This window comes from Mus musculus, chromosome 12, assembly GCF_000001635.26.
Source record: "Mus musculus strain C57BL/6J chromosome 12, GRCm38.p6 C57BL/6J".
Classification (NCBI taxonomy): Eukaryota; Metazoa; Chordata; class Mammalia; order Rodentia; family Muridae; genus Mus; species Mus musculus.
Window position 1 is genome coordinate 33,544,276 of NC_000078.6, and position 144,179 is coordinate 33,688,454.

Consider the following 144,179-nt stretch of genomic DNA (forward strand, 5'->3'; position numbering starts at 1 on the left):
CCATTTTATTCTTTGAAAATGTCAGTTTCATTTATTACATATCCTGGTGCTGAACTAAAGGAACCTAGCACCCTGAATAATAGAAACCGTGTCTTCAAATGTATTTTACAAACCATTGACAATAATGATCATTTTGAAGTTATGTTATTCCAGGATGTAAACTAGGCATCAAAGTGACTTCATGCTTGATTTTGATAATAGCACTCTTTCCTTTCTCTCCATCTCTCACTAAACTTGCAATTTCAACCAATGTTTGTATGTATGTGGAAGAAGGATCTAAGTTCTCAGGTTTTAAGTTACTGACCATGCTCTGCCATCTACTTCCCCACTTTATTTGACTAAACTGAATAGTGGGAGATAAGATTAAATAGGAGAGGTCAGTGTAAGAGAACATACACATGAAAACAGGGCTCCCTATCGACAAGTGTGGTCCAATCCCAGCTCTCAGAAGCACAGAATGAGCTACAGACATGAAGCTTCACCCTTAATTCATTCCAGGCTGGCCCCAACAGTATGAGATAAGGGATCCGTGGGAAATCCTTTTAGATGGTAAATTCCAAGATCTTATTATTCAACATGCTGCTTAAAGACTTTTTTTTTTATTTATTCATTTTGAGGTGCTGAAAATGGTAAGCAACTGTTTTTTTATTACTATTGACTCAAGTCACTAACAATATTTTTAAATTCGAAATAAAGGTAGCTAGAAAGAGGGAACTCAGTGGGGAATGTGCTTGTTATACAAGCACAAGGACTGGAGATTGGATCCTAAACACCCAAATCATAAGTTGGTGTGGTTGGTTGAGTTTGTAGTTGGAGCGATTGGGAGTCAGAGATGAGCAGATCCTTAGACTTGCTGGGCAACCAATCAAGATGACACTGTAAGCTTCAGGTTCAGCGTAAGACCCTGCCTCAAATATGAAGGTGGCCAACATCTGAGGAAGATGCCCAGCCCTGACCTCTGACCTCTATATGCATGCACACACATGATTACACGGCAGTAGTATCTGTGCACATAAAAATAAAAAGAAATAATTACAGACAAGAGCGTTCCCTATGTATATCAGATGAATGGATCAATCACAGGAGAAAGTGATTTTCTTATTGTAAGAAAAGATGACAGGCACAAGGTGAAGTTGGATGATTTTTAGAACAGAGTCTAGCTAAGCCTTCCTTAAGAAGCCCAATATTATACAGCAAGGTTTGAGTAGAATCTGTAGATATTATGTGGAAACTTACAGCTACAAAATACAATCATTTGTAAATATAGTAACCACCCTGTAGGCCATAAAAGGAAAAAAAAAAGGCAACTCATTAGATTTGGCCCATGGGTTTTAGCTCTGTCTTGAAGATACAGGCTGCAGGCTAATTAGGCTAAAGCCTCTCTTCTCTACAGAATGGCTGTGTTTTTCCAATTCTCCAAAAATGTGTGTAAGTGCCAAGAAGTCCACTGCACAGACTTCTGGAAATAGCATTTTATTTGGCTTCAACACCCATTCTCTGATCCAGGGGAATGAAGGAGTGTTAGTGAGCAGTGGTAAGTGCGTATAATTCTCTCCACTTGTTTTATACACTGAACTGCACACTACTGCATATCAAAAGCCATGCGCATTCATTTCACCAGGTGAAGGAAGAGAGTGGAACTCAGATTATGCCAGTACTCCATTCTTATAGGACCATAACTCTCATATAAACTACAGTACTAGAATCATTCAGATTCTTTGATATGGCCAGTGTACTTTGACTATAGGCAAATACTTGGTACATCATGCATGGGAGCACAAACAGTCATCAACATGAGTGTTTGGATAGTCTCAGAAGATAATACTTTTCTAGCTTATCATTTATAAAATATATTTTTAAAACTTTATATGGGCTACCATATAAAAATGTTTGATAGCCTTTGTTTGTTACTAAACTTTCTTTGGTCCCAAACTTTGTAGTGTAGCAACAATACAGAAGGTCTCAGAAAAGGATAAGACATGTCAAAGGGGCACAAAGCAAGCCAGAGAGGCTCCTAATAGGTAAACCTCAAACAAGGCAAGCAAAATAAATAAATGAATGAATAAAGATAGAGCCTAACATCAGTATGGAAAAGTGGGGAGGTGAGGATAGGAGGGGCGAGTTGAGAAGAAAAAGGGGAGTTGGTCAGAGTGGGAGGAAGATAGAAGAGAATGTAGAGGGGGAGAAATGCAACACAGTAGATGACATTGCATGGTATGGTCAAATAAGGTAATAAGCATGATATTGTAAAAAATTAAAACAACCCGCTCTGTATCACAGACTACTCAACATACATATCGAATCAATGAATAAGTTGAGGGAAGCTAAGCAACAGCTGGGCAATGGTTTTTACCCCAATAGTAATAGACCTCAAAGAGCTCCTGTTTCCTCCTCTATTAGACAAGATAGACTGTAAAAGAGCAAACGGCTGTAGTTCATTTTCGTGACCAGTGTTCTTGTCTATTGATCAATTCATAAAAGATACAAGAACCACATTACCAAAGGACACTTAGTCTGACCACAGCAAATGTTTTTTTCTTTTTTATCCATTTGTTTAACCAATTAAAAAGTGATATGTCTGGAAATTTCTTAGCACACCAGTGTTCCACATTAGAATGATTTTTTTTTATAAGTGGATTCTGAGAAATGACATAAAAAATACCACAGTGGTATGGCTTCCATTTTAAACAGTAGGAGGACAATAACCAATGGTTTTGGTTAAATTTGATTCACCTTCCACAGAATAGTTTTGTGGAATTTTCCCCAAGTATTTGGCCGAGTTTATTTGAATTTGTCTCCAAGGGTAAGCTTGAATAATATTTTCATTTCTGTACCACAGAACGTGACAATTAATTTAAATCACATCTCATAATTTAGCACTGTAGTACCTTTGGGGTTAGATATTTTATGTCTGAGTTATTACATTAAAGACTCTGCTGTAAGTTGAAGGGCTGGTAATGTGGTTGGCAAAGGTCTGCCCTGAGAGTCAGAGCAAAGTTAGAGGTCCAGTCCCCCCGCCCCCTGCCCCAATTGCCAGCTTTGTGACCCCAGATAGCTCCTTACCACCTGAGACTCAGTGTCTCCACCATGAGAAAGGATAAGTTCTTGAATGTTCAACAAATCTATATTCACTAAAAAGTTATCAATGTCACATGATTATATTTTACAAATTCTGGAACACTATAGTCAAGGATGCTTTAGGTGAGAACTCAGAGGAATAGAATGTTTGTATTAAAGAAAGTCATTGCAAATTCTTTTATAAACTACCTTGTGTTTGTAACCTGAGACTGATTTATTGATATGAGGCTTCCAATTTTGCTGAAACTTGTTATTTCTGAAGTAAACTTTTAATCACCAGTAGTTTATACAAAAATTTATCAAATCCTATATTCCATACTTGTTTCTAAATTGTTTCATACTTAGAAGTTACTGGGTCAACATCTTTGGCTACTTATTATGTATGTTATTTGTTTATGTATGTGTTTATGTGTGCCTGTGTGTATATGTGCATGTCATATCTATCTGGATGTCTGAAGAATCCTTTAGAAGGCATTAGATCTTCTGGGCTGGAATTACGAGTGGCTGTGATCTCCAAGGGTATTGGGAACTGAACTCAGGTCCTTGGAAAAGCAGCAAGTGCTCTTAACTTCTGAGTCATCTCTCCTTTGCCCATGTCCCTCTGTGGCCCCAAGGTGGAAACATGTTTACTTAGTTCTTGCTTTTATTTTAAGAAAAGTTTTTGATAATGTATCAAATACTGTGTTTGAAGACATAATCATTAGGTGACCTTCAGATTATCTTTAGGCTTTTGAAGCCCCCTGCTTTGTTAAGTATTGTGAGTACATGTTTATTACTAATATTCATTAATGTTTTAAATAGGAAACAGAAATTGAAAAGAGAATAAAACAAAAGCATAATTAATGTTACTTTATATCAGTTCTTCATCTGCATCATTAGTTGATTTAATCTTTACAAGTAACCTGTTGTTTAAGCTTTAGAAGTTACTCACATTTCATAAACACAAACTCTGAACTTCTGGACCAACATCTTTCTATTACTCTGATCCCCAAGCTGGTAACTGCCACCCTATCCCATACAGTACTTGGATTTTTTTCTAAGAGAGACTCCTGAAGTGACTATTCACTTTAAGATTGGTAGGCATATGGGCTTGATTGTGGTAAGCATTTCACAAGGTTTACTAAATGTCAGGCTGTACTTCTAAATGCCTACTTCATCCCAACAAAGGTGGGGGAATGCCTAAAGGTAGGTATCTTAAAGCCAAGAATAAATCAGATACCTTGAATTCAAATGCCCTGGAGAGTTGATAACTCGACTGAGAAGAGCTGTACTGAAACCAAAGAGACCCCGTGGCCTGAAGTGGTCTGATCATTGCCACAGGACAATGCATGGTGTGCAAAACACTGCCATTAAAGAACATTCATTCTTCACAGGGAACTAAAAAATGGAAATTTCGATTTATTGTTGAATCTAACAGATAGTTTAAGCCAAAGTTTTATAAAACAACATGGCCAAATAAAATCATTTCCAGTATTACTGTTTTGGAAATGGTTATTATTTTCCCCCCAATACATTAATCTATTTCTTGAGTTATGTAGAGAGAAGTCTGAGTGTGGCAATCCCTAAACTAAAAGATCTTAATTTTTAGAATCCAGAACTATTTCCCTTTAAAGATTGTTTATAAAAAGACTTATCTTAAGGAAATAAACTGTGAGCTATCTTTCTGTACCTAAAATAAAATTGAACTTAAATAAGTCAACACTAGCTCAAAGTTTTCTACAGTCTACTACAGTCTTCTACAGTGGCTAGACAGCTCCATACTTGGAAGTTGTTAGAACTAGCTAAATTAACAACAATAAACTTCATGTTGGCAAATTCATATAACTCAATGCCTGTCAACAAAGTTCCTAATTTCTCAACATATAGAATTAATTTTCACTGAAAATAAAATACGCATAGCTGTGTCTTTGGAGTTAGCACCAGAGGGTGGGTCCACTGAAGAAGTTTAATGCCAAAGACAACTTGAAACCGATGCATTCACCTCCCTTCTCCTTCGATTCTTGAGATAGCTCTCAAAAGAAAACTCCATCTCTCCAAATTCTGGCAAGTAGACAAAAGGCAGTATCTCTGGAACTTGGGACGTCAGTTTCCCTCTACCAAAGGAGGCATTTCTCTTAACACTGGCAAAAGGGACACATGGCTGTTTGTGGTGCCTGTTAGCATACCAGAGCACATGCTAGCCTCTACGTTCCCACAGTGTCACAAATACCCGTAAGACGTGTCTTCATCTGTCCGTCCGTCCATGCTGGCATCCAGGTCTTCTCAGCTCTTCTTACCTCACTTCCCCCACCTTAAACTTCCTCCAGTGCAGGAGCTTCCCAGCCCCAGCTGCTCATTCTCTATTTAACCTGCTATTTCAGCTATGTGCCCCCTCTCTTGCCTGTACTCTCTTATGTCTTCATCTCTTGCTCTCCCCCTCTCTCTTTTCATACCCAGGTCCAGGATGCTCTCTAGCTCTGGTCCCTTTCAGATGCCTCTGGCTGTTTTCTCCCTCATATCTATAATAAAAATTCTTCCCCTTAACCACACAATGGAGGAGCCCTGCAGTCAGTTTATACAGTCCTAACTCTTGCTGTACCTCCATCTCAGAAGACTTTCCTTTCTCTGCCATTTTCTCACTTCATATCACCATAACAATCATTCTACACGCCAAATGAATTATCCCAGCTCTTTGAGAAATGAAAAACAAAAGCACTTATCAAAAAAGCTGTGCGATCCTGTCTTACTTTCTGAATATATATATATATATATATATATATATATATATATATATATATATTTGGTTTTGGAGACAGGGTTTCTCTGTATAGCCTTGGCTGTCCTGGAACTTACTCTGTAGACCAGGCTGGCCTTGAACTCAGAAATCCACCTGTCTCTGCCTCCCAAGTGCTGGGATTAAAGGCGTGCGCCACCACACCCAGCTAGAAGAATAATAACAGTTATTACTGTGCATGTGCGAGCCATATTTCAGGCAGCAGAAACAGGCTTTGTGAATCCCTTCCATGTCCTCAAAGACCATTTTCCTACTCTCACCTCAGTAAAAACCAGTGTTTTGGACCTGAGCAGTGTTAGGACCTGTGAGGCCATTGGTCATCTGTGGTATAACTAATAACAATATATTTTAGGAAGAGGCTCTCTTCCTACTCTTCCCACTGAGATATTCCACATCTCAAATCCCTGTTCAGTCTTAGATTTGTTCATGAAAACACTAAATTCCCTGCTGTGAAACATCAAGTTCTGTCCCAGCTTTTCTTTTGTAGGCTAATTTTTTAAATTTAAATTTAAATTTAAATTTTTTTTTTTTTAGAAACCAGGAGACCAATAATACTTTTGCAAAAGCAGGAATTCTTTGAAAGTGATATTCATCTCAAGAGGAAGAGAAGAAACTGTAAGCCGTTGCAAACAATTGTTGGAGGATAATGTCTGGGGACAGAGTTTGCTGAAGGGACCCTGATATAGCTGTCTCATATGAGACTATGCCGGGGCCTAGCAAACACAGAAGTGGATGCTCACAGTCAGCTATTGGATGGAACACAGGGCCCCCAATGGAGGAGCTAGAGAAAGTACCCAAGGAGCTGAAGGGGTCTGCAACCCTATAGGTAGAACAACAATATGAGCTAACCAGTACCCCCCAGAGCTCGTATCTCTAGCTGCATATGTATCAGAAGATGGCCTAGTTGGCCATCACTGGGAAGAGAGGCCCCTTGGTATTGCAAACTTTATATGCCCCAATACAGGGCAATGCCAGGGCCAAGAAACAGGAGTGGGTGGGTAGGGGAGCAGGGTGGAGGGAGGGTTTAGGGAACTTTCGGGATAGCATTTGAAATGTATATAAAGAAAGTATCTAATAAAAATAAATAAATTAATTTAAAAAAGACAGACAAACTTACAAAAAGAAATAAAGTAACTTGCTAAAAGGTGAAAAAATTGGGGACAGAACACTAAGAGCTCAAATACAGCTTTTAAAGCCATTCCTTAGATTTTGCTTAAGGGATCCTGATATAGCTGTCTCGTATGAGAAGAGAGGCCCCTTGGTCTTGCAAACTTTATATGCCCCAGTACAGGGGAATGCCAGGGCCAAGAAGTGGGAGTGGGTGGGTAGGGGAGCATGGTCGGGGGAGGGTACAGGGAACTTCTGGGATAGCATTTGAAATGTAAATTAAGAAAATATCTAATAAAAAAAAAGATAAAACTAGGCGGTGAAGTTGTGTCTGCATCATAGATACCAGGTGCTATCATACCTCGAGTGTCAGGTCTTCTCAAGTACACACTCTCTCTCTGTGGTCTGTAAGAATGTCATTTCAATAATCACAGTCTTTTATTTATTTATTTATTTATTTATTTATTTATTTACATTTCAAGTGTTATCCCCTTTCCTAGTTTTCCTTCCGAAACCCCCTATCCTTTACCCCTTCCCCCTGCTCACCAAACCACCCACTCCTGCTTTGTAGTCTCCCCTCCCCCAGCCTGAAACCTGCTTGCTCAGGGGTGGAGCTTCCCGCTCAATCATTCTGCCACGCCCACTGCTGGAACGTGCAGCTTTGCTGTCTGGAGCCACACGTGATCACCCTGCTACTGGATTCCAAGATTATTTGGTGGGAATTGAGCCCCTCCCCCTTCCTTTATAACTGAGTGCCGAAATAGTAAAAATTGAACCTTGAGCAGAGAGCTTTGTCTTGGTTCCTTCCTTATCTCGCCCAGCCCAGCCCCTCTTCTCTTCCAGGTTTCCAAAATGCCTTTCCAGGCTAGAACCCAGGTTGTGATCTACTGGCCAGACAGAACACTGCTTCCTGGCCCTGGAGTTCCCCTATATTAGGGCATAGAATCTTCACACCATGGGCTTCTCCTCTCATTAATGACCGACTAGGCCATCCTCTGCTGCATATGCAGCTAGAGACCAGAGTCCCACCATGTGTTTTCTTTGGTTGGTGGTTTAGTCCCAGGGAGCTCTGGGGGTACTGCTTATTTCATATTGTTGTTCCTCCTATGGGGCTGCAAAGCCCTTTAGTTTCTTGGATACTTTCACTAGCTCCTTTATTGTGGACCTTGTACTCCATCCAATGGATGGCTGTGAGCATCCACTTCTGTATTTGTCAGGCACTGGCGGAGCCTAGATATGTTTTGGGCAGACTAGAGAATTGTAGCTAAACGTATCCACACATACCTCAATCTGTCTACCTGCAGAAAATAAACAAACACAAGCTCGCTTTTGGTTACTCTCTTCTCATGGAAAGTACCAATTCCATTGGCTCTCTGTATTATTTTTGTCTAAATGTGTCCAGCCAGGTGACCTTGAAGATTTTGTTTCTTGGTCTCATTTAGAATGGACAAGGCTCTTGGAACAGAGTAAGATCAAAAGCCCTTCCAGGCCAGCGTTAATGGTAACTTTTCCTAACTCCTGAGAGTGCCTTTCACTCTGTTCCTTTTCAAGTGCCATGAACTTCCCACCCTTGGACACCAATTCCAGGCCAATTTATACTCCCTCTGAAAGGTTATAATGTTTACTCCCACATTCCTGCCCAGGCCAGTGATATTCACCAAATATCCCGGAGCCCCTGCGATTATTCCCTGTACTCTCTCCCACTGGATCTCACCTCCAGCCACCATGGCAGCCAACCTCCCAGGACTCTTTCTTAGATGTAGATTTCTTATATAGAATCATTCCTAAACCCATGGAAAGACGCGGGGCTATCTAATTCCATATTCTCATGACTTCTACGTATCCACCCCTTCCTTAATAGTATGAAACTATGAGCAGAGCTCATTGTATTAGGGAAGAGAACAAGATTCTTTCTGTTTTGTGTTTAGGGCTACTGCTGGAGTGATTAAACTAAAAAGGAACATAGGGGCCATGGATGGTGAATACATGGTGAAAAGTTCTGGTGTAATTTCATAGCTCCATAATACTTGCAGGAAAAGTTTCTGTTGCTTTCATTACTTACAGATTTTAATATAAAACTCTGGCTAGGAAGGATTGAGTTTTGCATGTTATTAATGGCTGTTAAGAACAGTGGCATTCAAAAGAACTTAAAAGCTCCCACACACGAACGACTCCATACATTCTCTTTGGTCACATGAGCTCCCTCCATGGATATTCTCACCCAACGAGTTGATTCATAAACTCATTCTTTATAAATCATTCTAAGCTAAACATAACGTAAGCTCCCGTGTAAAGTATCGCCAACTCTCAGTGTCTATGGGGTTTGCTATGTTCCTGAATCTAATTTCCATACTTTATGGTCCCTTATGCAACTGAACAATTTGATGGTTGCTTTGATATTAACCTGTGACATTTTCAGAAAAAAAAATTTTCATTTCATTTTTACTGCCTTAAGGAAAGACAATCAAAGTTTACCTTTTGCCTCCCTCCCACTGCACAAAAGAATCTTAAAGGTTCTATCAAGAAAATGTTTCCTGTTCATTTTCAATTCAAATGGAAAGTATTCTCACTTTTGATCTTGCAGGGGAAGCTAGGCGAGCCCTGAAGTACAATGCTTTCTTTGTGTTGGCCTAGGCGGCATGACAGGAGCTTAGAGACCAGAGAGACATTCCAGCCACGAGTTTAAAAGAACAGGCAGCAAGAAATGGCTTAAGTCAATTATAACCCTCCTTCCCAAACCAGCTTGTGGGATGGATACTATTATCCAGATACTTCTACCTAGCAGTCAGCCAACTCTCCTCTTAACTGGCTACGTTTCTGAAACCTACTTACTCTTGAGACCAACCATAAAATCAACACACTGGCAAAGCAACAGTTTTACATTCCAAACATGCACAAAAACCAGAACCGTAATTACCTCAACTCTAACCCCAGTGGGAAAATGAGGCATATCACCTCCTATCTTTACTCTGAGCTGGGGACCTTGTCAGAACTTTCCAGACGTGGAATAAATCCTCCAAGCTTCATATCTAAGGGCATGCATTCACCAAGGCAGAAGTCAAGACACAAATAATCTGTTCATGGGAAGGACATATACGAGGTTTAATGTTCATTTTGCTGTAGTCTGGCCATTTATTTAGCTGGGAGCCATGCAGAGAGAAAATTAAAGTGTCACTCCATGTGAGTATGTTTCAGCTAAAATGACTGATCATAGGAGCTGGGCTAGAGTGTGTATTCTAAACACAAGCAGGTATAATTGGCTAGTTTCAGTTGGTAAATATGGATTTAAGTCTATTTCCCCAGGACAGGGACTGACAAGCTTTAAGTTCAGAGAGAGCCCCTATATCAGAAATAAACTATAGTGATCGAGGAAGACATTCAACATTAGCCTCTTGCTTTCACATACATCCACACCTACATGAAAGCACACATACATATACGCATACAAGCTCAAAGACAGCCTGATCTGTCAGAAAGACTCTGCCATAAATAAATACATAGATAGGTAAGTATATATATATATATATATATATATATATATATATATATATATAGAGAGAGAGAGAGAGAGGGGTAGATAGTTGGTAGATAGATGGGTGGATAGATAGTGTTAATCCTGAGATTTGCTGGAGAAAACCATTTCCACCATTTTGGGCCAAATTTAAAGCAAGCTATATTAAATATTAAATACTGACCAAGATGGGCTTTGGTTAGGAATTTCCCAGATATAATGGCCCCATGCTGTATGTTACAGTGGTCTCAGGCCATATGTTACAGGGGCTTATAAGGATAAACTTATAGGCTATTGTACTTTCCCAGGAAGGTTTGTTATTTTCCACAAACTACAATTCCCAGTGTTCTAGGAAGTTACCTGGTCTCTGGGCAGGTGGGGCTTCTTGGTTCATTTGAGGCATTACAAGTGATAGATAGACAGACAGATATGGAATGAAGTCCATTTCTAGGAAGAGGATAAAGCCAAACCAACTTTTAACTCCTAACAATCTCAAGAAGAAGAAATTCCTTAGCACCAAATCAAACAGATAAACATTTTCCTCTTAAATTAGTTAGTTACACTAGAGACCTCATTTAGAAAATTATAATATGAAGCAAAAACTGCGGGCTCATGCTTGTAATCCCAGCACTTGAGAGGCCTAGGCAGGAGGATCTTTGGTGTTTGAAACCATCCTATGATGCATAATGAGTTCCAGTCTGTCTGGGCTACAGTTAGATTTTCGTCTCAAAACAAAACACGCCCCAAAAGACAAACAAACAAACAAACAAACAAACAAAATTATAGTGCAAGTTGGGACTCTTTCAAGAGTAAAAGTACTATCAAATCTATCTGGAATAATAAAAAAAAAAGACAGTTTTTAATTAAGTAATGCCAATTAGGTGACTAGTATCATAAATGTATTTCATGAACTCTTAAATATGTCAGCAAACTAATAGTACCATTAACAAAGGATTCTCCAGAGGCCTAAAAGGGTTGCATTAAAAAGTTACTCTTCAAGGCAAACATGTTTTCTTAGGTGCATCACAGTTCATCTGGATAACAAGGAAGAATTTCTTTTTTTTTTTATTTCTTTCTTTTATTAGATATTTTCTTCATTTACATTTCAAATGTTATCCCCAAAGTCCCCATATACTCTCCCCCCCCCCCCGCTCCCCAACCCACACACTCCCACTTCCTGGCCCTGGCATTCCCCTGTATTGGGGCTTATGATCTTTGCAAGACCAAGGGCCTCTCCTCCCATTGATGGCCGACTAGGAAGAATTTCTATATCATGCAAACTTTATCTGCTGTAAAGAAGCCTCCTTCAGGACTGAAGAACCCAGTGATGTAGCCCTGGGTACAACAGGACGGCTTTTATCATTTCCTCAATGATACAAGAAGGACACACATCCTGCATCTGGGGAGGCTTTGATTTAAGCACTAGGTTGGATTTTACTTTTAGGAAGTCTTTGTATGTTTAACGATCAAAGGTGCAGAGAGCAGCTACCAGATGCTCTTCAAAGCTTTTCCAGAATGTGTGCTAAATAAATAGCTAAGCACCAAGTGTGTAACCAACACAACAACTTACAGGTGTCATTTTGCAGACAACTACCTTTCAACAGGTGAGATCTCAGGTGACAGACAGGTGAGTCCTTAGCACCTCTGATATATGAACTACTTACTCTTGATTATGCCTTGTCTCTAAACTGCCTTAATTTTTCTTTACTGGCTGTAATGTTATGCTCACATACAAATCCCAATTACAAGTCTTTTTCTAAAAGTTCCCTTTCAAAGGTTGAAATAAAGAAAGGTAATTGCTTTTTAAAGCACCAGGCACGTTTCTGGATGTAACTTTGAAATGATATTTACAAGTGCATTTGTAAATAATACTTTCTGGTGCAACCTTGGTGTGTTCCTGTGTATCATGCTTCTTTGTGGGTCTATCTGTGTACAGCAGTGGGTTTCTCACTAGCATGTAGTGAGAAAAACTAATTGCCTAGTAAATATACAGTGGATCTGAATATCAAACCACTGGAGTAAGAGTGTGCTACATAGTAAGTTTGGTGTTTCCAATGTTATACAACCATTCACAAGGTTTTGATTTGATTCATTGCAGATTCTGAAGTACTGGGAAAATGGCAATTAATTACATCTAACACCTATGCAAGAACCCCTGGTGGAGAAGGACCATGAAATTAGCCCTCTGTGGCTGACTTACACACATCATTTTAGCTTCATAGAATTGACTGCCATAAGTCAAACTCAGGATATACAGAATCGATTTCTTTTCTGTGCCAAAATTGTTTTCCTTGATCCATCAATTCTTTAACGGAACCTGACTTTTATTGATTTTTTTTTCTTCCTGACCAAGGTCCACTGCCAAGAACAGAGCAGAAAGTGTGTCTTTCCAGCATAGCTTTGTGAGTAGAGCAGAATAGGCCATAACTTCTTTCTATATAGCAAAATGATTTTTTTATTGTATTTTAGCAAGTTGATATAACAGTGCACCTATTTTTATCTCTTGTCTCTTGAGGGTCCAATTCAATTGTTAAGAGAGAGAATCTGACATTTCATGGCTTTTAGTAGAAAGATAAAATGTTTGGCTAAAAAGTATTTGAGTATTTGACTTGTGCATTAATTTTAAATATCCATAAAGTACTCGAATGAGTAGCAACATATGAATGACTTAGTCTTTCTACATTCATAGAGGATTCTGCCATGAACTGGCATTGTGCGGCTCATTCATGTGGTTCTCTGCTTACGTGTTAAAAAGATATTTATGTGTGAAACACTAGTTGTGTTCTGGGGATACCGAGCCACAGTGAAGCAGACAGAAATAGAGCATAAAAATTATGCTTCCTTCCAGGGAATGTATGGATCGCTATAATTACCTGAGAGCTAAAGAAGGCTTAAAATTGGAGAGTAAAGCACACATACCCTTGCCAAAATGTTGGAAGGCAGAGAAACGTTCAGCATTTGTTGCCTTCATCTTCTATGAGCAGAAAAGTGACAGATCATAGAGTTGACGCCCAGCAGCTTTCCTAGAGAAAGGACTGAGACAGCATTTTTTAAAAATTAGGTATTTTCCTCATTACATTTATAATGCTATCCCAAAAGTCCCCCATACCCCCCCCCCACTCCCCTACCCACCCACTCCCACTTTTTGGCCCTGGCGTTCCCCTGTACTGGGGCATATAAAGTTTGCAAGACCAAGGGGCCTCTCTTTCCAGTGATGGCCGACTAGGCCATCTTTTGATACATATGCAGCTAGAGTCAAGAGCTCCGGGGTACTGGTTAGTTCATAATGTTCCACCTATAGGGTTGCAGATCCCTTTAACTCCTTGGGTACTTTCTCTAGCTCCTCCATTGGGGGCCCTGTGATCCATCCAATAGCTGACTGTGAGCATCCACTTATGTGTTTGCTAGGCCCCGGCATAGTCTCACAAGAGACAGCTATATCAGGGTCCTTTCAGGAAAATCTTGTATGCAATGGTGTCAGCGTTTGGAGACTGATTATGGGATGGATTCCTGGATATGGCCGTCTCTAGATGGTCCATCCTTTCCTCACAGCTCCAAACTTTGTCTCTGTAACTCCTTCCATGGGTGTTTTGTTCCCAATTCTAAGAAGGGGCAAAGTGTCCACACTTTGGTCTTCGTTCTTCTTCTTTTTTTTTTTTTTAGTACCAAAATTTTATTTTGTTCTTTATAAGTCATCAAATCATATGCATATCAAATTTGTTTAAAAAGAAATTTCTTAAAGATTTATAATCAGTAAATGTCTTATATATACCTAGGATTATATAAAACTTCTTCAGGCCAAAAGAGAACATCAAGCTGAAAAGTTTAAGAATCCCTTAGCTAGAAGGGGACATCAGCAGCAGATGGGTACCTAATATTCTCAGTTCTTTTGAGAGTGTGCTCAGTAGTGCAAAAGGATTATCTATTTTCTTTATAATATTTTACGGTCATATATAAATCACTAGGATTCTTTCCCCCTAAAGATACAGGGCTATTAGCCATGCAGAGTTTGGAACAGGCTTCAGTAGATAATAAACCAGAGATTCTCAGGTACAGTGTGCATCTGGGTAGGTAGACATTGGACCAATACTGGTTCATTCTTTATGGAAATCAAGATCTCTCTATCTGAAAAGTAGTAAGGGACAACCCCTGTAGCCAACATTTTGACAGAAAGCATTTTGGTCACTCTCTTAGAACTGGATAATTTGGTGTCTGTTATTAAGACCATAGGTGGTTGTTTATCTTCTTCCCATGTTGGAAGCTTCTTGCGAATTTAAGAGCTGTTGATGCCCAGCTTCATTTAGAACCTGTAGGTCATTGGTTCTTAACCTTTCAAGTGCTGTGACCCTTTTATACAGTTCCTTATGTTGTGGTGACACCTAACCATAAAATTATGTCATTCCTACACCATAATTATAATTATAATTTTGTGACTGTTATAAATTGTAATGTAAATATCTGACATGAAGGATATCTGCTATGCAACCCCCAAGGTCTTGACGGACAGGTTGAGAACCACTGCTCTAGGTGGCTCTTACACCGTATTCAAAACCTCCCTGCTCCTGATGTACAGCAGATGCTGAAAACTGGCCAATGAGATTTGCTATTTCCTTTTTAAAATAATAAAAAGAACTGGGGACAAAATATAGGATTATGGGTCCATGTAGCCTAAGTTAGACAAGTTGAGAGGATGGTAGTAGACAGGCTTACAAGGTCCTGACTTAGGACGTATTTGATCCTAGTCTTCCTTTCTGGTAAGAAGAAACTCAGGGAAGGAGGCTGGTGGAAGGGTGATGTGTTTAGTGTGCTTTGAGGTCTTCGTTCTTCTTGAGTTTCATGTGTTTTGCAAATTGTATCTTATATCTTGGGTATCCTAAGTTTCTGGGCTAATATCCACTTATCAGCGACTACATATCATTTGAGTTCTTTTGTGATTGTGTTACCTCACTCAGGATGATGCCCTCCAGGTCCAACCATTTGCCTAGGAATTTCATAAATTCATTCTTTTTAATAGCTGAGTAGTACTCCATTGTGTAAATGTACCACATTTTTTGTAGCCATTCCTCTGTTGAGGGGCATCTGGGTTCTTTCCAGCTTCTGGCTATTATAAATATTATTATAAATAAGGCTGCCATGAACATAGTGGAACATGTGTCTTTCTTACTAGTTGGAACATCTTCTGGATATATGCCCAGGAGAGGTATTGTGGGATCCTCTGGTAGTACTATGTCAAAAGCCATTCTCAGCCTTTACATGCACTGCACTTGTGTACCTCGGCTGATGAACTTCTCAGCTTCTAGAACATTTGCCATCTATCTGACCGTCGCTGTGCTCTTGCCTCTGGCTGTTTCCATAGCTCCCCTAATATCTCTCTGGTTTACAGTTAATTCCTGTCCTGTCTCTTACCCCAGGCAGCCACTATTCTATTTTCTGTCTTTCTAAATTTGCCTTTCCTAGACATTTTATATAAATGGAATAAGAGTAATGTAGTAGCCTTCTTGCGTTTAGTAGAGCCATTCTTTTACAGCAAAGCTCCTAGGTTCTGACGACATTAGATAATTTTATAATTCCCTCCAGTGTCCCATGCGTCTGAGGACCTCTCATTAGGCACAGCTGGATGACTCTCAACTCCGCGTTTACAGAGTGAGAAACAAAACAGTTCAGACAGAGCTTTTGTTTGGATGACCAGTTCAGTTCGTCAAAACTAGAGATAAGCACAGTGTGTCTGTGTGTATTTATAAAATAATTTAGTGTCTCCACCATTTTCTTAGTGATGAGTGAGTTATTGACTAGGGTTCCTCAGCCTCATGTATCACATTTTATAGCATAATATATAAAGGAAAACACGACATTTTATATTTATTTTGTGACGCTTCCTTAGTTATCTTTCAGTCATATGATGGACTGCTGCATCTCACACCACTGCAGCTTATGGGGGATCTGCCATACGCTAAGCATGAGACTCGGTGCTTGAGATGCAGTTAATTAATGTGCTCAGCGGAGGCCAAGGCCATATTGGCCAGAGGACAATGAAAGTGCATCTCCAGCACGCGCTCAGCTTGTTCACGTACCAAGTGAAGACGCATCTCAAGCACGGGTTCAGCTTCTTCATCTACTCGTTCATCTATGATGCGCCATTTGAATGTGTGGCACCAATGCCAAGCCAAAGGTTGATTTCAAAAAGAAAGTGTAGCTTAATACTTTATCTTTATCCCCCAGATGGGGGCTAAGGACTCCAAGGTACCCTCCAAACCTAAGACACAGTACAGCTGTGGATGCAGAGAGCAAATTCCAGGTTTCCTCCTGAAAGTGTCCTTATCACCAACCTTAAACTTAAAAAAACAAAAAACAAAAAACAAAAAAACAAAAAAACTACACTGCCTCAAAACCAATTAGCCTCGAAGAAGTCATCTCGACAGCAGACTGTAAAAGTTACACTTCTCAGGTCAAACCCTCAATGGCGAAATGCTTATTTAGAAGTTTTGTGAAATTACTTAAAAAAAAAAAAATCTCAGCTGAGGTCTTTGTCAGCCTGCCTTTGGGCTTTTCACAGCTTCCACCCACAGCCTGCCAGAGATGCATCCTTACACAATATGCCATAGCCTGTGATTCAGAGACTGAAACACACACAGTTGGGACGTTTGTGAAACCCCCTGCAGGAACTAACAGTCCTCACTGTGCAGCAACGTTTCTGAAAGCCACAGGTTGCGTTTACCTCCTTCTGCCCCCAGTGCGTCTCTTCCTGTGTACATTACCAGGAATTTAGATATTAAAGCACACTTACAGAATATTAGGAACCTAGACTGAAACCAGTCCCCTTCAACATTATTATTATTTTAATTTTGGGATTTGTTCATAATTCAGAAACAGTGGGCTAAAACTATAAGACTTTTATTTTAAAAATAATCTAAAAACAATGTTGACATAATCACATGACAAAAACAGTAAGCCGTAAAAGGAAAATATTCATAAATTACAACCCCAAAGCACAGCTACCATTACAATATCAGCTCCTGTTTTTCCTATGCAGATTTTATCTATTTATTTTATTTACTCTTTTCTCATATATTACATTCTGATTATAGTTTCCCCTCCCTCTTCTCCTCCCACTCTGCCCCTCTCTTCCTCCTCTTTCCCCCAGATCCACTACTCTTTTGTTTCCTTCAGAAAAGGGCAGGCATCCCAGGGATATTAACCAAACATGCTATATCAAGTTGCACTAAGACTAGACACATTCCCCTCATATTAACACTGGTAAGGCAAGCCAGTAGGGGGAAAAGAGTCCCAAAAGCAGGCAATAGAGTCAGAGATAAGCTTATTCCCACTACTAGGTGTTCCACAAGAAGACCAAGCTTACTCCACCATAACATATATGCAGAAAGCCTAGGTCAGACACATACAGGTTCCCTGATTGTTGGTTCAGTCTCTGTAAGCCCCTATGAACCTTTCTTAGTTGCCTCTGTGGGCCATGATCTTGAGTCACTCCATCTGCTCCCATCAGTTGCTGGACAAAGTGTCTCTGAATAATAATTGGGCTAGGCTTTGTTCTATGAGTACAGCAGAGTATCATTAGGAATCATTTCATTGTCTTTTTTTTTTTTTTTTTTTGCCTTTTTGCTAGTCATGTTTGGTTCTATTCTAGAGCTATCCTCTGGTTTCTGGCCCTCTGGACAGTGTCAGGAGTGGACTCCCTCTTGTGGGATGGGTTTCCAGTTGGGCCACTTCAACAAGGTCTGTGCCACGTTAATCCCAGTACCTCTTGCAGCTAACAGAGATTGTAGGATGAAAGTTTTGAGGCTGGGTTGGTGTCCCAATCCCTCCACTGGAAGCCATGCCTAGTTACAGAAGGTGGCCAGTTCAGTCCCCATTAGTAGGACACTTCCTAAGTTCACCCTCATAGATTCCATTGTACAAGCTTTCTACCGCATCCCCCGAATGCCTCCCAATCACACTTGTCCCTGCCAGTACTCTCTGTCCGTCCCCCTACCTGTTCCCATCCCCACTTCCCCTCACTCTACCCATGAGAACTATTCTATTTTCCTTTCCTAGAGAGATTCATGAATCTTCCCCTGCGTTCTCCTGTGACATAGCCACTCAGGGTCTGTGGGTTGAAGCATGATTATTGTTTGCTGTAGAGCTAATATCCACTTATAAGTGAGAACATACCATATTTGTCTTTCTAGGTCTGGGTTACCTCACTCAGGATGATTATTTTTAGTTCTATCCATTTTTTTTCCTGCAAATTTCCTAATGTCATTGTTTTAAACAGCTGAGTAATTTTCCGCTGTGTAAATGTATCACATTTTCTATCCCTTCTTCACTTAGGGGACATCTAGGTTGTTTCCAGTTTCTGACTATTATGAATAAAGTTGCTATGAACATAGTTGAACATGTGTCCATGTGGTAGTATGGAGTGTCCTTTGGGTATATGCCCAGGATTGATATAGCTGAGGCTTGAGGTAAGGTCAATTCACAATTTTCTAGAGAACTGCCATATTGATTTTTCAAAGTTGCTATACAAGTTTACACTACCACCAGCAAAGGAGGAGTGTTCTCCTTGCTCCACATCCTTGCCAGCATGTGCTGTCGCTTGTGTTATTGATCTTAGGCATTCTGACAGGAATAAGATGGATTCTCAGGGTAATTTTGATTTGCATTTCCCTGATGCCTAAGGATGTTGAACACTTTTTTGAGCGTTCTTCAGTCATTTATGATCCCTCTGTTTAGAGCTCTCTGTTTAGATCTCAACCCTACTTTTAAATTAGATTATTTGGTTTGTTGATGTTAAGCTCTTGAGTTCTTTACATATTTTGGATATAAGCCCTCTATTGCATGTGGAGTTGATGAAAATCTTTTCCCATTGTGAAAGCGGCCAATTTTGTCTTTTTGACAATGACCTTGGCCTAACATAAGCTTTTCAGTTTCATGAGGTTCCATTTACTAATTGTCAATCTTTGTGCCTGCACTGTATATGTGTTCTGTTTAGAAAGTCATCTCCTGTGCCAACCCGTTCATGCTGTTCCTCACTTACTATTCTATCAGGCTCAGTGCGTCTGATTTCATGCTGAGGTCTTTGATCTACTTAGACTTAAATTTCATGAAGGGTGATATAGGTGGATCTATTTGCATTCTTCTCCATGCAGACATCCAGTTAGACTAGCACCATTTGTTGAAGGTGCTTCTTTATTTCCTTTGTGTCTTTCTTGTTTTTTGATAAAAAATTCAGGTGTCTGTAGTTGTCTAGATTTATATTTGGGTCTTCTATTTGATTTCATGGACTGTTTTTATGTCAATACCATGTGATTTTTTTATTACTATAGTTCTGCAGTATAACTTGAAATCTAGGATGTTGAAACTTGTTGATGTTCTTTTATTGTTTAGTTTTGTAAAGAATTGTGTTGAAATTTGATGGGCACTGCATTGAATATGTAGATTGCTTTTGGTAAGACAGCCATTTTTCCTGTGTCAATCCGATTGATCCATGAGCATGAGAGATATTTCTGTCTTATCATATGTTCTTTAATTTCTTTCTTCAATGACTTTAAGCTTTGAACATATTTTTCACTTGCCTTGATAGAGTCACTTCAAGAGTTTTATTTTATTTGTAGCTATTTTGAAGGGTATTGTTTCCTTGATTTCTTTCACTGTCTGTGTTATTTGTATATAAGAGGGCTACTGATGTTGTTTTGAGTATCCAGCCACATTGGTTTATCAGCTGTAGGAGTTCCCTGGTAGAATTTTGGGGGTCACTTAAGTAGACTATCATATCAGCTGCAAATAGTGATACTTTGACTTCTTCCTTGTCAATTTGTATTCCCTTAATCTCCTTCAGCTCTATTGATCCTTGAACTTCAAAAACTATATTGAATTGATATGGAAAGAATGGAGAGCCTTATTTTATCTGTGATTTTAGTAGATTTGTTTTGAGTTTCTCTCCATTGACTTTGATGTTGGCTATTGCCTTGCTGCATATTGCCTTCATCATGTTTAGTTGCTTCCCTTGTATCCCTGATCTCTTCAAGACTTATCATGAAGGGCGATTGGATTTTGTCAAAGGATTTTTGGCATCTAATGAAATGATCACATGGGTTTTTTCTTTCAGTTTATTTATATGGTAAATAATTTGATTAATTTTTGTATGTTGATCCATCTCAGCATCTCTGGGATAAAACCTATTGATCACAGCAGATGATCTTTCTGTTGCATTTCTGAATGTGATTTATTATTCAGTATTTTTGCATCTATGTTCATGAGGGCAATTGGTCTGTAATTCTCTTTCATTGTTGAATTTTTGTGTGGTATTTTGTGTGGTATCAGGGTGAACGTAGCCTCCTAAGGTGAATTTGATAGTGTTATTCTTTTGTAGAGTAATTGAGGAACATTGATGTTAGCTTTTCTTTGAAGGTCTGATAGAATTCTGCTCTAAAACCATTCCACCTTGGAAGAGTTTTAATAGCTACTTCTATTTTCTTAAACATTATAGCTCTATTTAAATTGTTTATCTGATCTTGATTTAACATTAAAAATTTATATCTATGCAGAAAATTATCCATATCTTTTAGATTTTTCCATTTTGTGAAGCACAGATTTTTAAAGTATGACCTAATAATTCTTTGGATTTCCTAGGTGTCTGTTATTATGTTTTTTAATGTTATTATGTTCCTTTTTGTTTCTGATTTTGCTAATTTGGATATTTTATTTCTGCATTTTAGTTAATTTGGATGAGGGTTTGTCTCTCTTGTTGATTTTCTCAAAGAATCAACTGGTTGTTTCATTAATTTCATGGAATCAATCCTCTCTTTGTTTCTTTTTTATTGATTTTAGACCTCAGTTAGATTACGTTCTGCCATTTACTTTTCTTGGATATGTTTGCTTCTCTTTGTTCTAGAGTTTTCCATTGTGCCGTTAAGTTGATAGTATGATATCTCTCTAAACTGTTTTATGTAGCCACTAAGTGCTATGAACTTTCATCTTAGTACTGCTTTTCTATGTTCCATAAGTTTGGGTATGTTGTGTATTCATTTCTATTGGAGTCTAGAAAATCTTTAATTTCTGTCTTGACCAAAGTTTTCTTTAATAGAGAGTTGGTCAGTTTCCATGCTTTTGTAGGCTTCCTGTTATTTCTGTTGTTGTTGAAGTCCAACTTTAGTCCATGATAATCTGATAGGATGCAGGGGCTTATTTAAATTTTCTTGTACTGATTGAGACTTGCTTTGTTACTATGTGAGAAAGTTCTGTGAAGAAGGTATATTCTTTTGAGTTTGGAGGAAATATTCTATAGATATTGTTAGGTCCATTTGTTTTATAACGTATGATAGCTCCAGTATTTCTCTGTTTGTTTTTATCTGGATGACTATCTGCTGGTGAAAGTGGAATGCTGATGTCTCTCATTATCAGTGTGTGAAGGCCAACGTGTTATTTAAGCTTCAGTAATGTTTCTTTTTGCAAATGATGGTGTCCTTACATTTGGGACATAGATGTTGAGAACTGAAAGATCTTCTTGGTGGTTTTTTCCTTGCTGAATATGAAGTGTTCTTCTCCGTCTCTTTTGATTAATTTTGGGTTGAAGTCTATTTTGTTAAATATTAGAAGAGCTACACCAGCTTGTGTCTTGGTTCCATCTGCTTTCAAACCCTTTACTCTGAGGTAACATCTATCTTTGATGTTAAGATATGTTTCTTGTGTACAGTAGAATGATGGCTCCTATTTTCATATTCATCCTGTTAGCCTGTCTTCTTATTGAGAAATTGAGTCCAATGATACTGAGAGGAATTAATGACCAGCGATCGTTAATTCTTGCTATTTTGTTGTTTTTGTTGTTTGTAGTTTGTATGTGTGTGAGTGTAGGTGTGTGTATGTGCATTTGTGTGTTTGTGCTTTCCTTATTTTGGTTTTGTTGTTATAAGTTCATTTAATTCTTGTGTTTTCATGGGTATAGTTAATATTTAAGCTCCTTGGGTTGGATTTTTTCCTTCTAGTACCTTTTATAAAGCTGGATTGTGCATAGATATTGTTTAAATTTGACTTTGTCCTAGAACACCTTGTTTTCCCCATCTGTGGCCTCTTAGTGTCTGCAAGACATCTCTCCAGGCCTTATGGCTTTTAGAATATCTACTAAGAATTGGATGTATTTCTAATTGGTTTGCCTTTATATGTTTCTTGGACTTTCCCCCTTTCAACTTCTAATATTCTTATTTTGTTCAGTATGTTTAGTGCTTTGATTTTATGATCTGGGGGAACTTCCTTTTCTGGTACAATATATTTGGTGTTCTGTAAGTTTCTTGTACCTTTATAGGCATGTTTTTCTTTAGGTTAGGAAAATTTTCTTCTATGATCTTGTTGAAAATTTTTTGGGGGTTTTGAATTGCAAATCTTTTTTTATTCTTAGGTTTGGTCCAGATTTTCTATATGTTTTGTGTCAGGAACTTTTAAATTTAACAGTTTCTTTGACTGATGTGTTAATTTTTTCTATTATATCTTCTGTGATCAAGTCTCTCTTTCATCTCTTCTATTGTGTTGGTGATAACTTGAGTTTCAGCCCTGTGTTCCATCCAATAGATGACTATGAGCATCCACTTCTGTATTTTCCAGGCACTGGCATAGCCTCACCAGAGACAGCTATATCAGGGTTCTTTCAGCAAAATCTTGCTGGCATAAGCAATGGTGTCTCATTTGGTGGCTGATTATGGGATGGATCCCTGGGTGAGGTAGTCTCTGGATGGTCCATCCATTCGTCTCAGCTCCAAACTTTGTCTCTGTAACTCCTTCCATGGGTATTTTGTTCCCTATTCTAAGGAGGAATGAAGTATCCACGCTTTGGTCTTCCTTCTTCTTGATTTTCTTGTGTTTTGCAAATTGTATCTTGGGTATTCTAAGTTTCTGGGCTAATATCTGCTTATCAGTGAGTGCATATCAAGTGAGTTCTTTTGTGAATGGGTTACCTCACTTGGGATGATATCCTCCAGATCCATCCATTGGCCTAAGAATTTCATAAATTCATTGTTTTTAATAGCTGAGTAGTACTCCATTATGTAAATGTACCACATTTTCTATATCCATTCCTCTGTTGAGGGACATCTGGGTTCTTTCCAGCTTTTGGCTATTATAAATAGGGCTGCTATGAGCATAGTGGAGCATGTGTCCTTATTAACAGTTGGAAAATCTTCTGGGTATATGCCCAGGAGAGGTATTACTGGATCTTCTGGTAGTACTATGTCCAATTTTCTGAGGAACCTCCAGACTGATTTCCAGAGTGGTTGTACAAGCTTGCAATCCCACCAGCAATGGAGGAGTGTGCCTCTTTCTCCACATCCTCACCAGCATCTGCTGTCACCTGAATTTTTGATCTTAGCCATTCTGACTGGCATGAGGTGGAATCTCAGGGTTGTTTTGATTTGCATTTCCCTGATGATTAAGTATGTTGAACATTTTTTCAGGTGCTGCTCAGCCCTTCAGTATTCCTCAGTTGAGAATTCTTTGTTTAGCTCTGTACCCCATTTTTTAATGGGGTTATTTGAATTTCTGGAGTCCAGCTTTTAAAGAGATGTATTTGTTTCCTCTTTAAGGACTTCTACCATTTTCATAAAGTTGATTTTAGGTTTGTTTTCTTGTGCTTTAGTTGTGTTTGGGTAATCAGGGATTGCTATCATAGGATAGCTGGGCTCTGGTGGTACTATATTGCCCTGGCTGCTGTTGATTGTACTCTTACATTGACATCCAGGTATTTAGGTTTGAAAAGAATATAGGTCTAGGTGGGCTGATTTCTGAGTTTGTTTTTGCTGGATGAGTGTTTTGTTCCTTGGTTTCTGTTTCTTCTTTGGTCCTCTGGTCTTTGTAGTCTATTTCTGGCAGCTAGTGTGACTGCTGGTTCAGCAGAGATTCTCTATCAGAGTTGGGGGCTAGCCTTCTGATAGCTAGCATGGCCTCTTGTCCAAGAGGAGCGTCACTGTGCTTTTGACTGGTGTAATCTTCACCTGTTCTGTGGATATCTACCTTGATAGGGGCTGAGTCACGAGAGTGGTGGCTAGTGGTAAGTAGGGGCAGGCAGCATTTTAGTCTTGAAGTTCCAATCCAAGGTTATGGAAGAGTTCTAAGAACGGGTGGGACTCCTACATGTTCCACATGTTTTTACATATCTGTGATTACAGTGTGAACAAAGGCCTCATTTTCCAACATCCAGTGAAGCCTTTCCCATGCTGTCTTATAATCTACACCCATTGATTTTGTGATTGAATATGTACAATTTGGTAACATTGTAATTAAGCCAATCATTTGCTTACCAGTGCACCTCTTTTTTTACTTGAAAATGAAGACAGAGAGAGAGAGAGAGAGAGGAAGAGAGAGAGAGAGAGAGAGAGAGAGAAAATAGTATAAATGTTTGTTATGTTCTTGTGATAAGGAACTCCACAGCAATGCCAACAGAGTCATCTAACCTAGACCCTTGAGGTGCTCAGAGACTGAACCACCAAACCAAAGAACATAGACAAACTGGATCTAGGCCTCCCTGCACAAATATAGCAGAAGTGCAGCTTGGTCTTCATGTAGGTCCGAGCAACTGGATGGGGGGGGGGATGCTATCCCAAATGTTGTTGCCTGTATGTTGAATATGTTCTTCTAGCTGGGCTGCCTTATCTGGCCTCAGTGGGAGAGGATGTGATTAGCCTCACAGAAAATTGATGTACCATGGTGAGAGGATACCCACGGGTCCCCCAGACACTCAGAAGAGAAGGGGAGGTAGCATGGGGGAAGGATTGTAGGAGGGGGTGACTGGGAGGAGCAGTGAGCTGGATTTAAAGTGAGTAAGTAAAATAACAATAATAAAACACATTTTTAAATTACAAAATAGTGGATTACTTAGTTTTAGTATTGGATTATATAAGTATATTTCAAAATAGGTTGCTCTTATTAGGACAATGAATATCATTAAAAGGCGAATTTACTTCATTTGCATTGTTTATTATTATTTATATACACTTATGATTAAATTAATATAAACTATTAACCAATAATGACATTATAAATGATTTATTAATACTTAATGTCATCGATGTTTTTTAGGTTTTTATTTAATGTTCTCATTCTGTGAGTTCATCAGAATCCCCTCATTGATATTTCATAGACAAATTGAAAATCTTTTTATTTTATTTAAATTACTAGATGCTGTATATTATGTGGCAATAATTAAAATTCTTTAGAATATACTTTAATTAGCTCTCATTCTTGTTATACAAGGACCAAGGTAGATTTTGAAATCTGTGTTCTGTAATATGAATTGACTAACATAACACAGTAAATAAAACACTTTGGTCAAAACTCCTAGGTCATAGTCACATGATTAAGCATGACATAGGCATTTTATAAATGAGTTTGACTGGGGGTTAAAAAATAAAATTCCAGTCAGCTACTGTAGTAGGGTTCTCTAGAGCAACAGAACTGATAGAATGAGCATATATTAAACTACTACTAATCTCTGACCATTACACACATTTATTAGTGGCACATCTCTCAAACCTTGAGAGAAAAGTTTCTTTTGTAGGGGACAGCAATTAACACAACAAGTGCTCCATGTTCAGAGACCAAGAGACAGGTGAGTGCTCGCTGGACATCTGTATTACACCTGTTCCTCTAAAGGTTCAAAGATCTGCTCAGAAGAGATGGAAGAGGGATTGTAAGAGCCAGAGGCAGTGGATGGCTACAACAAACAGTGGGTTTTGGCCCCAACTGGGCTGTAGCACATATGAACTCAGTGATTGTGACAGCATGCATGAGAACTGAGCAAGCACAAACCAAACCCCCCAGTGTAGGGGTTGACTCTCCCTTGGTTGAAGAGATGGTAGTGGCTTGTGGCTGGCAGGAGAGGGAGAGCTAGTTTTACTTATAGGACCTGGTAGGTCAAGCTCCAGGGAATGGTCACATACCAAGAGTCTATAGCAGCACTAATTGAACTTGGTGGATTAATACAAACAAACAAACAAACAAACAACAACCATAACTGAGGACTCCAAGTTGGATGGGTGTGGAATGGGGTTAGGTCTGGGAAGAACTGAAGGGCATGATTACCATCAAAATACAATATATGAAAATTTTCAGAGATAATAAAAACATGTTTGAGAGAATATCTATTAGATCGACTTACAGATGCAGTTGGAGAAGTCCAACAGTGCTGCCTTACACCAGAGGTGGAGAATCTGAGAGGCTGGTTTCTTCAGCAGATGGATTTCTGGAAAGCTGCTGAGTTTTGTCTACATTAGAAGACCTTAGAAGCTGGTTCCAGTGTCAGTAAAGGTATCAACAGTGTGGTACAACAGGGTAGACAGACTCACCAGCCAGAGTGAAGGTCAAGTGTGCAAAGGAGCTTCAACCAGAAGGGCACCTACAGTTACAGTGAGTATTCCCAAAGCAATCAAGACAATCAAGATAATATCCCACAGACTATGCTAATATAGACAGCCTCAGTTAATATATTTTTCCCTGGTGGTTCTAGGTTATGCCAGGTTAACAATGCTCACCATTTTACCTTAGATTACCATAATACTCATATAGCTGTAAGATGAGAATCTGCTCAAATGAATTATATTTACATTCAAATGATAACTAAGAGTTTCATTTTAATATGTCTTTCAGTTGTGTGTAAGGTTCCTTTTGAAATAAGAAATAAAACTTTGCTTCCTCTGAATATATATGAGACAGGGCTTTTGGGAAAATGTTATCATTAGCACCACAGAATGAGTTAAATTCCCTAGAAATGCCCCAAAGGAAGTTCTGATAAGAAAATACTTAGACTGTACTGTAAGATTTCTGGTCAAGTATAAAAGAGTAGTACACATATTTTCTTCCATAAATTTTAAGTTGTTCATTATTCTCTGAAAAGTACACATAATTTATAAGAATAGGTCACCAGCCTCTGGTTTGAGGAGCTGAGTCAAAATATAATCCTGTGCATTGGGAAGACCCTCTTTTCAAAATGTGAAATGCTAAACAAGCTTTTAAAAACTTCAGTCTAAATGAGCAGTTGGTAAAGCAATCAGGCCCTCCCTCACATTGGAACAGGCAACACACACACACACACACACACACACACACACACACACACACACACACGCCTTTGGTTTTCTCCTTTGATTTATAGTCACCTTGGCAAGGAGCTTAACAAGGTGGCACTGAGCATCAAGAACAGTTGCAGTCAATTTATTATCTAAGTTGTTAAAGATGTTAATTAGATTAGGATTTTGCTGAGCTCCTTTTATTCCTTGTCCAATGAAGAGTGTTTCTCCTGTTTCTCTTTGAAATTCGGCTCTGTGGCATAAAAACACAGGAAAGGAGAAATCTTACACTCAAGGAAATTGTAGGGTCCCATTGAATTCCCCCCAAATTGTAAAAATTCCAATAATAACAGTTACTAAAGAGCCAAGAAAGTACCAGACCTGTTTTTAAAAATAATATTCTCCAACGGCTTCTGCATTGTTTGATGTATATTACACAAGAAGTGGGCAAATCGTGAACTACATATCCAGGAAGCCTGGGCTGAGGGGGTGGAAACCACATTGGGAGGTAAATCTAAGACAAAACAATGGTTTCTAGAAAAACAAGGGGCAGGCCCTTCTTTCTGGTGTAACAAACATCACTCCATCTGTCATTTTAATACCCTAGACAAATGGCTCAGTAGTGAGCTGTTACATAGACATTGAAAAGGTTCCTGTGCATTTTGCTTTGCAACACAACTCATTTACAATGGTCTATTCAAGAAATATGTTTGGCCTTAAACAAAAGAAAACATAAAAGAGTACATAAGCTTGCCTAGTTACCTCAAAAATCAACACGAACAGAAAATGCTCTCAGTAATCTGAGAAGGCTAAGAGTTTTGCCTAATTAGTGTGGTCCATGTGACAAATAGAGTACTATAGTTATTTAGAATTACTAAGCTATAAAAATTATTGGAGCAGCTTTTTGAAAACTATTTTAAGCTTGAAGCAGAAATAGTGTATTTGCATACAAACACTGTTTCTTTATAGTAGACTTAAGAAGGATATATGTCATAAGACAAAACCAAACAAATCATGTTAACTAGATTGTTAAACTATTGAATAGTTTGTCAAGGGAACTAAGTAGTTACTTAGTCAAATAAAACTGACTTGCATTAATTATAAAAGCAACTGATATTTTTCGAGAAATTACATTAGACTTTGTCAACCAGTCTCTTGCAATGAACAGTGGTTGGTCTTGGTCATTGTTAGAGTAGGCTAGACCCTATTTTAAGTTAAAATAGTAGCTTTTGGGAGGCACTGTGCACTATAATAGGAGACTTAATTTTATAAGCAGCTTTGAACCCATTCTGAGGAATAGTTACTAAAATCCCTAGGAGTGGGGGAGGACTGCCCATTCATCACAGACATATAAATTATTTCTAAACTAAAAGGGGAGCTAGCATATAAGTTTACTAGAGTGAACTGAGATTGGAAGAGTGCATGGTTTTATTAAAACATATCAGGAAAACCAGGTACAAGAGCTTATTGGACACCTGAGACCAAGCAAAAGGTATAATTTCCTCTCCTGGGCCCCATAGAGGATGGGCATATGACACAGGAAGGCATGCCCACATTAATCTTTCATCTAGTAATTGGTTCATGCTTCATGGACTGGAAGATCTTTTTACATTCCTGTGGCTTTGACTTAGCTCAGTTCCTTGCTATTGATACATGGCCTACTCTGTTGGCCCGTCTAGACCTGAACTTGAACCATAGTTCCTTCCTCACTGCCTGTCCTGCTCTGAATCTTTCAAGCCTTTTCCTTTATAGCTGAAGTTTGCCTTGTCAATCTCAGACCCAAACCCAGCAGCTCCTGAAGCTGTACTTGGTGAGTACTGTGAGATACTAGGACATGATCTAGTCCATTACCTGATCAGCACAGACTCTTAGACCATTGCTCAACTTCAATTCTACTGCACCCTCCCTATTATCCTTTTTTTTTAGCCCACATATATACATATAGACAGATATATTTCCTATGTAGTTGATATGTTAGTTCCTATGATGTATGATATGAGAGTTCATATTAGGAATGATGACAGCAATACAAATAGGCATTTACTTTGGCCATGCTACCAAGGTTGTCCGGTTATCTAGCAAATTATGTTATCAAAATCATTAACCTATATAAATCTATTGCTATTCAATAAATTCTCACATCGCAGAAAGTCACAAATGTGTTCATCTACTCTCCTGGCATAGTGTGCTCCTGCCAATCATTTAGAGGAGAGTCCTTTGTACTCTCTGATCATTACACCTGCCACACCTACTTCTATATTGATTACAGTAGGTTGTGGGAGGTGTACAGTGTAGAATGAACATCAGTGATTTTCAAAGAAGTCCTTGAGCATGGAGATGGGCTTAAATGGGCTCTCATTTGTGGTCTTTAAGGATATTTAAAGGATGCCCAAAGTGGCATTGTCTTTAAGATAAAACAAAGGAGTCCTGTGGTTTTATTGGAGCTCATCAAAAGACCCTCACTCACAAAGACCACAGAGACTGCTATCGCTGCAAATCATAAGAGGATTTTTATTGACCCAACATGTTGGGGACCCTCCTCTCAGCACGCAGGCCAGAGGAGAGACCCCGAACAAAGAAAGAACACACTTTTTATACCTTTGTAAGGGGTAGATTTGGGCAACAAGGTAGCTGGCTTATTTTCATTGGTGTAGGAAGTAACCTTTTCAGGCATTGGTTGGTTTGCATAGTGACTACCTCTACCTCTGGCCTAGTGACTCACTTTGCTTGCTCCATGGTGGGTTATTATGATTTGGTCAGCAAAGCAATAATACATTTTGAACTTATGGGTCAGCTATTAATGTCACAGTTATTAATGTCACAGGGAATCCTAGCAAGGTCAGGACAGCTTGTGGTCTTTCTCAGAAATCAGTGTGGGACAGGGTAGGGAGATTTTCTCTGGGAACTGCTGTCTTGTTATGGTTATTTTTCTGAGAACAGCTCATTTTGTTTTGATAGCTGTAGACTTAGTCCTTTTGACCACTATGTTTTTGAAAGTCCCTTTAGAGGGGAAGGGGCTAGGTGGCCTTGAATTTATTTTCGATATTACAGTTTCACCTCATGGATCCTGGAGACTGAAGTCTAATTACCAGTGTGGCCACTGTTAGAGATGAGGGCTCTAAGAATGGAGTCAAGGTTAAATGTGATCATGAGGCTAGGGACACTGTCTGAGGTCGTTAGTGCCTTTACAAGCAATAACAGAAAGCACACACTTTTTTTCTCATTTTATGCACAGGCATGGGTGCACTGAGAAAGCAGCTATCTACAAATTAAGAAGAAAGTCTTTCCAAGAAAATTCATTGGCCTACTATTTGGCTTTGGATTTGGGTCACCAAAATTGTGTTTTTTAAGCCATCCCACTTGTATTTTGGTATGGTATTCAAGGCAGCCTGTACATATATACAGGATATTATCACAATGGAATCAAGGAGTTTTCAATATTTTCCATAAAGATTAGAACACTTGTCTGGAGAAGTTTCTAGTAAAAACTATCACTTGTCCTATGTTTAATTTTGATTTAAATCTGTGGTATAATTTTGTAGAGGATTTTTGATCCAGCAACATGGCTGCTCTGGCAAAGGATCACTTTCAAAGACCTTCTAGGTCTATGTGATCTGGCTGGAATGACACACCTTGAATCCCTCTGGCTGGAATACAGATACACCCTGCCCTTAGCACACACCTTTAATACCAAACAATGAAGGTAAATTTAGTTTATAGAATGAAGCAATCGTGTTTGAAAGGGATGTCTAATTGAGGGGCAGACAAAGTGACAAGTCAGAAAAATAATTAACAGAATGAGTCAGAGAGAGTACATTAAACTCACAGGAGAGCAGCATAGAAAAAAGAGGTGACTTAAGAGAAGAGAAGTTATATATATCAGAGGCAGTCTTAACCAGACAGTTTTGCAGAGATAGGTTGCAGGTGAAGACAGAATGAGCGAGAGAATGAGGAGCCAGGGCATTAGAACACATTGCCAGAGTTAATTTGAGGTCAAGTAGAACAACTGAGTGAGAAGCTGAAATAAGCCAATTTCACTCAGTCATCTTGGTGAGGCATTTGAGCCAGAACATCTGAGTCAAACCAGCCAGTCAGAATTCAGAAAGAGCTAGAAAGGGTAAGCTGATTCAGCAACAAGCCTCTGAGATGACAATAACATCTGGTGAATAAAAGTTACTTTTACATAATTTCAGCTCATCAATTTTTTCATTGTTGTAGCCTTTAACGATCCTTTATTCTCCAACTGTATTCTCCTGAATACAGTAAATCTCTTTAGTATTTCCTTGAATAAATATACAATTTGATAAGGCATTGAATAAGTTTTTCATTTTGTACTTGATAGAAACCTTTAAATATTACTAAAAGCCTCAGTTGCTTAATATCACACTATTCTGTATGAATACCACAATAATTTATTTCTAAAGTCCACTTAATAATTTTATACTGCTCATTTTTGTAATGTTATTTTAATATGAACAATTTAATAAAAATTAATAACCATATGCATATCTAGTATAATCATCTTTAAAATTCTATCTAGATATAAAATCAAAAGTCAAAAAAATAAGTATAAGATATATCCAGCGCTACTTAAATATAACTGTATATTTTAAAAGCCATTCTATGTTAATTTAATTATATCCTAATTTCAAATTTTGATATATCCAGGGTGCAGTGATAAAATTCAACATCTACTCTTTAAGACTGTTAAGAAATTAAGTATGCAGAGCTAGGAGTATGGCTCAATGTGTGTTTCCTGTATAAACATGAAGACCTAAGTTGGATCAGTAGTACTCATGTAATAAGAGCCAAGAATGGCTGTGTGTATCTGTAACTCATATGCCCTGGGGATTGGTGACAGGATTGTGAGATCTTGCTAAATAGTCTAAATGAAAACCAGCAATCATCGCAAGGTTCGTTGAGAGACTTTAACTAAAAAGGGTTAGAGTTGGGTATCAGATACCCTTCTCTGACCTCTGTAAGCATACACAAATACATGCACATCCATGTGACTGTAAACACACACACACACACACACACACACACACACACACAGGAGTCAGACAGTCAGACATTAAAATAGTTTTAAAGAGAAATTTCAGCAGATATTGCTCATCCCAGTGGTAAGCTTATTTAGAAACATCTTAGATAACAGACAGGTTGTTGGGACGATGTGGTCATGCTAGTTATTACTTTAAACTTTTTGATGAAAGAAGAAAAAGCTTGACCTGGTGTATTTATAAATCTCTGATTATCATCAAAAGACAAAAGTATTAGTCATACATTTGCCTGTGTTGCTTATTCACATTCACACAACAGCATAGACTGTTTGGGTTATAATTCTTTCACTTCTTATCTGTCCCAGCTGCATTTTTTTTTTTTTTTGAGACAGGGTTTCTCTGTGTAGCCCTGGCTGTCCTGGAACTCACTTTGTAGACCAGGCTGGCCTTGAACTCAGAAATCTGCCTGCCTCTGCCTCCCAAGTGCTGGGATTAAAGACGTGCGCCACCATGCCCAGCTACAATTTTTGATCCTTGAGGCAAAACCACAAATTTATGAGTCTCGGTTTTAGCCAGTTTTGCTCCTCTCTTCTTCCTTCATTTGCTTCCCTTTCCTTTCAGCAAATACTTCGTGATCTACTACACAGCAACAATATCAAGCAAGAGTTTCCCAAACCTATCTTACTCCAGTCTTCACTAAAAGGATCAAAGAAAGCCAAACAAAGACAAAAGGAATGTGTCTGGAAAATCCACATCATTCCAGAATAAGTTTCAAAAAAGAAAAAGACACTTGAGAGAATTTTTTTAAAAGCATATCGTATAAATAAAAAGAAACCAGGGAAAGACAAAATAACAAAACCCTAAAAATCTAGCTACAGAATACAGGCAAACACAAATGGTTTAGAAACAGTACTATGTGGGAAGGAAGACTCTCAGATCACACGCAAAACTGGCCTACAGTGCTAGAGACTACAAAAGGTTTAAGGAAAATCAGTATCGTATCATGCACAAAACGTCCCGTACACTGTTAAGGTTTGAGGTTAAGAAATTCCTCCAACATCCAGGAAGAAGAAAGGGTATTTTCAAAGAAGTGAGATCTAGTAAGTGTCATATTTCACTTCTTGTAAAAATAAACATCCCATAATACAATGAAGAAAATAACTTCAAAGTTTTGACAGAGGGTGAGTTATGACCCAATGATTTTATTGTATTACAGAGATAGCCCCAGATGTACAAGGTTTTGGCAAATGCACCATCATCAGACTTTTTCCCAACGTTTTCTCTGTGGTCACGTGACTCAATCAAGTGCAAAATTCAAGAGTTGGTGAGTCAGCAGGAGAGGCAGAGAGACTGTGGGGTTAAGATGAGCCAAAGGACATAAGCAAGCTGAGAGAAAACACCCTGTTAACACTTAGAATAGAAACTAACCACATTACAAACATGAGATACAGACTGTGTCCCGTTGCCATGGCTCACAACAGTGAGGACAGCTGGGGCTTCGTGTGTATCCAGATCGGTTCATTAGCAGAAAGCAATCAGTTCTGGGAGTTTGAGACAATTTCTAAAGACTGTCACACTGCTATCAAATGTAAAAGCGAGAAAATATATGTGTTTAGAGTAGGTAGGTTAAAAGGCACAGATACAATTAGTAGAAATAAAAGAATAAATGGAAAAAATAAAAGAAAAAGTTACAGGCCAACAAAGTGATATTTGCTTCTAAACCGAGTTTGGCAATTGACCCATTTTAAATATCACAATTTTCTCTGTTATGTGCGTTTGCATTTTAATTATACTTTGGTCATTAGATAATAAAATAATAGGATGTTCTTGAAAAATCAATGCAAAGCACAAAAATCAACCAGTCCATAGTGCAAAAGAAAAAAATAAGACAAGAAAAAGGAGCAATCGCCTAGCGTGCTAGTGACTGAGATTATGTAAGGAGCACATGAATCTGGGCTTTGTTGACAGCTCATTGAGAAGCTGGGCCGTGGCTATGCCTTGTGTTGTTCTTTTCTGTGCTAACTTTGCTTTTCCTACCAAGTCACTAGTTGGTGACTGTTCTGCTGAAATACTGTAGATCTCAGCTTATAGGCAACATTGCTTTTCAGAAACCTCCTAGACCAAAGCAGTTGTCTGTGTAGTATGGGTCTACTTTCTATCTCACAAATGGTACAGTTTCCCGGCTGTGCCCAGGATCGAAAGGTTGACTCTCTTTCTGGGGTCTCCCTCATGCTTGCTTATATCATTGCAAGGCTTAACTTCCTCATAGTTCCTTCACTTCCCATCACATCAGTTTGTGGGGGAAGTTTTTGTTTTTTTTTTTTTAAATATAAATTTGCAAGAGGTAAACTTTTAAATCATATGACTAGAGAATTCAAGTCATGGTCTAGAAGTTTGGGTGTTTTCTTTGTTTGTCATTTTATTATTGCCTTTGCAACCTCTTTACAAATAACCAGTTTGTGACACAGACATGCTTATATATCATATTTCTTGAAAATTTCTAACCCTTTAAAATCATGGTGACACAAAAATGAATAACTTCTAAGCTCACCACCCCAAACCGGAATTCTCTCCCAACAACTCCTAACTCCCCAGGGCTGAGAACATAATTTGAGACGGACCTTGAATTTTATCTTTCTCCATAGAATCTTCCTACCTCATCCATTAGTCCATTTAGTCTTGTTGAACCATCCCAGTTAATCTAAAAGGCCCCATGCTGCTGCTTACTTTTCTGCAAACTAATCTACATTAAATTACTTTTTTCTTCCCTTAAGATAAATGTCAGCATGCCATTTATTTGCTGAAAGTACTTCATAAATAAAGCCAGTCTGTGTTTCCACTTGCACCCATATTTAGGTGTAAATACAAATAACAGCCCCACCCACCTTATTCTCCACACTGTCCTAGCTTACGTGTTGAATTATGCCCACTTCCCTTACAAAATGCCCGCCGACCTGAGTAGATTTCGTTCCTTTCGTCCAGATTCAGCATAGGGTACTTGTTGCCTTGTTACACTATAGTCACAGAAGCTCCTGCTCAGGATTGTGTGCCTTGTGTTCTTGCCCTAGCCCCCTTTCCCCTCCAACTCCCCACCCCCACCTCATTTCTCTTTCTCTTACTCATCCTCTTCCCTCCGTTTTGGCTCTAGGCAGTTCTGCTTGAGCACTTTAAACACGAAACATTTTGTTTCTTTTTCATTTAGTGAAGCCCTCCTCATTTATTATCCATTATAGACAAGACTATTAGGTTGAATTTCCCTCTGTCCTTTAGATAGAATTAGGATTTCTACTATGATTTCAGAACACGTCTTGCCTCCCTCTCATGACATCTCAAACAGTTTAGTGTAACTTTTGTTTTGGCTTATATTTCTCAGTGTACTATAAAAGACATCAGAACCTGACCATCTCATTTGTCATTTTATCCCCAATTCTCAAGCAGTTAATAACTATTTCCTAAAAGTCATAAAAACGTAAGTTCATTCATAAGAATCATAAAAGAGTTAAAAGATTCCAGTCATAACAACTTAGTCTTTCAGAAGCTGCTCTCATAGAGAAGTGAATTGTTTCTTCCATTGGGTTAAATATTTTAGCTAAACATTTACATCTGCAGCCTCTGAGGAAGAATTTTTTTTTCAGAAGATGCCCCCAAATGCTGTTTCTCCTGTTGGTTGAGTTCCTCTAGTTAAGTATCTTGCAAGGTAAATAGACCTTGGAAGGAGAGCCTTGATCTCAGTGGGCTGGAGAGAACTTTCCTCCTGTCCTTGGCAAGGCAGCTGCCCCAGATGGTTAGCCTGTTTCATGTTCTCATTTCCTTTCTGCTTACAGGCAGCAGGAGGCGTTCTCCTTCAGGATTCTCTTCCTCCCTATTTTGTTGTGATGCTCGTCTCTTCCCAATGCTGTCCTTGTTAACAATCTAGGAAAGAAAATCCTGTGCAGTGATATATGCTCCTCTCCATTGGCCAGGCTTCAGAAGTACAAGGAAGCCTCACCCAGGCTGTTATATTGGGAAGCTAATTATGGCCACTGATTGATTCTGAAGCCCCTTCCTGCTTTTCATCCCAATTGATCTCTTTTTGGTTCATGTTTCAGTGTGATCCTTCACTCACCTGCCCGTTTGTGCTGTGGCCTGAGTGTTAAGTGTGGATGAGATCATTCTTGAGTCAAATCCAAAGAGTACTTTCAAAATGTAATGTATGCGAGCAGCAAGTAATGAGCTCACACAGGGTCTGACCCAGACAGCTTGATGTGTGCTGTTACTGAATTACCCATAGGTAAGTGTGACTGTGCCTGGGTGGTCACTGGTGGTAAGGGAGGATGAAGAGTGAATGTGTGTGTGTGTGTGAGGAGATGAGGGGAGAGAGGAGGCCTGCCCCACCACTCCTACTGTATTTGTAACAGCAATTGGCCTGGCATCTTAATAATTATCTATGTAGAACATGATATTTTATATGCATGCATTTCATTTCCAAATTGCTAGGATTTGTACGAAAGGGTTAACATGGAGCTATTACCCTTGTGGCTCTTTAAAACAAAACATTATAAAATTTTCAATGTTTTCAAGCTTAACCAACTCTCCGCACTATTCATTTGGAAAGGAATTCCATTATTAATTCACTGTTACCTTGAAAGCAGCACATGAACAAGATGAACTCTCCATGGCAGGACCATGGGACTGAAAAGCACAGTTAATGTGAGCGAAGATGTCATAACAGTCACCGAAGAGTTCCCAACTTGCTAAATGGTGCTGCAGGTCAAAGGAATTAGAAGTTGTCTGAAGATGGAATATACAACAAAACGTTTCTAAGGTTTTAAAAGGACATATGAGATTCTCTAAATATGAGGTCTCATTTTTTTTAATATACTAGCAACCACTGAGTCCAGTTCCTTCTTTTTAAAAGCATATAATTCTACATAGAAAAACATAGTGACAACTCTACCCAAGGAAATATGTATGCTTAGTGCACAGGTAGAACACAAGGCCAGAGACCTGGGTTAATTAATTTATAAACTTGCATTAATTGTCTACAATAAAATGCGGGCACTTAATAATGAGCAAGAGAACATATTCCATTTCTAAAATAGATCACCCTTTCATGAGGGAGACAGACACATGAATAGGGCATATTATTTAGACATAAATGGTTACATACTGAGGGAACATTACTGCATATTTGGCATAAATCCTGAAATTTACAGGTAGAGAAAGAGATACAATAAAAATATGGGCATCTAGGAAAGGTATCATATGGGAGGTGACAGGTTTGAGCCAAGTTTTACTGATATGAAAGACAGATGCACTCCTGCCATAAACCACAGAAGACTAACATTTTGTTGCTTAGAGTGTGTAAGGGTGTTGAAAGTTTATTCTGAAGAAAATGAAATATAGTAGAGAGTTTTACCTGATGTGACACAGAGCCGACTCTTTGTTACATACTGACTAGAGGTTACTTATGAACTCTGAACAGAAGAGGAAGGCAGGGAGAATGTCAAGGATACTCAGAGAATTGTTGTTAGACAAGTTTTGTTATTCATCTTGTGAATTGTAAGTTGGGTACAGACAGCATATTGGTATACTGCATGTCAACAATGCTCATTTTGTGCCCCTCCCCCACTTGGTGTAAGAGATCAGCCATTCTCTAATTGCTCTACAACCTGTTCCATAAGAGAAAACCACACTTGTTTGGAATCCCTGGTATGAAAATGTAAGCACAGCGTGCAAACCCTGATCTTAACTTTGTTACAGGCTATTTGAGGAACAGTTATTGCAATGGTCTAGTGAGAGACTGGAACAGACTTGAACTATGCCAGTGATAATAAGAATGAAGAAGAAAGAGAAGAAAGTCAGGGGGAGACCTGGTAGGAAAACAGGGAGAATCTGGAATTTCCCATGAGCATGGTAAGCATGGAAGAATCCAGAGTTGCTCCAAATCACTACCAACCGGGAAAGAACTTCAAGGTAGAACTTCAATTACCAAGGAGTTGAGAGGGTCTGGGTTATTAATGTTAGATTTGAGGTGCTTGTGGAAATGTTGAAGAGAATTAAGAAGTTAAAAATTCCTTATCAGATAGAATTGAGAAAAATGAGAATCTTGGACATTTTAGAAGCTTGAAAACTTAAAATATGGACTATTTCTAAGAACAGATCCTGAAAAAAAATGCATGAGAAACAGATGGAAGAAACGGAAGCTGAGACTCAACACAAAAGGAAAACCATATTGCTACTTTTCTACAATTACCTCTTAAATACGCGGATACTTACGAAGGGAATCACCCCAATTTAGACTTTATTTAAAGTGTTTAATCTATGTACTTCCGTTCTAAAATATTATGTAATATAATTAGCAGATACTGAAGATACTCTGATTGGAAATACTTGCTGATAAGTGTGTGTCCTCATAAAAATGACACAGCACATGATACATGTCTGGATGCATGCAGAGAATACTCCCACCTTTAGAAAAATTTCTATGTTGGTGATATCTAAATAATTTTCTCTCTCTCTTTTTTTTGCAGAAAAGTCCTGCTACTTTAAAGCAGCTATCTTATTAAAATATATGCATAATTTCAAAACACTTTCACAGATGGATATATATATATATATATATATATGTATGTGAGTGTGTGTATACATACGTATTATATTATCTCAACATCTTCTCTATGTGATGAATATATACACACACATATATATGGATATATATGGTTATATATTATCACACACATTTGCATATAGAATCACATAGGGATAAGACTACAAAGTAGTGATAATACAGAATGCATAGGAACAGAGTGTCAAGTTGCAAGAACAATTGTGAAAATGGGGAATTTGCAAATACTATCTTAAGAATGTTAAGAATGTGCTGTGTGTTCTAGTAAGGAATTCCTTCAGACCAGACAGAAACATCATGCTTCCTGCTTAAATACATAGGTATAGTTAATTACTTTTATGCAAGTATTCAGACCAATCACGTGTGATGTATCCATCTTATGAGATATCATTGAGTAATTCTATTCTGCTCACACCTCAACGAGAACACCGAGATCAGCAACTTACTAATTATATTACATGATATGTTAGAACTAAGGTGGATGTTTAAAATAGACTTGAACATCTGCATAGAAGATACCGGAATATTGTCAGGAGATATTTCACCACCATCAGTTATTTCTGGCACTGTAACAAGAAACCAGGGTGAAACCTTATCTGTTTTGTTCTCTGATGAGTCCTAAGCACTTTGGAAGATAGGTAGTAAACTTTCAACATATTTGTACTGAATCAGTTGTCAATCTTACTGAACTCAAAACTTTGTCATTATAGACACCTCTGTATTGTGGGGGTTTACTAGATTCTAGCAATTCAAGAAGCAGGTTTGTCAATAAATAATAATTAATTGGGAAGACAGGAACTTGAAGCTCAAGCTTACAACATCGACACAGGTAACTTTGTCAAGTTAACTGCTAAACCAAATCACACCAAGAAAGAAATTGTAAAATTTGCAATGAGAAATGCAAATTTCCCAGGAACTATAATTATGATGTGTGTTTCTTTAATCAGAAATTGAGTGGATTTTTTAATGGATGCTCAATAATGACATTAATAATGTTATATCCCCTTCCTTCTTTTTTTCTCCCTCTCTCACTCCCTCTTTCCCTTCTCTTCCTTTCCCCTCCTCTTTCTTCCTTCCTTTCTTCCTCCCTCCCTCCCTCCCCCCCTCTTTCCTTTCTAAAAATGCAAGCTGGTCCATTCACTAGTTTTTATATTGTTGCCCAGAGGAAATCATGAGCTCAGGGAGGAAGGCACTCCACTGAGCATGCTCACACTTGAAAGCACCAATCCACTTAGTGACAAGAGCTATTTTCAAAGGCAGGTGGGGAGCAGTATCAACATAGAGCAACAGATTTAGATTTAATTGGTTGACCTATGTCCTAGCCTCTATGAGTCACTGCCCCAAAAGTAATCGATCCTGTGGTGTAGAAGATATAAATGAATCATGTACAGTTCACACAGTGATAAAGAGATGGGAATCTAAGTGCAGAGCTGAAAGCCCTCCACTACCAAACCAAGACATTTCAGGGTGAGAAAAGATCATGTAAGCAGGACTTTGTACTGAATTTATATACATATTTGTTGTAAATTTTAATACATTTATTTCAAAGTCTCAAACCATATGCCATTTTGTTTTACTACAATCACTCTTCCCCAAATATTCTTACATTTACTTTGAAATTCATATTTAATAATTGTACTGGCTAGTTTTGTGTCAACTTGACACAGCTGGAGTTATCACAGAAAAGGAGCTTCAGTTGAGGAAATGCCTCCATGAGATCCAACTGTAAGGCATTTTCTCAATTAGTGATCAAGGGGGAAGGCCCCTTGTGGGTGGGACCATCTCTGGGCTGATAGTCTTGGTTCTATAAGAGAGCAGGCTGAGCAAGCCAGGGGAAGCAAGCCAGTAAGGAACATCCCTCCATGGCCTCTGCATCAGCTCCTGCTTCCTGACCTGAATGAGTTCCAGTCCTGACTTCCTTTAGTGATGAACAGCAATGTGGAAATGTAAGCTGAATAAACCCTTTCCTCCCCAGCTTGCTTCTTGGTCATGATGTTTGTGCAGGAATAGAAACCCTGACTAAAACAATAATTGACAGTGAATGTATTTTTGCTTAACCTTAAATGAACACTTTTAAAAAATCCTTTTAAATTTCTAGATACTGTCTCCTAGTCAGAGAAAACTATTTGTATTTATTCTAACTTTTAATTAGTTGAAACTCTCTGTGTCACACACCGTGTCAGAGCTCAGGATTTTGCATTCATCTACAGTAACAACCTTGGGGGTTTTGCTCAACTTGTCAGTGTCTTCATTTCTTTGACCTTGAAAGGGAGACTGGTGTTAAGTCTCCTTTATCCCTCTGCCCTGGGGTTCTGCATCACCTGCTGCTGATACTTGCTGGAATTCCTGGCTACTGTCTTTCTGCTAGCTCCATGTCGAGAACTTTTGTTCTGCCTCTAGAATGGCAGACCGAGATTTCTGACTAAATTGCAGGATCACTTTGGTAGATGCAGAAAACAAACTGATCAGATTAGATTTCCCCTTGTATTCGGACGTTCTAAATTAGACACAGAAAAGACATATGCCAAAATGCTAAGGGCTGCGTGTGAAACCTATAATTGAAATTGCTCTGCGGGGAAAAGATGAAATGTTTCTTGTAAGCATAGGATTAGAGGAGGGGGAACACTTTTCCCACTCTTCTAAAAATACGATTGGAAGTCTCCGCAAGAGCAGTCAGGAAAAGCAAAGAAAGAGAAGAGGTGCGAGTAGGAGATGAAGGAGTTAAAGTTTAAGGTTTACAAATAATATGATTCCACAGGCAAACCATTTAAATATATTGCCAAAAAATAGGACTGATAAGGAGGCCACAGAGGACAAACTTGACAAATAAGAAGAGACTCAATTTTACACATGAATTACAAGTTTGGTGAAAAAGGAATAAACCCTGTTCAAAATAGTTACAGTAGAAAAATATTTAGAAATGATGACCAAGAAGTGAAAGACATGTAACATAAAAATTATAAAACACCAACAAGAGAACTGATTTAGGAGTCAATGAATGGAGATACCCTGGGTTCATGTTGATAGACTGGAAGAGATATTGTTAGAATAACCATAGTAACTAAAGTGACTTATCTATTCAGTGCTTTTCTCATCAACATACCAACAGCTTTCTTCAGAGAAATAGAGAAACCAACCCTGAAATTTATACAGCGCTCGAAAAACATGCAGAATAGTTAGTGACACTGGGCAAAAGAAAAACACACAGTGACTATACATAGGTCCGGCTTTTAAAACAGACACTCAGACCAGAAGAATAGCACAAGGAACACAGAATTTACATGGATGTATATTCAGAAAGCCAGCTGATCTTTACAAAAGCACAAGCATATACAGTTAGGAAAAGACAGTGTCATCAATAAACGGGCACTGGTGAGATAGAATATACATATTCAGGAGAATGTAGCCAAATCTCTTCCTCTCAGCATACATAGGATCACCTCAAAATGGATCAAAGGCAAAATGATAAATGCAAACCTGAGTCCATGAATCACTCAAGAAAAAGTAGTGCAAAGACTTCAAGTCTTTGGTTCAGGTACTGAACTTTTCGTAGCTAGGACTCAGAGACACAGAAACAAGTGTCAAGATCCAGAATGAGATTCCATCAAACAAATACGCTTCTGCAGCACCGAAGACGGAGCGGAGGCAATGCCCAGCGATGCAAGAAAGAGCCCGCAGAGTGGAGGCAATGCAAGAAAGAGCCGGCAGAGTGGAGGCAATGCAAGAAAGAGCCCTCAGAGCAGAGGCAGTGCCCAGCAATGCAAGAAAGAGCCCGCAGAACGGAGGCAATGCCCAACAATGCCAGAACCTAACTCAGTGTGGGTGTGACGGTTGCAATGAGGATGGCCCCACAGGCTCATATATTTTCAAGCTTACTTCCTGGTTTATGGACTGTTTGGAAAGGATTCAGGGATGTAGACGTGTTGGAGGAGGTGTGTCACTGGGAGCGAGCTCTGGGTTTCAAGGAGGCTTCTCTTTCTGCCTGTGGATCAGGATGTAAGCTCTGAGTTATTGTGCCAGTGACATGCCTGTCTGCTTCCTGCCATGATGGTCTCTGAGCAGCCCTCTAAAACTGTAAACAAGCCTCACAATTAAATGCTTTCCTATATGAGTTGCCTTAGTTATGGTATCTCTTCACAAGAATAGAACAGTAACTAAGAAAATGAGAAAAATACGTCCTCTGTCAAGGGATGATATCCACCGCATAAAAGGAGCTCACTAAGCTGAACTTCCCCCAAACAACCAATATAATTTAAAGATGGGCTAAAATACTAAATAGAGACTTCACAAAGAAAGACAAACAGCCAGCACATGTGTGAAAAATGTCTGGCTTCACTTATTCATCAGTGAAATACAAATCTAATGTACAGCAGGACATTAATTCATTCTAAGTAGAGTATTATTAAAAAATGAATCATTATTCAAACAACACATGCTGTTAGGGACACAGAGAAAAAACAACTATGTGTATTGTCTACAGCAATACAAACCAGCAGAGCTTGTATGTAAACCGTATGGCATTTCTTAAAACTGTAAATGTAGATTTACAGGATCATACAGCAACTCAAAGGATTGACTGATAGAGTTAATTCTTTCATGGTCCACTTTGTGTTTGGACATGCATGCTTCCATGCAAAGAGCATTTCTAATGTAAGCATATGCTTAAAAGATATACGTCTTCATGACAAACATTCTTTTCTGACATGCTTTTGCGGCACTGTTCACAGCATCCAAAGATTATGGAGTCAATGTAGATTAAGACTAAGATGGGAACCATGGTAACATATAGAAAGGAAGACTAGTCAGACCTGAAAATGAAGGAAACCCTTTCATTTGCCACAACACAGGCAGAATTTTAGGTCATTGTGCGAAATAAGTAAATTCATAAAGACAAACACCATATGCCTGCAATCATTCATGGAAAGCTCAAAAATGAATCTTGTAGAGTCACTAAGTGGAATGTCAGCCAATAAGGTCAGAAAAAGACAGAAGTAGGAAGGGGACCAGCAGTTCAGTAAGAAACAGCAGAACTGAGCGAAGGACTCACCTCTGGTATTTCCTCAGTACAGTGAGGCCACTGCGAGTTAAAATAATAAGCAACACATTCCACTAGAAACAAATGTATCAGAGCCGAACGTTTATTTTCTTCCATTCTTTCTAATCACTAATTCTATTAGTTTTCTCTCTGTGTGTTATAGCTGCCATAGCAATTACTACCTTCCTTAGGGCCTCTTGTAGCACTGATCTGTAAGAGGGACCCTCAACACTCACCACATCTGTATTTTGATGTGGCGGCAAACGCTTTGTTGTTTGAAGTCCATTCATTGGAATTTTCAGGAAACACTCATGGGAGCAATAATTTCTGAATTCTTCTGCATTCACAAAAATTAGTTTATAGTCTTCATGCTTGAGCGAGACCTGTGTGGGTCACTCACTCTCGTGCTTCATTTTTCTTTCCTCGGTCTGAAGCATTTCCTCTTGGTACGTTAGAAGTCTGATGACAATCTTAAGTTTCTATGCCATTGTGGTATGCTCAGTGGAGTTCTTTCTTCGTATTCACAAAGTTGATAATTTACTAGAATGCTTTGACTTCCAACCTCTCCAGTGGAACGTTGCTGGCTACACATCTCGTTATGTGAAATAGACATTCACATTAAAGGTCATTTGGGATTTTAGTTTTTGTCTGTTGTTGGCTTCCCTGTTGAGAACATTAAGTCTTCTTTGTTACAGGACCCTATGTATATTTATGTATTTGGTTCTTTAAATGCATACCTCCCACATCCTTAATTATGTTGCTCTTGCTACGTAGCCTAGGCTGGTTTTGAATTCAAAGTTTTCCTGACTCGGCTTACATGTGCCAACATACCTATCCATGATTTTTCTTAAGGAATAATTTATTTTTGAAGCAAGATTTTATTACATAGCATATGCTGGCCCAAAATTTCTGAGGTACCCAATTTTGCCTTCAGCTCACAGTCTTCCTGCCTCAGGCTTCCTTCCCACTGTGGGTTTAGTCTACTTTAGTCTTCACTTTAATGGTTTTTATATACACAGGTCAAGAGTTTGTCTTTTCTAATCACTTTGCAAGGTAATAATACAGAGTTTGGCAGTCTTACCCAACTGTTCTGTTTGCTCTTAAATTCTGTCTAGATCATTCTTTTCTTTGTTATATTTTACTTGATTTTTTTCAACAAAACAAGATTGTCATTTTTTAGTAGTTCACAGAGCCACATTCCATCAGTACCCTCAGCGTTTACCCCATCGGCAATGTCCCTCTGGGTCTCAGTGGGCACTTTTGGTTCTATAGCTTGCTAGATGCACCACTTGCTACTTATAGACCAGAGCTGAAAGCACCATCGTTAGCCCAGGCCTTGATTAGCTTAGTTGTGCAAGTTTCTGAATAGCCTGCCAGTGTATCCTCCAGAGTAGTAAGTACCATGTGGGCACCACCTCCACTACAACCCTGAAATTTTCTCATATTAATAATATTAGAATTGTTAGAATGGCATTTCTTAAAACACTAGTATGTAGCAGTATTAGATTCTGAGACATGGAACCATTAGGAGAATTACATATATTTGTAATGATATATGTAAATACCTGTGAGAAGAAGCTGAAGTGATATGTGTACATCACCTCCCGAGCTAGTTTGTGTACCTGTAAGTTACACCTTATGAATGCTTTTATTTTCATTTTCCTAGGTCTTTAACTCTTTGAAAATACTGTATAAATTGCAAAATTTTCACATTTTTTAAACAATACATTGTTTGGGCGTCTTTGAAAGTGAGCACAACAAACATGCTCTAGGCATGTACACCTGATAAAAGGCTTATTATTACTACCTCAGTAGTGTGTGTACCTCAGTCCACCACGGGAAAGGACATTAAGCAAATGAAACTGAATCAGGAAAAATTAAAGGTGAAGGAGACCAGTGGTATTTAGCTCTTCATGAATGGAGAATTAGATTATAAAATTGCAAAATGTGCTCAAAATTATGACTTGTATTTATATTATATATGTATGCATATTGCATTTACATATTCTATAAAGCTTTAACCTGTTTTAGGCGATTACTAGCATGGCAATGGTTTATTTTATGAGATAAAGCAAAGCTTGTTGGTAAGTAGAGGGAGGACTGACAAAGGGAACTAGGGAGGACAGGAGGAGGGAAGCAAAGGGTCGAAGTGGTCACACTATGATGGAATTTATTATACAGGGTTCTGGAAGCAATGTTCTTGCCCAGAAACCATAGTTAACCTTTTGGGCCCCATTTCCCCACTAGCTTTGTCAAGGTATGACTAACAAAGGACAATTTCATGCATTCGGGCGAATGCTGTTGTGTACCTTGTGTAATTATCACCATAAAGAAATCCCTTCACCTTATCAGGTTATTAGGGATTCAATTACCAGATCTAGCTGGTGGTGTGGGGGTGCTAACATTTAATATTTACTCTCTTAAATTTTGAATTTGTAGTGACTGTATTCTCTATGAAGTTATTTATCCTGCCTAACTGAAACTCTACCCTTTGGCCAACATAGCCCCATGCTCTTCCTCGGCAGTCTTCACTGAGCACCGTTCTCCTGTCTGCTTCTGAGGTTGTGGGACTAAAAGGTGAACTTTTGATTGTTTACTTAAATTATTTAACAGTCTATATAGAAACAAGGTCATGAAACATTTGACTGGATTATTTTATGACGCATAATGTTCCCCAGTTTCATCTCAGTTGTTGAAAATGTCAAAAAGAATTTTTTTTCAAGTTGACTAACATTGCATCATCCCAAAATAGCACATTTCCTTAATCCATTCCATCTGCTGAGGGATCCTTGGATTGGCTCCATATCTTGGCTTATGTGGATAGTTCTGTAGTGAACAGGGATTAGGATGCAGATATCTTTTCAACATACTGATTTCAATTTCCTTGAGGAGCTAGCAGTAAGCAAGATTTCTGGTCGTATGGTAGTTCGGTTACGAGTTCCAGGAGGAACACAGTATGGTCTTCCATAATGGATATTCTAATTTACATTTCTCTCAACGCCACACAAAGACTCCCCTTTCTCCATGTCTTCATTAACACCCATCTAGTGTTCAGATCCTAGATGGCTTAGCAGGCAGGGGTAACCCCTCAGTGTGGTTTTGATCTTCATTTCCTTGATGATTAATGACATGGAGCAGGCTTCATGCATTCGCTAATTTGTTTCTCCTCCTTGGAAGAATGAGAGTCTTTTGTCATTTTAAAAACCAGGCTGTTTGTTTATCACATTACTGAGTTGGGTGAATTTCTGAAATATTTTGGCTTTGAATTTTTTGTCACATACATGGTATATAGGGAATTTTTTCTAGTCCATAGATTGTCTCTTCTGATTTCTAAGCTTTATCATGCAGATTCTTAGATCACTTCAAGCCGTTGGCAGAAACAGCCTATTCTTGTAGCAAAGTGGAGCACTTTTCACAAGTTTGTATTGCAGAGAGGGATTCTAATTAAAAAAAAAAAAAAACCCTCTGTGGCTGCATGTGGACTTTTTAGGATAAAATAGGTTCCTGGAGGACTTAGCTACATCTGTGTTGACCTTGGTAATTGAATCCTTGCTGCTGAGTAATACCCAATGCCCCACGGTGTTGCACTAATTCAGGATCTGCTCAATTAAAAGGACTTTCTTTAATTCCCCGAATAAGCACTTGCAGAATCATGGAGGAGAAACCTAGAAAGTGATGAGATTGATGTGTGGCTGACCCCTCAAAATCCAGCAAAAACATTCAAGTCACCTGCTCTCTGCACTCTTTTACTTTTTTCAGACTGAGGAAGAACAAGGTGTCCAGAAATCTGAGAGACTTTTCCAAAGACCTCTGAAGCTGTGATCGCTAAGGAAGGGGGATGCGTTATTAAAAAACCACAACCGAAGCAATGATTTTTTTTTCCCCTATTCAGAAACAGTACTGAGTTTGCCAGCAGCTAGGCGGGACAGCTTTTTAGGCAAGGCCAGGACTCTCTAAGAACAATCTTTGTTTCTAAACAGAAAGGATTTTGTCTTCTCGAGGCAGGAAACCCAATGCAGAGCTTATGCAGAGATATATTTTCCACCATGTGGCCTGGACAATAAACACGGGTCTTTTGATCTGTGTAGCAATACTGGTGGAGCTGGAGTTCTGAGAGCAGAGAAATGGGAAACAAATCTGCCAGAGGTGAGTCTGTGCCCTGGGGTTCTTTTGCATGGCTAAAGTTCACCAAGGAAAGCCAGGGAGATTTCAAATAAACATGTCTAAAGGGGTCGTAAAAATCTCAACCAGCCTGATAGCTTAAATCCCTAATGTCAAAACACAGAAACGCATGGCCAGCGTCACATGAAACTTCTTTGCCCTCAGGTTTATAAATTAAATCTGCTTCAGACTCCTATTTTTTACAAGGATACGGGTCTAAGTGCCCCTCCTCCCCGCCAGCATCTTCTTCCTGCTCAGAATAACAGCTGATTTATCTTCCTCTTAATGCAGGGGGAGTCATTTTGTGACAAAACAACAAAAGAGAGATACTAACGGCGAATCATTTCTAATTTTCATTAGGTCATAGCTATGTGCCGTTGTCACAATACCCGCCATGGCCTTTCAACCCGCTGCTTTAAAAATCTTATCCTAAAAAAATCTCTACAATCCATTATTGTACGCGCTGCCTTCATTTTCACATCAAAATGCCACGGGGAACAGGGCCGGCTTGAGCTGTGTTGAAACAGAACACGTTATTAGGAAACGTGAGTGGGCTGAAGTGGGGCTCCCCGTGGAGCTGGCTTGGCAGAGTTCGAGTGCCCGGCTCAACCTAATATTAGAATTGAGTCATCAGTTTACCCACACAGCAGGGCCTGCACTTTGTACGGCTCCTTCTGAGCACCTCCGCTCCTGACCAAAGCGTCCAGTTTAGGGTCTATAATTAATAACGGAGCGAAAGGAATCCCTCATTTATTTTGAGAAGCGTTTCATTATTCATAAATTCCTCAGTTACTGTTTGATAAATAATAAGACACAAATAAACTCTACCCTATAGAAAGGTGGGTTGTGTGTTCAGTGTGATTTATCTCCAGGAGTGGCCAGAGGCATTCAGGGGAAAAAAAAAAGTAAGCTTGCTCTTTTTCATCCAATAAGAGAAATGTGACTGTCAGAACTTTCATGGGCTACTGCCCCTGCGTTAAAAGGTTGTTTCAAAGATAAAATTCAGTAACTGTTGTGCATCCATATAGAGTACGTTTGACTCATTGTGACCTTTTAATGGTGCAGATTTTATTAAACATCAGGGTCAAAATACGCTAAAGATTCCTTCCTTGCTTTAAGCACTAACAGACAAGTGCAATTTATTTTTATTTTAGTTCACACACTAAATCTAAGAGATACAGGCACCATTTTAAAAGGAAACTCAAAACCAGTAAATAAGATTTTCATTACAGCTTCAGAATGCCCTGGGGATACAACATCAAACAGTCGGGTCCATACTAGAGCACTCTTCTCAAGAGGATATAGCTCCTTATTTAATAATGGGGGTGAGGGTGAGAGAGGGGGCGGTTCAGCAGTTAAAAGCATGCGCTGACTATTCTTGCAGAGGAACTGAGTTCAGCTCCAGGAACACCGAACAGCTTCCAGCCACCTATAACTCCAGCTGCAGGAATCCACAGACTCTGGCCTCTTCTGTCACCTGTGCTCACTGGTGCACACTTACTCGCATAGATAACTTGCACTTTCTATTATTCTTTGTTTTGTTTTTGTTTTTCCTAATTTTATATTACTTTGTTTTTTTCTAAACAATTAACCATCAAATAATTTTCAGTTTACAATTAATTTCCTGTTTTATTTTTCTTACTGCTCTCAGCTACTCTAGTGTTTCTGTTTGTTGTACTCTCTGAATTGTTTTACCTTTTTTTTTTTTTAATTTAGATGCATGCTTAATTTTCACCTATTTGTTCCCCCCTTAGAAGGATTGAGAGTAAGAACTGCGACAGAAGGCTTTCCAATAGTTTTTATTCCTCGGATACAGCACGTACTAATTTCCTGTGAACTCTGGCACGCTCCTCAACTTATTTTCTGTTTTTCAGTGAAACTGCAAGGGAGTGACTTTTTTTTTTTTTTTTTTTTTTTTTTTTTTTTGGTTTTTCGAGACAGGGTTTCTCTGTATAGCCCTGGCTGTCCTAGAACAGAACTCACTTTGTAGATCAGGCTGGCCTCGAACTCAGAAATCTGCTTGCCTCTGCCTCCCGATTGCTGGGATTAAAGGCATGTGCCACCACACCCAGCCGAGAGTGACTTTTAAAACCACTCTGAAATCACCGAGGGCAGCCTGCTTCCCACAGTTCCACTTTACTCATTTAATGTAAATGAAATGGGGCTCCAAATGCAACCTTCTTAGAATTTGCTATTTCAGGTTTCCAATCTTCTTCACGTTGTCCTTGTGCATTCCTTATTCAAATTTTATTGTAGATTTTTATTCGCTTATCGCTTTTAATTGCATCTTCTTTGCATCGAGTGTTTAGTCGGGTTTGAATATTGACATTTCAATACCTTTTACAGGTTTTGATGTATTGTTTATGATCCTAAATATAATAAAAACGATTCTCCACGAGTAGAAACAAGGATACACACTAATACAGAGAATATATAGGTGACATAGAATATATGCATATATACAACTTAATGCATGTTATATGTAATAGATAACATATCTAATATTATAGATAGTTATAATTTACTCATAGCAATACTCATCAGGGTTTCTTATAAAAAAAAAAACAAAAAAGCAAAAACCCAAGGGTCCTAAACTTAAACATTTTTGTGTTGGATGTCCCTCTCTGTTTTTACTTAAGCTCCTGTTAAAACTAGGGCTGCTTGAATACTGAATGGACGAAACTCTCCTTACCTGTGCCTGGCACATAGGAAGTGGCAAGTACTGCTGAGTAATTCTCTCTTTTGTTTCCAGCACAACTAACCTTTCAACATCCCAAACACCAGAGTTTTAACTCTGCTGAGCTGACATCGACTCTATACTAAATGATTCACCCAAGTCTGTTTATTCTGAAGCTTTATAAGACTTAAATTTCAGTGACATGGAACTTTTAAAATCCTATAATCATTGTAAAATATTTCCTCTTAAACATTTCATTCTGATATTGAAAAGAGGCAGAAATGACCTAAAAATTTCTAAATGTTAATGAACTATTAGGTATATTGAGAGCTTATATTTGAAATAGTTTCAAGTGAGACACTCAGTGGACAACACTCACTTATTTTGGTGAAGGAAGAATAGGAAGTATGAGACAGATTACTGTACCTATGTAGTTTCAGTTTTTAAAAATATGGGTAGTTTGCTAACATCATAAGGTCAGTATTATTCTTGTTAAAAGTTCTCTAGTTTAACTCACATTGAAACTTAAAGGTTAGAGGTCAGCTTCTGGGTGGATTTCTGACCTCAGGTGGCAGTCACTTTCTGAAAACACCACAGTGTTCTGTGGAGTGTCTGGAGAGCCTGTGATACAGGTCTTGGAAGCTAAGTGCTCCTGCAGTGAGCTGACTTTTAGTAGCCTTCACAGGGTTCCTTTAGGACTTGTCCATTACCTTGCATGCAGAGAATATCAAAAGCCTTGCTGGAAAATGTTTGTTAATTTTGACCGTATTTATAGCCACATATTACTTAGCTTCGAGTTTACTTTTCCTTTAACCAGGCTAAAAGCTAGATGCTGACGATAGTAATTCATATTCTCTCCCTCTCCCTCTCCCTCTCCCTCTCCCTCTCCCTCTCCCTCTCTCTCTCTCTCTCTCTCTCTCTCTCTCTCTCTCCTCTCAACCATTTTACCTTTGTAAGTCAGGGAAGAACAAGAATTTCATTTAATCCATTCTAAACTAAAAAATGCATGGAACTATAGCAGACTTACAGATACATATACTTATCTCAAGAATATATGACTTAATATATTTTTATAAACTGCACACACTAAAATCCACACCAACAGCATACATCTCACACATGTTCTAGGGTCTAAAGCCCTTGTGTGTCCAGTTCTATCACATTATTCATACAGCATGGACATATTAGATGGCTTTATTTTTTAACCTCTTGCATGGATGGAATCGTACTGTGTGTATGCTTCAAACGCCTGCCTCTCAGATGGCGTTCTTGTAAGTTGTGTGTGTGTGTGTGTTTGTGTGTGTGTGTATTGTCATTGTTCCACATCCCAGTAGTATTTCATATGGCCAACTTTTAAGATAAATAGTATTATTTTATTAGGCATTTTATGTGATTTCCAATTTTTTATTTGCACTATGTAGAATTATGGAATTATATGATAGCTTTTTGATCTTGAACATTATATATATATATCTTTATATAGGAGTAGGGAGGAAGAGTAATGATAATAAACAAATGAACAAATTTATCATGTCTATCTTTATACCAATAGCTGATATTTTTATACCTTTTGAATAGTCATTTTCTTATTTCTTATACCAACATTTGACCAAAAATTAACAGCCTTTCAGAATGTAAACACTTAACCATTTAGTTATATAAGAAAGTACCTCTACACAGGTATTGACATGCGTAATGTACTTATAACTAACATCATACTCAATAATGAAAAACTAAAAGCTTTTCCTCTGAGACCAAGAATAAGGTAACACACATACCTCTGTCATAAAAATTTAACACAGAACTAAAAGTTCTAATCAAATCAGACAAGAAATGAAATAGGAGACTTCTGGGTTCTATTGTGAAGACATGACACATTTGAATACAGGGTATACAGAAATCAGTCTGGAATTGTATATTACTTACTCTGCCAGTCTGCCAGGCGAAGAATAGTCTTCTGGATATGACTTGGCAATTACAATCATGAACACACACCATAGCTGTGGCTCCTTGCACAAGCCCCAGACATTAAAAAAAAAAAAAAAAAAGACATGAAAGTAGGAACAGTCTAGATATGAAGAAGAAGCTGGGAGGGGTGGGGCTTTCTGCACACGTCACAGCTTGGGAAGTGGTATAAAGGAACTTTGAGCAGCAAGAAGGAAACCCAGCTCAGAACAACATAGTTAGCCCAGTTAGTTCTAACCCCTTATTTTTACATATTTATTTAAACATTGTAAAGCTTTGAGAAAAGTTTCCTTGTGACAATTATTATAACAAAGCTTAAGGTATGACTACATTGAAACTGTTTCACAAAGAGTAAGTATTTTGCCAAGCATCTGGGACCTCTGCCACAAGAATGGATTCTATGGACTGAGAAAGTGTTCAGGTTAAGGGAGGAAGGGTTTGTAATAAGTATAAGAGCAAATTCCTTTGTAAAGTACATGGAACCTCTTTCATTAGAATAGGTTTTTTTTTTTTTGGACTGAGGAACAGTGATCAATATAAAAAAGATTGGGCTGAGGTCTAGCTTTACAGAATAGCAGAAAACACAAGGTTATTAAGCAACATCTACTGCAGCCTTCTGGGTTGGTTTCTCCCACTGAAGAGATGAGCTTGTGTGTTTAAGAATCCTGGCTTTCCCAATGGAGGACTTAGGACTGAAGGAGCTGAACGGGTTTGTAACCCCATAGGAAGAACAAAAATATCAACCAACCAGACCCCCTTCCACCAGAGCTCCCAGGGACTAAACCACCAACCAGAGTACACATGGAGGGACCTATGGCTCCAGCTGCATCCAGTAGCAGAGGATGGCCTAGTTGGTCATCAATGGGAGGAGAGGCCCTTGGTTCTGTGAAGGCTTGATGGCCCAGAGTAGGGGAATGTGAGGACAGTGAGGCAGGAGTGGGTGGGCAGGTGGGGAAGCACCCTCATAGAAGCAGCAGGATGGGAAGATGAGATAGAGGGTTTGCGGAGGGGAAATGGGGGGAAGGGGGGGTTACATTTGAAATGTAAATAAATAAAATAACCAATTTAAAAAAGAACAATTCTGGTTCGCTATTGCTCATTTGTGAGCATGTGGCCTTCTGGAATGCTACAAGAGGGAGCAAGAGAAGTTAATAGTGGGTGAGCACGAACACAACACATTGTATACATGTATGAAACTGGATAAAAACAGTTAAGGCAATATATGCTTTCTATAGATAACATGCTCTGACAAGAAGGAATATCCTAAAATGTGTTAGAATTAGCAAGTTTCAATTAAATAGTAGAATTGAAAACAACACACAAAAATAACTTGTTCCCAGGTGCTGATGAAATATTACAAGAGAAGTAAATTAAGCAAATGATCCTACTTCCTATAGCATTTACTAGAACAGTTAGATACTAATCTAATATGGAAATAATGTAGTTTCCCCATTTTAATATTTGTAACTTCAAAACTGAGAAACTCATTTCCCTTTTTCTATAGGTATATTTAAATATTTCACTCAAGCCTAGAACACAGGCGAATTTTAAAACTGCTGGCTTAAGTTCACTCTTTAAGCTTTCTGACTAATTAGCATGTTCAACTTTATTTTTGTCCTTTCTGAGATTTAATTTCCATTAAATTATTGAAAGGGACAGTAGGTAATTTGATATTTGGAAGAGTCTAAATCTAGTGATCTGCCAGAAGTGTCTCATGATGACTCAAGAGTTCATTTCTATATTTTAGTAGCTTTCTTACCTAACTAATAAACATGTGGTGGTTTAAGTGATAATGGTCCCCACAGGAATATATATTTGGATGCTTGTTCTACAGTTGTTAGGACTTTTTGAGAAAGATTGTTGGAGGAGACATGGCCTCTTGGAGGAGGTGTGGCTTCTTGGAGAGGGTGTGGCCTCTTGGAGGGGGTGTGGCTTTTTGGAGAAGGTGTGTCATTAGGGCTGGGCTTTGAGATTTCAAAAGCCTACACCAGGCTCAGTCTTGTTCTCTTGTTCTCTCTCTCTCTCTCTCTCTCTCTCTCTCTCTCCCTCTCTGTCCAGCAGCATGCCCGCCTGCCTGTCTGCCACTGGGCAGGTGATTTCACCTTCTGAAACTTAAGCAAGCCCCCCAGTTAAATTCCTTCTTTGGTTGTCTTAGTCAGGTTGTGTCATCACAGCAATAGACCAGTAACTAAGACAACATAGTTATTCTTAAAAAGTTAATGACCTTAGATTGTATATGTGATTATACACACACTGTTTACAAAACAATACATGGGCTGGAGAGATGGCTCAGTGGTTAAGAGCACTGATTGTTCTTCCAGAGGTTCTGAGTTCGATTCCCAGCAACCACATGGTGGCTCACAGCCATCTGTAATGGACATCCTCTTCTGGTGTGTTTGAAGACAGCTACAGTGTACTCATATATATATAATAAATAAAACAAAACAAAACAAAACAAAACAAAATGATACATAATCAAAGTCTTTTCCAATCATTTTTACTACATAAGGCTATTATATATACTTGATATTATGTCTGTTGCGTATGATATATGATAGAGTACATATGTCTTTATGTTATGGAGTATTGCTTGTTCATCTTTCATAATTTGTGTTCAGTGGCATTATGTGGGTAACTTGAAGTTAATATTCAATTGCCCACCATGTTTTTATTCACAGATTAAACCTCACTGATTTATTCAGTTATGATTTTCCTAATGAGATTTCATTACACATAAAATATTTATGATTCATTTTACCATTTCTTACATAGTATCTAACGATGTTACTGACTGTATCTATCGCCCTTTTCTTACTACATGCATGAATTAATTACCTAGAACTCTCTCCCTTTGTTTCCTCTAAGGGTGGGAGAAAGTAAAAACCAAGACATGTCGTTGACTGACTAGTCGGATACTAAAGACAGAGAGAGGTGAAAGGAGGAGCTACCATGTAAAGCTGATCAGCTCTTGGCTAGACAACATCTGCTGTCTCATAGGGAGGACTTCTTGTTGAATCACTTACTGCACTTTATCAGAAATAAAGTTCAAGTGTTCAAAACAACTGCTAAGCTCCATCTCATTAAAATGTATCAAAGGTCAGGTGTGATGGTGAATTCCAGTTGTCCATGCACAGGTAGGATGATTGGTATAAATCTAAAACCTAAGCCTGGTCTTTAGAGTGAGCTCCAGGCTAGCTAGCTTCTCAGGGCTGCCCATTCTAAAAATAACAATGAAAATAACAAATAACTATTGTAAGGTAAACCCAATGTTTTGCATTTGTGCGTTGGTTTGCAATTTCATATGTATACACATTTCCCTCGATTGTTCAGGTATCTGAGCTGCTTGCCATATGTTTTCTCTAGCAAATAATCTCCTTCCTGCCTCTTCTCCTTACACTAGCATCTCTACCCATGCCTACCCTCCCATATCATTCTTATAAAGTTACATCTTTTGAAGGATTTTATATTTATAATTTTTATTTATAAAATTACTTATTTCTATGTATTTTATTTAGGCAAAATACTAGGGTTTCTGTGTTTAGAGCTAAGAGATTTTTACAGTTGATGCAATTTTCCACACTGGCCAATCCTGCTGCTTATAGATAATCAGGAGAGGAGCAATGCTCCTGAACACTGATGACATCTGAGCTGGGGTTGAGCTTCAAAACATTTCCAGAAAATATCTGTGAAAAGAATGTAGCTTAATTTAATTAAATGATGTATTTTAGACATGTGTGGTGGAATTAAGGAGACACAGAAAGTAATCTTCAAATCAGTAGAAGCATTCCTTTCATATCTACTGATCATTTTTTTGAGCACAGAAACAGTCTTGAATTTAAAAGAGGGTTTAAATAATTGAAAAATAGTTTCTCCACTTTTCCTTGCTGCAGGCCAACATTTTAACATTTATTTAATTTTCCCCAAAGGCCCAGGGATATACCTGCATGTCAGCTTACTTTGATATGCATGTCCAAAATAATCAGTCTGATGAATAATAAATTTTTATAAATGAAAACCCTACACCATCTGAATGGTGCTGTGCCGTATTTAAAATACTATTATGTTAGACTTGACTGGACAATGACTTGGAAAGAATTCTGAAATTAGAGACTGAATAAAAGTTACTGTCATTTTACAGTACAGTATCATAAAATATCAAAAATCCAACATATCAACTGTAGTGATTTCAATGTCAGATATCAAGTTAGAAGCTAGGGTATATGTGCTAAGACTCCTGCCCTCGCTAATGTGTAAGCTAACCTGAAGAGCCCTGGAAAATCCTGGTGTCTTGGTCTAAGTGTGGTCTCACCTCTTGAAGCAGGAGGAGTGGTTTTGTACTTGGTTGGGCATTATAAACTGAATTAGAAATGTGTACCTTCTCAGAATTCACATGGGGTCACCTCAGGAGATTAGGAACCATGTTTTTACAAAAATCTGTACTAAAATGAACCGTCCAGCAGTTGGCCACTGTGATGGCTAGGAAATTACTCCCTTGGCTACTGACCGGCCACAGGACCCTTTGGCTCTAAGTCAGATTTGGTTCTTAGGGGCTGTGAGTTTAAAAGCATCGGGATTCTTCTGGTTTCAGATGCATAAAAATCAAACAGAAATTGGTTGTCTTTCTCACAGTGGGTCAGAAAATTTCTATAATTTTATGCAACTACTATTAGGGACTAACCAAGGTTAAAAAGTTTTCCTAACGATAGATCTCACATAGTGAGAGTAAGTCATGAACAATAAAACAGTTGAATGTCTGGTTAGAAACCAGTAGAGAGGGTCTATACAAAAGTTACTTGCTCTGGGAACCTTTCCCAAAGCATCCAGACTGGGGTTGGACCCATTAGCACCTTGCCATCCACATATTCTAAGCATCCCCCAATAATTGCTATCTGTCACTATGAAAAGTATATGGTTATTTCTGCAGTTTTAATAATTTCAGACATTAAAATTGAAACCCCACTCAGCAAGGCAGTGCTGTATATCACATTTCTAAATAAGGACCCTATGGTTATTACATATACAGTTTAGATCTTACTGAGCAGTGACATCAGAAGGGAAGATTACAGGTTCTAATCAAAATGGAAAATCTCTTTCTGCTCTGATGATTTGTACATTGGAAGCTGAATTCTATAGGCCATTTCTGTATTAATGAAATTTCAATTTATTCTCTAGCAGGAAATACTGATGCAGATAATTCTAAAATACAGCAGCCAAAAAGAGCACTAAAGGGCCCCCAATGGAGAAGCTAGAGAAAGTACCCAAGGAGCTAAAGGGGTCTGCAACCTTATAGGTGGAACAACAATATGAACTAACCAGTAACCCCAGAGCTCTTGTCTTTAGCTGCATATGTATCAGAAGATGGAAAGAGAGGCCCATCAGTCTTGCAAACTTTATATGCCCCAGTACAGGGGAATGCCAGGGTCAAGAAGTGGGTGTGGGTGGGTAGGGGAGTGGGGGGAGGGTATAGGGGACTTTTGGGATAGCATTGGAAATGTAAATGAAGAAAATACCTAATTAAAAAAAAAGAATGCTGCCTAGCTGCACGTAAACAAGCAACTGAGCTAGGGAAATTTAAATATGTATTAGTCGGAAATAATTCAAAATTTTCTTTCCTAACTGGGGAACAGTTTTGTACTTTTTCAAAGGGGAAAATAATTTCTTATGGAAAATTAATAAAAGAATTAAGTTTTTCTCAGATTCAGTACTGTTTTTCCTCCTTTTATGTCTGCTCGTGACAAACAACATCATAAGGTACTGACATGTGATACACAATGTCCAGCGTATGGGCTCATATGTGAGACTAGACGCTATAGGCAAATGAGGCAATGCTATGTATTTGTTTTCTAGAGGTTAATACGAGTGTAGACAATCTCTGAAATGGCTACCATGTGATTACAATCTAATTTTAATCTTAAAAGAATGCTGAAGAACTGCTTCAAATCCAAGCGATTATTAAATACACACACACACACACACACACACACACACACACACACACACACATATATATATATATACACATATATACACTCACATATATATGTACACACACACACACACACACACACACACACACACACACACACACACACATATTCATTCATTCCAATTGGTTTTCAAGATCCAAGATATCCTTGAAATGTTGGACACCATTCTGAGGAGTAAAATATTACCATTCATAAAGAAACTACATTGGAATTTTAATCTTTTTATCGACAGAAGGAAGGAAGAAACATATATTATCTCAAGATCCAATGCTTCAGGATGTAGACATAATGTTATTGTGCACTGTGTAATTCAATTGCTAGTTTCTGTGCCCCCAATTCTGATTGCAATCCTTATTCTAAGTATCTCCTGTCTCAAGGTAGGGTAAACATTGCTCCCCAATTCTTTTCTGATTTGTCAATAAAAGCTGATCAGCCAACAATTGAGACTAGGGCAAAGACTAGGGCAGACTAGGGGAGATAATAGGGCATGCCTTCCTCCCTACCAGGGGAGGGGTCAGAGTAGAGAGGAAGTGGGGATTAGCCACAGGGAGAGGATCCAGAAGACACCATGAGAAAACAGCTGTAGCAGAGAAAGCCATGAAATAATTGGGAGGTAGCCATATTAGAGGATTAAAATAGAGTAATACTGCTCAGTTGTTGTGCCATTAGAGCATGTTAAATAAATATAATAGTCCAATCTAAATTATTTGCTAGCTAGCCAGGCTAAGAAAAAACAGTAACACACTTGTTAAAAAAACCACTAACCACAGGGGATGCCACCAGTCACTCCATGTGCAAGAAGTGTTTGCATAAAATGAAATGAAATGAAATTAAATGAAATAAAGTAAAGGAGAGTTAGTTAGGTTGCTGAGAGTAGGGGTGTCAAGTTCCAGGTGTTTCCAGCAGGAGAGCTGAGAACCTTGGATGGTTCTCAACTCTCAGAACAATTAGAAGATTGAGCTGAGCACAATCATTCCCCCCAAAAATCATGTAACAGAATTTACACTATTAAGGCTCTCATTGATGTCTCACGCCAATGTTCTGAGATACACCTATTATTTTGTGACAATTCATTTTCTTCTTTAAATCCCTTTAAAAACGAACTTTTATCCCTGTGCTGATGATCACGTCACTATAACCAAACCCTTGACAAAAACAAGTGAAGGGAGGAAAGTTTTATTTTGTCTCATGGTTCAGGGGATTGGCCCATCATAGCAAAGGAAGCCTGGTGAGGTACATAGGCCACTCACCATGTGGCAGGTGACACCTACTCCCTTTATGGCTTGCTAGAAAGCAGAGTGTGGTAGATGTCATTAGGAGCATACACATCTGATGGCAACACCACCCTTCTGTGACCTGTTTCCTCCAGCAGTATCTCTCCTCTTTAGGGTTCTGGAAAGTGGATGGGGGTGGGGAGAATTATGGGGGAGAAGGAAACCTGATTTGGTATTGGGTGAGGGAAAAGGACTGAAACCCTGAGAGCCATCAGGAAGAATGGAAACAGGCAACCTCAGGAAGTAGGAGCTTAGAGGGACACTCCAGAATGCACCAGAAACCTGGGAGGTGAGAGACTATGAGGACTCAAAGGGAATGCCCTCCAGTAGGGAGAGGGAACTTACAGAGCCTACCTCCAGCAGGAAGACAGGGCATCAAGTGAGGGAGGAGGTTGCCATCCCACAGTCAAAGCTTTGACCAATAATTGTTCCTGTCTAAAAGAACTACAGGGATGGAAATGGAGAGGAGCCTGAGGGAAAAAAGGTCCAACGAACAGGCCCAAAGTGGGATCCAGCTCAAGGGGAGGTCCCAAGGCCTAACACTATTACTGAGGCTATGAAGCACTCACCAAAAGGGACCTATCATGACTTCCCTCCGAAAGACCCAACAAGCAGCTGAAAGAGTCAGATGCACATATTTGTACCCAACCAATGGACAGAAGCAGCTGACCCCTGTTGTTGAATTAGGGAAGGCTGAAAGAAGCTGAGGAGAAGGGTGACCCTGTAGGAGGGCCAGCAGTCTCAATTAATCTGGACCCCCCCAGATCTCTCAAACACTGGACCACCAAACAGACAGCAAACATCAGCTGATATGAGGCCCCCAACACACACACAGTAGAGGATTTCCTGTTCATTCAGAGATGATGCACCTAACCCTCAAGGGACTGCAGTCCCCTGGGAGTTTAGAGGTCAGGTGGGTAGGGTGGTGGGGGCATTCACTTGGAGACAATGTGGGGTGGGGAGGAGGCATGGGATGTGGAGCAGCCAGAGGGTGGATGGGGGATCAGGGAATGAAATAGGGAGTGTAAAAAATAAATTAATTTTAAAAAACAAAAGGAAAAAAAAAAAAAAGAGTTCTGTAACTTTGGAGGATAGCGCCACCACCTGGACACCAAGCGCTAAAGCATGACCTTTTGAGGGACATTTCAGATTTCAGTTTTGGTTGTGAGCCTCGCCTTTAATAGCTGAGCCAAACAAAACCAAATCATTCTGGTCTAAAAAAAAAAAAAAAAAAAAGAAAGAAAGTGATAAATGACTCCTACTTATATCCTGCTATACTCATGAATTGATGCCTCGTTCTGTTATTAAAGAGAGGCTTCCTTCTTCAGCAGATGGGAAAAGATGCTGAAACCCACAGACAGACATGACACAGAGAGTGAGAGTCCTTGGAACACTCAGGACTAAATAGGATGTCGCCATAAAAATTTCTCCTTCGGAGCTCAAGGAACCCTGAGGAGGAAGAGGAGGTAGAGTAGAAAAAGTGTAAGAGCCAGAAGAGATGGAAGACACCAAGAGAACAAGACCTTCTAAGTCAACATGGACAAAGCTCAGATGAACTCACAGAGACTGGAGCAGCACGCACAGGGACCTGGAAAATCTGTACTAGGTCCTTGTTGCTTATGCCATGACTTCCAGTTTTGTGCTTTCATGGTACCCCCAAGTAAGCAAGCAAGAAGGTCTCTGATTCTCCAGTTGTCTCTTGAGCTCTTTCTCTCAGGTTGGTTTGGCTCGACCAACTTCGATACTGTGGTTTTTATTTTATCCCATTACATTTTTGTTACATTTCAAATGAATGAATGAATGAATGAAGAAATGAATGAAACCCTAGCCACTAGGGGAAAGGTTAACAAGTGACTGTTACTTATACCTGATGAGAGAGAGACATTCAGTTTCTCTAATAGTTTGAGATTGGGTAAATCAACAGCTCCGAGACAGGCCTCGTGCCCAGACATCGCTGACCATCATATTAAAACCTCCATACCTTACTGTGTGTTTGTGTTTGGTTATAGTTTTGTGATATTTTTGGTGGAGGTGGTCATATTTTGTATTTTTTTCTTTTTGGGGACTTGCTGTTATATTTTTGTTGTTTGTTTACTGAGAAAACTTAAAATTTGGGTTGGTAGGGGAAGATGAGAGGATCTGGAACAACTTAGAGGGGGACCAATATGATCAAGATAAGTTTAAATGTAAAAATATTTTAAGTAATAAAAACATAAGAAAAGAGACATTTTACACTCCATCTGCAACAACCACTAACACAACTTTTGTTTGTCATTATCAATGGCACATGTAACCTAAGTTTAATTTATTCCTTATAGCATTTCTGTCCTGGTTTAGTATTCCTTAGTCCTGGTCTTAGAAGACCACCCATTAGAAGTAGCAAAGACTTGTCCATCACATCCTTGTGAGGGTCCCACTTCACAGGGGATTAAAAAAAACACTATCAGACTATCACATTTGATACATTTTGAAATAATTTAGACTTATTTATATCAATGTTTCCATTTTCTTTTAATATGAGTGGATGGGTGGTAAAGATTGTCATTTTGCTACAGTCTAAGATCGCCTGAGCAGAGGCTCAATGAGAGACTGTGGAGATGGAATGGCATGTGAGATTTGTGGGGGATCATTTCCATTAGAAGGAAGACTCTAGCCACTGTTAGGGTCATGATTCGCTGCAGAGGGATCCTGGATCATTTAAGAATGGAGAAAGTGGCCTGAGTCCTAGTATTGAGGCGTAAATTCCTTGCTGTTCCCTCAAACTTCTTTCTATTGTGATGTGCCTGCCTGGATGGGTTATAACCTGAAGTTGTAAGCCAAACCCTTTCCCATTTAAATTGTGTTTGCCCGGTTATTTCAGTACAGTCAACAGGGAGAAAAAAAGAAATAAAAACAAAACTGTGTAAGATTTTACATATAAAAACATAATGGAATATAAGAAAAAAAAGTATATTCCTGGGTAAATTAGCAGTGCATGTCAGTTTCAGAGAAGTGTGGGGAACACACATTTTGCTTTGTGTGTATGTAAGCTGTAGAACAACTTTCACACATATGTTCTCTCCTTCTACTATGTGTGTCCAAGGGCTAAAACTACAGACCTCAAGCTGGCCCATTATTTTTTAACTTTCCCTTTTTGGATGAACACACAACAATTAATATGAATTAAGTGTGAAATGCAATCTTTGGGTCTTAGTTTTCCCAGTATTGTTAAAGATGATAGAGTTTCATCCCAAATCATTAGATAAACTCTTAGTTTAGTGCTTTAAATGATAATTCCCACTATCACCGGGAATTATCCACACACACCACCATTATCTCCCTCATCATGTCTTCCTCTACATTGGTCTAAAAATTTAAAAAACCCCTTATCCAAACAATAGACATTCAGTAACACTACATAAATCTTATTGCTAATATTCAAAGCATTTTTTCAAGGTTATATAAACATTAGCCTATATTGGAGAAACGGGGGTTTTGTTTTGATTATCATGATGTTCATTACCAAGTAAGACAGCTAGAGGGAGCGCTCCAGCATTCCATGCAATTCTTTAAAAAGAAAAATCTATATGCTTCACAAAACTTTAAAAAAAAATCAGTGTTTCTATCTCCCCCCTTTTCCTCTAAAATAGGGAGATAACACAAGTGTACATGAATGTGGAATTCTTGACTTAAAGGGTTGGTTATTATTTTGCTTTTATTCCCTTGCCCAAGTGGAACAGATAAAAATCAAACCAAGTTAAATTTAACATTTCCAAAAGAAAAGAGCCAAGTGTGGATGTGGCCAGCACCTCTGCTTGACTCTTTAAAACTTGCCGGGCAGTCTCTGGGAGTTTACTGCCTTGCTATGGGGAGCACACAGGTTTGCTTAGTAAAATGGAAACTGGAAGGGGATCAGATCGCTTAGAAGAACACAGGGCTCTCATGTGACCAGAGGACCCATGAAACTTTGCAGAGCTCTGCCAGACACATGATGTCTTTGGCCAGAGCAGCAGGACCTTGGTGACTCCACCTGCAACGCTCTTTCTTTCTTTCTTTCTTTTTTTTTTTTTCCTGACTGCTGTGTGGGAAAAAGAGAGGCACATGTGAGGGAGATGCGTATGAAATGCGATGGGGAAGGAAAAAAGCTTATTCCTGTACCAATTGGTTTGCTTACTTTTGCCTTTTCTGTTTCAGACCACCGGCTGTCTGGAATTAATATACTTAGGGCCAAATCCACTTCAACTCAGCCACAGTTCTGGCAAACTGGGCTTTTCACTCTGTGGTTTGGTGTGCCTTTGGCCTTCTTTGTCTGCTGGTCAGGTAGTTACTTCTCTCTCACCATGAAATTGGCGGGCAAGGCTCCTAAAGCTTCCCTCAAGTCTTTCCATAGCAAAGAAATCGAAGCATTAATATTTGTTTAAAACTCAGAGTCCTTGAGACTGGAAAAAATGTGTGGAGATTACAAGTCCCTACCCCAGTGCACGTTCCAGAGAATGACAGCTTGGAACACTGGCCAGAGGAGGGCTTCAATTTAATCCCAAAGAGCCACTGGTTTGTGAATCCCATCCCTGCTATGAACTTTCAACTGTGAGTCTACAGGTCTTGACCACACACTGGGTCGTCTGTAAACCTGAGGCAGCCTCCGAGGGTGTGGTTCACTCCTTGCAGACTTCAGTGTCCGGGTTAGAAAAACAAAAAGCAGCTTTCTCAGAACGCTCAGTTATTTTAAAATTTACTTCTGCTTGATGTTAAATTGGCAATATTTTTATTATTTTTTCATGCTGCATATTGCCAACACCAGCCAGAACACTCACATGTAGTAAAGGTACATTTTATTTATAGCAAAAAGAAAACAGATTTAAAGAAAAAAAAAATCAACCTCAGGGCAGGGGTTAGGGGAACCTACCACTTCTACATTATTCTGAGCATCTCAACCCAAAGAAGCAAGCCCACTGGCTTCCACGATGTGACTGTTGGATGACTGGAATCCATGAAGGTAGGCGTTCCTTGTGGTCTTGGGGAGAACCCAACACGCAAGTCAGACACACACAACCACATCGTTTTATAAATGTATTTTATACTGAAGATTTGAAGCCTCCACTGTGAAGCCCTTAGATGAGCCTTTAAAAGATGTGACCACAGCAAAGCTACAGCACCAGAGACAACAGAAAGGAATACACTTGGGCAGGTGACCTTCAGGGCCTCCTGCCCTTCCTAACTGCCCTGGAAAACCTTGCCAGAGTTCCCAGAGAGGTGAGACGAGCAGCTTCCTCAGGCCTCTTACAGTTACATGAACAGAGATATTGTAGTTTCCCTCTAAGAACCCTTCCCTTGGTACAGTAGTTTGCAGGGCCACAGGGCTATGTAATTTCTCATTATGTTTTACATCTATTATAGCATGCTTTCCTTAACACTTTGGATTTTTCCCTCAAGCACGTTGGTCTTCATTATTCTTGCTTTTAGCCTGTATCCCTGCCATGTGGCTGCTTGTCCACTATGTGTCCAACTCCCATGACAACTTACCAGGCATGGAAATCCCTGCCTCATCCCCAAGTCTTTGCTGAACCATGGCTGAAGTTCATTGCTTGCTTGTCTCGGGTTTTGTTTCTCTTCAAGCTCTAATAAAATTGTCTTTGAGTTTCTGTTTGAGTTCACTCCTAAATTTTTTTAGTAATGAGACTCAGAATCCCAAAAGGAACTGTAATTTCTCTTGAATCAGTATTCACTCTGGTGTACTATGTATTAGGGTGGGGGAGGGAGATGCCTAGTGTCTCATCACTTCCTATTTGGATATATTGTGAGTTCAGAAGAGGAGAAAATGGCAGAGAAACATTTGTGAGACATGTGTGCAATATTTAACGTACGGATTTAAATGTGTATAATAAACAGTGCTAGGAACATTATAGAAATTAGCTCATGCAATCCTCCCAGGAACCCTGTAGGCTATTATTGCATCCCAAAGACCAAACAACACCTCTTAGAGAATAAGTAACTCATCTAAATTAAGGCAGCAAGAGAGGGATGAGCCAGATGGATCAGCTGTAAATGCCCTGTGAATCTGACTTGCCCCCAGTTCCCAGAATCCACCAAAACTGAAGAGAAATTACTCCATAAGTTATATCCAGACATTCACATGCATGTCATGATAACTTTGCATGTATACCATGGTACCGACATTGTCCACCATGGCACAAGAGCATGTGCATACACACACACAAAGGTACAATAATAATAAATATTTTTTTAAAAAGGAAAAGTAAGATTCAAACTTCAGTACCTCATAGTTTGAGTGCATTCCTATTGTATTCCTTTTGTAACCTGCCATCCTAACCTGTGAGAACTTGGGTATGATTACTTTCAGTCGGTATCTTACATAAATGATAGAGATTGTAAGCGCGTGGCCAATTGTCAGCTTTGGCTACCCTTTGCCTTAATTTTCATCAACAAGAGATCTTCGCAGGTGGCCGAGAATGACCATCACATGTGAAGCTTAAAAGTCTGAATTGTCATGTGGAGTTACTGGAAGCCTTTGAGTCTGTGAGAGGCCACAGTTCTAGGGGCAGGATATCACCACTTGCCCTTTAATATCTTGCTACTGTGCTAAGAATGTAAGGTTCTGACTGTTCTCTACAAGAACCCTTCATGGTGTCTTTGAGCTATTTGTACTACCCCTGAGAGATGAGCTCTTTATCTCCTGTCCACTAAAGAGTTTGCTTACTGCTTTCTTGAAAAGTGATAGAATCTCCAAAGCGCTAAATCTGGAGTTTCTCAATTGAGATGCAAAACAACTGGATGTGGCCACACATGAGGACTCTATGCTATTGTCGCCAGAGAGCCAAGAGGCAGGAAGCATGGTGGCTGGCAAAATCTCAGTTCTAAGTAGATCCTATGACCAATGCACCATGTACTTATTCTGATGCCATGTTGGGAACATGGTACCATACACAACAGAAAGCTGAAGGGTGATTAAAGGTGCTAAAGTGTTTACTTTAAAATAGATGGGTTCTGATTCTTAGAATTTAAAAAAAAATTTGAGTTTATAATTATAATATTTCTCTACCTACTTTCCTTCCTTCAAACTCTCTCATATACCTCTTCCCGCTCTTCTTGAAGTTCATGGTCTTAAAAAAGATTTCATAATTGTTATTGCATGTGTATATGAATAATCATATATATTTCTAAGTGCAATCTGCTCAGTCTGGATAATGTTTTTTGTATGTATGTATTCTGGGCTGATGATCTGGCACTGAACAACCAGTTGGTGCTCTTTCTCCTGGGGAAGACCACCTGTCCCACTCCCATTTTTGCACATTTACATATAGTTCTTTGTGTATTGTTGAGGCCTAGTGGGGATTTCCTGCATCTATACTGACATGCTCATCTTTGTTCAGCTCACATTTGGAGGGTCATGTTGGTGAGGATTCATAGGTCTAGGTTCTGATGTTAGTAGGACATGCAAACTCTAGCCCAGGGTATTTGTATCCGCACTTACAATAAGAAGTCAGTGAGATACCAAAGAAGAGGCAGAGATAGCTGAAGTGGATACTTGCCTTGCTAATAGTGGATTTGGAAATGGAGGCTTCCATGATTCACTGAAGACATCAAAAAACAAAAAACAAAAAACAAAAAACAAACAAACAAACAAACAAAAAACAGAAAACAGCAGTTTGCAAGAAATCAAGGATTGCACTCCTAAAGCCACACTGGTTGCCATTTAATTCTACCAACAGTTTTCTGAATATGCACACTGGTAACTTTCCCCCAGAGCCTGGCCCACTCACACCTGGGCTTTGACCTTGTTATGACAAATGCAGATTCTGAGCCAGTAGAGCTGTGTTTTCATCCCCAGCAGGGTTCTCAACCTATGGGTTGTGATCCCTCTGGGGGGTTTCATACTAGGTATTCTGTAATCAGATATTTGCATTAAAATTCACAGCAGTGGCAAAACTACAGCTATAAAGTAACAACAAAATGGTTTTATGGTTGAAGGTCACTACAGCATGAGGAACTGTATTAAAGGGTCTCTGCATTAGAAAGGTGGAGAACTGCTAATCTTTGGAATGGTGAGAGAAAGAGGAAGTAAGGCTCTACGCTTGTGGTAACTTGCCATGCATGTAAGAGATATGACTGTAAGCGCCCAAGCAGGTTCCCATGCTTGTGCTGGTTGGTTTTCTGAAAGGGAATTCTTTGTCTCTGACTCAGGAGTTCCATGTCCTCAGCAAGTCTCCATGAAGCAAGAACAGGAAAACCAACCGGTCAGTTTCCAAACACAGTAGCATCACATTGCAGGACAGTTATTTTCTGGGGTTAGAAAGTGGTGACAAAGGCCTTTTGTTTTGATATAGGCGGACTGGTATGCTGAAGGCTATTAGACTCCAGAGGCCTGGGCTTCATTTATGCATCCAGAAAACCATAGCTAGAGAATCCTCGACAGCTCAGTGGATCTTGCTGAGCTTCCAATTGAATCTTATCTCTTTCTCTTATGGGTGGGGAGCAAATCCAAGGCACCAAAGACTCTAGGAAAGTGCTCTACCACTGAGCCAAGTGCCCAATGGTTACTTCTTATATCTGTCTGTTGCCTGCTATAATGATAAGTTAGCAGCAAAGGCATAAAACTGAATAAAAATTCTTAATTTATAAAAGGGAAGATACCATAAGTATATAATGCTTTAAGTAATACAGCAGCAGGAAAATTAATGACTTGTGAAGGGACTTAAAACTACTTCTCCCCTCCCCCACCTCACACATACACACTATACACATCACACACACACACACACACACACACACACACACACACACCCCCCATATACACCACATACACACATGTATGTGAAGACTACTAAATACACGTTTACACACAGTCACATGCACCATACCCACCACACACATATACATTCCCCTTCTCACACACATATATACCCACCGTATACACATCACATTCACAAATATGGTTACACCACACACATATGCATATGCCATACATTCACACTACACACATACCACACACACATGCCTATGCCATACACATACACAACACATATATACACACGTGCACACATACGTGAAAACCACACCACACACACACAGAGGCACACATACAAAGACATGCATACATTCCCACACCCTCACACACATGCACACACCACACACTATATATACAGCACACACATACACATAATGCACATTCCACACTAGTATGTACATACACAGAAGAGATGGATAAACACACACACACACACACACACACACACACACACACACACACACACACACACAGAGAGAGAGAGAGAGAGAGAGAGAGAGAGAGAGAGAGAGAGAGAAAGAAACAAAGAAAGAAACAAAAAAAGAAAGAAGTGGGGCGCAAGTGAGATTTGCATCAGTAGTGGCCAGTCCTGCTGCAACTGTGTTGCTGGCTTTTAAGTGTTCCTATTTCCCTAACTTCTTCTTCAGATGCTTGCTCCCTGACTATTAATATCCATAAAATGCAGCATTAGACAGCAAGTGTTTCTTCCTGTTCTTTTCCTAAGGCCTACTAAGCATTTTCTCTGAATGCCTACTCAGAGTTGCCCCTCGAAACCCACAGCCACTGTCTGGAAACACTTTAGTTTCTTCTTAAGTCTTTCGGGGAGGAATTTGAAATCTGTGTTCATTATCAGACATGGGCCAGTGAAATTATGCTACTGTTGAATCTCAGTCAACAAAGTTTTATAAAGTGGGAGCGATCTTAAGCTGATGACCTCTAATTTAGGGATGAAGAAGACCCATGTCCTGGGATTTAAGGATGGAATAGTGTCTGGTACACTGAGATCTGAACCTGGCTTTCTGACTTTTCAAGGTTTTAAACTTTTCTTCCCCCATCTGTAAACCTGTGGGCTGACATGCTGTTTCTCTGTGCTATGGCAGAGAGACAGAGATGTGAAGCATTCCTGTCTTACTTTACTGGAGCTATTGTATTAGGGCTTTTTATCTATCTGAGTAGTAGCTATAGCACATTCATGTGTACTAATGGCAGCAGGCTCCTAGGGATTACCTTCTCTGACAGAGCTGTGGAATTAGTGGCCCTGCTTGAACAGGGAACAAAGGAAGTGACAAAGTAAACTTGAACATGGAATCCTGGGCAGGTTGCAGAACATTTCTCAATGTCATTTTACTCTCATTTTCTCCAAACTAAAGAATACACTAATCTTCTTTAGATACAACACTTCTCCGTGTACTTAGCCGTACCTAAGATTAAAACAAATTCTCCCTCATATGTTTTAAGAACTCTTGTGTTAAAAAGCCAGGCTAATATAGAATGAAACTTGAATTATTTAGTGGAACTAAGTTAATGTGTCATGGAAGGAGTTAAAGATACATGCGAAAATTTCTGTGGATGATGGAGAATTATTCTGAATTTGAAATAGCCCAAGATACAGGTCACATTTCTCACATCATTAAATCACATGGTGAGGGGAGGTGGGGGAGAGGGTTGGGGAGCACTCTCTCAGAGGCAAAGGGGAGGGAGCACTGAGTGAAGAGCTCTTAGAAGGGGGAGTCACAAAGGGGGAGCAACATTTGGAATGTAAATAAAAATAAAAACAATTTAATAACACACCATTGTGAACTACTTTTCAAACTAAATAGCCCAGACAATGCTAAAAGAAAAAAAAAAATCTGGTTTGATCCACTTCCTGAAACAGCCGGGCTCACCTCTGAAGTTGTAAATATAAATATGAAGTTGGTTTGGCGATCAGCGGTGACTGAAAGCACATCTGTGTTAGGGGAGAGCAGGTAGCAGACTGGCAAAGCCAGGAAGCCCAAGCACGGAAGTTGCTTCCCTAGGCATTTCTGCAGAAGTTCTATGGAAATAAAGACCTAGGGGCTTCCTTACTCTTTTTTTCCACAGACTCTGTCTCTACACTCCATCTGTTCTTCTATTCCTTTGATTCCTTAGCCGTATACACTCTCCCTGCATCCTCCCCCGACTACCCAACGCCAGAATAGCAGCATACAAAAGCAGGTAGCTTGGGATTTCCCAGAGAAATGGATTCTATGCCGAGCAAAAGGGTGGACAATGTGTTTTTGAGTCTCTCCCTGCCTGCTTTGGACCTCACTGAAAAACAGCATTACTCTGTCTTCTTTAGTACATATTAAAAAGTTTTAAAGCAGTAAAGTGAATAAAAAAAATAAGAAGAGAAACTTCTGAGAATTATAACATATGTTAATGAGAGTGTGGTAGGCAAATATTGGTTTCAAATTGCCCCTTTAAAATCAACTTTTGTTTCAAAAAAAGTTTTTAAAGTAGCTCAAATTTTTGCTTGTATACTTCAAATTCCCAGTTTTCTTCATTCCACTAATATGGCTTCACATTTCTTTGAGAGATTGGTTTCTCTGTTTTCCTTGTTTTTTTTTTTTTTCTCCTTCCATCCTCTTGGAATAGTTTCTTTAGGAGATACTTACCCCTTCATACATTTTTCCATTAAAATACATTTAAGACAAAAGTTTTCTCTGTTTAGTTTTATCTACATTCTACAAATTATCATATATTTCACTTTTATATTTAATTCAGACTTTGTTCTCCTTTTTAAGGTGCTGATCTGTATTGCTAAGGTATGGTAAACTTGCTGAAAATTCTTATTTGATTTGGATGTGGGTTACACTGTGTTGGCTTTTAAGAAGTGCTTGATTCATTAAGCTGTACAGATTGACTTATATAGTTGATGCTATAGGATATTCTAGTGCATTCCAGTTTAAATTAGAAAGTATATTCTTAAATTTCCAAATATTTTGGTAATTATTAAGTTATCTTTTGACTATCTTAGTTTGATTACAATTGCATTATTTCAGTCCTTGGTTAACAATTGCTGGATGTTTAACGAAAAAATATAGCTTGCTAAGTTTAAAACACAGTTTTAAAATATTGTTGGAGGTAGTGTTTGGAAAAGACTATGAGTCATGTTGCTCAATATTTACCCAGTTATAATTTTCCACTTCATTTCTCTTTTAGTTTTAAGAATTTTTTTGTTTTTGATGATATGCAATAGGAGTATTTTTAAAAGATACAGTATTTTAGATATTATAATTAGACGGTCAATTATTGATGTTGGACAAGCCCCCTTTATTATGCTTCTCCTCTTCGGGTGTGAGAACCTCTTATGTACATAAGATGTAACTAAGTTGACAGGAACTAAGACTTTAACAGAAGTTCACACAGTTGTACCTTTGCTAGGTACCACTTCTGAGGCAGAGGACAGTAGCTGCACCAGGCTGTGTGTCTGTACAGGCACAGTCTGTATATTGTGGGTTGGTGGCAGCACTGGTCCAGCTACTGAAGAAGAGAATGGCTCAAAGCTAAGTACAGTGGCTCATACCTGTTATTTTAGTATTCAGAAAGCAGACACAGGAGGATAATATTTCAGGCCTGTGTTAGTGATTTAGAGTTCCAGAACAGCTTGGGTTATAAAATAAGACCATTCAAAAATAAAGGAAAATAAAATAAGGACAGAGAAAGAAACAAAGAAATGAAGGAAGGAAGGAAGGAAGGAAGGAAGGAAGGAAGGAAGAAAGAAAGAAAGAGAATATTCTATAGATCCAGATTTGATACTTACTGAGAGACAAACTTATACAACTCACCAGCCAAGGATGCTTTTGCGAAGAGATGTTACTCATTGCAATCAGTAAAGAATGCATCTTCTATTATGAAAGTAACAAATAGTTATTTAAAATTTCTTCTTTTATAAGAATATACTTGGGCCCACAATATGCTACAAAAAGACACATTATCTTTTAATTTCGTTTTACACTAGTCTCATTCTTTTTTGATAATTTTATATGAATGGGGAAAATTATGGATCTGAACTGAATGTCATGTGATGCTTATTGACAAATCTCAATGACTAGAATCTATAAAATTACATAACAGGGAGAAACAAAAGGCAAACATTGCCTCTTTAAAAGACCAACAAAATTGGCTGACTTTTGCAAAACCAAGAAAAAAACCATTACTTTTGGAATAAAAGCAGTGATGGAAGCACCATTGCGGGTTGCAAGGCCATGGGAAAGAGGAATGGGGGGGGGTTGCACATAGCTTCCTCAGGATGGATCTGAAAGCTGGGATAAATAACAGAGAGTTAAGTCCGAAAGGATACTATGTTTATTAGTGAAATTAAACTGCTAAACTAGGGACTTTACAAAAAACCAATAATAGTAGCTTTATTAAATAAGTCCCAAGAATTGATTTAAAATTTCACAGAAATAGAACTATCATCGACTCTCTCACATGATTAGATACCTAACAAAAGTTACTGAGGGAGTACAAAAGTATTGCCACTCTGAGTATAGATGGAAAGTAAGATGTTAGCAGAGAGAACCTGAGAACATGCAAAGAACACGGTAAGAAGCCATGATGAAGCTGGGTTTGATACATGAATGCACAGTCACTGTAACATACAAATGTGTCACCGAAACTCACCATTGCATTTCTCAAATGGAGGGGAAAGAATATATTGTTGACTGGAGAATAAGTATTGGACAGAAATAGATACTCAGTCAAGATTAAAAACTAATAGTCAACTAGGGAATAAAAACATTTTACTATGATTGGAATTCTGCCAATATCTCATAGTAAATATTACACTTAATGACTAAATACTAAAACTTTCCCACAAATCTTACCAGAGGATGTTTAGTAAACCCTGTACTCACTTGAAGCTAGGTAAAATTGAGTGAATGAATATATAAGCATATATATGTATATATGAATGAAAAATTACGTTTAGAGAGACATGGCAGTAAGGACAAGCAACCACTGCAGTCAAGGTGAGAAGGTGCAGCCTAATGCCTTGCCTGGCATTGGCCTCATGTGTATATCACATCTGGAACATCTATGTTCATGTAGACCAGTGGTCCAGGCCTGTTATTATTGTGTTGGTTCTGCATGAGGCATAAGTCGTCCTTATAATAAATATATGTAAAATGAATTACAAACTATGAATTAATATAAATGAATTTCTTTAATGCATAGTAAATCCTTGCTTATTTAGTGCCAGGGTATGAGTGCATAATGGGTTATCTTTTCTGACATCATCAAAGTACTTCATTAAACTACCTGATGACACATGGTCTCTTAGTTTCCCTGAACATATAGAGATTCAGGAACAATTGTATAGGTTTTGTATTCAAAGAAGAATCAAGAAGGATATATATATATATATATATATATATATATGTATATATATATATGTATGTATGTATGTATGTATATAATCTTTATATTATATAAATTATATATTAATTATATTATATATAATATATATATTACAGATCTTGGTATTTTTCCTGGAAGTGATTATATAACCAATATGCACTTGGATTTAGACAGTGTGAATGGCCTCCTTCCCAGGTTCTCCTTTTTCAGGCCTTCAAACTGTACCTTTCTTATTATTGTATTCAATGAGAATTCTCACCCAATCAAACACATATCTGATAACAAGGAACACATGTGCCTAAAGCTCTGACCATGGAGTAGGAGGTAAAGTTTGCATTGATAAATAAAGTAATGCATCTTCCATTTAGTTAACACCAGCATGCCTTGGGTGACACCTGTAATTGGGGAAATGATTGGAGTATTATTTGGTCATATTCATTCAGAAGATTAAAATAAAATAGAAACCCTCATGAGTTTGTAAAGGGAAGAACTCAGCAATGGCAGGGGTGTGTCTGCATATGTGTCAGATTACAGAATGTCAAAGTGTTTGATATTGGGGCTCGGGATAATAAGAATGTATCTAGGGTTTTGCTTGCTTGTTTGTTGTTGTTGTTAAAAATATTGCTTACAGCACACCTCGAGGCTCCAAAAGATTATATAGTTAATACAAAATTTCATATGGAGGTAGAAATAAAAGTAAAATTGAGAATTTTTTTCTCCCTGCTTGGCACTCCCATTCAGCTCCCAAATTTACCTGTGAAAAAATTTATTTTTGTTTACATATACTTAGGTTTGAATTCTTAATGCATGAAAAACAGGCAAAGAATATTCCATAGAAGTTGAATTTTTTTTTCAAAATACGTGTAACAAAAATCATTAGCTGTATTTTCCTATAGTGGCCAGGAACTGCGAATCAGCACATAGCAAGCATACATTTAGCTTTGTAAGAGTCTGTAGAGTAATGCAATTTGCATACTAAAGTGACCACATCACTTTGCAATTTTTCCAAGCCCTGTGTACATAAGCCTTCCTATTGTTCCACATCTCCTTTAGCACTTGGTGTCACTGGCACCCCTAATTTTATACTTATAGATGTACAGTGGTTCTATGTTTTTGCTCTAATTTAGTTAATGTCACATGAGACAAAGTATCCTTTTAAATGCATACCTGCTGTCTGCCTCTGTTTAGTGAGGTGTCAAAAAATGAGCCATGATTTTATATAATATGGTCTATTTTTTAGATAATTTGTTTTTGCTGGGTATCTTGTTAGCTTCATATTAAATACTATTACTTAGTTACAGTTTCTTATGTACTTTTACTTAATTATTGTTGAAATTTTTATGGGTTCTTGAAACAATGATTCCTTATCAGATGAGTGTTCTGTAAATATTCTTTTCTGGTCTGAGGCTCTCTCACTCTAGTAAGCCATTTCACAAAGAGATTTTCATCTCAGGTACCTACCTAGTGGCTGAACCCTTGGGGATTTGCTCCTGGTTTATAGGGATTATTTAACCCCCAAAGCAGAGAAGGAACTGGGGGATTAGTTTCATGGCCAGGAACTAACTACTCTCATCCCACAGACTGCCTCTCTCTTAAAGAAATTATATACGACAAGTCTTACTATGTCCTTTCTGCAAGGATTCACTTTTGCATCACTCAATTGCAGAAATGACTTACTAAGCTGAGTTGTGACCTTAAAGAAAATCATATATTCTCATCATATAAATGTCCCATGATTGGGCAACTACATTTAAAAGACTTGTAACATATAAAAATGTATTCCAGAACACTGTTTTAAAAGATAGAAACATTCCAGAAGTCTCCTGACAGAGATCATGTGATTAACCAATTGGTGCAATATATACAAGAGACATGAAATTATTTGTATAAAACTTACAGCTTCAAAATTTATGGCAGTAATATAAACTCGTGAATGTCCCCGGCTGCTGGATGAAATTCTCTGCAGTAGCTAGATGACGGATGATGTGGCAGGGTGTGATAACAAGTACAGCTGCCTCTATAAAGATGAAATCGTAACAGGCTAAATAATAAATCCCCCTGAAGGAATATCTTAATGTGACAATCCAGTTTCTGGATTCCAGGTTCTACCATCTACTATTCTCACCCAATGTATAAGTCAGCTTTGTATTATTCCTCATCTTACTTCTTCAAATATGGTAAACAAAATACTCTTAGGTAATAGTTTAGAAATAAACCTACAAAATGGCACAAATATCTAATAAAGAGTACACTGAAGGAAATAATTTTCAAGAACAATTGTACCATTAGTAATGGAATGGTCCAACTTTCTTAGGTTGTCTTATTTTATTTTTTTCCAAAAACACTTTTTATTAGATATTTTATTAATTTACATTTCAAATGCTTTCCCGAAAGTCTCCTATACTCTCCCCCTGACCTGCTCCCCAACCCACCCACTCCCGCTTCCTGGCCCTGGCATTGCCCTGTACTGGGGCATATAATTTTCACAAGACCAAGGGCTTTCCTTCCAGTGATGGCCGACTACACATCAGCTACACAAACAGCTAGAGACACGAGCTCCGGGTTATTGGTTAGTTCATATAGTTGTTCCTCCTATAGGGTTGCAGACCCCATCAGCTCCTTGGGTACTTTCTCTAGCTCCTCCATTGGGGGCCCTGTGTTCCATCCAATAGATGACTGTGAGCATCCACTTTTGTGTTTGCCAGGCACTGGCATAGCCTCGCAAGATGTTTTAAAGTCTGATGATTCCTTATGGCTATTGAGTATTCCAAGATATGAAATGCTTCAAAGCTTTAGAAATTACTGGTAGACATGTCTACATAAAATTAAATGTTTCATAAACAGATGCTAGGATTCTATGTAGACAGAAGAAAACTTTAACTTTTGCTGACACAGTAAAAATCTTGGGTTGGCTGTGAAGAAACAACAATTAAATATGCATGACAGGTCTTGAATTCTAATGTATAAACAAGCAAAATGAGCAATATGAACAAATCTGGTCTCTTAATGTATACTTATACTCAGGACAAATTTATAGTTTAATCCAAAGGAAAAACATTTTCTTTATGTCAAAATATTCTTGACAAGTTTGAAAATTGAAATGTAAATAATGAGTTTTATCTGGCAGTGTCTATACAGAGCAAGTCAGTGTTACTGGCTGTACATGTATAAGAAATGAGGAAATGGTAAGAGTCCATCGATGCATAGAGACTGGAGTGCTCAGTGAAGGGACCAACTTGGAAATGGAAGAGGGAGGTCTGTGATGTATACCGTAGGTACAGACACCATAATGGAGGCAAGATAAAAATGGTTGTATCCATTTCTTTTTTTTAAAGGCATTTCTTTTATTAGATATTATATACATGTCAAATGCTATCCCGAAAGTTCCCTATACCCTCCCTCCTCCCTACTCCCCTACCCACTCACTCCCACTTCTTGGCCCTGGCATTCCCCTGTACTGGGGCATATAAAGTTTGCAGTACCAAGGGTCCTCTCTTCCCAGTGATGGCCAACTAGGCCATCTTCTGGTACATATGCAGCTAGAGATACAAGCATTCATTTCTACCCGTTTACTCATCTCCAAACACCCACCATTATATTAGTTGCTAGAAATGATCTTGAATTATGTAAAACATACTACTTCAAACATTCACATCTGGGCTGGGAAGGAAGCTCAGTAGTTAAAGTGTTCGTGGTATATTTGAGAGGGCTGGGGTTTGGATACCCCAGATGCCCTTAAATGCTAGGTGGGTTTAAGAACATTAGAATAATACTAGCCTAGGGAGGTAGAGACAGGGGGTTCCTACAGAACAAGCTGGGTAAGGAGACTAGCCATGACAGTGGGCTCTGGTTTTGACTGAGGGTACCTGCATCAAAGAATTAGGTAGAAGAGTGATTGAGGAGGAACCTGGTAGCAACTTCAAGCTTTCACATGTCCATATGTGCACATGTACTTGCATGCATGTGTGTCCCCACACATACACACATATACACACCCGCATAATAAACACATATATATACAACATGCAAAGGGAAATTTCCATATGGTCTAAATATATATGTCATTATTAGTATTGACTTCTAATTTTAGGGAATTTCAATTTAGAAAGCTAGTCTAGTAATAGCAAATGGATTTTTATTGTGCCATAGAGGAGTCTGACATTTTATATATATTAAAAACCAGTTATATAAATACTAAGTAAGATAAAAATAAATTTCATTTGTCTATGACCTATACTTTGAACATTGTCCAGACGTATTTAAAAAACCAGGCCTTTAACTCTCAAACACATTTAGATGATAAATCTCATGCTTCTAATATGAATACATAGCTGTATATTTTAGTTAATTTAAATTTACCAGATTCACATTTTAGACTTCAGACAATCTGCTTCCAAAGATGAGGATTTTGTTATACATTGAAAGCAATGAAAATATACAACTCACACAAAAACTTGAAACACTTTGAAAAACAATGTTATACCATGTTAGTCATCCCTGGTGCTACCATGTAAGACAAAGGGAAACAAAATGTCAGATAAGGGAGTCAGGGAACCTCAGCTACCTGGGATGTGAGCTTCCATATTATGCCTTACTTTGTGGTTTCCTCCCTACCTTGTCTTCCCTGCCCATCCTACTCCACACAGATTTATACAAATGGAAACTGCCCTTTCCTGAGCACTAATTTCATCAAGGTAAATTTAGTTAGATACATATTTCTAAAGAACTATTTCATTATAATGAATTACCCAGAATCAAGGTCTTGGGCAGATTAGACTTAGAAATTACCTTTCTCAAATATTACTTACAGAAAAAAAATTAGATATTCCTTTATCCTCAAACAATAGTCAACATTTTTAAACAGAAAAAGATTATCACAAATTGACCAACCACAGAAAGTATTTACTATGTGGCAAACAAATAAATGTTGCTGAGTCAGAATAACTTTATTCTTTATACTCTCTTGAACCATATTCTTTCTAACAGTGACAATGACAACAACAAAGATAGTATAAAATGTTCATTGGTTCCAGGTCTTTTAATTTAATGAATCAGATGAATGGTATCTTTTGCTTTATACTGATTTTTTTTTTTTTTAATTCTGAGATGACCACATTTGACAGAATATTTGACAATTAGTTTTAGGATCTAGGAGAAATGTAAATAAATAGATAACAATAATTAATTGCTTTGCTTGCAAATCATTTCACCTCAAAAATAATGGTCAAGAGCTAAAGAGATGACTCAGTTTTTAAAAGCTCTTGCTGTTCTTGCAGAGGATCCTGGTTTGGTTCCTAGCACCCACACAGAGGCTAAAAACTATCTGTACCTCTAAGAGAATACAATGCCCTCTTCTGGCCTTCAGTGGCACTGTACACATGTGGTATACAGACGGATATTTAGACAAAAACACCATATACATAAAATAAAAAGAAATATTTTTAAAGCAACGGTTAAAAATACTATGATACACACTATTTTTGCTGATATTATATTATTTCATTTAAATCAATACAGTATTCTTCACCTCAAAATATGCCAACTTACTATTTTAGAGTCAAAAAAACTAGACTGTTTCAGAAGGGGTTCTTGTTAATACATTCATGTGCTTTCAAGAATTATTGCCAGGTGGTAGTGGCACATGCCTTTAATCTTAATACTCAGGAGGCAGAGTCTGGTAGATTTCTGTGTATTTGAGGCCATCTTTTTTTTACAGAGTGAGTTCTAGGGTAGACAGATATATACCGAGAAACCATGTCTTGAAAAACCAAACACCAAACAAAGCCAAAACAATAAACAATCATTGAGTGAATCTGCTAATTAATTACAAGAAGATTAATAAGCTAGCAGATTTTTCTTATACTGATAAATAGCATAAATTATAGTTATACTGATATAAAATTAAGGCTCCAGTTCTTTTATTATTCTATACAGCTAATATGGTATCAGATCATCATCAAATTTTACAGATAGGCTAACTTAAAATGGGTTGTGCCTTGCCTGCTGTATCTTATGTTTGAATAGGAAAAAAAAGATAAAAGTTTACCCAACTGTTGTCTTTCCCTTGGGTGGGGTGCATTAAGTGGTAATAAATGAGACTCATGATGTCATATGTTTTAGACCAACAATAATAACTGATGTAAATAAGACTGCATCTTTATAATAAATTGAATATTATTATGATAGAAAAAGTAGATATCTCTTTTATTCATGAAGCCTGGTTTCAGCTTTCTCACTTTTACTCTAGTTGTTTTCATGGTTGAGAATGCTGGTTTAGTTTTGTGATAGATTTTTTTTTTTAATTTTTAGACTAGATTTCCTCCATTATCTAGTGAAAGTTTTAGTTAGTAATGAAACATGTTCAAGCAGGATGCACATTACCAAAGGTATTAGATGTCTTCCATAGCCTGCATTTCAAGTAGTAGAAGATACAATCAAACCTTTGGGGAGTATTTGTTGGCATGAAGTTGAGAGTCAATGAAGAAATGATTCCATCAGAAAAATCAGTGCTTTACATAGACAGAGCTCCCTCCCCTAGCATGCTCAAGCATTTATCTTCTATTTCCTGCTTTATTTCCAAGTACTTGTCTCACATTTAAAGTGGAATTCACAAAGCTAATAGAAGTGAAAGAGAAATGCATAGTATTTGTTATCCTTTAACACATCAACAAGAGTACCCAGGATCAGCACATTATTAACGTATGGATGAAGAACCCTCCGTTTATAGAAATCACTCTTGGCACTCTGATTCAACTAGAAGGAAAACTTAGCCATGATAGTGCTGGATTAATGTCCAAAGTTGCCTCTGATACCCGAAGAACTGAAAGAGACCTGATGTATTCTCTAAGCATGACAGCCCCAGATTCCACATCTCATTTTCTAGTTTTCCTTTGTTTTCAACCCCAAATGGAGAAGACTAACACTTCATACATGTATCTATCAAAACCAAGTAAACAGTTCAAGAAAAAAGACCTCATTTTTTTTTCCAGAAACCATGAACCCATGGAAACAATTATCTGTAAGCAAAGGAAAACATATTTGTTTTTTAAATAGACTACCATTGAGTTGTCTATTTCCCTATTTGTGTCACAGAATAAAGATTGCATGGAATAAAAACTATATACTCCCCCATCAATCTTTAAAAAAATGGCAATTTTATCAGTATATTTTAAAGATGTGCTCTAAAAAAGTTACAAAATATTCCTTGAAAAAAAATAACAACAAACAAAACATATCTCCCATATCTCCCCAAACAAATATACAAACAAACAAACAAAGGACCTTGTGGGTTAAGAAGGCTGATCTTCCAGAGGACTTAAATTGAGGTTCTAAAACACATGTCACACAGCACATGACTACCTGTAAGTCCAGTACTTGGGGACCCAACTCTTCTGACCTCCAACGACACCAGCAGCTACGTGCACATATCTACTCACAGACATCCAGTTACACATACTTAAACTAGTAAAAAGAAAAAGAAAAATTCCCAGTAAAGGTTGCCTCTTGAAATCTCAGCGTAAAAGAAAGCAGCCTTGAAACACTGCTGGCCTAAGCTGAGAAAGGGTGAAGTCATTTTACAGGAACGCCCCACGGAGGGAGGATAAGGTGTGGGAAGGGAGGCAGCTTTCTTAATCTCCAGACCTGCATTCCAGCAGAGTCACACTTTCTCTTGGGGTTACAGGGAAAAGCACCAGTCATCATTTGTTGCTCCAGAGACCTTTATTACATCATTCCGTCTCTCTCTCTCTCTTTTTTGTATTGTAATTGATATAAAAGACATTTTTACCAAGGACAACTCTGCTTATAATTAACCCAAGGGACTTATATTTTTCAACTCCTGGGATAAAGTCATTACATTGTTAAAACTTGCTGCCAAATGATCACAGAAACAGAAAAGCTGGAATAAATTCTCATCTGGCCAAGCTGAAAGTAAAGTCAATGCTTGCCTTCTCTTGGGGCAAGGAGATGTACCATTGCCATGACCCAAGATTTCCTCTTTTATTTGAATTTCTCTAGGTAATTCTGTTCATGATCCACATGCATACTACAGACAGAGGAGCTAAGACCCCAGGGCTGATGTTTATTAACATAAAGTCTATAAAAGCCAAGATATTCACTGTGGTTCTTTCTTTCTTTTTTTAATATTGTAGATGACATTTGCAATGAGTTGGAAGTGACATTTTTATTTGATATGATGTTATGTTTCTTTCTAAAATTATTTTCTGTTATGCTGGCTTGGCTATATACATTATGTCTTTAGGCATCAATAAAACAGGACTTATTGAAATTTAAAATAAAGCAATGAAATAGGACTTTAAACTTAAAGAATGTATGAGAATACTGATGGTCTTTGGCCATGTTTAAAGACCTCAAAGGTTTGTAAAAGTGCACTGATCCATGGACAGCAATGTTGGCATGCTGTGCTTCATAGGCAAACATGCCTGACCTGTTTGCCCATTTCTGTGAGCAAAGTGTTATCAGAACACTTTTATTTACATATTGTCCATGGCTACCTCGTTGATTACAAAAGCAAAGTTAAGGAGTCATGACATACATCATCACATGGTATCCAGATTTTATTGCTGCTTCCCAGAAAGCTCTGCGGCCTCCTGCTTTAGAGGACATGTTTCCCATCAGATTAACCTTCAGAGCCACTTTCTGCCTGACCACCTGCTGACTAACTTTAACTCAGGCCAGGAATGACTATTGCTCAATGCCAGAGATGCCCCAAAGGAAGAACACTCTTTCATGGAATGAAAATAGCATCCTTGAGGGGCGGGAATTCTTCCTGCTGTCTTTACAAAGTTCATATTAACATGGTGGAAAGCAAAGATGAGAGCAAGTTATAAAAAAGAACATCAACAGAAGACACGTGTGTGTGTGTGTGTGTGTGTGTGTGTGTGAATATTGCAATTTTGAGGTGGTTAAAGCCATGGGAAGATCAAAGTATACTTTAATATATTTTTAATATTTAATATCTGTGAGCTATGCATTAGAAAAGTTCAAAAAATCTTATGTACATGTATGAATGAGTACATTGTAAAAATCACTATACATACATACAGACTATTGGGACATCACAGTTATCTATATTTCCATTCTGCTATTGACAAACTTTCAGAGGCAAACAGTATTTTGATTTGTGTCCTGTAGACTCTTGGTAGTCTCTAGTACTCTCCTGTAATGTATCAGAGCTGGTTGGTGCAATATATTATACACAGCATAATTGATTACACATCAATTTTGATATTTAGAACACATCAAAGAAACTTCCTTGTGTTGTTGAAGATGGCTGACTTAGAAACTCAAAACCAATTAAAGTCTGCACATCAATTGAATAAGGGTCTGTTCAGTGCTCAAACACAAATGAGATGTCACACTCTTCCGTGTGCAAAGACCATTGTGGGAAAAGGGTAGAAAGATTCTAACAGCTAGAGGTCATGCAGGACCGGGGTGAAACACTGTATTCTGCATACGAGAAGACTACTGCTTTCATAAACTCACAGAAGCTATTTTGCCTGAATAACACATGTACACAATCAAGCCAGTCAGCACTCTAGCACGGAGGTAAAAGGAGCTCACAATGCAGCCCCACACCTAGATGAGTATGAAGTGACAGTTGATGGCTTCTGAGGGAGGGAGACTTTGTTATCTTTAAGGATGTAGCCCTGGTAGGTCTACCATATTCCGGCATAAACTAGATTGTGTGTGTGTGTTTAATAAAAAGAAGTGGAAGGGATAGATGTATGGGTTAAAAATGGGGACCTGTGTCCGGCCCAGGGCTCAGGCAGCTGGGCAAGGCAGGACACAGGAAGTCTGACTGAGCAAACCCCACGCCTCCACCAGGTGGGCATAGGGCTGCTAAGTAACAGGACCTGCTTTAGGGGCGGAGAAGCAGTCTGAGGTCCCCATGGACTTGCCAGAGTTCTGGCCCACACGAAGGACGAGACTGGCAGTTTCTCAGGCTCTGAGGCACCCCAGATGCCTCAGGATGCCATGGAAGAGTTGAGAAAGGAATGTGGACCAGGCAGATGGGTACTGGCCCAGGCTGAAGGGAAAAAGGGCAGAGGGAGGGAGCTCTGGCTGGTTACTGCACAGCTCATTGGGGAAGACCTGCTTCATTGCTCTAGCATGGTGGATCCTGATAAGAGGCAGTCCATGGTTTTATTGTAGAACGCCAGAGAGACGGAGAAGAGAAGTCACGAGGAGAAAGGGAGGAAGGGAAGGAGGAAAGAGAGGGAGCAAGAGGGTAAGAGAGAGAAGTAAGAGGGTAAGAGAGAGAAGTAAGGGAGTAAGAGAGTGAGGAGTGGGGCAAGCAGCTCTTTTATAGTGGGCTGGGCCACTTGGATGTTGCCAGGTAACTGTGAGGGCCTACTGAACATGGAAGTTGAACAATACCCCACTAAGTGATAACTTGGTCAAGGAAGAAATGAAGAAAGAAATTAAAGACTTCAGAATTTAATGATAATGAAGCCACAACATACCCAAACTTATGGTACACAATGAAAACAGTGCTAAGAGGAAAACTCATAGCTCTGAGTGCCTCCGAAAAGAAACTGGAGAGAACATATACTAGCAGCTTGACAGCACACCTGAAAGCACTAGAACAAAAAGAAGCAAATTAACCCAAGAGGAGTAGACACAGGAAATAATCAAACTCAGGGCTGAAATCAACCAAGTAATACAAAAAGAACAATATAAAGAAAGTCATGTTTGAATGTTTCATTTCTAGAAAAAAAAAACATGAAATTCATCTGGCTTAAAATAGTAGCTGGCTTAAAATAATAACCCAGGCCTTATTTATTTCAGTATTTCCCTTGTTTTATTTTCACCATTAAAAATTACCTAAGCTATATATTTTTATTTTACAGTAAAATTAATATTTATATAACTTTACAATTTGATTTAGGCATAATTGCCACAACAACATAATTTTAATCTGAGCAGTTTTCAAATGTGTGATTTGAAAAATTCTATTGTTTTTATCCATGTTGAATATTCTTAAAAAGTTTCTGAACTTTTAAGTATAAGTTATTATGGACATGCAGTGTTAATTATCTTTTATATTATTATTTGAAAATTTTCTTTGTTATTCTATTAGATATGTGATTTAGTATTTTGAAGCACTGTATTTATGTAAAAGAGTAATAATTTTACATATCATTGATTAATTTATTTTAAAAATCTTTTTCTCTAAAAAACTCATGTATTAAAATAAACGATGAATATGGCAAAGAAAGAAAGAAATCCTATGATTCATTTATTCAATTATGTTCCCTGTGCCCTAAATAAACACTTTCCTAATTCTTTCAAATGTTTTGCTGTCCAAAATACTATGCAGTTGGCTTCAAACAGTATATGCAACCTTTTTTTAAACCTTCTTTTACATAGTTAGGTTTCCTTCATATGTTTTTTCCCTTCATATGTTTTTATTGCTTGATAGCTCACAGCATTTACACACAGAATACTATTTTATTTATTGGGTGTACCACAGTTGATCTGCTTATTTACCAAGTAAAATATGTTATCATTGTTTCTGAGCCTTGGTGATTAGGATTAAAGCTATTGAAAACCTTTGTGTGCACATTTAATAGTAACTTACAATTTCAATTCTTCTGGGTAAACACTAAGAGATGGGATGACAGGAACACATGATTAGAGTATGGTCATTTGTGTGTGGAATTGAAGGTTAATCTTAAAGCATAAGCAAAAATTCAGCCCTAAATGTGTGAAAGACTTGCAAGTGTTGAAATTGCAAAGTTCCTGGATGAAAAGAAGTTGGACATTGATCTTGAGAATGATTTATTAAATATGACACAAAAGTCCAAGAAATAGTGCTTAAAAAATATAAGTGAAGAGTTGGGATTAGAAGCTAAAAGGCCTCTGTACTATGAAGAGAACATCAACAAACCAGGGCAAAAAAAGCCTACAGAATGGGAAAATAAATGGCATGGCATGTATTTGTCAAGAGGTTAAGATAAGTAAGTGTAAGGGAGTCTCTGAAGGTAGCTTAATTGGTAAGTGCTCACTGCACACACTTGAGGATGTGAGGTTAATACCTAGCACTCAGACAAAAGCTAGACTCCTCTTATAAACAGTGCTATGGTGGGCAGAGGGGAACCAGATGGTCTCTAGGACTTAAAGCCGAATAACCTAGTCAATTCTTGAGTTCCAGGTTTCGGCAAGAGATCTTATATTTAAAAGTAAGACGAAAAGTCATTGGCGGTGACATCCAATATCATTTTTCTGCCTCTATTCACATGGGCATGCACATGTGCACACATGTACACATACATGTCACATAAAAATATAAAAATATATGTAAAGGACTCATATAAGTGGGAATACTATAACTTTATTCTAAAGATGGGCAAAAGAACTATATAGACCTTTCTCAAAAGGAAGCATTCAGTGTTGATGGTCTAGGAAAAGATGATTAGTGTTTAGCATGTACACCAGGAAAGCTCAAATCAAAATCACAGTGAAACCAGACCTGGCACCTACTAGGGTGGTTCTTAATTTAAAGATCCAACAGTAAGACTTAACAATGTGAAAGAAGGAAAATTAGTGTATTTTTCGTGAAAGCATAATGTAATGCTATTGAAAATATTGTAAATATTCCTTAAAACACTGAAGGTATAATTATGTCCATATCAGCCAGCAGTCTCTAGCTAGACAAAATCAAACAAAACAAGACCCTGCTCTCAAAGAAATGCTTCACCTACATTTATTGTGGTACTATTTTTAACAGTCAAGATACCAAAAAGACTTGCCTGTTCATATCATTTGCCCTGATCTCTGAGTTGAGTCCTAAACTTACATAGAACAGGAGTGCGGTCATATACTGACTTGTGCGATCACATTGGAAACATGGGTAGTTTTCAGTATTGCACTGGATTCTTTCCTAAAGCAGAAAAGTCACTGAAAATGTATTTATCATTTAACATTTCTGGTCACATTCAAGAATTTCCATGATTGGTGAGGAGGCTTTAGGGGCCCCCAGCAGCAACACGTAGGTAGAACCTACTCTGAGCATTGTGAAATTCCCTAGAAATGTAAACAGCTACAGTTAGTGAGCCTTGTTTTGGGAAAACAAAAAGAGTCCATGTGCACTTTAATAAGAGAGTAGCACTCAGAAGTAGTTACACAGCTGACCTGTGTGCAAAACCAGCCACCTGCCTTTCCAGGCACCATTGGCTCGACCTGTGTATACATAAGTCAAAGTTATGGTTTCAGTCCATCAGGGATTGTTCTGATCATTTATAAAATAGTAGAATCCATTTTTTTATTGGTAGTTCTGGAGGGTAGCAAGACAGATAAAATACTGCTGGTTTCTGTCTGAGGAGAACTGCTTGCTTTCAAAGGGCAGCTTATATTTCTCCTCTGTAGCTGGGGGCTCTGGACTTTCACAAGCAGAAGGTGGGAGAACAAACTCTCTGCTTTTACAAAAATCGAATTTTGCTTCTTATGGGGAAGAGACTGCAGTGACTTAAGTCTCCCTTTCTTAACACTTTAAATCCAGCCACACCTGGATTTCAAGGTGAACACATTCAATCTATCAACCTATTGCAGGTTGTGCTTTTAGAAAGCAGGTATTGGTTACCAGGGACACTTACACCGTTGGCAGCAATAGGCTCTTCATCCAAGAATGCTTAATATTTACAAAACATCATAGTCATTGTGAATACTGAGCAGCGGGTCATCAGAACAGTGAATCTGAGGTCGGAAAGATCCTTAACAGTTTTCATTGCTTACTTTTAAACTTTATTTATGTTTACTTATATGGGTGTTTTGCCTGCCATGTATGTTCACACACCCTATGCTGAGTCTCCAGGGCAGTGGATCCCTTTGGACTACTATTATGAATGGATGTAAACAGCCACATAACCAGTGGGTGTTGAATCTTAGTCCTCTGCAAAAGGTTAACTGCGGAGCCATCTCTATAGTCCCAGCTCTTGGTTTTTAGTGTAGATAAGGAACACTTGTAAGAATCGGAATCATTGTTGGGTATTGGGAGTTCAAAGTAGAAGAGGGTACTTCCCGCTGTTGAAAAGCTGGTGTAATACATTTCTAAAATATTAGACACACCTTATTATTGAGACTAGTGCAGTGCTGTCATCTATATCTAAATCCACATACCCACTTTGCTGTCCTTGGAAAAAGACGTATTTCAAGTTGGACAAAGTAGAGTCAAGTCTGACCAGCTTAGGTTTTTACAAGCAATGTTTTGTGGAAATGCATTCCTGCCAATTCACTAATGTGCTGTCTATGGTTCTATGGTTTATTTTTCTCTACAAGAGCACAGTTGAGTAATTGCAACAAAGGCCATATGGCCAGCCCAATCTAAAATATCTGCTAACTGGTTCTTCATGGAGAATGTTGACAGGCTTCGGGTCTCACACACTCTACTATTACAGTAATGTGACATTAAGACTGATCTTGCATATACTAAGGATAATGATGTATATCCTTATTGCTTTTTTTCTAGAAAACCATGTTATTTCCACATTTGAGAGTATGTTATCTTTGATTATTAATAACACTCCATTTCCTGATTATATTATGCTCATACTGTAGCTACTTTTAATCTATTTCTTTTCATCATCATTATCATGATAAGGCAAAATGAAAGCAGTGGACAAGTGTTTCACATAAGTCTAGATGATTGTGCTCAGGGAGTGTGGTTTAACATAATAATTAATGGTTGCATGCCACCCTGGATGAAAATACATTGTGGTATTCCACAAATGGTTTATATTTTTTGCCATTCTTTTCAGCATTTTTATCAGAGATTTGAGTAGAAACAAAAGGCATGTTTATCCTATTTGTGTTTGCTATAGAGCTGTGGAGACAAGAGTGACTACAGTGGATGACAGAAATGGAACTCACGAAGATTCTAACAGTTTGAAAAGTGGGCCAAAACTAACAAAATGAAACATAACAGAGCTAAATATAAAGTTCTATGTTTGGGTTAGACAAATTGAACCACGAATATACAAACACAGCAGGGAGAACACATGGTCCAATAGAATTAAAAGGTGGTCCCATTTTAGGGTTAACTACAAGCTCAATTATCAGCCAACCTTTTGATGTCTATATGAGGCATGCTTATAGAATCTTGGCACATGTTTTCATGTAATTCTGCATCCTAGCCATATGAAGGCGGCTAGCTGTATTGCATGCTCAATTGGTCATAAGCTATATGGAATGATACATTTAGCTTAGGGAGTGTATTAGTCAGGGTTTTACTGCTGTGAACAGACACCATGACCAAGGCAAGTCTTATAAAAAACAACATTTAATTGGGGCTAGCTTACAGGTTCAGAGGTTCAGTCCATTATCATCAAGGTGGGAGCATGGCAGCATCCAGGCTGTCATGGCTCAGGCAGAGCTGAGAGTTCTACATATTCATCCAAAGGCTGCTAGTGGAAGACTGACTTCTAGGCAACTGGGGTGAGAGTTTTAAGCCCACACCCACAGTGACACACCTATTCCAACCAGGTCACACCTATTCCATCAAGGCCACACCTCCAGATGGTGCCACTCCCTGGTCCAAGAATATACAAACTATCACAGGGAGCCAGTCTCTAATGTGGACCTTGACAAAGCAATGGGTATTTGTTATTTTGTTCCCATTACATAGGTCAAATATCTGCCCTCTCAGGCCCTTGAAGCTAAGGTGCAGCAAAAAGAATGGATTTAATTAGAAGCATCTGCAATGGAAGCCAGACATGCAAATCAGCAGGTGGGTAGTTAAAGTTCATTCTAAGGAGAATAAAATCAGAGCTGCAAATCCAACTTTGTGAAGTGCTGCAGTGAAGTCACATATGAAATGTTGTTAGTAGCAAAGCCCATGGTGCCTGTGGTTAAGTTCCCAAGAGTAGTTCTGTGTATGGTTTCAGAGATGATTCCTCACTATCTACAAGGTGTATTGAGGAATAATAATTCAGAGCACCTCCAGGGGCCTCACTTCTAAAGTTCTCTGTCCAGTTTTAGTTCTAGACTTACTGTTTTCAGCCTCTGTGTATATTGAGGGTGTCTGTAGAAAAATTGTCAAGCTAAAGCCAAAGCAAAAATAATAAACGTGGGGCAGGGGCTAGAAATGGATAGAATACACCTGCAACAAAGTGGCTAAGGCTGAGTCCTTGATTCACAAAGCCCCTATTTTACTCTGATTTTCAAGCAGTTTGCTAAGAAAACTGTACACACACACACACACACACACACACACACACACACCCCTCACATGCTTAGAGAGCTTGCACAATTGGGTATAAGAACATACAGTATTCAACAGTGCTGGCTAACAGTGGTACCAACAGCAGTGTGTCCTTACTGAGGAAATTGCTGTAGGAGTTAAATTTTTCATCTTATTCGGGAATAGCATTTCTGCTTTGATCATCATTTTGATCTGTTACCTGGAGTCTGTCACTGATATTCTTTTTTTTTTTTTTTTTACTTCTAACACTGGTTTCCAGAAAATGTGATGCATTTAAAAAAAAAAAAGCCTAGGATATGGAGTCAGGCTGGGGCAGATTTCACGTCTCAAGTTGTCATAACTCATTCCTGTTTCCATTCCTACTTGCCCTTGGTCTACCTACAAAAATCTATACTGTCTCCTTCCCAGGGAGATCCATGTGTCCCCCTTAAAGTCTTCTTACATAGCCTCTTTGGGTCTGAGGACTGTATGATGATTGTCATTTACTTAACAGCTAATGTCTTTTTACAAGTACATACCATGTTTGTATTTCCGGGTCTGGGTTACCTTACTCATGTTTTTTTTTTCCCTAGTTCCATCCATTTGCCTGCAAGTTTCATGATTGTTTTCAACAGCTGAATAATACTCCATTATGTAAATGTATCGCATTTTCTTTGTCCATTCTTCAGTTAGCGTCATCTAAGTTATTTCAGATTTCTGGCTATTATGAATAATGCTTCTATAAACATAGTTGAGCAAATGTCTTTGTGGTAGGATGGGGTATCCTATGAGTGCATGTCCAAGAGTGGTATAACTGGGTCTTGAGGTAGATCTATTTCCAGTTTTCTGAGGAACCACCATATTGATTTCCATCGTGGAGGTACAAGTCTGCACTCCTACCAGCAATGGAAGGAGTTCATCTTTGCCAACATAAGCTGTCACTTGTATTAACTGATCTTAGTCATTCTGACAGGTGTAAGATGGAGTCTCAAAGTAGTGTTGATTTGCATTTTTCTGGTGGCTAAAGGGGTTAAACGTTTCTTTAAGTGGTCCTTAGTTATTTGAGATTCTTCTACTGTTAATTCTATTCACATATGTATCCAGTTTAAAAATCAGATTACTTGGTTTGCTGATATCTAGGGTTTTTTTTTGTAATTGTTTTATTTTATTTTTATTGGATATTCTATTTATTTACATTTCAAATGTTACCCCCTTTCCCAGTTTCCCCTCCACAAAACACATATATCATCCCCCCTGCTTCTATGGGGGTGCTCCCCCCTCACTCCCACTTCACTGTTCTGACATTCCCCTACACTGGGGCATCAAGCCTTCACGGGCCATCCTCTGCTACATATGCAGCTGGAGCCCTGGGTCCCTCCATGTTGGTTGGTAGTTTAGTCCCTGGGAGTTCTGGGAGGTCTGGTTGGTTGATATTGTTGTTCTTCCTATGGGGTTGCAAACCCTTTCAGCTTCTTCAGTTCTTTCCCTAGCTCTTTTATCAGGGTCCCTGTGCTCAGTCCAGTGGTTGGCTGTGAGCATCTACCTCTGTAATTGTCAGGCTCTGGCAGAGCCTCTCAGGAGACAGCTATATCAGGCTCTTGTAAGTAGGTTCTACCTCCCTTTTGTTGGGCACTTCAGCTAATTTCATCCCCTTTGGGTCCTGGGAACCTCTTGCTTTCCTGGTATGTCGGACTTTCTGGTGGCTACCACCAGTTCCCCAGCCTCCATTGCTACATACCTCTGTTCAATTTCCTGACCCTCTGTATATCATTCCTGTCTCCTCCCATACCTGATCCTTCCCATCTTTACCCCCTTCCTCCAAAGTCCCTCATACTCTCTACCTCCCATGAGTACTTTGTTCCCCATTCTAAGAAGGACTGAAGCAGCCACACATTGGTCTTCCTCTTCTTGAGCTTCATACGTTTTGCAAATTGTATCATGAGTATTCTGAGCTTTTTGTCTAATATCCACTTATCAGTTAGTACATACCATGTGTGTTCTTTTGTGACTGGGTTACCTCACTCAAGATGATATTTTCTAGTTCCATCCATTTGCCTGTGAATTTCATCAATTCATTGTTTTTAATAGCTGAGTAGTACTCCTTTGTATAAATGCATCACATTTTTGTATCCATTCTTCTATTGAGTGACATCTGGATTCTTTCCAGCTTCTGGCTATTATAAATAAGGCTGCTATGAACATAGTGGAACATATGTTCTTGTTATATGTGGGAGCATCATTTGGGTATATGCCCAGGAGTGGTATAGCTGGGTCCTCAGGTAGTACTATGTCCAATTTTCTGAGGAACTGCCAAACTGATTTCCAGAGTGGTTGTACCAGATTGCAATTCCACCAGCAATGGAGGAGTGTTTCTCTTTTACCACATCCTCACCAGCATCTGCTGTCACCTGAATTTTTGATCTTAAACACTGACTGGTGTGAGGTGGAATCCCAGGGTCATTTTGATTTGCATTTCCCTGATGACTAAGGATTTTGAACATTTCTTTAGATGCTTCTTGGCCATTCAATATTCTTCAATTGAGAATTCTTTGTTTAGCTCTGTACCCCATTTTAAAACAGGGTTATTTGGTTCTCTGGAGTCTAACTTCTTGAGTTCTTTGTATATATTGGATATTAGCCCTCTATCAGATATAGGATCGGTACAGATCTTTTCCCAATCTCTTGCTTGCTGTTTTATGCTTATACCGAAACCACACAAAGACACAACCAAAAACAAAACAAAACAAAACAAAACAAAAACCAAAAAACAAAAAACAAAAAAACTTCAGACTAAATTTTCTTATAAATATCAATGCAAAACTACTCAGCTTCATCCCAGGGATGCAGGGATGATTTAAGGCATAAAGACATCCATCAACTTATGCCATTATATAAATAAACTGAAAGAAAAAAACCACATGGTCATCTCATTAGATGCTGAGAAAGCATTTGACAAAATTCAATGGCCCTTTATGGTACAAGTCTTGGAAAGATCAGGAATTCAATGCCCATAACTAAACAAAGTAAAAGCAATATACAGCAAACCAGTAGCCAAAATCAAACTAAATGGAGAGGAACTTGAAACAATCCCACTAAAATCAGGGACTAGATAAGGCTGTTCACTCTCTCCCTACCTATTCACTATAGTCCTCTGTTGGGCCTTATTTCTGCCAGATACTGAGGCCTAGTGAGGAAGCCTGAGCGTTTGCTAGTTTAGAGGTCTTGCTCACTTCCATACTGGAGTGACTCAGCACAACCTGCTTAAGACTGCCTTTGCCTAGATACCACTGATGTAGAATAGCTTTATTGGCCCTGTCAGTCACCCCATACCTTCTGTCACCCTTCCCCGCCCCCTACCTCATCCCACCTCACCAAAAATCCCCAACCCTCAACCCTATATAAACAAAAGACTGCTACAATAAAACTCGTTCCTGCTTTGACAGACTCCTGGCCTAGGCGTGTTTGTTTGGGGCTGCAATACTCACCATCTCTCTCAGCCCGAGAGACAGCTGAACCTGGTTCTCCCTCTTACCCAGACCTACAGGCAGAGAGCAGACAGTCCTCGAAATCCTAGCCAGAGCAACTAGAAAATAAAAGGAGGTCAAAGGGATACAAATTGGAAAGTAAGACGTCAAAATATCACTATTTGCTGATGATATGATAGTAGACTTAAGTAACCCCAAAAATTCCACCAGAGAACTCCTACACATGATAAACAATTCAGCAAAGTGGCTGGATATAAAATTAACTCAAATCATTACTCTACTCAAAGGATAAACGGGCTGAGAAAGAAATTAGGGAAACAACACTGTTCACAATAGTCACAAATAATATAAAATATCTTGGTGTGACTCTAACCAAGAAAAGATCTGTATGACAAGAACTGCAAGTCTCTAAAGAAAGAAATTGAAGATCTCAGAAGATGGAAAGATCGCCCATGCTCATGGATTGGCAGGATTAATATAGTAAAAATGGTCATCTAGCTGAAAGCAATCTACAGATTCAATGCAATCCTGATCAGAATGCCAACTCAATTCTTCATAGAGCTAGAAAGAACAATTTGCAAATTCATTTGAAATAACAAAAACCCAGAATAGCAAAACCTAGTCTCAACAATAAAAAAACTTCTGGGGGAATCACCATGCATGACCTCAATCTGTATTATAGAGCTATAGCAATAAAAAAAGCATGGTATTGGTACAGGGACAGGCAGGTAGATCAATGGAATAGAATTGAAGACCCAGAAATGAATCCACACACCTATGACCACTTGATCTTTTCAAAGGAGCTAAAACCATCCAGTGGAAAAAAGAGCATTTTCAACAAATGGTGCTGGCACAACTGGTGGTCACCATGTAGAAGAATGCAAATATGATTCATTCTTATCTCCTTGTACAAAGTTCAAGTCCAAGTGGATCAAAGACCTCCACATAAAACTAGATACACTGAATCTAATAGAAAAGAAAGTGGAGGAGAGCCTTGAACACATGGGCACAGGGGAAAATATCCTGAACAGAAGAACATCTGGAGGACATGCAGTTTATCAGTGTGTCACGGCATGGAATACTCATTCTCTTACTTATAGGTGGAGAAGAATGGTCTGTGCTAGTTCCTTGTTCTAAATCATATTATAAATTTTGTTAACAACACAAACAGACATAGAAACTATCAGTGCTATTACCTTAAGGGAAAAAGTCTGCTTCTGTGACTCATTCTTGCTTTGTCCTTGGTTAAAACCCAGCAACTGTTGTCAGAAAGTTCTCAAATATGGTTTAGTCCACACGTTCTCTGCAAATACTCTTGCTTTATCATGCCTCTCAAATGCAACCTAAAGAGCAGGGCAGTTACCCAAGTCATCTCAATAATTATTAATACGATGATCTCAGGTCTCATCTAGTTTTTGGTTGGTGTTTTTGTCTTGTTTATTGACTAATGTTTAATAAAGATGAGTTATAAAGTATTTTTTTAAAAGGAGAGCATATTTTTCCTGTCTTCTCTGCAAACTGCTTCTTGACATACTTTATCAGACTATGTCCAACCAGATAGCATATTTATAGTATTTTATCTTGAATAAATATAACTATAAGATTGATACTTCTGAAAATAAAATATTTACATTTTGATTATCAAATATATTTCTACTTCCCTTCACTGTAAGAAAGGGCCCTAGAATCATTTTAAGGATGTGAAAATTGAACTTAAAAATCACATTATGGCTGATTGATAATGTTTGGGCAGTTGGAAGATCACATTAAGAACTATTTACCAAAAGAAAATCAGCGTAGCTGTCATAGGAACAAGTGATATATATGTCTATATACACATATCCATTTTTCATCAACTGAAATATTGAATATTATATTTATTTGAATTTCAAATGTTATTCCCTTTCTTTTTCCCCTCTAGAAACCCCCTATCCCATCCTCTCTCCCCCTGCTTCTATGAGGGTGCTCATTGGGACCTTGAGCCTTCATAGGTCCAAGAGCCTCTCCTCCTATGTCTTTGGTTGGTGGTTTAGTCCCTGGGAGCTCTGTGGGGTCTGGTTGATTGATATTGTTATTCTTCCTATAGGGTTCCAAACCCCTTCAGCTCCTTCAGTCTTTTCTCTAACTCCTCCATCGGGGGCCCTGTGCTCAATTAATACTTTTTAAACACATAATTTAGACACCAAACTGTAGCATGGCATAGTTTGTCTTTCAGCCTTTGAAAGTTTAACTTGACCCAGTTTTAATAAGCCCATGTCCCAGCTGTTTCCTCACAGATTCTTCCTCTGACAGCAGAAACTCTTTTTACCAGTTGCTGCAGAGCCATAGATCAGGCAACCTGAGGTAGCTCCCATGCTGCAGAGACTACTAAATCACTCATGTTACTAAATCACATTAGCCAATAGCTAATGTGTCCTAGAAACCTAGTTGAAGAAATGAAGGTGAGTACCAATGTATTTTTCTCCACCATCCAAAACAATCATTTATAGAGGAAAGCAGGGTTATTTGACCCATAATAGCAGTAGAATAAAATGGCACAGCCTTGACAGCAGAGGAGCCCCCCCCACACACACACAGAGGGGAGAGAGAGAGGAGAGAGAGAGAGAGAGAGAGAGAGAGAGAGAGAGAGAGAGAGAGAGAGAGTTAGTTTTGATTAAAGGACATTATTTTTCATATTCTATCTTGCTCTAATGCATTCTCTTATCTTTCAGCCCTTATAGCCACGATTCAGTTTAATAAAGTTGATCTTACTGAAACTCTACAGGCTAATCCAAACCTTAATCAAAAACACAGTTCCTTCTAGAGCTTCCAATGCTAATTTATACAGTAGTGAAAAATGCTGCCCTAAATTAGCTTTAATCTTCATTTGTACCATATCATTCACAATTGAGTTAACTTATTAAATATAATTGATTACAGATCAGGCTTTCTGTGGCATAAATATATCCTCTCATGTAAAATGAACAGATAGAAAATCAAAGCATCTGATACGAGAAAACCCTAAACGTTCACTGGAACAAGAGAACAGTTTTTTTATTCTACATACTATGAATGAGTCCTGTCTTTATATGAAAACTATATTATATTCTTGAAAATTATTTTTGCACCTACCAACAATTGATAGCTAAGCATTTAACTCCTGAGTCTACAGTAAGCTCGAACCATCGGACTTCAAAACTCAAACCTCTGACTTCAAAACTCAAACCTCTGTGTGCGTGCATACTTCCTTTAAGGGAGTGGTTGTTTAGGAAGTGAAGGGAAACTGTACTCTTCTGTGTAACTGCTTGTACTCTCCTGCTAATTATGTTCCCCCAAAACTGTTAACACTGTCCTCAGATAGGGACCCTGCCCCTAATTGATTCTGACTGGTAAATAAAGGTGCCAATAAAGACAGCCAATGGGCGGATGGTGAAGACAGAGATGGGACTTTTAGGGTTCCTGAGAGGGACAGAGAGAAAGAGAGAGAGGGAGATTTGCCATGCCAGGAGAAGGAGGAGAGGAGAGCAGCCATGCCTGAGGAGAGTGCAGGATAGGGAGGCATAGCCAGCACGTGAAGGAGCCGGGAGAGTGCAGCCCAGGTGGGCATCGCTCTGGGTGTAGAGCAGCAAGGATAGAAGCTAGGGCTTAGTAAGTAATAACTCAGGATTGTTGGTGGGAGGCTGATTAACCGCTTGGGGGTTCGGAAGTAACCCAGCCATTGAGCTGATTAAGGTACATAAAAATATGAAGGCTGTGTATGTGTCTTTCATCTGGGATCCCAGAACCTTGGGGTGAGTAGTGAGGGCTGTGCCACCAGAATTTACTTCATTATTTAATTCTATATTCTGGGAGGAGATAACTTCCTTTCCTTTTTTTTGTTCTTTTTTTCTTTTTCCTTTTTGGTTTTGTCAAGACAGGGTTTCTCCGTGTAGCTCTGGCTGCCCTCGAACTCACTCTGTAGACCAGCTGGCCTCGAACTCAGAAATCCCCCTGCCTTTGCCTCCAGCTTGCGCCACCACTGCCTGGCAGGAGATAACTTTATTTTTTCTTTTTTTTTTCTTAAGATTAACTTTTTATTATTATTTTTTTGAATTAATTTTTTTTCTGTGATGGACCATCTAGAGACTGCCATACCCTGGGGATCCATCCCATAATCAGCCTCCAAACACTGACACCATTGCATACACTAGCAAGATTTTGCTGAAAGAACCCAGAAATAGCTGTCTCTTGTGAGACTATGCCGGGGCCTAGCAAACACAGAAGTGGATGCTCACAGTCAGCTATTGGATGGACCACAGGGCCCCCAATGGAGGAGCTAGAGAAAGTACCCAAGGAGCTAAAGGGAACTGCAACCCTATAGGTGGAACAACAATATGAACTAACCAGTACCCTGGAGCTCTTGTCTCTAGCTGCATATGTAGCAGAAGATGGCCTAGTCGGCCATCATTGGGAAGAGAGGCCCCTTGGTCTTGCAAACTTTATATGCCCCAGTACAGGGGAACGCCAGGGCCAAAAAGTGAGAATGGGTGGGTAGGGGAATGGTGGGGGGAGGGTATGGGGGACTTTTGGGATAGGATTGGAAATGTAAATGAAGAAAATACCTAATTAAAAATTAATAATAAAAGGAGATAACCTTCTTAAACTTGGTTTGTTTTTTTTTCTTTTGTAAGGTTGAACTTCACCCTAACTTCATCTGTTTTTTAATAAACCATGCACACAAACATTAACAGAAAGAGTCTAACTGTTCCTCACTGTCTCATGCCATCTTTGAGGTCTTCAGCTGACTTCAGGGATCACACTAGTCAGTAGACACTAACATTCAAAGCAGTTGCTTGCTAGGTCATTAATCATGTTGCTGAGCCCACAAATAGAGGCTGAATTAATCCCCAGTACCCCTTGAGAAATCTAGGACATACAGTAAGTCGCAAATAATTATAGTAAGGTAATTCTGTGTTTCAGAGATAAGAGTAAAAAGTCTCAATGATAAAATCTCATAGGAAACAAAACAAAAAAAAAACAAAACAAAATGAAGAACCACACTGAGTGTGCCAGGCAAAGTTAACAGGGAAAGAGCACTTACATGCGCATGCAAGCACGAACACTTGGTATCAAGAGCGTAGAATTCTACTTCATAATTAACCAACAAATCTGTTTTCAGTTTAGCTGCTCAAGCCTTCAAAGAAGCAAAAGGACAAGCACTCGGGAGAAAACAACCTTTAAAGCCAGCTGTAACATTTTATACATACAACTAGAGAAAGGTAAACTAGAATCTACACTTAATGAACTCCGCTGACCTTCATTTCTATGCCCAATTTAAGACTTCTTATGCTTTTTATGCATTTTTAATTATGAAAAATTTCAGATTTACACAGTTACAAATGGACCCGTAGCCTCAGTTAGTGAGAAGCTGAGGCAGAAGGATTGAGACTGGCCTGGGAAAAAGTATCTTAAAAGAGAAATGCTAAAGGCAAAAAATATTCAGAGATCCCATGTATTTTTTTTAACCCAGTTTCACTGAGAAATAGACCTTACAGAAATAGATAATAATAAAATTTTAATAGTAAAATATTAAAATTAATTTTCCTTTCTTTCTTTCATTTTTTTTTGCTTTTTATTGGATATTTTCTTCATTTACATTTCAAATGCTATCCCACAATTCCCCTATAGCCTACCCCCCACCCTGCTCCCCTACTCACCCACTCCCACTTCTTGGCCCTGGCTTTCCCCTGTACTGGGGCATATAAAGTTTGCTAGACCAAGGGGCCTCTCTTCCCAATGATGGCCGACTAAGCCGTCTTCTGCTACATACACAGCTAGAGACACGAGTTCTGGGGGTACTGATTAGTTCATATTGTTGTTCCACCTATAGGGTTGCAGACCCCTTCAACTCGGGTACTTTTTCTAGCTCCTACATTGGGGGCCCTGTGTTCCATCCTATAGATGACTGTGAGCATCTACTTCTGTATTTGCCAGGCAGTGGGAAAGCCTCACAGGAGATAGAATATCCATGGAAGGAGTTGCAGAGACAAAGTTTAGAGCTAAGACGAAAGGATGGACCATCCAGAGATTACTCCACTCGGGGGTCCATCCCATAATCAGCCACCAAACGCAGACACTATTGCATACTCCAACAAGATTTTGCTGAAAGGACCCTGATATAGCTGCTGTCTCCCTTCTTTCTCTATTCCCCCAGATGCAATATCTGATCTCATCCTGAGCTCTGCAGCAGAACACCTATGCAAGGCTTCCCTGCTCTCCTCCCCAGTTCTCATCTGTTGATCCCACAGATCTCGCCCTTTGAACCTTTCTTCCCTGACTTGTTGCTTTGTTCTAGTCTCCAACCATGGAAGGCACACCCTCCTAACCCAAAAGCCACTACTCCCAGGGCAATAAATAGACTGAAGGCTGGTCCATACCTCCATTCCGACTCATCTGGATCCAATATTCCCTAGTATCATCACCAGCTCTGTAGCACAAAGATCTGCAGTCTCCTTTTTGTCCTGACACAATGCCCAAGGGATCACAAAGATCTCCTCCAACTTTCCTTCCCCCAGTGCATACCATTATTATCACCTACAACACCAGCATTCACACATCTGCTGAGCAGGCTAGGGGAAAGGTAAGCCAACAGAAGACCTTTACCACTCTCCTCTTAGCTTCAATTCTAATCCCCAGTTCACATCTCTTGTGTATCCCACAGACCATCTGCTTCTGACAACTACCCCTCCAATTTGACACTTTATTACAGTCCCCAACTCCAGCAGGCACTTCTTGCTAACCCAAACCACTGCTGCCAGGGAAACAGGTGGCCTATCTGTAGATTTTCTTCTCTTCCTTTGTTCCTCTAGATCCAATGCCCTAGCCTCATCCTGAATGCTATAGAAGAACCTCTAGGGTGACCACTATATTCCCTGTCTTTCCCCAATTCCAAGGAGGAAAAATAAGCAGATCCTATATGAACATTTTGGTCTCCTTCATCATGAGAATATTTCCAGAACTCTAGCCTTTCTCCATTCCTAAGTGTCAGCTCAAAATATCCCCCAAAACATTTTTTTTCCTGGAAAGTCATTGGCCACAACTATTAGGTCCAACAAAAATTTCCTACCAGACAACATAGGCTTCACAGTCTCTGAAAATCTAGAGAGAAAACAGAAACCAAGGAAAAAAACACCCATAACACCCATCCGGTCAATAAAGACAAATCCAGAAACCAGCACCTAGACCTGTAATCATCCCAAACACAGATGCCAAGATCAAGATGCCAAGCATCTTGATAAGAATATAATCAGTAACAGCCAGGGCAAAATGCCTGCATTAGAATCCAGTTATCCTACCACAGCAGGCCCTGAATATTTCAACATGGATAAAGAACAAGAGAAAAGACCTTAAAAGTGACTATATGAAGATGGTAGAGGTCTTTAAAGAGGAAATGAATAAATACCTCAAGGAAATCCAAGAAAACATATACAAACAGTGGAAGGAAATGGAGAAAACTGTTCAGGACTGAAAATGGAAATAGAATCAATAAAGAAAATTCATTGTTAGGAATTCTGGAAAAGAAGATTTTAGATATTCGAATAGGAAATACAGAGGCACGCTTCACCAGAATATAAGAGATAGTTCACTGCAGAACCCAAGGAGCTGAAGGGGTTTGCAGCCACATAGGAAGAACAATAATATGAACTAACTAGTACCAACAAAACTCCCAGGGACTAAACTACCAACCAAAGAGTACACGTGCTGGGACTCATGGCTCCAGCTGCATATGTAACAGAGGATGGCCTACTTGGGCATCAATGGGAGGAGAGGCCCTTGGTCCTGTGAAAACTCTATACCTCAGTGTAGGGGAATGCCAGTGCCAGGAAGCAGGAGTGGGTGGGTTGGTGAGCAGGAGGAGGTGGGAGGAGATAGGGTTTTTTGGAGGGGAAATGAGGAAAGGGAATAACATTTGAAATGTCAATAAAGAAAATATCTAATAAAAATGGGGAAAAAATGGATACATTGGTCAAAAAAGTTGTTAGATCCAAAAAATCCTGAGTCAAAACAACCAGAGGATCTGGGAAACCATGAGAAAATCAAACCTAAGAGAGAGGAGTAGAGAAAGGAGAAGAACTCCAGCTCAAAGGCCCAGAAAATATTTTCAAAAATTCATAGAAGAAAATCTTCATAAGCTAAAGAAGTAGGTGCCTATAAAGGTACAAGAAGCATACAGAATGCCAAATAGATTGGACCAGAAAGGAAGTCCCTTTTGCACATAATAATCAAAACACTGAACATACAGAAGAAAGAAAGAATATTTAAAGCTGGAAGGGGGAAAAGAGCAGGTAACATATAAATTCAGGCTCTAAAGCCAGAAGGGCTTGGACAGATGTGTTATAGATTCTAAGAAAATAACGATGCTACTCAAACTACTATATCCAGCAAAACTCTCAATTACCACAGATGCAAAAAAAAAAAGATATTCCATGACAAAGACAAATTGAAACAATATATATCTACAAGTCCAGTCTTGCTGAAGTTGCTAGTAGGAAAACTCCATCCTAAGGAGGTTAACTAAACCCATGAAATTACAGGGAATAATAACCCTGTCTCGAAAAAAAAAATAATGTCAGACCATCAAAATCAAAAGAAAGGAAGAGGAAGGACATGCCAGCACCAGCACCAGCACCACCATCATCATCATCAACAACAACAACAAAATAAAAAAGCAATTATCAATCACTGGTCATTGATATCTCTCAATATCAATGGTCTCATTTACCAAACAAGACACTACAGAATAACTTAATGAATGTGAAAATAGGATCTATCCTTCTGTTGCATACAAGAGACATACCTCATAATCAAAGATGAATATTAACTATGGGTTAAGATTAGAAAATGAAGAAGCTAAAATATGGCTATTTGCTGATGACATGATATTATAAATGATAGTATACATAAATGACCCTAACATTTTACCAGTAAACTCTTACAGTTGACAGAGACTTTTAGTAATGCATTTGAAAATTAATTAAAAATAATTAGTACCCTTCCTATATAAAAATTACAACTGGACTAAGAGAGAAACCAGGGAAACAACATCTTTCACAATAGCCTCAAATAATATAAAAATATCTTGGGAAACTCTAAACAAGCAAGTTAAAGACTTGGAGAAAGTATCCAAGGAGCTAAAGGGATCTGCAACCCTATAGGTGGAACAACATTATGAACTAAGCAGTACCCCGGAGCTCTTGACTCTAGCTGCATATGTATCGAAAGATGGCCTAGTCGGCCATCACTGGAAAGAGATGCCCATTGGACAGGCAAACTTTATATGCCCCAGTACAGGGGAACGCCAGGGCCAAAAAAATGGGAATGGGTGGGTAGGGAAGTGGGGGGGGGAGGGTGTGGGGGAGTTTTGGGATAGCATTGGAAATGTAATTGAGGAAAATATGTAATAAAAAAACCCCAAGTTTTGAAGAAAGAAATTGAAGATGATGGAAAGATATCCCAGCCTCATGGAACAGAACTCCAATAGTATAGATACCTGTATGTTGGGTTGATGTCCCTGGGAACCTGCTCTTTCTGAAGGGATATGGGGGGAGAGGTGAATCTGTGAGAGAGGGGAGGTAGAGGAGAGAGACTGTAGTTAGGATGGACGATATGAGAAAACAATAAACATTTTTAAAAATTAAAAAACAATGGTATATTAGTCAGGATTTTCTAGAGTTACAGAACTTATGGATTGTCTTTAGATATTAAGGGAATTTATTGAAATGAATTACTGTTTAAAGTCCAACTAATCCAACAATGGGCAGCTGTGAATGGGAAGTCCAAGAGATAGAAGTTTCTCAATCACACGAGGCTACATGTTCCAGCTGGCCTTCTGTATAAGCTGGAATCCTGAAAAAATAGGTTCCAACAGATGTACTGGCAAGTGCAAGCAGGCAAAGAAGGGTGAGCCTTCCTTCTTCCATCATCCTTAGGTAGGCCTCTAGCAAAAGGTATGGCCCAGATTAAAGGTGTATACCACCATGCCTGGATTTGGAACTTGCTCTGTACCTGGATGGCATTGAACTCTGAAATCTTTTTGCCTCTGTCTCTTGGGATTAAAAGTATATACTACTTTGCATGGGTCTAAGCTATTAAAAGCCACCATGCCTCAAGATCTGGGTCAAGTGTGAGTCATTCCAAGTCAAGATCCTGGTCAGAAGCTTGTGTCTTCCAGCCTCAAGATCTGATGTGCCTTTCATTTCTGGACGGTAGTTCATTTCAGATGCAGTCAAGTTGATAACCAGAAGTATCCATCACAAATGGTATACTGATACAAAGAGAGAATTTTCAATAGAGGAAACTCAAATTGGCAAGAAACACTTAATGTTTGACATCCTTTGCTGTATTTGATAATCAAAATTACTTTGAGGTTCCATCTTACACCTGTTGGAATAGCTAAGATCAATTATACAAGTGACAGCTTAAGATAGCAAGGAAGTAGATTAAGAGGAAGTCTCCTCCATTGCTGGTGAGAGTGTGAACTTATAGCCTCTATGTTAATCAGCATAGCAGTTTCTCAGAAAACTACCAATTTCATAATCCAGCTATACTACTCTTGGGCATATACCCAAAGGATGTTCTTTCCTACCACATAGACACTTGCTCAACCATGTTCATTACTCCTCTATTCATAATAGCCAGAAACTGGAAACAACTTAGATGTTCCCCAAATAAAGAATGGATAAAGACAATGTAGTATATTTACACAATGAAGTATTGCTCAGCAGTTAAAAATGACATCATGGAATTTTCAGTCAAAAAGAGGGAACTAGAAAAAAAATCATCTTGTATATGCTAACCCAAATCCAGAAGGATAAATATGCTATGAACTTAGTTACATGTTGATAGTCACCATTAAATGAATGGTAAGCAAATTACAATCTGGTGATCAAGAGAGGTCAGGCATAGAGGAAGGGATTAGTGGAGACAAATGGATTTTTCTTGGAGGTAGAAATAAAATAGATTTTTCAGATGGACTGGGAGGAGGAGGAGGATCAGGTGCAGAGGAGGAGTGAAGATCTTGTTAAGGGAGGGAATGTGGAGAGTGACAGTTGACATAGAGGGGCATTTGAGGGACAACATGGAAACCTAGTGGAAACTCCCTAAGATACATGAGGGCAATCCTAATAAACTCTCCTAGCAATGAGTGACATGGAGTCCCAACTGGCTACCTCTGCCACCAAATAAGGCTTTCAGTAGTTGGCTTGGCTTGCATTTAGTTGAGTTGCTGGCCAAGAGGGTCCCATTGAAATACCCTAATCAACTCAGACTGTTGTTAAGACAAAGGCTTGCCCTCTACAAACTAACAACAGGGCCCATTTGTCAAGAACAACACCCGTACCACTCTCTGAGCATGGAGAAGTAGAGCTGGTGCCTATATAGAGCATTCACCCCTACAGTCTAGTGTCCTTGATACAGGAAATTACTCTTCAGGCTACCACAGGAGAACTGCAAACACCAACCTAGCCATTATGCCCTCCCTCCAAGATCTACTATTGCGGCAGTGGCATAGTGGCATTGTGAGGGTATCCAACCAATGTCTGGTTTGACTTAGGTTCACCCACTCTGTGAGTTGCAACTCTTACCCTACACGGCTTGGGTGACCAAGAACTAGAGGTTAGACATCCCTGAGACTTAGAGTGAAAGAAAATACTACTGGTCTAAAAAAAAAAAGGTATCAATAAAACGACTCCTATTGATATTCTGCTATATTCACCTTTTTAGTCATCATTAGAGAAACTTCCTTTTGCAGAACATGGGAACTAATATAGATATCCACTGCCAGACATGAGAGAGAGAGGGAGAGAGAGAGAGAGAGAGAGAGAGAGAGAGAGTCCTTTGAACACATGGCTTTAAATGGGATGTTTCCATTAACTTCCTCCCCTGAGAGCTCAGAGAACCCTGTGGAAAAAGAGGCAGAGAGAGAGTAAGAGCCAGAGGGGAAGGAGGAGGATACAGGGAAACCCAGCATTCTGAATCACTAAGCAGGGGTTATATGAGCTCACAGAGACTGAAGCAGCAAGTACAGGGCCTACAGGAGCCTGCACAGATCCTCTGTGTATCATAGCTTTCAGCTTAGTATTTTTATGGGACTTCTGGATGTGTGAATGAGTGGGTCTCTGATTCTCATGCCTGCTCTAGGGGCTCTTTTCCTCCTGCTGGGTTGCCTTGTCCATTTGCAATGTGATGATTTATTTTTGCTCTATCTTATTATATTTTTATTATATTTATCTGTTATAACTTAGAAGCCTGTTCTTTTCTTTTGATGGATGGACAGAATGGGAGTGAATTCATGTGGGTGGGGGAGGTGGGAGTAACTGTGAGGAACAGAAGGAGGGGAAAGTATAACCAGGATGTATTGTATGACAAAAGAATCTAGTTTTGATAAAAGGAAAAAAAATTTAAAAATCAGTAAAATGTTAACATGGAAGCAATTCCCTGGTTTTCAATAAAGCTATGTTTTAATATTTGGTAATCATGCACTCTTTCTTACCTTCTGGGTCTCTCACACTCTATGTCTACATTCCATTGTAGATGCTTCTGCAAACAATGAAGAAATGGCCAGCACCTGTACTCCCTGTCAGGATGACATTGGCGGGAACTTAGAGAATGTAGAGCTGGGCTTTGTCAGGACACCCAGTGTGATATGAGTCTGGATAACTTCAACTCGTATCTCCACACCACCATGCCCCCATTAAAAAGTACGCATTATCATCATGCCAAGGATGCCAAGAAAAACTTGGCTACTTTTAAGAGAAAACACCACCTACATCAGTCAGCATATCTCCTCCAGGGCCCCTCTAGAGAACTGCTCTCTGTTTCTTGAAGTTTCTATTTTTACACTTCATTGCCCTTTATAATGAACGTCAAGAATACAAAGATTGATTTGGTTTTGTCTGGGAAAGGGTTTGTTTTAAAGATGCTAACAAATTCAGGTAGTGGCAGGGTATAGTTTCTATAAGATGAAATTTCAAACAGCCGGGTACTGTTCTCCTATCCCTTTGAAGGGGCCCAAACTAAACAGTCTCACATTCATTACAAAAGACCTCTGTAGAGTACCTTATTATGCATCATTTAGAAAGAGTAGAAGGACGCAAATCCAGGAATCCTTTGGAACTTCAGACTGTATAAATAGCCTTTCAGGGAATGACAGCTTAAGCTATGCTATGCAGAAAGCATGGCAGAGACAATAAATTATTTGAACGGAGTTGGTTTTTCCATATTATTCTAACCCTTGAGCATCATCGGGACAATTTCCCCTCACTGTATTTCTACACAAAAGTCCAAGGGTAATATTTAGAGTGATTTCCCACGAGCTCTTGTGATGATCTGCATTATTAAAAATGATTACTTCCATTGAGAGGCTCTAGCTTCCAGCAGCGAGGCAAGCTGGAGCATTGTGTGAGTCTCTGGCTCCAGTAACACCACTGTCGACCCCTGCACAAAGTGCCAGTGGCTTTTTTTTTCACCTGACTGGAGGAGTTGGAAATGGTTTTCCTTTGTGTCTGCAACCCAGTTTAACAGACTAGTTTCTGCATTTAGTAAAAACCAGGCAGATGCAGAAGTGGTCTTTCATTAAGTAAGGATTTCCTGGCAAACTTTGAACAATCTACAATTCTTGAGTTTTCCAACCAAAAGTATAATAGTTGATATACTTACAGGAAGCTTGTACATGGACTAACAATGTGCAATCTTGACTTGTATAGACATTGGAAGAATTGAACACAATTTAATAAACTCTAGACAATGCCAGTTGTCACTCATGTCCTTGCAGTGACTCTGATACTCCTTTTGTTCTTGTGTATGGGTGTGGTATGGTATGGAATGGTATGTGCATGCATAGGCTCATGTATGTGGGGATGATTGAGAATGTTTGCATGTGTCTGGACCTTGCATGTAGAAGTCAAAGGTTGACACTAGATATCTTCTTTGACTACTCTTTGCTTTATTAACTGGCCTCCACTTGGGGCTCTTTTGTTGAGCCTGGAGTTTATTGACTTGGCCCATCTAGGTAGACAGATTTCTCTGCAGACATCCTCTCTTAGCTTCCTGAGTGTTGAGATTATAGGTGGGCCCCATGCCCACTGGTCATTTACGTGGGTGTTGGAAGTCTGAACTCTGATTCTCATGTTTGCAAGGCAAGGGCTTTACCCACAGGTCCATCCTCCTAGTCTTCTACTCTCCAGATCGAAGGCATTTTTTCTTAGAATATTTTTAACCTGAACTTAGGGTTGTCTAAAGATGGGCAGAGGAAGTTTCTACCTGAGTCCCACTAAGAACTGCATCTTTACTATAACAGCTCAGTGCATCATCTTTCTTTCCCTTGCCCATGTTTCTGCCAATGTCATTCTTGACCTGAAACAGCACCCCCTTCATTCTCCTTCATAAGGAACCCACACATGTGCAGCATACGGTCTTTTAATCTTCATGGGATTCTGGGCCAGAATATGTAGGTCACAGCCTACCACTCTCTGGCATTTCACTTTTAAAAAGATGTCTCTCTGCCAAGATGCAAGATCTCCTAAATTGAGTCATTCTTTCTACACAATGTACACAGGGGCTGGGTCCTTTCTTAGATTAACTGTATTATTTTAAAAATTCTCTCCCTTTTACCCTCTATATTCCTCTCTCTCTCTCTCTCTCTCTCTCTCTCTCTCTCTCTCTCTCTCTCTCTCTCTCTCTCTCTGTGTGTGTGTGTGTGTGTGTGTGTGCTCACACATGTGGATGTGAGTACAGTTCAGAACAGGGTGTCTGATCTCCTTGAGCTGGAGTTAAAGGCAGCTGTGAGCTGCAGATTGTGCTGGGAAGCAGATTCAGAGCCCTGCACAAAGCAGAACCTGCTTTTAATCCCTGACCCATCCCACCAGCTCTAGCACCCATCCCACCAGCTCTAGCACCCATCCCACCAGCTCTAGCATCCATCCCACCAGCTCTAGCATCCATCTTTTCTTTCCTAGTTCGCTCTGAAGGGCTCTCTCCTTTTTTCAACTCTGGATACAAATCCTCATCTAGCAGCTATAGGTTTTTCAAAATATCTTCTCAGCAAGATTCAGTTTGCTCCACAAAAAAAAATAATAAATGATAGATAATGGCTTTTAAAGAAAGGGAGAGAGAAAAGAATATGTCACCATCTCAGGATTATACAGTACAGCAGAGAATGGTGTTCTAAAGAGAGGAGGTAACATAGACAGGAGTGGAAGGAGCCAAGGTCAAACCAGTCACCAGTTCATCAGTGATAGGCTGGCCTGGCACTTTTGCTCCACTTTTGGCTAATGGTATCGGAGTGCTGAGGCAGTCCAGAAAGCTGGGTGTGGCACAGGCCTATAATCTCAGTACCCAGAAGGCTGAGAGAGGACTGAAAACCAAAGGTCACCTTGAGCTATATATATAGTAAGACTGTTTCAAGAAACCAAACTTCAAAATGAACCTGAGAGAACTCCGAGGACACGGGCCGTTTAGGCTTGTTATCCAAGAGGTATATTTGTAGTGTACTCTTCTAGGCTTTGCGGTTGCCAAATATATGTGGAGGTAAAATTATGATTTCTTTACTCCAAAGTGATATGCATTTTTAAATAAGAATTTATCTAATTTGAGGTCTTACAGAAAACCCCTTTCATATTCAGAAAATAAATATGGGGCATTTTCTGAAGGAATGTTATCAATATTGGATAATATTTATACCAGTAGGTCAGGGGAGCCCTTAGCAGATGGTGGGAGAGAATGCTGCCATCAGCTTGCCCTGCTGAAATGACTGTAAGCTGATCTGTTCCTTTTCCTGCCTCTCTCACTTTCTCCTTCACTCTATGTCTGCCTCATCTTACCTGTGTCAACAATGAACTTTTCCCATCCAGGACTAATACTCTCTTGAGAATTTCAGTTCTAGTTTCTAAATGTTGATTTCCTTGAAACTGACGATAAAGTTGGTAGTTTGTTTGTTTCTCTTAACAGTTTCCATCTCCATCAGGGTAATGAAGATGATTTTGGAACAGGGCCCCAGACCTTCGTGGGACTCCATATCTTAGCATAATTGAATCCATAATTTCATGGAAGCATCAGTAGGCTCTAAAATTCAGCACATAGACAGTACCACCTGCCAAAAATAAAGACCTAATCCATCCAAGTCCATACAGTTCAGGGAAAGTTTTTAAAGTGTACTAACCTTGCTTTTTGGCTTCCGTGGTTCCTCTTCTGTGTAACTGTTGTTGCTAACTGAAGTATGTCATTGCCCCCTTCTCCCTCAAATAGTTTTTGTGATTAAAAGCTCACTCTGAGACACAGTGCTATACTGGGATCCTGAACACCCAGTATAGTCACCAGCTGGCTAATAAAGACTTTCTATTGGCTTAAACCCGTGACTGAGTAGTCTTCTCTGGTGAACACCCCACAACATTTCTGGAGGTCTGAACAACATCCCAAAGACTAGACGTTAAGACACCAGGGATCTCAGAGATAACCTGGGAGCAAGAAAGAGTGGGCTGGTCAGGGAACTCCAAAGGGGTATGCAACCTGAAATGTTCCAGATCCTAAAGGCTCCCTTTGATCAATTGATACCTAACTCTTCAGAGGGGTCTGACAATTCCATCCCCAAAGGAAACCAATTAGAAAGTTAACAGGTCTTTCACCTCCAAAGGTAAGCCTGGTTAAGGCACCGTCTGCTTAGACACATAAGAGAAGTCTGCTAGACTAATAGAGATAGCTTATTTCTTTCTCTTTCATAATTTATGTCTCTTTTTCAATTAGTGATCTGTAAAATCCACCACCCTCTGAAAAAAGGTAAACAAACAAACAAACAAACAAACAAACAGGCAAGGGGATTGCCACCATACATTGCAGCCTGCACAGAACAGATTTTCCTTCTGTCTAACACTGACGAAGGAGACTTTAAGCAATTTCACTAACTGATAAAAATTTTCTTTTGTCACTCAGTCAGCACCAAATATTAGAAACAAAGATATAAAAGTTAAAATGAATAATGGTATAAATAGCTTAAAGCATGTTTAACAACTGAGAACTGATTGGGACAATACCTTTTACATAAACTGAAAGGCACTGTCACCTTCTCGGATGAGACTCAGTTAGACTTGCAGATACCTAGTAAGACTTTGATATCTTACCCTCTGTCAGAAGAAAACTCCCCAGGACTGGCCCAACACCAAGCTCCTAAAATTGTTTAACTCACCAGTTCAGCTACCTCCATCCAGATTAGACAATACCCCAGGACTCCGGAAACAGAAGGGGGAATTGCAATTTCTATTACCTGACTTGAAGAGACAGGATCCTTGTGCTCTGCCAGTCACCCTGGAATCTGTATCTCTGCCGGTGAAGACGCAGAGGCCTCTGAGTCTCATGAGTCTGATTCCTCCAGAGAAACAGGGGTACACTGTCTGGGACCTGAAAAATATGTTCCCATTCTCCTTGCTTTGAAATGGACAGACTCAGCAGGAGGTTACAGTGCGCAGCATACCTGAACCGGGTTGCCCCAGGATTGAAAGATGCTAAATGCAGACTTCCTGCCTTTCTTCATAGATTTCCAGGGAAAACAGTTCCTGAGAGACGCAGACCTTGAACTACAAGATGTCAGCTAAGAAAACCCAACTTTGTACATCACGGGCTACCTGCCTACCTTGGTTACCAGCTGAGGAGAGACAAAGGAACTTCTCTGAGAGTAGGCTTGCTGCCCTCCTTCACATCCCACCTCCGAAGACGAAGTTTGAGAGTTTGAGATTTGGAAACAGGTGCAGCAGGATATCGCAGCCCCCAAATACCAGAGTTTATGGAAATAGCAAGGGCTCTCCACACCAGCACAGAGGAGGATGGGGGTGGGGCACTGGGCCCCTTATTCTGAACAGAGACTAAACAAAAGACAAAAGGGAGTTCTAATCCAAAATTTGGGGCCGTGGAAATGCTCAGTGACATAGCAATTGAAATCACCGGACTCTGTAGCCACAGGATGTCCCCACCTGCTTAAGAACTAAGGTGGTTAGTGTTAGTTTAATGAAAGAAAGCAAAGAAGTTAACTTTGGGTTAATGCCTCACACTCACAAAACCCCCACAATATGGTTGAGACTGTCTTCTAAAAAGCACCAGAATGCTGGTTGTCTAATGACTGTGTGACCCAGTACCACCTTTGGGTCTGCATTGAGAAACCCACTGCCATCAGTCCTGCTGCCCTCTTTCCTGATGGAGATCTACAGGACTGTCACAAGAGAAAAGATAAAACCAGGTACGAGAGAGCTGCAGTAGTTACTTTAACTGGCATGATTTGGACCCAAGTCAGGTCCCTCAGCCCAGAAAGCAGAACAGATTGATCGGACCCAGGCTCTCAGATGGGAAAAAGAAAAGTCCATCACTTTTCTTTTCATTGACAACCAGCCGATATATTTTTACTACCAGGCATGTCTGCAGCATAATCTATAGTGAAACAGGGCTTATTACCACTGAGGAAATGAATATTTTAAAATATGGCCCTCCTAGAGGTCATTTGGCTTCCTCTACATATTGTTGTCTTCCATTGCTACGCTGCTGACCTGGTTACTGGACAAATGGCCCTAAGGCTAGTGGGGCCTATTGATATTCTGATGACATACCATGACACAGTGCTGCCTGAACCTCCATGGTAAAGAAGAAATGGACTCAGTGGTCGATGGAGGACACAAGAGTAAAGATCATTCTCCCAGAAACAACTGGCAGGATGCTGGGAACTGACCTTCACCAGGCTACTCATCTGCAGTCCACAAAACTTTCTGAGCTGCTCAGACCATGATATGTTATGTCTAGCACAGGATGTCTCAGCCAGATGCCAGGTTCATGCTCAAATGAATCCAAAACAGAAAGCCCTTGCTCAGGAAGGGTCCAAACGAGAGACCAACACCCCCCACAAACTTTGGAAAAACTGACTTCATCAAGGCCTAGTCTGCTGGGGAGAGGATTCAAGTACTTGGTGGTTTTTAAAGATACCTTTTCCAGTAGAAATGTTCCTTATCCAGAGTGAAACTGCTCAAAGAGTAGTTAAAAGCTCTTGTAGGAACTGGTCCCTTGATTTAGTCTCCCTCTAGCAAGAGGGTCCAACAATGGCTGGCTTTCTTAGCTAAAACCTCTCAATTAATAGCTAAAGTTTAGACTTCATTGTATATCTAGACCTTAGATTTCTGGCCAGGTTAAAAACAAAATAAATTCATTTTTTTTAATAGCTGAGTAGTATTCCATTGTGTAAATGTACCACATTTTCTGTATCCATTCCTCTGTTGAGGGGCATCTGGGTTCTTTCCAGCTTCTGGCTTTATAAACAAGGCTGCTATGAACATAGTGGAGCATGTATTCTTCTTACCGGTTGGGACATCTTCTGGAGATATGCCCAGGAGAGGTATTGCGGGATCCTCCGGTAGTACTATGTCCAATTTTCTGAGGAACCGCCAGACTGATTTCCAGAGTGGTTGTACAAGCTTGCAATCCCACCAACAATGGAGGAGTGTTCCCCTTTCTCCACATCCTCGCCAGCATCTGCTGTCACCTGAGTTTTTGATCTTAGCCATTCTGACTGGAGTGAAGTGGAATCTCAGGGTTGTTTTGATTTGCATTTCCCTGATGATTAAGGATGTTGAACATTTTTTCAGGTGCTTCTCTGCCATTCGGTATTCCTCAGGTGAGAATTCTTTGTTCAGCTCTGAGCCCCATTTTTTAATGGGGTTATTTGATTTTCTGGAGTCCACCTTCTTGAGTTCTTTATATATATTGGATATTAGTCCCCTATCTAATATAGGATAGGAAAAGATCCTTTCCCAATCTGTTGGGGGCCTTTTTGTCTTATTGACGGTGTCTTTTGCTTTGCAGAAGCTTTGCAATTTTATGAGGTCCCATTTATCAATTCTTGATCTTACAGCACAAGCCATTGCTGTTCTATTCAGGAATTTTTCCCCTGTACCCATATCTTCGAGGCTTTCCCCTACTTTCTCCTCTATAAGTTTCAGTGTCTCTGGTTTTATGTGCTACTCAGCTATTAAAAAAATGAATTTATGAAATTCCTAGGCAAATGGATGGACCTGGAGGGTATCATCCTGAGTGAAGTAACCCAATCACAAAGGAACTCGCACAATATGTACTGACTGATAAGTGGATATTAGCCCAGAAACTTAGGATACCCAAGATATAAGATACAACTTGCCAAACGCATAAAATTCAAGAAGAACGAAGACCAAAGTGTGGACACTTTACCCTTTCTTAGAAATGGGAACAAAACACCCATAGAAGGAGTTACAGAGACAAAATTTGGAGCTGTGACAAAAGGATGGACCATCTAGTGATTGCCATATGTAGGGATCCATCCCATAATCAGCTTCCAAATGCTGACACCATTGCATACACTAGCAAGATTTCGCTGAAAGGACCCAGATATAGCTCTCTCTTGTGAGACTATGCCGGGGCCTAGCAAACACAGAAGTGGATGATCACAGTCAGCTATTGGATGGGTCACACGGCCCCTAATGGAGGAGCTAGAGAAATTACCCAAGGAGCTAAAGGGAACTGCAATCCTATAGGTGGAACAACAATATGAACTAACCAGTACCTGGGAGCTCTTGTCTTTAGCTGCATATGTATCAAAAGATGGCCTAGTCGGCCATCACTGCAAAGAGAGGCCCATTGGACTTGCAAACTTTATATGCCCCAGTACAGGGGAACGCCAGGGCCAAAAAGGGGGAGTGGGTGGGTAGGGGATTGGGGGATGGGTATGGGGGACCTTTGGGATAAAAACAGAAACAAAACAGGACATTCAAAAACTTTTTTATTAGATATTTTCTTTATATACATACTTTTAAAATACTATCCCGAAAGCTCCCTATACCCTCCCTCCACCCTACTCCCCTACCCACCCACTCCCACTTCTTGGCCCTGGAATTCTCCTGTCCTGGAGCATATAAAGTTTGCAAGACCAAGGGGCCTCTCTTCCCAGTGATGACCGACTAGGCCATCTTTTGATATATATGCAGCTAGAGACAAGAGCTCCGGGGTACTGGTTAGTTCATAATGTTGTTCCACCTATAGGGTTGCAGATCCCTTTAGCTCATTGGCTACTTTCTCTAGCTCCTCCATTGGGAGCCCTATGATCCATCCATTAGCTGACTGTGAGCATCCACTTCTGTATTTGCCAGGCACTGGCATAGCCTCATACAAGACAGCTATAACAGGGTCCCTTCAGCAAAATCTTTCTGGAATATGCAATAGTGTCTGGGTTTGGTGGCTGATTATGGGATGTATCCCCGGATGGGGCAGTCTCTGGTTAGTCCATCCTTTCCTCTTAGCTCCAAACTTTGTCTTTGTAACTCCTTTCATGGGTATTTTAAACTTTAATAAAGCTGTCAATAGAGTCCACCAGAAGATGGATAGATCTCCTTTTGCCCACTGGACCTTATATAGAGAGGGATTTAAGCCCCCTAAAAGATTACATTTGGAATACGTTCCTCACTACTTCCCTGGCTCAGAGACCAGCAGGTGGCAGAACTTTCTAATCATTCCTTTCTCAAGTCACTACAGGCACCCCAGTCCTCCATAGAGGCTATTCATTGGTCTATTCAAGAGAGCCAGCCAACCTCTGAGTCCACCACTAGTTTCCCTTTATTCTAGCCCAGTGATACTGTTTGGGTCAGGCAAGTAGCCAAAGGGACACTGAAACCAGTTTGGAGGGGACTCTACAGAATGGCTCTCACTACTATATGGCTGTGAAGAGATCTGGCATCACCTCATGTATGCACCTCATCAGAGCTGGAGAGTGGAAGCCACAGACACTCCTGACAAATGAGCTATTTCTGAGCTATAGACCCTTAGAAATTAAGGTTTCTTTGGGCCCCAGGCCCTTCTACTCCCTGGCCCTTTACCTCCTCCTGAAACTTGTGCTTGCTATGAATACAGGATTATGGCCCAGTACCCATAGCCAACAGGCCTGGATGTAGGAACTGAGGAAGATAGAAACAGAGAAGGTGTTAGCTAATATGAGTACAAAGCAGGAACCCACCTTCCATCTTGACCTTTGCTCACTGATGCCCACTTTAAATGTCTGATTGTATTAGAGAAAGGAAAGATGTGTATGTGTGTGTGTGTGTGTGTGTGTGTGTGTGTGGGGTTATCTTTTGTTATAGGAATACATACTTTACAATTCCCTGCATGCTATCTGATTGGATCAGGACAAGGAAATTTCTGTTACAAAAAAAAAATGGATTTGTAAAACTGAGGCTTCCTAAAGATTTCTTTAAAAAATATTCTAGCCTTTGGGAAACATGGAAAAGCTGAGAAATCAGACTCTATGCCACAGGAAGGGACCCTGGGAATAGGGTTAGTCATTCATAGCCAGAAACTGGCCAGGGTTGCTGGCTGTGTTTAGACAGCCAGCCCCTGTACTACACAGTGACAGGACTAACGAGACTGTCAACCCACTGACTGACAAAACTCTCTCTGGCTTATGGTAGTCCATTGGAGGACTTAAAAGGGGCTAATATCCAAATAGCCAAATCCTTTTACACAGGTACCTTCTTCTATTCTAATATCTACTACTCTACCTTATGAGTTAACTCATAGTAACTGTTAACTGTAGTAACAACAGTATTACTAGCCTCAGACTACTTGGTGGGCATATACTAAAGTTTAGCTAAATTTGACTCTTCTGATACTTTCCAAACTAAGTAAATAGGTGATCAGGATCTATCTAGATTTATTAATTCAGTATCTGAATGAAAACACCAGTTAGATTCCCCTTGCAGAAATGGTTCTGCTACTTGGAGAGCCTTAGAATTCTCACGAGATAAAGGGAACTATGTATATTTTTGAAAGAAAGAAAAAGTTGTTTCTAGAATAATTGATTAGGATTAATTAGAAAGAAATCTTGCCATTGTTGTAAAAATAATTGGTACCAATCTATGTTCTCTTCTTGGTCCCCTTGGTAAAGTACTCTGCTTATCAGCACTGGCTGGCCCTTTAATTCTCAGATTGGATTAACAGCGAGGTTCTGCATCTTAAACTAAAACAGGATGAGTCCATGATTTGACCCATTTACTAAGACCAGTGGGGAATGTAACAGCCCTGGTCCTAGACCATAGTAGACCCCAGGCACAACTGATTCCATGGTGGAAGTCCTATTCAGGCTATAAAACTCAGCACATATATAGCACCATTTGCCAAAACTAAAACAAAGAACTAATTCATCAAAGTCCATATAGTTCTGGGAAAGTCTCAAACCATACTCACCTTGCCATCTAGATTCTGTAGTTCTTCTGTTTTACTCTTCTTGTTTGCTGAAGTATCTCAACCAAGAATATGTTTTTTTTTTTTTTTTTTTTTTGTGCTTAAAAACCTATCCCAAGAAAGTCTCAGTGCTGTACTGGGATCCTGAACATGCAGTGTAACCGCTGGTTGGCTTCTAAAGACTTTCTATTGGCCGATGTGTAAGCAGTCCTCTCTGGTGAGGACCACACAACAGTTCTAATTCTAACTGTGGAGTCTCCTGGGCTTGACAAGGGACAATACCTTATCTCAAAATTTATATCAAAATTTTATATCTAGTTGTGGATTTGGTTCTGGACCATGAACTTTCTAGATGGTGACATTATCATGTTACAATGTCAGGAGGTTGGACTTGGTTGGCAGAAACATCTCTGTGCAGTTACTGTTATTTCAGAGGAGAAAGGCAATGAAAGATCAATGAGGTCAATTGAATAAAGTCAGGAAAAAGGGATGACAAGAAACAAGTAAGCATTAAACTAAACACCAGATTTAAAAACTTAAGCCTGGGATCTATGAGTTTCAAAATTTTAAGTTAAAAACCTCATAGTTTTTTTTTTTTTTAAAGTTAAAAGTTACCTTAATGAGAGCCAAAAAGGACAATTTCCTTGTTCTGTTTTATAGACTAGAGCCCATACAGATGAAGAGACATGTTCACATCTTGCGCGCCCTACTCGCCAGCAAGAATGATGCTGCAACAGGATCCTTCTGCACACGTTTATTGGGAGAGCTTGATTGCAGAGGCAAAGAGACCCCAAGCCCAGAACTGGTGCTGCTTATATAGGCCTAGGAGAGGCATGTCTCACACACGGATTGGTTATGCTTACCATCTCATTTGCATGCCTACATCTGATTGGTTAACTTGTCTCTCATCTGATTGGTTAACTTGTCTCTCATCTGATTGGTTAATTTTGGTTAATTCTCAAAACCTCATCTTGGCAAAAAAAACTTTACTGCCTATGTATGCGTGGTGGCCAGCGGTAGCCAGCGCCACACTGCAACGGCACATGTGGCTTCCCACATTAACACATTTAATAATAGACACCATTCCTACCTTCAAGTCTATTTGCCTGAAAGAGAAATGGCAGGGTTTTTGCAAAGATCTTCATGCCAAATACAAACTCTAAAGCCTTTCTATTCTAGGTCACACACATGACTATGTATTTGTCAGTGTATATTGTATGCATTGTGTCTCTGTACAGTGACTGAGTTTATCAACACCCCTGGATTTCTCAAACATTATTTTTATGTATATGTTAGCAAAAAAGAATAAGTAAACAGTAAGTTCCATTATTGCGACACAGATTTTATGTGCTTCCTATGTGTGAAGAGATTGAAAGAATGCAGAAGAATAAGAATTAATGTTCTGGTGTACAATGATGGTAATTTAGCAAAAGGAAAAACTTGAGGAGTCACCATTTGGAATTTTCTTAGAGTTTTAGTGTTTCTTTTAATGCCCGAAGTTTCTAGCAAATCCAAAGTTTGTGTTTTCTTTGTAACCCAATTATTGTGCATGTCATTTAATCTTTTTAGAGGATGAGGTGAGGTATTTCATGTAAAGGACTCAGCCTGGCATCTGGCATGCAATTGGCAGCCTTGGCTGTGTTATTAATAGTAAGCTTTCCCCCCTCTTTTCCTTCCTTTTTTTTTTTTAACTAAAAAGGGTTAAAAGGGAAGGGAGGCCTATATTACAGGAAAATGTAGAATTTGGCTACAAGCATCAGTTCACTGTGAGAAACAGCTGGTCTCTTTATAGGGTTTAGAATACAGATTGCATAAAATATATATAGGAAGAGGAAAAGGGTAAAACTTTCAAAGTTCACCAATTGTAGCCTTCAGCATTTTACTCATGCTCATTAGGCATTTACATTAACAATGTAATCTCTTTGAAACAGATTTTTTTTGGGGGGGTAAAGATCTTATAAATTAAAACTTTCCCAGGGGGCTAACATCATCTAGATTTTTTCAGAGCTAGAAATGCTTCTGAGCAAACATCGCAGAGCAGGAAGCAAAACAGTTCTGAGAGAGAGAGAGAGAGAGAGAGAGAGAGAGAGAGAGAGAGAGAGAGAGAGAGAGAACCAGTTACACAATTAGCAGTGAATATCAGAATACCAGAGGGCACTGTTGGCAAATAATAACCTCCTTGCCTTCAGAACCACATCTATAAAAGGAAGATATTTAGTATCATGAAAGACCTGTGCAAATTAGCAGCCAGTGCCTCAGCCCAGCTGTTGTAAAGTATGACCACCTGGCTTTATAGTACACCTTTATTTTACCTTGGGGATTAAAAGGCTTAAAAATACTCTTTCTAAAGGTGGTTCTGGATTACATGAAAACATATCAGTTCATCTGCACATTTTGGGGGTGCGTGGTTAGTGCACAGAGAATGGTTAGTACGTGAAGATGTGGTGATCACAGTTTGTAACCTTACCCTTTCCTACCAACTCACCTAACAAGGTTCCTATGAGTGAAGTCATAGTTACACCACTAGGAGTCATTCAGAAGTGAATGGAATTCTGCTCCTAGAGCAATGTATGCAGAGACATGGGTTGTTGAAAGGGCTGTGGGGAGAGAGTGGGAGAGAGAGGGAGATAGAGAGAGAGAGAGACAGAGAGAGAGACAGAGACACACAGAAAGAAACAGAAAGAGACAGAGAGACAGAGAGGGAGGAGAAGGGGGAACAGGAGGGGGAGAGTAGGGCGGGGGCAGTGGAAAGGGGGTACATTTTAAAGTTCAACTTGACTTGAAAATGAAGTCTCGGTCCGAGACCCGCCGAACTTAGGAAATTAGTTTGAACAGGTGAGAGGGTGCGCCAGAGAACCTGACAGCTTCTGGAACAGGCAGAAGCACAGAGGCGCTGAGGCAGCACCCTGTGTGGGCCGGGGACAGCCGGCCACCTTCCGGACCGGAGGACAGGTGCCCGCCCGGCTGGGGAGGCGACCTAAGCCACAGCAGCAGCGGTCGCCATCTTGGTCCGGGACCCGCCGAACTTAGGAAATTAGTCTGAACAGGTGAGAGGGTGCGCCAGAGAACCTGACAGCTTCTGGAACAGGCGGAAGCACAGAGGCGCTGAGGCAGCACCCTGTGTGGGCCGGGGACAGCCGGCCACCTTCCGGACCAGAGGACAGGTGCCCACCCGGCTGGGGAGGCGGCCTAAGCCACAGCAGCAGCGGTCGCCATCTTGGTCCCGGGACTCCAAGGAACTTAGGAATTTAGTCTGCTTAGGTGAGAGTCTGTACCACCTGGGAACTGCCAAAGCAACACAGTGTCTGAGAAAGGTCCTGTTTTGGGCCTTCTTCTTCGGCCAGGAGGAGGCCCAAATACAAGATATCTGCGCACCTTCCCTGTAAGAGAGCTTGCCAGCAGAGAGTGCTCTGAGCACTGAAACTCAGAGGAGAGAATCTGTCTCCCAGGTCTGCTGATAGATGGTAACAGAATCACCAGAAGAACAATCTCTAAACAGAGTCAACTATAACTACTAACTCCAGAGATTACCAGATGGCGAAAGGTAAACGGAGGAATCTTACTAACAGGAACCAAGACCACTCACCATCACCAGAACCCAGCACACCCACTTTGCCCAGTCCAGGGAACCCCAACACACCTGAGAACCTAGACCTAGATTTAAAAGCATATCTCATGATGATGGTAGAGGACATCAAGAAGGACTTTAATAAATCACTTAAAGAAATACAGGAGAACACTGCTAAAGAGTTACAAGTCCTTAAAGAAAAACAGGAAAACACAATCAAACAGGTAGAAGTCCTTACAGAAAAAGAGGAAAAAACATACAAACAGGTGATGGAAATGAACAAAACCATACTAGACCTAAAAAGGGAAGTAGACACAATAAAGAAAACTCAAAGCGAGGCAACACTAGAGATAGAAACCCTAGGAAAGAAATCTGGAACCATAGATTTGAGCATCAGCAACAGAATACAAGAGATGGAAGAGAGAATCTCAGGTGCAGAAGATTCCATAGAGAACATCGGCACAACAATCAAAGAAAATGGAAAATGCAAAAAGATCCTAACTCAAAATATCCAGGAAATCCAGGACACAATAAGAAGACCAAACGTACGGATAATAGGAGTGGATGAGAATGAAGATTTTCAACTCAAAGGTCCAGCAAACATCTTCAACAAAATTATTGAAGAAAACTTCCCAAATCTAAAGAATGAGATGCATATGAACATACAAGAAGCCTACAGAACTCCAAATAGACTGGACCAGAAAAGAAATTCCTCCCGACACATAATAATCAGAACATCAAATGCACTAAATAAAGATAGAATACTAAAAGCAGTAAGGGAAAAAGGTCAAGTAACATATAAAGGCAAGCCTATCAGAATTACACCAGATTTTTCACCAGAGACTATGAAAGCCAGAAGAGCCTGGACAGATGTTATACAGACACTAAGAGAACACAAACTGCAGCCCAGGCTACTATACCCAGCCAAACTCTCAATTATCATAGAGGGAGAAACCAAAGTATTCCACGACAAAACCAAATTCACGCATTATCTCTCCACGAATCCAGCCCTTCAAAGGATAATAACAGAAAAAAACCAATACAAGAACGGGAACAACGCCCTAGAAAAAACAAGAAGGTAATCCCTCAACAAACCTAAAAGAAGACAGCCACAAGAACAGAATGCCACCTTTAACAACTAAAATAACAGGAAGCAACAATTACTTTTCCTTAATATCTCTTAACATCAATGGTCTCAACTCGCCAATAAAAAGACATAGACTAACAAACTGGCTACACAAACAAGACCCAACATTTTGCTGCTTACAGGAAACTCATCTCAGAGAAAAAGATAGACACTACCTCAGAATGAAAGGCTGGAAAACAATTTTCCAAGCAAATGGTATGAAGAAACAAGCAGGAGTAGCCATCCTAATATCTGATAAGATTGACTTCCAACCCAAAGTCATCAAAAAAGACAAGGAGGGACACTTCATTCTCATCAAAGGTAAAATCCTCCAAGAGGAACTCTCAATTCTGAATATCTATGCTCCAAATACAAGAGCAGCCACATTCACTAAAGAAACTTTAGTAAAGCTCAAAGCACACATTGCGCCTCACACAATAATAGTGGGAGACTTCAACACACCACTTTCACCAATGGACAGATCATGGAAACAGAAACTAAACAGGGACACACTGAAACTAACAGAAGTGATGAAACAAATGGATCTGACAGATATCTACAGAACATTTTATCCTAAAACAAAAGGATATACCTTCTTCTCAGCACCTCATGGTACCTTCTCCAAAATTGACCACATAATAGGTCACAAATCAGGCCTCAACAGATTCAAAAATATTGAAATTGTCCCATGTATCCTATCAGATCACCATGCACTAAGGCTGATCTTCAATAACAAAATAAATAACAGAAAGCCAACATTCACATGGAAACTGAACAACACTCTTCTCAATGATACCTTGGTCAAGGAAGGAATAAAGAAAGAAATTAAAGACTTTTTAGAGTTTAATGAAAATGAAGCCACAACGTACCCAAACCTTTGGGACACAATGAAAGCATTTCTAAGAGGGAAACTCATAGCTATGAGTGCCTTCAAGAAAAAATGGGAGAGAGCACATACTAGCAGCTTGACAACACATCTAAAAGCTCTAGAAAAAAAGGAAGCAAATTCACCCAAGAGGAGTAGACGGCAGGAAATAATCAAACTCAGGGGTGAAATCAACCAAGTGGAAACAAGAAGAACTATTCAAAGAATTAACCAAACGAGGAGTTGGTTCTTTGAGAAAATCAACAAGATAGATAAACCCTTAGCTACACTCACTAAAGGGCACAGGGACAAAATCCTAATTAACAAAATCAGAAATGAAAAGGGAGACATAACAACAGATCCTGAAGAAATCCAAAACACCATCAGATCCTTCTACAAAAGGCTATACTCAACAAAACTGGAAAACCTGGACGAAATGGACAAATTTCTGGACAGATACCAGGTACCAAAGTTGAATCAGGATCAAGTTGACCTTCTAAACAGTCCCATATCCCCTAAAGAAATAGAAGCAGTTATTAATAGTCTCCCAGCCAAAAAAAGCCCAGGACCAGACGGGTTTAGTGCAGAGTTCTATCAGACCTTCAAAGAAGATCTAACTCCAGTTCTGCACAAACTTTTTCACAAGATAGAAGTAGAAGGTATTCTACCCAACTCATTTTATGAAGCCACTATTACTCTGATACCTAAACCACAGAAAGATCCAACAAAGATAGAGAACTTCAGACCAATTTCTCTTATGAACATCGATGCAAAAATCCTTAATAAAATTCTCGCTAACCGAATCCAAGAACACATTAAAGCAATCATCCATCCTGACCAAGTAGGTTTTATTCCAGGGATGCAGGGATGGTTTAATATACGAAAATCCATCAATGTAATCCATTATATAAACAAACTCAAAGACAAAAACCACATGATCATCTCGTTAGATGCAGAAAAAGCATTTGACAAGATCCAACACCCATTCATGATAAAAGTTCTGGAAAGATCAGGAATTCAAGGCCAATACCTAAACATGATAAAAGCAATCTACAGCAAACCAGTAGCCAACATCAAAGTAAATGGAGAGAAGCTGGAAGCAATCCCACTAAAATCAGGGACTAGACAAGGCTGCCCACTTTCTCCCTACCTTTTCAACATAGTACTTGAAGTATTAGCCAGAGCAATTCGACAACAAAAGGAGATCAAGGGGATACAAATTGGAAAAGAGGAAGTCAAAATATCACTTTTTGCAGATGATATGATAGTATATATAAGTGACCCTAAAAATTCCAACAGAGAACTCCTAAACCTGATAAACAGCTTCGGTGAAGTAGCTGGATATAAAATTAACTCAAACAAGTCAATGGCCTTTCTCTACACAAAGAATAAACAGGCTGAGAAAGAAATTAGGGAAACAACACCCTTCTCAATAGCCACAAATAATATAAAATATCTCGGCGTGACTCTAACGAAGGAAGTGAAAGATCTGTATGATAAAAACTTCAAGTCCCTGAAGAAAGAAATTAAAGAAGATCTCAGAAGATGGAAAGATCTCCCATGCTCATGGATTGGCAGGACCAACATTGTAAAAATGGCTATCTTGCCAAAAGCAATCTACAGATTCAATGCAATCCCCATTAAAATTCCAACTCAATTCTTCAACGAATTAGAAGGAGCAATTTGCAAATTCATCTGGAATAACAAAAAACCTAGGATAGCAAAAACTCTTCTCAAGGATAAAAGAACCTCTGGTGGAATCACCATGCCTGACCTAAAGCTTTACTACAGAGCAATTGTGATAAAAACTGCATGGTACTGGTATAGAGACAGACAAGTGGACCAATGGAATAGAATTGAAGACCCAGAAATGAACCCACACACCTATGGTCACTTGATCTTCGACAAGGGAGCCAAAACCATCCAGTGGAAGAAAGACAGCATTTTCAACAATTGGTGCTGGCACAACTGGTTGTTATCATGTAGAAGAATGCGAATCGATCCATACTTATCTCCTTGTACTAAGGTCAAATCTAAGTGGATCAAGGAACTTCACATAAAACCAGAGACACTGAAACTTATAGAGGAGAAAGTGGGGAAAAGCCTTGAAGATATGGGCACAGGGGAAAAATTCCTGAACAGAACAGCAATGGCTTGTGCTGTAAGATCGAGAATTGACAAATGGGACCTAATGAAACTCCAAAGTTTCTGCAAGGCAAAAGACACTGTCTATAAGACAAAAAGACCACCAACAGACTGGGAAAGGATCTTTACCTATCCTAAATCAGATAGGGGACTAATATCCAACATATATAAAGAACTCAAGAAGGTGGACCTCAGAAAATCAAATAACCCCCTTAAAAAATGGGGCTCAGAACTGAACAAAGAATTCTCACCTGAGGAATACCGAATGGCAGAGAAGCACCTGAAAAAATGTTCAACATCCTTAATCATCAGGGAAATGCAAATCAAAACAACCCTGAGATTCCACCTCACACCAGTGAGAATGGCTAAAATCAAAAATTCAGGTGACAGCAGATGCTGGCGAGGATGTGGAGAAAGAGGAACACTCCTCCATTGTTGGTGGGATTGCAGGCTTGTACAACCACTCTGGAAATCAGTCTGGCGGTTCCTCAGAAAATTGGACATAGTACTACCGGAGGATCCAGCAATACCTCTCCTGGGCATATATCCAGAAGAAGCCCCAACTGGTAAGAAGGACACATGCTCCACTATGTTCATAGCAGCCTTATTTATAATAGCCAGAAACTGGAAAGAACCCAGATGCCCCTCAACAGAGGAATGGATACAGAAAATGTGGTACATCTACACAATGGAGTACTACTCAGCTATTAAAAAGAATGAATTTATGAAATTCCTAGCCAAATGGATGGACCTGGAGAGCATCATCCTGAGTGAGGTAACACAATCACAAAGGAACTCACACAATATGTACTCACTGATAAGTGGATATTAGCCCAAAACCTAGGATACCCACGATATAAGATACAATTTCCTAAACACATGAAACTCAAGAAAAATGAAGACTGAAGTGTGGACACTATGCCCCTCCTTAGAAGTGGGAACAAAACACCCATGGAAGGAGTTACAGAAACAAAGTTTGGAGCTGAGATGAAAGGATGGACCATGTAGAGACTGCCATATCCAGGGATCCACCCCATAATCAGCATCCAAACGCTGACACCATTGCATATACTAGCAAGATTTTATCGAAAGGACCCAGATGTAGCTGTCTCTTGTGAGACTATGCCGGGGCCTAGCAAACACAGAAGTGGATGCTCACAGTCAGCTAATGGATGGATCACAGGGCTCCCAATGGAGGAGCTAGAGAAAGTACCCAAGGAGCTAAAGGGATCTTCAACCCTATAGGTGGAACAACATTATGAACTAACCAGTACCCCTGAGCTCTTGACTCTAGCTGCATATGTATCAAAAGATGGCCTAGTCGGCCATCACTGGAAAGAGAGGCCCATTGGACACGCAGACTTTGTGTGCCCCGGTACAGGGGAACGCCAGGGCCAAAGGGGGGGAGTGGGTGGGTAGGGGAGTGGGGGTGGGTGGGTAAGGGGGACTTTTGGTATAGCATTGGAAATGTAAATGAGCTAAATACCTAATAAAAAATGAAAAAAAAAAAAAAAAGAAAATGAAGTCTCTCAGTTAAGATTACTTGAAACTCATCTGGAATACTGGCCAACAGGTTGTGTGCCACCAACTTGACGCTCACGGATGATGGATGTCTCAATATATGCATTTTTAAATGTCAGCAGTACACTTATCATATGCTTGCTTTTCTTTGCAATACTTTTCAAATCCACAGGGATAAATACTATTCAGGCGTCTGAGTGATGAAAAATTTTAGTTCCCTGGCTAAAATCTTGCTAAAAGGAGGTGAAGAGAGGTGGAGCCAAGAAAATGAATGAACAATGAGGACCTCTGACTGGTAAGTGCTATATTCCGATGGAGTCAAGTGTGTGTGTGTGTGTGTGTGTGTGTGTGTGTGTATGTGCATGCATGTGTGTGTATGCATGTTGTGTGTGTGTGCATGCATGCCTCTGTGTGCATGCACTCATGTGTATGCTTGTGTGTACATGTGTGTGTATGAGTGTGTGTGATTGTGTGTGAGTGTGTATGAGTGTATGTGTGTGATGGTGTGTGTGTATGCATGTGTGCCTGTGCATGTGTGTGCATGTGATTGTGTGTGAGAGTGTCTATGCCTGTGTGTGCATATGTTTGTATGCATGCACATGTATGCATATGCATGTGTGTCTGCACGTGCATGTGTGTTTGTGTGTGTGTGTGTGTGTGTGTGTGTGGTATGTATGTGTGTGTAGAGGGCAGAGGTTGACACCAGGCATCTTCCTCAATTAGTACCTTCTTTGTAGGGTACAGTCTCTCACTGAAACTAGAGTTTATCGATCTAGGTAGACTGGCTGGCCAGTGGTCCCAGTGAGCCTGTCTGGCTCTGTCTCCCCAGTGCTGGGCAGGTTCTTATACTTGTGTAGCAAGCACTTTAGCAACTGAGCTTGCTATTTAGCCCAATGAAGTTCTTTTTTTTTAAATACATATTTTTAAAAACTCATCTAAATCTGATTTTCAGTTTTTAAAATCCATACTTGGAATTATAAAATACACTAAGTACATATTTTGCTACAGAGTGAATATGTGAAAAGTGAACCCAGGGTAAGTGGGTCTCTAGCTTTTTCTGTGAAAAAACTGGGCAGTGATGCTGTTTTCTGGAGGCCTCAGTTGGCCTCTGACAGATGCAGACTACTCCAGATTCTTTTTCTTTCTTGCTTTCCCCCATTTCTTCCTTCTTTTCTTTTGGTTTTGTTCCCTTTTGTACTTTTATAAGTGTTTAAAAATTTTAAAACTAATTCTCTGCTCTAATCATACAAATACAGCCTGTGGGAATTCTAGAAATGAACTGCAGAGTCCAGAATGGCCTTGGTGGAGACAGACTGACATGGCTCCTGCCCCTGGGACAGAGCCAGCAGGCCTGGGTCTCCATAAGTGTCGATGGCTGCTGTGGGCATAAGGCTTATTTGTGTATTAATGCATGTATTTTGCAGTCTCCTTTAAGGAATGTCCTTCCTGTTAATATTAATGACTCCATGATAATCATAGATGGCGCGAATATGGGAGGTGAAGGTATGGCTAATGTCTTAGCAAACTAGTAAAGGGTAGTCCTTCAGGACAACCCTTAAGGAAAAGAACTCTAAAAGTTAATTCGAAAATGTAAAATTTCTCAACTATGCAAAAAATAAAGATGTGATATGAATCATGAAGGGCTTCACAAATCTAAAGAAACCGAGGTAACTACACTATGAGCCAGCTTGTCAGAAGGATACAAAGGCAGGCAGATCTGAGTTCAAGGTCAGCTTGGGACTCAGGGAGTCCAGGCCCAGGTGTGGAAGAAGTGGTGATTTCAGGTCAGGGTTCTACCCAGCTAGTTTATCATCTGTGCTTAATAGAGGCGAGCAGATCTCTGAATTCTTATGCAATGTTAAAAGAAAAAGTGCACTTGCTGTCTCCTAAGAGCTAAGGAACTGGGCCATGGGATGCTGATTCTTAGGATAATCAAAGGGGAACCTGGAGTAAACGACTAGATTGACATAAATAAAAGACTGGGCTTATGGTCTGAAGGAGAAGAGCTACCCAGAGAAAGATTTTAGAATAGCAAGGGAGAACTGTCTCAAGCAGAACACAGAGAAAGAACTGTCTAGAGATTTCCAGAGAAAGCAGATCAGAGAAGAGAGAAAGCAGATCAGAGAGAGAAAGAAAGCAGAATGGAGAGAAAGCAGGCTGGAAATCTGTCTCCAGCAGAACATAGGCACCAGCTTGAACCCGCCATCGATTTTACTTCCAGTCACTTGTTTTCCCCACTCCCAGGCACCTGATCCTTAAAAGCCCTCTCCAAGCTGAGGCTGCTTCTTGGCAATGAACCTTAAGGTGAGCATCCTCAGGTGCGAGCCCCTCTGTGTTGGTTGCTCTTAACTCTCCATTCTTTCTTGTGTAAATCATGCAGGTCTTGTGCATTCCAATTTCGTGTTCTTTAACTCTAAGTTTTAAGAAGTGTAAGTAAATCATTGGAAAGAAAGTACCGGGAATGCAGAATGATTGGGCACCTCAAGATTAATTTTCTTATATTTTATTTCTGCATCTGTCCCTCAGATCATTGTGTTTGTCCTGAGCATTCCCTGTGCTCAGCCTCTCTAGTACATTTATTTTCCTAGAAACAGCTCTGTCCCATTTTGAACTTGGATTTTATAGGATTGGCTAATAATCAATTAAATTACAGTAACAATCCAAAGAGAAAGAAGCAGGTTGGAAACAAATGTACTGTCTCCTGGAAAGTACCAGTTCAGCCAGGAAAGTGGACTGGATGCACATTAGCTTTCCAGCTGTGAGCCTTCTGCACGCTCTGGGCATTTTAAGGGCAGGGAAAGAGTTGCTGACCCTGAGAAGGAGTTTAAGCATAGATTTCTTTAGAAAGCACATATAGTTGTTTGGGCACTATGCCTATAGCTTTGCTTTTTAAATGGTCAGCAAGATAGTGTTGCACCATAGAATAAAAATAGTTGAGCTATACAGCACACTTAAGCCATCAGTCTTACATTTACCTTCTTTTTAAAGGTTGTACCACGACTCTATGCTATAATGGCAAGTTTTAATATCCTATCACTGATGTTTATTAGATGTGTGATTTTATCCAAGTCATAGTTTCTTTCTCAGCATTTTATGGAGTAGTACTAGCTACCAAAGCCACCTAACACAGCTCCTCTTCTTTTTCAACTAGTTATTAAATATTCACTATGTTGTTAGGCACTTGGGGTAGAACAATGTTAAAATCAGTAATTTTAAATATGTGGTCACTGGTCCAGTAGCACCAACAACACCCGGAACTTGTCAGAACTAGATATCCTTGGGAGCAATCCCAGACCACTCCAAAGAAAAGCAGTTGCCAACTTGTTCTGACAAGCTCTCCAGATGGTTTTGAAGAAAGTGAAAGCCTTAGCATGGAAGATCTTGTCCTATTAGAAGTGATACTTTAATATATTGGTGTGAGCACTTTGCAATTAATACATAGATAAGCACTTAGAACTCTTCCAGATATAAACAGCAATACTAAATGTTTATTGTTACTAATAATACTCCAATTAATATGTTTTCTGTATATAAATGACTTATTATTTCTTTGCCTATATTTTCATTGGTGGAGATAGAATAATACTATCAGAAGCAGATGAAGCAGAATAAACTCAAGAAGGCAGTGTAATAAATTTCAGGGGGAAAAAAGGAGAAAGGATAAATTAGGAGTCAAAAATCAGAATGGGACAGGTAATGCTATGGTCTGTCCTTAAGAGCAATGCTATGTAGAAATAAGGACACGGCGACACTCACCCAACTATTACTATTTGGAATGCAAACTCAGAGTTTACAAGGTTTCAAGGGAAACTGAAGATCTGTAATTTTACATAGAATGTCCTGGATTTAAAAATATTTAAACCTGATTCAAATGATAGTTCTAATCAAATAACGTGTGTGAGTAATTAATATGCTTTGACTTCATCCAGTGCTCTTTATTTTCTAAGTCTACAAACAAAGGACTTGAAAATTTCAAAGTTATTGATGACTACAGTGTGCATCATGGAGGAGGGGCATGTGTTTACAGTCCTGTATTAAATGGAGACTTTGTTCAGCCTTTTGTACTTCTCAAGAACATTTACTTAAGCTGCTGGACAGCTAAGAACACAGGAGAAGCAGAAACCAGATTGAAGGACAGAAAGTCTTCTCAAAAATCAAAATTTATAAATGTACATTTTACAGAATCCCAGTATCAGTGTTAAAGGAGAAAGCTGTCGTAGTTTTGAGTTATAAATACAACTTGCATCCAGTTGAGTGGAGATCATGTCATTATATGAAGAGTTACAAGCCTGACAAAGCCATACAAAGCCGGCTTCCACTTAAGGCGCCTCATCCTGCACCCAATATGGTATTTCTAGGCCCCAAATGAAGTTAAAGTTAGCCATACTATATACCATCATTCAAACTTGTTTAGATTTTTTCCTTTTGATTCATGCTTTTGCTGCATTTTGCACATCCTTCTGACCATTCTTAGCAGCTGTAACAACACTTGTGGTATTACCAGTAATTTGCAACTTATCAAACATGATTGAACCTTGTTCTTTTGTATAAACGAAACAGAACTCTTTGGTTGGCTTTCTTTATACTTTGGACATAGTGTAAAGGAAATGGAGACTATATTTGCATGCCAGACAATGAAACATAACACACAGTGTATACATGCCTTTGACATTGTAATTGCTAGCTGTTGTTTAGATTCCATGTATGGTCACTGGCTTTGGCTGTGTTGAAATCAGCTGTATCAACATTTAATCAAAGTCTTATAGATTTTGGTTGTATATTTTTCTAACGTCAAAATAGAAATACGGAGACTAAGAAATAGGTTGGGAGGAATGGAGATGTGTGTGACACGTTGCAGAACTAATGAGCGGTCCTGGCACAGTAAACGGAGGCACTCTAATGTTGTCAGTCATAAAATCAAACATCACATGGAGCTCATTTAAGATCAGTATTCACTCTCTACCATTTCAGCGGCTTCTAATTAATTTTGCTTCAGTTTACATCCAAAGTAGCCTTCCTTACAGTGCAGTTTATGAAGGTATTTTCTGGCTTACAATGAAATAGTACAAACCAAACAATTGTAAGATGTTTCCCATGAAAGTATAATATGTAAATCTTGGAAGGTAATATGTAGAATAAACAACTACATGTACATGTTATTTAATGCCATGTAATAGTACTGGAAATCACAATGCACACTATTATCTTCTTCCTGAAGAGTAGGGTAAACCTCTGTAAGCTTTCACATGGGATTTATTAAGTTTCATAAGCAAGACCTTTTTTCCTGGTGGTGATAGTTGGGGGAAGAGCAAGACAATGGTTTATGGTACTGAACCCAGACTGAATGCTCTGTAATTTTTGAGAAAACATATAAAGGAAATGATTTTCTCTATATTTTACCACCTAGATGTCTATCCTTTCTTGATTATACAGAGATTTCTATAATATATAATGTCAAGAAACTATATGTCCATTACAAAGCTATGGATGTATTTGTTGACTCATATATTACCTATTGCTAATCTAGCATTAGCTTTCATAGATATAGGTTAATGGGATTGTTACAATGAGGTGCAATACACGTGTTATATAAGTGCAATGCATGTTTATTGTTTATTTGCCCATCCAACAGTAATCATGCCGTTAATATGTTAAGTGCCAGGATATTTACTATAGAAAGTGGCAAGGTTATTGGACCTGGCATAAATGTTCAGTGAGTTTATAACACAACAAGATGTAGAATTTATGCAATACAGAAATCAAGCCTTGAAGAAATGCCATCTGATCTTGGAGTTCAGAAATGTAATGATACATGGTTAAAGTTACACATAGGAAGTACCAGAAAAAAACTTTTTCCATTTTAAGCAGCACCAACAACAATATACTCTATTCCTTGAAGATGTATATGTATAATTCTGATAATTAATAAGTCAGTGTTTGTAAGGGAGATTTTAAAAAATGAAATGCAATTAAACATGTCAGAACCTAGCTCATAATCACATAACAGTGTGATCTGTAAAGTTCCATCCTAACTATTATCTTCTTTCAAAATTAAGTAAGAGCTTCATAACAATTCTTCGCTTGGCAAGGTTAGATGGATGAAACTCAGATGAATCAGATGTACTCCAACTGTAAAAAATAAAATAGAAAGTGTCAATACAACATACAAGGCGAGTAAGGTTCGGGAAATGTATATCTTCTTTAGTTGAAGATGATGTATTTTGTGTTAATGAGTAAATTGGAGATGTTTTTGGCAGTGCTTGCTGCTGTTGTATCACATGACTTAACTGCAGCCTTGCTTCTACACCTGGTGCCTACTCTCCACTGCGCATGCGATCATATCAAACAGTTGCAACAGAACCGCCTGATTCGCTTGGTCTCAGATTTAAGATTAGTGTATATTATGAATTACAGTATTTTTTAAAGTTATTTTGGTTTCCTGATCTTGCAGAAACATGATGGCTTAATCACAGAAAAGAACAACTTTTTAATATTTTGCTACCATCATTTTTCAGCATATAAGTTACATGTTAGTGTATATTTTTGATTGCCTTGTGTTAATTTGTTTGACTTTAAAATGTGTTTGAGTTGCTGGCTTGAGTTTCATAAAAGGAATGGAGTGAGTTTTGGCTTTGGATGAAGACAAGATTTCCAAGAATTTCTGAACGGTTGCTAAATATTCTCTGCTGTTTTGCCTTGTGTGCTGATGTGAAACTATTCTTAGCTGTGATGATTACCAAACCAAAGTCTCAATCAACCTTGGAAAGCACTGAAGCAACTTTATATGTAAAACTATCAAGTAGGCAGTCAAAATTTAATTCTTTATGTAAGAACATATTAACACATTTGTCTCCTATAGTGTGCAAAGTTGCTTTTGTATTTAATCAATAGTAAATGATTTGTCTACCAGAAATCTCTTCAAATAATTATCCTCGTGATTTATTTTTAAAATAGGCTTGATTTGTACACCTGTGATGCATACCTCTATGTCTACAGTCATATAAAGCATCTTGAGTAGAAAAGGGATATAAGAGAAATAGTTTAAGAGCCCCTAAGACAGATCAATGCTAAAGTCTCTTAGAATACGAGAAAAGGGAACTAAGGGGCCATTGTCTGAATTCACATATGGAGAAGGAATCTGCTTCTTCCATTGGTGAACTGTTGGAGAAAGTAATGTTATAGAAAACTCAGAAAGGAACAGAGAAGTTAAACAACTATATATACATATGAAAGGGGTTTTATGCTCTCAGGTAAGCTCTGTATTAAAACATCCATTCTACCTTCACTTTAAAATATCACATCCCTTATTTTTTAAATAAGAACTTATTTTTGTTTTTACTCATATATATTTTTTTCATAATATGTACTGATTTTAGTTTTTTTTAATCCCTCCCTCCACTCCCTCCAGTTATTTCCCACATCCCCTCCCATTCAGACCCACTCTATTTCTGCTCCTCATTAGGAGAGAACAGGCTTGTAAGAGATAACTACCAAACATAATAAGATACAATGTAATAAGATAAACCAAAATTATCACATTGAGTCTGGACAAGGCAACCTGACTGAAGGGAAAGAGCCTCTAGAGCAGGCACAGGAATCAAAACTCATTTGTTTGATACATTCTGGAGTCGTATAAAAACACTAAGCTGAAAGCTTTAATATATGCACAGAGGACCTGGTACAGACCTGTGTAGGCTGTGTGCTTGCTGCTTCAGTCTGTGTGAGTTCATATGAGCCTTGCTTAGTTAATTCAGAGGTCCTTGTTGTCCTGTTGCCCTCCATATCCTCTAGTTCTTATACTTTTTCTACCTCTTGCCTCTTCTTCCAGAGGGTTCCCTGAGCTCTGAGGGTAGAGGTTTAGTTTGATGGAGACATTTAATTTAGAACTGTGTGTTTTAGCTGTCTATCTACCTACCTATCTATCTATCTATCTATCTATCTATCTATCTATCTATCTATCTATCATCTATTTATCATCTATGTCTTTCTATGCATGATGTCTGGTTATGGTTCTCTATTTGTTCCCATCTGCTGTAAAAGGAAGCTTCTCTGATGATGAATAATAAGTCACTGATCTATGATTATAACAGAATACATTTTTTTTAGACCAGTGGTTTTTGGTTTTACACTAAATCTCTGGCACATCTAGTTTCTAGTTTGTTGTTACCCAATCAGTGTTGAGTATGGGTTCCATTTCATGGAGTGGGCTTTAAGTAAAAGCAGACCTTGGTTGGTTTCTTCCACGAGCTTTGTGCCACCGCTACGTTAGCATAGATTTTTAGGCAGAACAGATTGCACATCAGAGGTTTTGTGGCTGGTTTATGTTTCCATTTCTCTTTTGGTAGCCTGCAGAATACCTTGCTGCACCAAAGACACTGGAACATAGGGTGAAGATTCTATGTAGGCACCAGCTTGACCTTTCCATGTTCAAGGGATTATGAGGGTGTTATCTTCAGAATGGGGCCTTGCTATCAGTTTGCAGAGAGCAACCTACAGTTATGGCAACAGTCTGTGTTGTTTGGTGATTTTCATGGGACCCTCTTGGCCAAAAATCAATTGGGTGTAACCCAGTCCTGGTACTGGAAGCTTTGTTTGGTGATAAGAGATGGCCAGTTGGGATTCTGTCTCCCTTATTATTTGGAGACTTTATTAGGAGTACCTTTATATATGGTAAAAAACTTCCACTGCACTAGGGTTCCATATCCTTAAATGCTCCACCCCACCCCCAACAAGTTCTAGTTCTTCCAGAATTCTCTTTCCCATGTTCATCTACCCTTTCCTTTTCCATCTCATCCTTCCAGTCCCCTGCTCCCTCTCCATCCACCCATAAAATCTATTCTATTTCCCCCTCCTGGGAGATCTATTCCACTCCCCAGTCCCTTCCTCTATACCAAACTTCTCTGGGTCTATAGATTGTAGCATAGCTATTACTTATTTAATGACTAATATTCACTTATAAGTCAATAAACACAATATCTGTTTTCCTGAATCTGGGTTACCTCACTAAGGATGATTTCCCAGCCTAGTTCCATTTATTTGACTGCAAATTTCATGATGACACTTTTGTAAACAACTGAGTAATATTCCAGTGTGTAGATATACACACATTTTGTTTATTCATTCTTCTAGGGTGTTTCCAGTTTCTGGCTAATATTAATAGAGCAGCAACAAACATGGTTGAGCAATATTCTTATGATAGGAAGGAGGACCCTTTGGATTTATGCCTGAGTGGTATTAGCTGCATCTTGAGGTAGATCGATTACCTGTTTTCTGAGGAATCACCATACTGATTTCTCTAGCGGCTGTACAAGTTAGCAGTCCCACCAGAAATGGAGTGTTCCCCTTCTCATATTTTGGCAGCATGAGCTTTTACTTGTATTATTGATCCTAGCCATTCTGCTTGGTGTAATGTGGAATTTCAAATTAGTTTTGATTTTGAAATACAGCTAAGGATGTGTTTCTTATCCATTTGAGGGTTTTTTTTCTATTGAGACTTCTCTTATTAGGTCTGTACCCCCCACTTTAAAAACGGATTATTTGGATTTTTTGATATAGAATTTCTTGTGTTCTTTAAATATTAGTTCTTTATGAGATATGTAATCAGTAAAATTTTTTTTCCTTTCTGTAAATTGTGGGTTTGTTGTTGGTGTCCTTTGCCTTACAGAAGCTTTTAAGTTTTATGAGGTTCTATTTATTGTTGATCTTAATGTAATAGAAATATTAGTCAAAAAGTCTCTTATTTTTTATTGCTACTTTAAAGTCTGTAGTTAATTTGACACAATTTTATGCAGGTCTACCTGTGGCCAGCTTTTCTCCTTTGAGGTAAATATGAATGATGTCAGTCATTTGCTGCTTACCCAGAGTACATCTTCTAGGGGTCCTCAGGAAGGTTCTTTATGCGATGTAGCAGGTAATTCCAAGGGAGTTACTCAAGAGAAAATCTTAGCTATTACATCACAACATTTAGGATGACTTTTGTGCGAAGTTTACCAATAACTTCAAACAGAAACATAAGTATATAAATGTTGAGATATAAATTAATAGCATTTTAGGTATTTATTTTACTATTGAGAAGAAAAATTTCTGAATTCCACAAAAATGAAGTTAGCAAAATATCCACAATAATCCACCTTAGTGGAGCCCAAGTGGCCCACTGTCTGTCAACAGCTAGAGATGAAAGACTTGGTAGCAGAGGAGATAGAAGCAGGTCTCTGACAAGCATCTAAAATAAAGACTTTTAACTTTCAAGGGACTTGCAAAGGACCTTTGTTTGCTAAGAATGAGAATAAAAATCTATAAATCTACAAAACCTTTAAATCTATAGTTATCTTTGTAATAGCTAACTTCATTTGTAGATTGTCATTTTTATGGGATGAGGACTTCCATTCTAAAACTGAAACACTTGAGCTATGACAAGGTTGTTCTAGCTAATGGAACTACAAGGCAAGTTGTCTGGCACTATAACTCTAAGACATAAGCAGGGACTTTGTCTAGAAAGTACTGTGACAATCACTGACTTACTTTTAGAAGGATGGAAACATCAACACTGTGTTTTTCTAGTCTCATCAAGAAAGACAAGACATTCCCCACATAGCTTTCCAAGAAAACTGCTTTAGCAGTAGGACCTTTAGCACAGAAACCCAAGCTATTAAGTCTTCCTTTGCAAACATCAGATGAGAAAAACCAATGGTTCCCTGGAAATCATTCCACACACTGTATCAACACCGCCCATGTAGTTTGGCACAGAGATAGGGGTATTTCAGGAAAGGAAAAGCAAGATCTCTGAAGTCTTCACATGTTAATAGACTAAATATAGTAATCAGAATAAGCTAGTATTTGGTTTATGTGTTATGAAGAATATATAATTTAGGTTTGTGTTATGAGGCATACAATATCACAAATGAGGAACAAGGAATGAAGTATGCCAGAAAATAACTAAAACCTGAAAGAAAGGAAGGAAGGAACCTTGGGAAACCATGTTGAGTACTACAGGTAAATACAACGGGAAGTACCTAGAATCCATGCATGAATATGCTGTCAGATTTGGGAGAAAACAAAAGGGTCAAAGCTGCTGGAAAAGTAAGAGGATGAGCAGAGTAAGAAGTAACAATCAGAGCGATGATGTGTGGCTCCCTGTGGACTCTTACTCTGTGAACTAGAGAGTTATTAAAGGCTATAAAGGAGTGACACGGTGGTCTAATGGAATTCTTATGTTCTCTCTCTCTCTCTCTCTTTCTCTCTCTCTTTCTCTCTCTCTCTTCCCCCCCCCCATATACACACATACATATATAGGTATATACCTATATATACTATGACATTGTATATATATATATATATATATATATATATATATATATATATAGTATATATGTAGACTATATATTATACATATAAATAGCATAATATAGTATATATAGATATAGACTATGTGATTCTGAATTGAACAAAGGATACAAGAGCAGAAAGGATACCAATGAAGAAGGGTGGAAAAAGAGTGTACATAGTTTCCCATGATCTTGGGAGTACAAATAGAATAGGAAAATAATCACTGTCGTTCCAGAATGAGTCTGACATCTTAAATTAACCAAGACACATTAAAAGAATCATTCACATGAAAGCCACAAGTTACTAGAGCAGGATTATGGGTACTGAAATGAAGAAGAGTAGATAAATTCATATATATTTTTAAAATGTTTTGATGAGATTTTTTGATAGGTGGAGTTATGAAAGAAAGACACAGAAATAATTCTAAGCTTTTTGGTCTGAGTAGCTATATAATGACACCTTTCACTGAGATGATCAAGGCAGAGGGAAAGAAATATAGAAGGTATGTAGAAAAGTCAGGAATGCAGCAAAGGGCACATCAAGCCTGAGAGATACCAGCTAAACAGTCAGAAGGGCAGCTAGAGTTAAGATTCCAGAATCAGGGACAGGTTTGGGCTGGAAATAAAATTTTTGTTATAGACATGTGGTATTATGGGTAATGATTCACCAAGTACTTGACCATAGACAGAGAATGTAGGTAAGCTAAGATTATAATTCAAAGAAATGAGAACAAAGTAGCGGGAAAGGATGAACAGTGACGTCCTTCTTATATGTTATAGTTTCTTGGTAGACTGAACTGGTATCAGTTTGAGGAAGAATGACAGGTAGGTCTGAGGTTTCAGCAGAGAAGTGCATGCCGTCACCCAGGGGGGTGGGAATACAATGAATTGGGGAAATAGCTGCTGCCATTCATTAAGGGCTGAGAGAAGTTCAGTTGTTTGAAATTAGCATGTAGGTATTTATTTTTAAGACACTTATATGAGTGCTTGGGCCATGCATAGAACTGACAAAGAGCTGGACTCACCAAACTATAGATGTTCAGTAATTAAAAATATTGGCACATATTGACACTTCTATTTCCAGTTGTACATTCAAAAGTAGTAGCTTATAGATGACTAGTCTTAGATTATATCAAAATCAAGCATTGTTCAAACAAAAAGCATCCTTCTTTCCTTTTGTAAAAGGCCAATAGTTCATATGGTAAGCCTTATGGACACATGGTCTTTGAAAAGCTGAGATTTTGGAAGCACAGGTTTGAGTAATAACAATTAACTCTACTGTTGTAGTCTAAAACAACTTCAGACTGTATGCAAATGAGTGGGTGTGTCTAGATTTTAATAAAGCTTCTTTTATAAAAACATACTGAACAAGAATCACAGGACTTAGATCATTTAACTCAGCACTGTATAATTATCCCTTGATTAAATCTTATTTGGGAGTAGTTGGGCATGCATTCAATATGTATTAATTGAGTATTTAGATTAACTGAAAATCTGTGAAACTTTACCATGTGCTGGGCATAACAAACCATTTTGGAACAATACTTCTCAGTGGGGGTATCACTGATACCCAAGGGTAATTAACAGAGTAACAACATCAGTAGATGTGGTGAATCTGTCAGGAATGCAAGCCACAGGCATTTTACCTTGATCTTTTAAGCCAGACTATACACTTAAAATGATCCCTGTGTGTTTGTACACATGGTGGCATTTGAGAAAATTTTGTTTAGAAGGTATAAAGTCAAATACCCTGGAAGAAATATCATAAAGCTAGCAAAACCCAGAGTAATGTGAAGCTAAAAGGAAGGACAGATAAAGGAGAAGATAACAACCACACCCTGAACAAGTGCTTATCCAAGATGAATCCACGGCTAAATGTGGGTGGTATATCCACTGAACAGATTATTTCTTTACTCATAGATGAACATTGAGATCATTATGTCTAGATAACAGAGTCAGTCACAAATGGCAACATAGTGTATTTTGGTTGTTGGGCTGGGTTAAGGAGAGAAAGGGGAATGGCAAGAATAGAGGGGGTTGGGAAGTGTTGGAATTAGAAAGTGGTAGTGGTTGTGCAACTTTAACTATACTGAAAACACCCTATTATGCATTTAAGCTGTTGAGTTTTGTGGCATGTGAATTGAGGTTCAACCTTTAAATTCTAAAAACTTGGAAAACAAGAGCAATGGAGAAAGACGGAATGAGAGGTTTCCCTCTCTAGCAATTTGTGGCCATGGCTTTTAAGAGCTCATGGTGTGGCATAAGAAGAGATGAGCAACAGTTCAGCTTCCTTAAGGACCCAAACATAAAGAGCTTTTCTTTAGCCTTCAAGGTGGGTTTAATTATAAGGATGAAAAACTGCAGAGAAATTGATTTTCTGGTTCACCTAAAGTAACCTACTTTGAGTTAGGTTGGCAGAAAGGTTAGCTGGCAGCTACTACTAAGAGAAAAGAAAAGGAATGGGGAGAGCGAAAAGAGGCAAAGGAAACAGAAAATGAAAGGGATGGGGGAAGAATGGGAGAGAGAAGGGGAAAAGAGGAGATGGAGAGCAGGAAAGAGGGAAGAGGAGGAGAGGAGAAGAGTGGGAGAAGGAGATGGGGACGAGGGTGAGAAGGGGAGGGAGAAGCTGGCTCTGGATGTAACAGGAACTGTTCTGTATTAGCAAGCACCCCATGTCCATACCACCAACACCACCACCCCAACACCCAAAGCCACAGGCAGCCTTAAGGTTTTCCTCTCCATCCTCTTAACAGCCTTAGACCTAACCACAGAAAATGAATTGGAAGATCTGGATGTTTGTATATGTTCTAAAAGGAATTCTAACCGTTTGAGTGTTTCATATAGTTGGGAAGCAGTAATCACAGAGTCCCTCGATGGTTGAATGAGTCACACTGGGGACAACAGACTGAAGTGGAAATCTTGTCTTCAATCTGCAAGTGTGTCTCACTCCTCATCATGGTGGGAGTCTTAACTCTGTCCTCTCTGACTACAACTCAGGACTCTTCTTGATGGTACAATTTGCAAAGTCCACGGGTTTTCTGAGTAGAAAACATTTTCAAATAAAATTCAAAGTTTAAATAGCAAAGTGTTTACAGATGGAAAATAGAAACACGACATGGAATACTTTAGAGACTTAGATTTTGCTGGCTGTGATTTTAAGGTTTTTAAGGTTCATTTCCCCCCTTAACTTAATAGCATCAAATTCTTGTTTTTAGTTTTTCTTTTGAATGACATGTGATAGCTATACATAATATTGGTAAACAGTGTGACTTTTTGAAACATGTGTACATAGTATAACCATCAAATCAAGTTAATTAGCATGTATCTCACTTAAGACATTTATCACATCTTCATGAAGAGATATATTAGAGAGACCGGGTTTCACTATGTATCCCTCCTGGCTGGGCTGTCACAGAGATCTGCCTGCTTCTGCCTTCAGGCATTGGGATGAAAGGTTTATGTCATCATGCCCAGCAATGAGCCATTTAAAAATCCCCCATTTGTAACTATTTTAAATGTGTATTTTATTGTTAATTATAGCTACCCTGTTAGGTAATAGAACAAAAAAACATATCTTTTCTCTTTTATTTTTACAGTATATCTGATGACCAATACTATATTGGTCAACCTCCCTGCCCAACTTCTATAAACCACTATTCTATTCTCAACTTTTTTTTAGATTCTACATTTATGCTGTTTGTGTTTAGCTTATTTCATTTAGCTTAGTATCTCCCACGCATGTTCATGTTATTATTCTTTCTTATGGGTGGTGTATTGACACATCAAAACTACATTCACATGTTGGTTGATCCTGAGGTTGATTCAGGAATAGGCTTCAATAATCCAGGCATAAAGATGTCTCTTTGGCGTTAACATCTTGATGACATAGATCATAGATGGGATCATTTGAAGGGGTTCTGGGATTTTGCTCTGCGGCTTAGGCTGGCTTTGCATGTACCGTCCTCCTGCCTAAATCTTCAGAGCACTGAGTCAGGAGATTTTTAATCTGACTGCTGATTTTTTTAAGTGTGCACTACTGAGCTTGACCTTATGCAAATATTAACTCCTCTTTGCCTACAACTACACAAAAATTATTTTCAAGTGGTAACAGTATAAAGTATATTCTTTATTGCAAATAAACCTTACTTCTTAAAGAATTCCATATTTAGATAACTCAATAACCTTATTAACTTTGATTTGTAAGATTTAGCACTGGGAAATCAATGGAGAATTAGAAGAAAATACACTATAATCTGCCAGGATGCTTTGATAAGTTTTTTTTGTGTGTGTGTGTGTGTGGTTTTTTTTTTTTTTTAGTACAGTGGGATAATTATGGGTAGTAAGTCCAGTTTTAGAAGGAAATTTTGTTTTGTATCTCTCTATTGTCTGTCTTCTCTACTAGTCATGAAACAAAGTTCTGGGACCATCTCCACAGAGGAGTAGATAGTGAGTGTGCTATGAGCGAGTCTGAAATATACTGGAGAGGTTTTATGAATTGTATGAGTTTCAAACTTATCAGTGACACCTAGTCCAGGGGCTTCTGGGAGGGGCTTCTATGTCCACCACTCTCATATGATGTGGGTCTCAGGAGTTGGCAGTGAGAGAATTCCTGTTTGGTATCAATTTCTTGGCTTATAAATCAGGCCATGTATACCTTTTCTCTACCTCAGTGAGCCCATCAGAAAGTTACCTTTTTGGGAAAATGTACTCAGGTTGAGCATTCAACTCTCAATTAAAATATGAAGAGAGAGTTAGTTAAAAAGGATCCAGAAGTCATCACAGTGAGGCTTACTTGAGGAAAACATAGTGCAATACATAAAAGAAAAAGACACACGTGGAAAGCAAAAGAGCAGTGAGAAAAAGTTAACTTGTTTAGACTGTATGTAAAACTGTGCACTGGAACACAAATTATTAGCGCACCCCTGCCCCCATGCCACCCTGTGTTATTCTTCCCTCCTGCCCCCCATGCCACCCTGTGCCATTCTTTCCTCCTAACTTAAGCCTTCGGGATCCCCAGTCTTTGCTTAAGGCACTTCTTGCTCTGATATTTTCCCATGAAGTTAACCATTTATCTGATGGCTTTTTGTCATTTCTTCCAGCAAATTAAAATATTTGACATGGAATAATTATCAATCAAAACTGGGTTTTGTAAAATATAATATATAGGCATACATTCTTGGTTGTCTGAGCAGTGTTATATAGCTGTGGTCACTAAACCTAAAATATACATTTTTTTTTATTTATGCAGCATTTGCAATTTTTGTCATTAAACGAGCTTTGCAGGTGTGCAAATACACTGCTAATCCTGGTGTTTCTGAAAGACTGTTAGTCACATCAACCAATACTTTAGAAGACTATCAGAGTGAAGGAAAAGTTTCAATGCCCAACAATAAATTAGTATGAAGAGTTATATAACAACTGTAACTCTGTTAAGAAATAAACCCACCTGAAGCTTTGTTTTTTTAAGCCATCAAGGACTGGATTGCTAACTACAAAAGCAGATATGGCTGTGCTTGTCATTCCTTGGCTTTATTTTCTTTACATGGAGTGGGTAAAAGGAGCCTAATCTGTACCTCTCATTGTAAGAAACAATAATGACTTAAGGAACTGAATAGGTGACTTAGCCAGTAAGGAGAGCATACTGCTTTTGCAGAGAACCAGTGCCCACAACTGTCTTTAATTCCAGTTCCAAGGGATCCAGCAGACTCTTCTGACTTCAACAGGCACCAGGCACACACATGCTGCATTTGCACACATCAGGCAACACACTCATACACATAACCTGAAACTAAACTAACTAACTAACTAACTAACTAACTAACTAACTAACTAACTAACTAACGGCAAACTAAACCAACCAACCAACCAACTTACCAACTAACCAGCCAGCCAGCCAGCCAATCAACCAACCAACCAACCAACCAATCAAGCAACCAACCAGCCAAAGAAACAAACAAGCAAAACCTGCTTTGCAGGTTTGGGATGGGCTATTTATTTGAGGTGAGATTGTGTGAGTGGAGAGGAATAACTTCAGATATACTTGTTTGTTCCCACCTCTACAATGAAAGTATAACCTAATAGAACATCCCTACTTCTGCCAGGCATGATGGCGCACGCCTTTAGTCCCAGCGCTTGGGAGGCAGAGGAAGGTGGATCTCTGTGAGCTATGGGCCAGTCCGGTCTACATGGAGAGTTCCAGAATAAACAGTACTACATAGAAAGCCCTGTCTAAACCAAAACCAAAACCAAAATCAAAACAAAAATCAACACTTGTAAAATTGTGTCAGTGACAGAACAGAAACATGGCTTTGCACCACTT